A 144179-nucleotide genomic window follows, 5' to 3' on the forward strand; every position below is an offset into this window, starting at 1 on the left:
AAAGGTAGGCTCAGATTGAGTGGTGCAACTTTAAAGGACTACGTGTGTGGCCAGTCTTCAATAAACATGAAACTAAAGTTAGAACCAAAAAGTATCCAAGAAATCACCTGGTGCAGCAACACCGGAACCGACAGCCTGCAGGACACTCAGTGGGCTCCTGGTTCCATAACGCAGACATCTACTGAGGACCATGCTAGACAGTGGCAAAGGCCAAAAAGAGCTCCACGACTTGACTTCAGCTGGAATCCAAGCAATCAGATGTGCTTCTACATGTCAATTGTATGCAAACCACCAGTGCAAGTTTGAAGTGTTATGTGGCAAGAGTAGTAAGAGTCACCTTCAATAATGCTTAGGGAGCATTCGCATGGGCCCAGCACCCCACAAGACCACCTGTATGCATGATCTTGCTTTGTGCCATTTGGCAGTGGAGAAACCTGAGATTCAAAGACGGCAGCCGCTCAGACAAGGTCAGGGAGCTGGTAGCCGCAGAGCCAGGGTCCAGCCCCGACAGCTGAGCTCCAGCTCTGGCATTTGACCACCCTGCAAATCCTCTTATATCACTTGACCTAAAATTCATGTGAAAATGCAGAAATTACTTCACGCTCAGGACTCGGAGGATTATTATCAAAGGCCCCTGCGGGTAGGTGATTGAGAGTCATGGCTGGGAAGAGCTGAACTCCTCATGTTCTCATGGCTGATCCGAGACCCCTGGGTTTGGAAGCAGAACAGCCACCTGTTTAGAGCTGTGATTCTTTCACTTCCTAGGGGTGTGATGCTGGGAATTAACCAAGTTTTTTCACCAGTAATATTTGCACAATAACCCCGTCCTCATTCCGTTGTGAGGATTCAGTGAGAGAATGGTGTGGAAAGTACCTGGTAAACCAGGAGGCCTGAAGCACACGTGTAATATTTTTATTTGACTTAAATGAAAGCATGGATATTTTTAAAGTTTAAAGAAAAAGGTTCACCATTTTAAACTCATGTAAAATCATTATATAAAATTATTGCTTTTAACTGAGTTCTTGAGTCATTTTCCTCTTAACTCAAACAAGTCATTATTCTGTGACCAGTAGGAATTTTTGAGATCAGTCTATTGCCTACTAAATTTGTCTGTACTTGGGACTTCATTCAAGAGGAATGCCAGCTTTCCTGTGTGGAACTAGAGGCAGTCGAGGCCTGAGCCAGCAGCACCACCTGATCAAGGAACAGGTGCACTGAGAAAACAGAGAGAAGCCACTCAAGACTGTTAACTTTTTGTTTGAAACCTGCATCAATGTCTGGGTAGCCTTCCCAGAAATACTATTAGGTACGTGAGCACAGCAGCCTGGGACCTGCAGGGCTCCACAGGTGACTCTGGCTAACTCCACTGGAAGGGCCCCGCCTCCAGCAATGTCTTGCTCAGTTTCTACCTTCTGTCCTTTGCTGATTTAGTCCCACAAGAACTTGGGTCTGAAGACAGCTCTGTTTTCACTGCTGTGATAACAAAAACACAATTATGAAATAATGTAAACACGCATGCAAAAACACACAGAAAAGCCAAACACAACAGTGGCCCAGCCAAGCTCTGCAAGCTTAGTCCTGTGTGCTGGGAATGCCCTGGGCCCCTCCGGATGCCAAGTGCCGTGGGCTCAGGCCTTAAAGGAATTTTCAAGCAACACTTTAAATATACGCATTTCAAACAGCGGCTTATACACAGAATGCAAGTGTGATGGTGTACCTTTTGTTATTTTTACTAACTAGAATATAGGGCTTGTGCACATTTCACAAATTTTTTTTGCTTTAGCCTTTTGTCATCCCATCAAATCACTGTCAGAGTCACCAGGCCGGTCCTTTTCCTCCTGCCTGCTGTGTGTATGTGATATGCATTCTCTAAAACAGGTGTGTGGAATCGGTTTTGTTCTCATTGTTTTGCTTTTATGTTCTTTGAGATGGTTAAACCTATGTTTTGTTTACATGGTGGCTGATGTGGTTTGGTTCTTATTCCTGCTCAAATCTCATGTCAAATTGTAATCCCTGGTGTTGGAGGAGGGTGCTGGTGGGAGGTGACTGAACCATAGGCTGCATGTCCCCCTTGCTGTTCTCGTGATAGGGCTCTCGTGAGATGTGGTTGTTTGAAAGTGAGCAGCACCTTCCCCGTTGCTCTCTCTCTCTCCCGCTTTGCCATGTGAAGAAGGTGCTGCTTCCCCTTCCTTCTGCCATGATCATAAGTTCCCTGAGGCCTCCTTACCATGCTTCCTGTACAACCTGTTTCTTCATAGACTACCCAGTATCCGTTAGTTCTTCACAGCAGTGTGAGAATGGACCAATGCAGTGGCTCTCCAAAACCGCAGGTGAGTGTAGAGGCAAGTCACTCTTAGCAGCTGAATGTCACAGTCACAGCACCTTCGATGCACACGGGGTCCTGGTGTGAGGCGGAGGCACTTCCCAAACACTGCAGCCAAGACCAGACTGCAGCAGACAGCCCTGTATCACTCGAGACACACAGCCAGACATCATCATAGCCCCCCAGCTGTTTCCAGAAATGCCTAAAGCACCCACTACGTTTGGTCATTACTGCTATATAAAGAAATTCACTTGTATTTGTCTTTTTTTTTCTTGTTATTTCCTGGATGTTCCATTAGTAATTTCACAATTGGGGATCTCTGTGAACAGTGTGCAGTAGCTTCACATTCCTAGGGAGACATGAAGGATAAAATTCTGGGTCGACGGTCCGGCGTGCCAGGTGAGCAAGCTTCTCATGTTTAGTGAATGTGAGTTTCCTCCTGCCCAGCTCCGTGCACACGAGAGCCTCTCAGAGCACCAGGAACATGTGGGAGGTTATCAAGGTTCTGTCTCACTCCCCAGATTTCACTTCCAATTTTTCATCTTGTCTATTGTCAGGCTACCCAGCATCTCAGCCTCAGCCGCTGTGACCCTGCCATGCACCAGGCATGGGTTTTTTGTGCAGCCTCCTGTCAGCTGGCCGCATGCCTTTGGTTAATTTTCAGAGTTCTGAAATGGTTGTTTTTGGCAGTTCTGTCAAGCTGTCCCATTGCTTTCTGAAGCAGGGATTGGCTGAACTTCTTACTGTGCCATTTTGGGAATCCCCAGGCAGCACAATGACTCCTCCCGACCTAAGATGGACATTTCACTGAAGGTTCGCATGAGTTCGGGCACGGAAATCCTCAATTCCCTACGTTTTGCTATTTTAAACGATTCCTTTCTCACTTGTATGTAATCAGTTGGGGCAGTGGGTTGTGAGGAGGGGAAATGCTGACTCGTCTATTCTGATTGAATTATATTAGATCTGTGCCTTTGTGCTAATTTATAGAGACATTTAGAACTTCCATTTTACATAACTATAATCCCTGACAAATTTGCCTAGTCTAAAAATATGATACTCAGGACTTTAATATTGAAACCCAACATGCTGATGAAAATCTACGGCAGGAGTAGTCCCTGAAGGACCAAAGATTATTCTAACCTTTTATCGCATCTGATATGTTGGAATCTGTGTCCCCACCCAAATCTCATGGCCAGTTGTTATCCCCAGTGTTGGAGGAGTGACCTGGTGGGAGGTGACTGGCTCACGGGCACGGATTTCCCCCTTGCTGTCTCATGATTGAATGAGTTATCTCACCAGATCTGGTTGTTTAAAAGCATGTAGCACCTTCCGCTTCTATCTCTTTCTCCTGCTCTGGCCAAGGGAGGATGTGCCTGCTTCCCCTTTGCCTTCTACCGTGAGGCCTCCCCAGCTATGCTTTCTGTACAGTCTGTGGAACTGTGAGCCAATTAACCCTCTTTTCTTTATAAATTACCAGTCTCAGATGTTTCTTTATAGCAGTACAAGAATGAACTAATGCACACCAGAACAGAATCAGTAGCAACGCATTTCTCAGATCATGTTTATTTTATAAGCCCCCCAAATTTAATATAAGTGAAATTCAATCAACAACATGTTTCATTGATTTCAGACATAGCATCATTTATTTTATAGCTTATAAAAGCTCAAACCACAGAACTTGACTTTCAAATTGTTCTATGTCAATTTTTACGGAATTGTCTAAAACAATTCTACTGCCTGTATTAGCATTTCTCTTCCATAATGCCGGCTTTAAGAATCTCATGAATCACAGATATTTGGCATATTTTCTTAAAAGCAGGTGCCTAACTCTCTTATAGTACCACTTTTCAAATATCAGTCATTCATGTATAATTTCACATTTTTTCTTACGAGAGAATCACATTCTCTTCATCTTTTTCAAAAGGAAATCTTATATTGGTAACTTAAATGAAACATTGGTATAATTTGAAATAAATAAAAACTAACTAAAATATTTACATGTAACTGGGGGCTTATATGTGTCATTTAAAAAAAATAAATAGAAGCATAACCCAAAAGTAAAATTCTAAGCCCCCCAACCATCTGAAGGAACCCTGTCTCTCCATAAAAGGCATTCCAAAGTTAACCCAGAAAACCATTTCAGGCCATGATGGGAAGGGGGGTCAGACAGGCTTCATTATGCTCTCCCCCCTTTTGGAATTCAGGAAAAGCTGACCAGCATTAACATCAACACAGATCTTAAGTCTTTACAATCTGTTCTCTCTGAAGCCTGCTACGAAGGCTTCATCTGCATGATAAAACCTTGGTCTCCACAACCCCTTATCTTAACCCAGACATTCCTTTCTATTGATTCCAAGTCTTTAGATAATAACTTAATTCTTTCAATGAATTGCCAATCAGAAAATCTTTTAATCTACCTGTAACCCGGAAGCCCCTGCTTCCAGTCGTCCCACCCTTCTGGACCAAACCAATGTAGATCTCACATGTATCGACTAACGTCTCATGTCTCCCTAAAATGTGTAAAACCAAGTTGTGGCCTGACCGTCATGGGTGCAAGTTCTCAGGATCTCCTGAGGGCTGGGTTACAGCCCATTGGTCACTTATTTGGCTCAGAATAAATCTCTTAAAATATTTTAGAGTTTGACTCTTTTCATTGACAGAAGAATTGAACATACCTTAATATACATGTTGGATTTTACAAAATGAAACTTTAAAGATAGTTTCCGAATGAAAAAAAAATGGAGATTTGTAATGTGTGAGCAACAAATGGATATTTGAGTAGATGTCATTTAGGCTAGGATGAGGATAAATTGGTTTCCATTTCAGAAGACAATTTAGTGCTTTGGTTTTTTATGCTAAGCCCTTCTCCAAATACCACCTCTTATATTTGAAAAAATCACAATTATTTCACTATTTTCTCATGCTAATTTCTTAACAAAATTAAGACAGTAACTATTTTTTCAATATACCTTTGTTTCCAAACGGCTTCACGAGCAATTACTATTCTCTAGCTGGGTGTTGTTATTCCATCATGTACAGAAAGAGTACGGAAAGGTTTGTTTTCCACCACTCCACCACCTGTTTCGAAAGGAAATTTACAGAGTCCCAATTTCAAATGTTTCATGTGACTTTCTATAAAACTGAGAATGCAGTACTCTGCCCTTAAACATAATTGACAATTTTCACTGTCATATTAAAAATTCAGCATAATTTCAACGGCAAAGGTATAGTCCTTTGTAACAGTAAGGACATTTTTATTGTGTAACTGTTACTGTAGCAACAGTAAGGACGTTTTTATTGTGAAACAACTTGAACATTTATGATAAAAACCATCCACATCCAGATTTGATGTTTCCCATATCATGGTATAGATCTCAATCATGGGCATGGAACGGAATCCTGGAAAATATACATTTTTAATTTATTTTATTCATATTACCCCAAATTCAAAACATATGTAGCAGCCGATTCAATTGCTGAAGTTTTGAAATATTTACATGTATTCTTAAATGTACTTGCTTATAGTTTGTGTAATCTACATAAAGTACAATTAAAATTACTATGTTTTATCATACCCTAACTAACTCTATTCGGAAAACAATGAGTTTGATGTGACAGTTGTATATGTTTTCTAAGTCACACAAAAATGTCACCCCATTAAAATCTGAACAGGTCAATGCAGACTTGCAGAATGAACATTGCTGAAGAAGTTGGCATTCTCTTCTCTCTTCCCAGAAATCAGTGAAAAACCAACATGATAATACATTTGTTTTAAGTGACTGAAAACCCCATTATCAGCAAAACAAAGATCAGTTGTTAATATAATCCTCAGACTCCACATAAATTCTAAGGACTGTCAGACCCAGCTGAGGTCAGGTACGAGCTGTGTGGGAAGAATCAGAAACTAGAGAAACCCCAGTGACCAGAGACCCAGGACTGTGAGGGTGCTACATGCTGAGGGCCAAAGCCACATCCCTTGCATGGGAAAGAGGGAAATTGGGGTCGGGGAAATACTAGTTGATACAAAGGATCAAAGATAAACCATATTTGCATAAAGCAGTGTCTGTCGCAGAAGGAGAGAGAATCTTTGCGTTGTGAAAACTACATAAGGAACAATCTGGACTTCTCCAAGTTCATAGGAAACTGGAAAATATTGGCATGAGAAACCCAAACTCATTCAATGATTAAGACCATAAAAGGAAATAGAAAATTCATAAGAAAGACAGAAAAAAGAAAAAGGAAGAAAGGAAGGAAGAAAGGGAGAAAGGAAGGAAGGAACAAACGAAGGAAAGTTGTAGAACTAAGTAACATCCAAAATTGTTTCCACAAAATAAATAATACAATTAAATATTTCATCAACCACAAAAATTAACGCAGCCATTACTACTATAAAAGAAGATTACAAATCCAGAACGCAGCATTTCAAGGGAGAGATGGTGAGACACCAGAAGACAATGAAGCATGAACTGATAGAAGTCAGAAAATAAATAGAAGAAAAGCAGACTTATCTCCCAAAGGGTAACAAACACAGATGCAGGCCCACGAAGAGCTATTGCAGGAAACTCCTTAGAAAACAGAAAATGAAAACAAAGCAAACTAACACAACAAAACTGAAATAAAGGGTCTGTTGTGAGCTGAATGTTTGTCTTCCCCCAAACTCCTAAGTTGAAATCTACTCCCCAGTTTGATGGTGTTAGGAGGGGCGTGGGGGAGGTGACAAGGTCTGGAGGGGAGCCCCCATGGAGGGGATCAGAGCCCTTATAAAAGAGGCCCCAGAGATACCTCACTCCTCACACCACGTGAGGGAACAGCAGGAAGGCACCGCCTGCGGCCCAGAACAGGTGCTCATCAGAACACGACCACGCTGGCACCTTGATCTTGGACGTCCAATGAGTATCTGCGTTTACAGCCACCTAGTCTATGGCAGTTTGCTGTAGCAGCTTGAACTAAGGGTTAAAAAGAGTCTGTTTCCAACAGTAAGCCAGATTTTATACTTTTAGTAACTACGTCCATTAAAACACAGGAGGAAATAGATATTTTTAAAAGCAATGCTGAGCTAGCACAAAAATTAGGAATGCAGAGAGCAAAAACAAAGTGAAGGCAGGAATCCTGTAAGATAATGCCTAACCCAGATTGGGTGCAGATTGCAGACTGGACTCTACTTTGAAGGCTACGCTGGATACGAAATCCGGGAGAAAAAGTCAAGGGCTGTGTAAGGTGGGAAGACGAATCAGAGATCCCCAAATAATCTGAGACTCCGAAGGCCATGCACTCTGCGTAAGAATAAAAAGAAATAAACTTTACACACAAGAGAAAAAATGGGAAACAGTCCTATATCAGTGCTGGCATAGGTCACACACACAGGCTCGTGGTCCAAAACCCTGTTAGATGCCCCAACATGAAGCAGTTCTGGGTTACTCGAGCCCCAAAGCAACTGGCAGAAACAAGTTTCATCTGGAAATCTGCAACATTAAACCCAGACATAATTATAGTACTCAGGAAATTGATCAGTTTCCTATAAAAATGACAACAAATAAAGAAGCAAGGCACCAGGAGAGAGAAACAGCAAAGGAACGCTCAGGATCTCCAGGGCTCAGGATGGGGTTACCAGACATGAAACACAAAACGATTGTGCCTGGTATGGCTACAGAAATAACAGAAAAAAAACCCTGAAAATATAAGCAAGAACAAGAGACAATAAAGGGATAATATTTGAAAAAGACACTAGAACTTTCACAAATAAAAGCTGTAATAACTGACATTTAAAACCCAATGAATATTAAAAAGCAAATTAGAGACACTTGAAGGTGAATCAGAAAACTGGAAGATACGTCTAAATTATCCAGAATATTGTCCCATGAGACAAAAAGAAAATATAAAAGAGTGTAAAGAATATGATGGTCAAAGTGAGTGGGCATCATAAATGTTTAATTAGGTTTAAAAGGAATAAAAGAGAGAAAGTGGGAAGATGCATAGAATCCACTCAATTCTCACCATCTCCATCCTTTCTTCTTACAGCTGATTTTCAACACTGCAGCCAGGAAGAGCCTCCTGAAAGATAAATCAGATGGCAACACTTCTCAGCTCAAAACCTCAACAGCTGTAGCTCATTCGGAGTAACACTCAGAGCCCTCCAGCCGCCTCACATGCCCTCCCTTCCTCTTCTCTCTTGCCTCTCTGCCCCTCCCTGCCTCAGGCACAGGGCAGCGAAGGCTCAGCTGATCCCTGCACGGCAGAGTGGCCTGAGCCTGGGCTCCTGCTGCTTCAGATGTCTCCTGAGGACCCCATTTTAAACAGCAAGCCTCCCTCCACACATCTTCCTCCCCCTCCAATTTATGTTTCTCCAGAGCAGTTCTCAGATCTTGATATGCTGTAATCAGACTTTTGTTTGTTGTGTATTATGCTCTGCGATAAAATGTCGTTGTCTCCTTTGTTCACTTCTGTATTCCCAGCACCCAGAACAGGGCTTGACGCATAGTAGATACTAATGGGATATCTGCTGAGAGATGGGTGGATGGATGAGGACAAATTCCAAAACGTAGGGCAGAAAGTTGGAATGTGCCTGGGTTTCTGCTCCATCAGTGCCAGCCTCCAAGCTTCGGGTTTTGTATCTCCCTACTTTTTGTTACACAAGAAAAAGAAATTTCTGATATGTTTAGTCTAATATTTTCATGTCTTCTATTACTGTTATTTGCAGTGGCAGAATTATTAAAGCACATTTCTGTCTCATTTCACAAGGGTTATCTGTGTCCACATGCCTGGGAGGGGTGCAGCAGGTCAGAACAGCCCAGGAGTAGGGAGTGACCAGGCCAGGGCCCTCCCCACACTCAGTGCAGGACTGTGCCCTCATTTCTCACATACACTCACCTCCCAGTGTGCAAATCTGGCATTAGCCTTTAGGGTGTGAGGACAGAGCATACTCTCATAGTATCTTTTAGTTGTTCCTAACTTGTTCTTATTTCACTAACACGCATTTCTGTTTCCTGAATTTCGTTCTGAGATGCACAGCTAACATTCTGTACTGGCTCTTCTAATGGGCAAATCTGGAAGCATTCCAAGTTGCTAGGTCTTCTGTCCTGACAGCAGGGTCATTTCCTCAAAAGCCAGTGAGCACCCCACCCCCAGAGCTCTGCCCCTAAAGATGAGGCTTCATCTCCCCCCATCGAGCCCTCCCAGTCTACATGGGACAGCAGTGACAGCCCACAGAGCAGGGACCACCAGCAGGTGTTTACGTTCTGAGCTGGAGGCAGCTCTGTTTAGACAGGCCTCCGCGGTGGGGCTGGCTCCCTGCACACGTGCACACTGGGCAAGAGGAATGCAGGCAGCAGGACTTGTAATTGATGATGTCCCAGGTGACAGGTGAGAGTGCTCTGGAGGCAGCTCTGCACTCTGAGTCAGTCAGGCCTCCGCTCCCTCCTGCTCCACCTTCCCCTTCATCAGATGCCTGGTGAGTGAGGCAGCCCCTGACTCAGAGGACAAGGTGTCACCCTTCCTGGGGAACTTCAAGACTGTTCTGAGCACTGAGGACCTGGAAGCCTGTGGAGATGTAAAGGAATCCATCTGAGCTGCTCTGGGGGCAGAGCGTTTGACAGATTTGGGTCAGGGCTGCTGCTGTGCCCTCCCCAGCTGTGTGGTCCATCTCCCAGGGCCACCTGCACAGACGTAAGACAGCAAGGATATGCCAGCCTTGCGGCCATCAGCCCCTCGGGCACTTCTGTGACCAGCAAATCTGTTTTCTTCTCTCCTTCGTAGGATCCTGGATAGGAGACCTGGTCCCCTGTTTGTTCATGGGTGGCTTGTCAAACAGATTTCTATTTTTAATAACTATTTTTATTAATAAATATTCAGTTATAGTTGATTAACACCACGCAGACTAGCTCTAACCATTTTAGCAGTTTGAGTTCATGCTTTCCATTCTTTCTGTTAAATGTACATTTTAAAAATAAATCACATTGATATATTTGGAACTCTGATTTTAAAAATTCTGTAACATATCATACCATCTTTCCAGATTATTATTTTCATCATCTTAGTATGTAAACTTTACTGTGTCAAGCACGGAACATATTCAATCATATTTAATCACCACCATGATACCTGGAGGCACCTCTTAGGGCCCCTGTTTTTAAACTGAGGAAGGTGAGCCCAGAAATGTTATTTTGGCTGAAATCACTCAACTGATCCTTGGCACAAGCAGGGTTTACGTCCAGACTGCCTGGTCTACAGCAAACAGTTTTCCATAGTAACTTAGGCTATTTTTATAATTTATTGTTATACACAAGTGGCACTAAAATAGTAATCAATATGATTTCTAACCAGTCTTATACCTTTCAGAGCCCTACATGTTTTTCAATTGCTGAACATAAAATGAAACAAGCTTTCTTGAGATTATAGTGAAAGCTTTAAAAATTGTGCAGTTTCACCTGCTGACTTCCCACTAAGATTTCTTTTAAGGAACTAATAAGAACGTAAACACAGAGGTGGCACAGAGACTCTGACCTGCTCCACACACTTCTACAGCGTGTTTTCTCCCAGCCGCCTCTGTCTCAGGCTCAGCCAAGGACCCCACTTCCAAATTCACGGAATTCCCACATCTTCCTCCAGATCTGCCTCCATCAGTGCTGCCTGTTTTCCATCCTCTTGGGACTTTGGTGCCTACACTTGGCGCTATTTCTGATGTCTTTTTTGACATGGGAAACTGCTTCCATCTCTTGGGTCACTCCCCTGGGCACCGAGAGGCTCCTTCCAGCTCTTTCCCTGCCTTTCAGGCACACTCTTCTCAAGGACGGGACGTGCTCCACCCTCACATCAGAGCTTCCCCTCCCCTCTCTTCATGTTTGACCACAAACAACCTGTGCAGCAACTGTTCCCGAAGCTGCTCCCAAACTTCTGTTCATGTTGATCTTGTGACCCCTTCCCCTGAGTCATGAACATTCTGAATGGCATCTAGAACAGTGAGTCCTTTCCACAAGGTTTTCAATTGACTTTGCCCAGATCCATCAGAGGAATCACTGTCTATGGCAGATGTAGCCTAATGAAATATATTTCTTAAATAATAAGACTAAAAAGTCACAATTACTCCTTGATGCATGGGGCTGCAGAGTGGATGTTGTGTCAGCAGACATGAAAACAACATGCATCTTCTTGTACATCTCCATCAGCATTGTCAATGAGCAATATTTTGGAAGGATTTTTTTCCCTAAGCAGTAGGTCTCAACATTAGGCTTAAAATATTCAATAAACCATGCCATAAACAGATGTGCTGTGATCCAGGCTTTGTTGTTCCATTTGCAGAGCACAGGCAGAGTGCATTTAGCATAATTCTTAAGGACTCTGGGATCTGGGGAATAGTAAATCGGTATTGACTTTAACCAAAAGTCATCAGCTGCACTAGCCCCTAATAAGAGAGTCAGCCTGTCCTTTGAAGCTTTGAAGCCAGGCATTGACTTCTCCAGCTAGGAAAGTCCTAGATGGCATCTGCTTTCCAATAGCAGGCTGTTTCATCTACATGGAAATTCTTTGTTCACTGGAGCCGCCTTCATCAATGATCTTAGCTGCATCTTCTGCAGAACTTGCTGCAGCTTCTCCATCAGCACTTGCTGCTTCTCCTTGCACTTCTATCCTGTGGTTTCTTTCCTTAAACTTCATGAACCAACTTCTGCCAGCTTCAAACTTCTTCTTCAGCTTCCCCATGCCCACTTCATAGAATGGAAGAGGATTAGGGTCTTGCTCTGGATTAGGTTTTGGCTTAAGGGAATGCTATGGCTGGTTTGAGTTTCTATCCAGCCACTAAAACTTTCTACCCCAGAGAGTAGCTAACTACAGGTAGCTCTGCGAGTCATCCTTAGAGCATTCTCAACCCGTTACTTATAACTTTCTTGAGAAGTTTAAACTACATGACATAAATATGAGGGTTTGAATCTTGAAAACAGACGCCAATGCTGTCATATGAAAGTGGAAGCTATATTTTTTCTTTAATGATAAACATTTTATTTATAAGTGGATTAAATTATAAGATCAAATGGTAGTTTCAGATAATATTTTTTAATTAATAGACTTCATTTTTGGAACAGTTGCAGGTTTACAGAAAGAACTGGGCTGCGAGTACAGGAGTCCCCATATCCTCTGTCATCACCTCAAATTTCCCTTATTTTTAACATTTCACATTAGTGGTGACATATTTGTTAACAATTCTATTTTATGGCTGTGAATAGACTGGATCTTCTCTGTAGTGCTGTAAAATTCATTTATTTTTACTTTCTAACCAGGAAATGAGCTGTTACATCCATAGTAAAAGACACGACAGTTACTTCATTTGGGATGACTCTGACTGTAGGGAGGTTCTGCAGTGTGAGGGCTGCTTTTATTAAGGGACAACCTTCTGTTGGTAAATGTGAGGCTTTTCCTTATGTAATGTGAGAATTATTTAGTCAGTTTCTAATTTAGCTAAACAAATAAATAAATAAACGTCCGGGTTACCTTTTCATGGAAATTGGTATGTGCCCTGTAAGAGTCAAGCTTGCGTGGAAAGGTTTGTGTGACCCCCGGGAAGAATCAGGAGCACTCACAAAGCAGGGACGCTTGGCCTCCTTCCTCCCGAGGCCCCTGGGAATCCCAGCACGCGGGTGCTTCACAGACGAGGCCGGGGGTCGAGGCCGCGTGAACCTCCCCGTCTGTGCAGCGGGAGCAGCACAGGCCTCGGACCGAGCACTCCAGAGCCCGGGGTCCGCCCACACCACCGCTCAGAAGTAAGTGCGAGTCCGACTCAAGGCCGCATTCACATTTCAGACTTTTGGGAAGTGTGACCGCCCAACACACTCTCTGTGGCAGTGGATTGAAAACTGCCCCATTTCCAGGCAGCGTATCTGACGTTTGCTGTGCAAAGTCCGTGGCTCTTTGGAGAACGCACAGCGCAGCTGCCGGGCCTGTGCTGGGCTGTCCCGGTTGTCCCGGTTGTCCCGGTTCACAGGCCCCGGCCGCCCTGGTTCACAGGCCCCCGGTTGTCCCGGTTCACAGGCCCCCGGTTGCCCCGGTTCACAGGCCCCGGCCGTCCAGGCTCACAGGCCCCGGCTGTCCCGGTTCACAGGCCCCCGGCTGCCCCGGCTCACAGGCCCCGGGGTGCCCCGGCTCACAGGTTTCCTTTGTTGGAGATGTCAGAAAATCCCTGTGGCCTCATTTTAACTTTCTTGGAAGCAGTTAGGAAATACCACATTTACACAAAATTAAGACATCTGCGGAAGGAAGTGGTTTGGTGAGGTTAGGAACATTTGTGGAGTAGTTAAAATTTAATCCGCATCTTCGTGAATGTCCGTGGCTCTGCCCCATTACACTCAGCGTTGAGTCTGTAGAGCCCTGACCAACTCAGTGTGGCCTTCAGTGGATCTGGTGATCAAATCAGCAGGCAGCTGAGGACACTGAAATGGAAGACACGGAGGCACGGTCTGCACTCTATACGGCAAGAGACCGAATTCGAAAGAGTTAGTGCCACTAGCGGCTTTTTCTCAAGCATTTTTAATTTTATTTGAAACCCTCAATAAACTTCTGAATTGTAGATAACACTGAAGACACATATCTGAGTATTTTGGATGAGGAAGACTATCTTTTTTACAAAAGTGGACTGTTAGTGATGTTTAAAATGTAGGACAAACATCTTATGATACATGAATAATGTTTGGAGAATTTGGCTTGATTCCATTAAATATAGAATATTTCTACAGATTCAGAAGAATGTGTCTTAAGTTCTCGACTTTCAAGAGTATGCAGCCCTTGTCAAACTGCTCAATTTTCCTATGCTTTGTCTCTCTTTCTCTACTGAGGATGATATAGTTTGGCTGCGTGTCCAGTGAGGACAGCACCTGGTAGGAGGTTTTGTGGCCGTTGCTCCCTCCCTCCCCTCTCAAATAGCCCCAGTGTCTGTTGTTTCCATCTTCATGTCCATGACCCAGTGTTTAGCTCTCAGGTATGGGTGAGAGCAGGCAGTGTGTGGTTTTCTGTTCCTGCATTAGGTCGCTTAGGATAATGGCCTCCAGTTACATTCATGTTGCTGCAAAGGATGTGATTTCATTCTTTCTTGTGGACATGTAGTATTCCACGGTGTGCGTCACCTCATTCCTTTCTGCAGTCCACCGCTGATGGGCACCTGGGTTGATGCCATGTCTTTGCTAGTGCTGTGATTAACATAGGAGTGCATGTGTCTTTTTGGTCAAACAATTTATTTTCCTTCGAAATGTCTCCAAACTGCTTTCCACCATGGCTGAACTAATTTACATTCCCACCCAACAGTGTACACATCTTCCATTTTCTCCACAGCCTCACCAGCACTTGCTGCCTTTTGACTTTTAGTAATAGCCATTGTGACTGGTGTGAGATGATATCTCATTGTGGTCTTGATTTGCACTTCTCTGATGATTAGTGATTTGAGCATGTCTTTTATGTTTGTTGGACGCTTGTATGTCTTCTTTTGAGAAGTGTCTGTTCATGTCTTTTGCTCACCTTTTAATGGAATTGTCCACTTTTTGCTGGTTGAATTGTTTAGTTTCCTTGTAGATTCTGGATACTAGACCTTTGTCAGATGAATAGTTTGCAGATCTTTTCCCCCATCCTGTAGGTTGTCTGTGTGCTCTGTTCATAGGATGTTTTGCTGCGCAGAAGCTCTGTAGTTTAATTTGGTCTCACTTGTCCAGTTTTGTTTTGGTTTCAATTGCCTTTCAGGGTTTAGTCATAAATTTTTCCTCAGGCTCATGTCCACAATGGTAGTTCCTAGGCTTTCTTCTAAGATTTTATAGTTAGAGGTCTTACATTTAAATCTGTAATCCATCTTCAGTTGATTTTTGTATATGGTAAAAGGGATAAGTCCAGTTTCAATATTCTGTACATGCTAACCAGTTTATCCCAGCACTGTTGATTGAATAGGGAGTCCTTTCCCCATTGCTTGTTTTTGTTGACTTTGTAAAGGTTACATGGCTGTAGGTGTGCACTTCACTTCACTTCTCAGTTCTCTGTTCTGTGCCATTCGTCTATGTGTCTGTTTTTGAAACAGCATCATGTTGTTTTGGTTACCGTAGCCTTGTAGTATAGTTTGAAGTTGAGTAATGTGATGCCTCCAGCTTTGTTCTTTAGTTTAGGATTGCTTTGGCTATTCAGGCTCTTTTTTGGTTCTACATAAATTTTAGAATAGTGTTTTCTAATTCTGTGAAAAATGACTTTGGAAGTTTAATAGAAATAGCTCTGAATCTGTAGATTACTTTGGGAAGTATGGCCATTTTAATGATATTGATTATTCCAATCCAGGAGCAAGGAATGTTTTTCCATTTGTTTGTGTCATCTGATTTCTTTCAGCAGTGTTTCATAGTTCTCTTGTTTCATGGCACCAGAATTCTTTTGCCGGTTCCTTTTCATCTGGAGATGCTGCTATCTCTAATGTAATTATTTTAGTGTGGATAGGATTTTTTTTTCTGTCTTTCTGCCTCTATAATATTACTATTTCATTTTCTCCTTCCCCTCTCCATAGGTGGGTGACTGTAGAGAGTACTGAGTAGGGTCTCTTGGCTTTGGTTCTGTAGCCCTATGTCCTTCTGTCAGTAGGTTTTATATTGGGTTGTGCAGTTTGATCTACAGGCAAGTAGATGGTGTTTATGAGTAACAGCTGGCTGTGGCCAAGTGGCTAGGTATATACTGGATCCTTGTTTACTGGGAGAAGCTCTCTGTTGCCTCTGGCAATGGGCTGATCCATGGAGTACACAGAGGTCTGAGCTCCTTGCCCAGCCCGGGTTGGGGGAGCAAAATTGGCAGGGCTGGAGCAGACAGATTTGCCTATAGGTCCCATAATTGCAGGCACAAGCACCAGTGCCAAGGGAGAATCCAGTGGGTGGCCACTAAGTGCCCAGAGGCATGCCTAGGCATGGAGGCGGGAAGCCTTTCATCCTCAAGTTCTCTGTATGGGGAGGGGGTGTGGCTGAAACTCCTAATCCAGCAGAGTGAGTACTCCAGATCCCTGCAGACCTGACTGGGCATAGAGTGGAGACAGCCCTGCTTCAATATGGTCCAGATCCCTGCAGACCTGACTGGGCATAGAGTGGAGACAGCCCTGCTTCAACATAGTCCAGATTCCTGCAGACCTGACTGGGCATACAGTGGAGACAGCCCTGCTTCAACATGGTCCAGATCCCTGCAGACTTGACTGGGCATACAGTGGAGACAGCCCTGCTTCAACATGGTCTCTGCACAGAAAGAGTAGGGACTTCAAATGCCTGGAGATCTGGCTGGGTGTGGGGCAGAGAGGGCCCCCTGCACCAGGATCAGGTGCTTCCAGTGCCTGGAGATCTGCCTGGGTGTAGAGTGGAGAGGGCCCCGCTGCACCATGATCTATGCCCAGGAAGGGTGGGACAGCCCAGGCTTCTGATCCAGGCAAGCAGGTGCTCCAGTTGCCTGGAGTTCTGCCTTGGGGTGGAGTGCAGAGGGCCCTGCTGCATCATGCTCTCAGGAAAGCGGGCCAGGGCACCAAACAATGACACACACACACACACACACACACACACACACACACACGCACACACACTGGTCCCAGGTTGCAAGGCTGGCCCTGGCTCCAAGTCTTGTCACCCAGGAGGAATCAGGGTTATAGCAGCTCTCCTCCTGTTCCCCTGCTCCCTGCCTGCAACGGGGGAGAGCACAATTTCGGCACCTGTTGCCAAGGTGCTTTCCATGATTCTGTCCATGGAGGTCCCTACCCTACTCCAGAGCAAGTGTTCCAGTCTCTGGCCTGAGATTAAAATGCCTGCATGGCCACACTGCTGGGTCACCAAGGAAAGGCTGACTTTGTCTGCACCGGATTAAAAATGGCCTCTTGCTCTTGGTCCCAGGTCTAGGAAAATGCCTGCAGCTCTTCTCAGTGTGTTTCCCTCTCAGGCTCTCCAAGCCTCTCCCCAATTCAGTTCCAGGACTTGGGAAAAACAGTATCGCCTGGGTTGCTGAGGTGAGTCACAGAGGGTCTCCCTTTGCTCTCTCGTCCTGGGGCTTCACTCGATTTTATCTGCTGAGTGCCATCGTGGGGGCTGTTTGCCCTCGTCCTCTCTCCTAGGAGCTGGGGTGTCCTTCATGATTCCAGTAGATTCCCATTTTCTTTCTTGAATTAAAGCACACAGAGTTGATCTTTATGTACTATTTTGCTATTTCCAAGTGGCTGAGATAAGCTAAAAGACTCTAATCTGCCATCTCAGGAAAATAAAAAGGTGGATTTTTTTAAATAGCAAAAGACACTGTAGAAAAACAAAAACACACTGGGAGAAGATACGTGCAACTTACAGAAAACGGTGATCATCTCTGTAATGTAAAAAAACTCAAAAATCAGGAAGAAACAGAAACTTTAACAATGGGCAAACTAAACAGCTCACATATTCAGCAGGAAACACTCATTTTCACCCTTGATCAGAGAGAAGAACTGCCCTGTGAGTTTGCTGCAGCTTTGGGGTGTGTTTCAGAGTCTGGTAGGCTCGTCATCCTATTGTTTTATTTTTTCAGAAAAAAAAAAATAGCCCAAAGAAGCTTGCTATCTTTGTGAGGTTTCTGATGCAGAATCATCTATGCTTGTCCATTCGTTTAAGCTGTGTGTCTGTAAAGAGCGTCTTCCTCATTAGGCCTTTAAATTTTTTCTATTTTATTTGTTTTTAGGTATTTAACACTTTTGGTGGCATTTTGAAATTGAGAGGTTCTTTTCATTACGTCTTCTAACTGATTGTGCTTGGTAAATATGAAAGCTTTTAATTTTGATTACTAGTTTTGAAAATTATTGTATTTCTTTATTATTTATAGCACCTGTTGTTTTCTTTTTAGTTGATTCACTTGGATTTCCCAAGTAATCCATCTTATAATCTGGAAAAAACAGTTGTTTATCTCCTCCTTGCTAACTTTTATATTTCTCGTTTCCATCTCATCTAATTTCACTGGCAAATGCCTCCAGGACGACACCGACTCACAGTGGTGATGGTGACTTCTTCTGACTTACTGTAAGGGGCCGTTTCTCATGTTTTCCAGTGATAGAATAAGCCTAGTTTTGTTAAGAAAGTATCTAGAACATTTTTTAAGTGTGTTTATAAAAAATGGAGTTGGCCGGGCGCAGTGGCTCAAGCCTGTAATCCCAGCACTTTGGGAGGCTGAGGTGGGTGGATCATGTGAGGTGAGAAGTTCAAGAGTAGGCTCACCAACATGGTGAAACCCCATCTCTACTAAAAATACAAAACATAATTAGCTGGGCATGGTGATGTGCGCCTGTAATCAATTTTAATATTATGAAGCAGACTTTTTATACTTTTGAATTTAATTGGAAAGGATTAAGAAACATAATCATTTCTCTTTTATTTTCTTTGATTAGGATTTTGTGTGTGTTGTGTGTGTATACACACAAACTCACTCGACACACACACAAGGGTGCGCACACATATATATGCCCTGAGTTATTAAGAGTTTGAAATTTTCAAGCTAGTGTGGATTTTCTTATTTGTAGTACAGAGCCAGGAAATGTTATCTATACTATTTCTTATAATGGCATAAAAGAAGTTTTCTTTGTGGTATTATGGTCAACTTTTGGGAATATTCTGTGGATACTTGATATAAATAGGCAGCCTAAGTTCAGGGTACAGTCTCAAATCATTGGATATCTTTTATTTTTATATAGTATATATATTTATACATTTTTGTATGCTTGATCTACAGTATGCTGAGGGGTGGGTTAATCTGTTTTTTTACATTTCTCTGTTTCTGTAATATACTTTAGCTTGCTAAATATTAACAGGCCCATTGACAGCCACACACATTATGTATTTGTTTTAGATTTATTAAATTTAACATCATAAGATGTGCCCTTGTCAACCTTGGCAGTCAAGCTCTTCTTTCAACCTCTGGCACCTGGCAAATATTTATCTGCTTTTCATTATTACAATTTTTCCTTTTGAGAAATTTTATGTGAGTGGATTTATGTCGCCTTCAGCATGTGACTTCCGACACGAAGCAAAATGCTTTGAAGATGCGCCATGTTGTTGATGTGTCAACGTCCATTCCTTACTGCTGAGTAGTGTTCCGCGGGGTAGGTAGAGCACGATGCTTTTCATCCATTAAACAGATGATGAACATTTGGATTTCAAGTCCGGAGTCATTATGAATAAAGCTCTTATGAACATCATATAATACTTTATGTGGACATGTATTGTTATTTCCCCTGGACAAATACCCAGGAATGACATCTCTGGGCTAGGAGTTAAACTGCCACATCTGTTTTCCAAAGTCACCATGCCATTCTGCATTTCCAGCCGCAGTGCCTGGCAGTTTTCAGGGCTCCAGCTCCTCATTCACACTTGATAGCGTCAGTTGTTTGCATTTAGCCATTTGGAGGTTGTGTGGTAACATCTCACTCTCAGTTCCTATTTGCTTTCCTTGATGGTTAAAGATATGGAACATATTTTCCTGTCCTTATTTGTTATCCATATATGTTCATTAGTAAAATCAATGAAATCTTTGATCTATTTTTTGATTGTGTTGTTTATCACCTTAGTGATTTGTAACAGTTCTCATCGACATTTAAAAATTGGTATATAATAGATGTATATCTTTTTGATATACATGTGATAATCTGATGCATTCGTATAATCAAATCAGGGGCATTGGGATATTCATCACCTTGAATATTTATCTTTTCTTTATACATATGTCTTTATGTATATGTATATACATATACATAAATATATATATTTTATATCAAATACATAAAATATGTATCTTTTCTTTATAAGAACAATCAAATTATTATCTTTTAGCCCTTTTGAAATGTATAATCCATTAATGTTAACTGTAGTCACCCTAATGATCGATAAGACACCTGGTCTTATTTTTTCTAAGTGTGCGTTTTTACCCATTAACCTTTGATCTACTTTTTAGATTTATCTTTGTGGTTTTTAGCAGTTTTATAACAATGTGCACATATGTGACTCTCCTTGTGTTTATTGTGCCTGGAGTTCATAGTAATTCTGAAATCTGCAGTTCAATGTCTTTTTAAAGTTTTGGAATATGCTCTGGCATTCGATCTTCACGTACAGCATCTGCCTGATTTTCTGTCCACTTTTTGACTAGAACCTTCACTACTCATTTTCTATACCTTCTTGCCTTATCCCATAGTTTCTTTTGGTTTCTCTAGTATTTTCAGTCCTTTCAACTCTCAGTCTGGATGTATGTTTCTGATCTGCCTTCAGGTCAATGATTCTTTTTTCTGCTGTGTCTAAATTACTGTCAAATCCATTGATTGTCTTCTTAGTTTATTTTACTTTTCAGTCTCACATTTTTCATTTAGTTCTCTCTTATAGTGTCAAATTTCTGCTGAAGTTCTCCACCTTTTCTTTTAATTCCTTGAACATATAAAGCATAGTTTCTTTACAATAAGTCCATTGTAAATGAGTGAATTTATCGTATCTTTGTAAATTTAAAACTTTAAATTTTGTAAGTTTAAAAGCATGGAAGGAAATACCATATAGTGCTTAAGGACACAAACATATGTAGTAAAAATGTAAAGAAAAGTATAGCATTAAAAACAGCAGACTCAGGGTGATGATTCCCTTTGAGTTAGAAGGAGAAAGTGGTGATTGGAAAGGGCTCAGAAAGTAGGAAATAACTGTTTTACTTCTTGCTGGGTGAAGAAAACATGGATCTTCATTCTCCTTTTCCATGTCTTAAGAAGGTACAATCAATAAAAAGGCCAATGCACAGGTGTGTGTATGACATAAGGCAGTGAGGAGCGAATAGCAGGACAAACGGTGCAATGTGCACCTGCTCCTCTCAGCAGGGTTCGCTGGGTGAAGCCAGGGCTGAAGCAAGGAGTCTACGCGGGAGCTGGGGCTGAGCGGGCAGCTCGCTTCAGGGTGGGCACAGGGGGAGTGCAAATATTGGGTCAGCGAGTGTCTGAAAGGCAACATAGTCTCTGCTGGATTTGACAGAGGGCATGAGATAGAAGAACGAAAGTTGGCTCTGAAGTCACTCTAAGGACCAAGGAAATCCAAGGATGGAATTTCCATTTACTGAAGAGGAACACTGTGGGAGGGGCAGGCTAAGTGAGGAGAAAGAAGAGCTTGGATTTAAACCCATGAGGGCTGAGGTGTTGTTCCTTGTCCAAATGGAGCTCTCAAGTGCATAGCTGGAGAGGGGAGTCTAGAGTTCAGGGAGGAGCTCAGGTAGCCCAAAACGGAGGTGGATTTCACCCTGCATATGAGACACAGGACCTTTGCCTACCTTACAAAAAAAATAAGAACAAAATTGAAATATTAAGTTAGTAAACTTTTAAAAATTTTATTTACAGACAAGTCTGCCACATCACCGTAAGTTTATGCTACTGATGGAAATGAACAAATGTAGCCCCATAAGGAAGAAAAGCTGAGAGCTGTCATATGTCTAAAGACACGGTATCAGACTTCTTTGTAATCACGTTTCTATGATAAATGCATAGTACAATTTTTGAAAGCATAAATATGATTTCTAAGGATTCATATTCTAGTTAATAGCTACAACTCTAAACATTACTTCATACCTCATTTAAGCTGATTTCTTTTTCTCCAGTCACTTTGCAAATGGAAATGTATGCATTGAAATTCGTGGCTCTACCCTCAAGATTCTCAAATTAAAATACAGCTACCATATACATGGCCAGATCAAATGCTTAGTGATGTTTGAAAATGTTCACAAAAGAACTATGAGCACATAAATTGTAGGATAGTCTATGGCACAGCATGTGTGATAAAGTTAGTACAAAGTATTTAAAGATATGTCAGTCAACTCTTTTTATATAGAAAAACAAGATCTTTTACATACTGAATGGAAATTGTGTAGAACAGAAGTTTTTAAAATTTATATTAAACATTGCTTAACTAGTAAATCCTGTCAGTGTAGAAATAATTTTTTTTGGTAATTCTCAAAGAAGAAAATAGTATACGCTTTAATTCATGGCTACATAGTTGGCTGGAAAAATGCCAGTCTGACCTCGAAGCTTTCCTTCCCACCAATCAAAATGTGAATCTGTTTTTGATATAACTGTGATTCTGTCTCCAGCTTGAAAATTCAAATCCCCAGGCTGCTGTCCTTCAAATGAATACAGCGCTGTCACTTCTATGGGTGGATTCAAATTGCCTGAAACAAGAAAAAGTATTCACATATTTATGTTCTTTAAGGGAGAAACTGGGGTATCTGCTGGTAAGATACAAATTAACCACTTAGGGCTTGGCATGCTGGTGTCTTGGAGGCTGGCAGAAACCACAACACACAGTCTGTGTAACTTTCATCACATTATTAAACTTATTTTTCTCTGCACATTATATACCTAAGGATTTAGCACATGCTTCTGGTTATAATTTTCTAAATTTCGAATCATCTATGAGATAATACAATTTATATATTTTTCCATTTTAATAGAGTAGTCATTGCTGTGGTCTGAATGTCTGGGTCCCCCTGAGATTCAAGTGTTGAAATCCTCAACCCGAAGGTGATGGTGTTAGAAGTGGGGTCTCCAGGGGCTGATGAGGTCATTTGGTTTCCCCCTCAAGAATGGGATCAGTGTCTTTACAGACAGAGCCTGAGGGGAGCTTCTTGCAACTCCCTCCTTGTCAAGACGCAGCAAGATGGCACCAACTCTGGAGCAGAAACCAAGCCCTTGCCAGACACTGAGTCTCCTGGAACCTTGATCTTGGAATCCAGCCTCCAGAAGTGTGAGAAACAAAATTCCATTGTCTATGAGCTGCCCGGGCTATGGTGTTTTGTCACAGCAGCTGGAAGGGGCTAAGATAGCTGTGACAGTTTCATGGATGGCAGACGTGGGAGAAAGGCAGATACGTGAGCTCATGATCAAACCCTAGGGGAGTCAGCTTTAAAACCTGGCTCTTTACTCACTGGGCTTGAAGATTGCAGCCCAGTTATATTTTGCTGTTTCATCAGCAGACATTTCTTCTCCCTGGGCTTTGTGGCTGTTTACGTTTCTGTGCTTAATTGATCCATCCTCTCAATATCAGAGATAAATTGGAATTAGCACAGGCAGGAGCATCTCTACATGTTTCACAAGTACTTCAATGCAATGTGTATATCCACGTATTGTAGAAGGAAGAAAATACTTTGAGAATTGAGCAGTTAACATGAATAAAGGACATTAAATATTATAAACCATATAACATCATAAAAATATAATGAAACAGACAGTTTTTGAGGACTCAGCTAAATGGAGTTTGATGCTTCTACATGTCATATAATTCTGTGCATAAATTAGGCAATTAGATGTACAGACATACAGAAAACACCAATAACCAGACTCTAGAGCCAGGTCCTATTTGAACCCATAAAACAACAACAATAATAATAATAATAATAATAAAGTGAATTTGGTCCATCCGTAAGAAATAAAAATAGTCAACACTTTAAACTACTCTGACTAAAACACTGAATTTGTAGCTCACACAAGATGGTGCTACCGTTCTTTCTTTAAAGTACGTGCCATCTAGTTGAGTTCTAAAGAAATAATCCTAATAATAATTTCACTAGAGATAATACTGGTATAACTACTTTTTCTATAATACAAAGAATTTCTGTATATTTTATTTCATCCTATATTTACTTTTAGTTTACCAATTTTAAGGAATAAGGTTAAAAGAATGTCACCAAAATAAAATTTTGACATAGTCTAGAAACAATAGAGTAAGTTAAACGTTCTGAGTATACGATTAAATTCCACACATGTTAATGAGCAGTCACTGCCAGGCACTGCGAAGGGGGCTGTGCTCTGCCCTGGACGGGGCACCCTGGACAGGGCTCACGCCATGCTTCCCTGTCATCAGATCAGGATGTAAGCTCATGCTAAAGAAAAATTCATCCTGGAAATCTCTCATTCATGATTATATTTAGGATATCCACTAATAAAGTTGAATCTTAATTAACCAGACCAAATCAGTGAAGACCCTTCAGGAACTCTTTCTCCTCCCTCTTGTCTCCCAGACACGTTAGATAACAGGAAGAAGTGAGTTAAAAGAGTGCTTGTGAACATCAGGGAATGTGCTGGGAGCTGTAGCCATCTTAGCTACCATGCATTTATACATTGCAGTCTCATTTGTAAGATCAAAAATGCATAATAAGGACAATGACAATAACAGCACCAATCGATGTGCATCTGGGAAGAGCAGCCACCGCGAATTGCTCAGGCACATGGCAGACACTCACACACGCTCCACTTACACCGCCCACTGCAATGAGCCAGCTACTCCTATCCCACATCACAGAATTTGAAACTGAGCCTTAGAGATGCCGAGTAATTTGTCCAAGATCAGGATCCAATGAAGCTTGTCTCCAGGTCATCCAAGACCCTCAACAACCTCACAAATATTAAATTGTGCTCAACAGACCAAACTGACATTTATCACAGCATTTTACTTTTATGAGGCAAATGTTCAAGGAGGATTAGTGTGGTGCCCTGCATCACTGGGTTTCCAGACTGTACAAATAACAGTGTCTGATGCTATGGTTCCAGGTAATCCCTGATAACTGAATTGGTTCTAAGTGGTTCCGGGTAATCCCTGATAACTGAATTGGTTCTAAGTGGTTCCGGGTAATCCCTGATAACTGAATTGGTTCTAAGCAGTTTCAGGAATATATTTTATGATGAATAATTAGAGAAATAAATATATTATGAACTAAGAAAGAGAAAGAAGGAGAGATCACAGACCTGGTTTGGTCCCTGCCCTCACATTCCGGTGTTGTCTAATTTTCTCTGAAGTGCAGATTCCAAATGAAATGAGGAGAAAGCAGAGTGGGAGAGGAGGGTAGAGGAGCAACATGGGTGGTTTCCAGGTGCAGCTGAAGGCAAGGCCACCACTGAAGGTCTGAAGGGGCCGGGATCTCACATTTTTCCTTTACTGAGGCTAAGATGTGTGTTGACTGTTCCTTGTGCTGAATTCCTCACCCAGTTCCTCACCCAATTCACCGTAAATGCCTCTGCCTCCTGAGGAGGAGTACAGGAGCGTCAGGAGTTGAGCAGTTGTTGGAGAAACTCCATCCACATGAAAATCACAGGAGTGAGGCCAGCAGATCCAGGAGCCTACCTGCTTTCTGAGATAACAGTTCACAAGCCAGTTAGTGCTGTCCCCTGTTAGTTTTTTTTTTTTTAAACTCCAAATCACTTAAAGTTTCTCTTTAATGTAAATATTAGAAATAATTTTAACAAGGAGAAGTTTAATGCCCACAAATGAGTTCACTAAAAAAAGGTGAACCAAGTAATGATTCCTTCCACGAAGACAAACCTTCCTGGTTACCAGGAAGCAAACCCCACTGAGTTACTGAAAAGCTGGGCGTTCACAGGGGCCTTTCCTTCTGCACAACATATGCCTTTAAGCTTCATACTCAAGTGCTTACAAAACCGGAAGGATCTCTGAGGGAACTGGCCGTTTCCTTCACAATGTTCCAGTTTAGTTCTGGTAGGGGTTAAGTTTCCCAAACAGGAAGCAGAATTAGATTCCAGTCAGCACTGGTGATTGGCAGCTGCCCTGAGGCCCAGGATTAGAAAGGCTGGTCTGAGGATGTCCCTGTTTCACTTCCAGTCCACTTTCTCACGAAGCCTGCATAAGGTAGCCTCCTTGCAGCCAGCACCCCTGGCCTGACCTGTTTCGGGAGAAAAATCACAGCCTTGGGAAGGTCACGACTAGGGGAACACAGCCTTTGCCAAGAGCCCTGTGAGGCAGAAGACAGCCCCTACAACAAAGTGTTATCCAGCCTAAACTGCGCGTACCGCCCCGGTGGAGAAACCCCACCCCGGACAACTATGGGATGGGTAAGAGGAAGGGGAAGAATGCCGACGTTGGAGGGTCCAGGCTTTTGGTTACGAAACCATTCCTTCCAGAGTCCCTAGAGGGAAGATCAGAAAATTGGACTGTGCATTTCCAAGTCTTGTCTCCCTGAGAGGCCCAAGAGCTACGCAGCTGGACCTTCCAAAGGGCGAAGCCAAAAGATGGTGGGAGGAAAGTACAGGTGATGAAGCGGACCATCACGCCTGACAGCCCCTCTGTGGGGCTGAGACAGACTCAGGAGCTCGCACGTGGAGGACTGAGTGTCCTGCTTCATCAGGTTTTCAATTTAAGGCTCGGGCCCTGGGGCCATGTAACTGTGACTTTTCTCTGCAGTGATGGTAAGAAAACATGAGGAAATCCTTGGTAAGAGGTTAATGCCTTCACAGCTGCTTTTAAAAAAATACACTAACGTAAAGTAAGTTTTATTTAAAAAGTGGACTATAAGTCTTCCCTTTTATTTTTTTTCTTTAAGAACCTCTTTGGAGAATGGGCTAAAGGAATATTATCTCAGTTGTAACTGAGTTACAATTTACCTTGTCCTGTCCTCAAATACAAACACAGAAGCAGCCGAGAAACCAGCCATGGCAAGTGAAGTTACCTTTGGGTCCCACAGGTGGTAAGTGAAAGTACGGGGGTTCAAATTGGAACCCCTGTCACCACAGCACACTTAAGAGTTTAGTTTCTTATCATGAAACATTTTTCCTTGGTGCCAGTTATAGGAAGTTTCTAATAGAGAAAGGAACTCTAGTTCCCAGCGTCACATTACCACGGCATTCTTTGCGGGATCCGTGGCCTCAGCTCTCTTTCAGCCAGCTTCCCTCAGCTCCGTCTCTCTGTAGGGACCCCTCCCTTCCCAGGCAAGTGCAGCCAGTCAGCTGACCTTGTCAAGTTCAGGAGTGCTTTACCAACTAGACACCTAAGTGTAAGTCTAATCTTGAGTCTTTAAAAGTAAGAGGCTGTGTAAGATAAAAATTGAGGTGTTTACGCTGTCTTGGTGTCAACATTTACACCTTAATCACTTTTGCTTCTAAAGAACATGTATCCAAAGGCCAAACTTTTCATGTCTCTTTAACGTGGCCTGTAACATGGGTGTGAACCACAAAGGGTGAAACACATTTTTAAACCTCTCAGAGCTTTCTCTGCACACCTAAGACCACGGCATCTTCTGCAGGTGAGCCAGACCATCACACCTGCTCTCCGTACAGACTCCAGGAGCAGACGCTCAACCCCCACAGGAGAACCAGCTGGGAAAAACACCGGAGCGGGAGGAGAGACCAGGGTGAAGAGAAAGGTCACCAACCCTAAACCCGTCAGGAACACGCTGACCTCGCTTCAGGGGATGCTGCTTAAGAGACCTTTTCGACATATTTTTATCTGCATGATATAAATTTTTAAAATATGCTTGAGTACCTAAGTTTTTGGAATTTTATTTACATGAAATGTTTAATTCTCCGACAGTTATATATCCAGCAGCATACGGCTTTGTGACTCCAGTGACGAAAGTATTCAATGTGAAAAAATAAACAGGCTATTTTATGATTGTTTCACTTTGCCCTCAATTTGTGTCCCACTCACATTTGCTCAGTTCTTTCCAGGGAACCTCTGAAGAGTATATAAGACAGGTTGACGGACCATTTTCACTACGGTAGATCTTAACAAGTTTTATAAAGCAGCTCCCAATAATAACAAAACATTTGAACGTGAAAAATAAAATTCTCAGAACTATAAAATTTATGGTGCTAAAACACAGAGAAAATAGAATAAGGATCAAATCGTAATTCAGAATTAGCAAACTTTGGCATTTTATCTCCATTGTAAATTCAAAAGCTTCCGGACAGCAAGTGTTAAGGAGATCACGTGCTCCTCAGAAGACGCTATAGCTCCCGGGGCTCAGCAGCGCTGTCCCCAGCACACACTCCCGACACAGACAACACTGACCCTACACAGACAACACTGACCCTACACAGATGACGCTGACCCTACACAGACGACTCTGACCCTACACAGACGACACTGACCCTATGACACTGACCCTACACAAATGACACTGACCCTACACAGACAACACTGACCCTACACAGACGACACTGACCCTACACAGGTAACACTGACCCTACACAGGTAACACTGACCCTACATAGATGACACTGACCCTACACAGGCAACACTGACCCTACACAGACGATGCTGACCCTACACAGACGACGCTGACCCTACACAGACGACGCTGACCCTACACAGGCGACGCTGACCCTACACAGGCAACACTGACCCTACACAGACGACACTGACCCTACACAGGTAACACTGACCCTACACAGGTAACACTGACCCTACATAGATGACACTGACCCTACACAGGCAACACTGACCCTACACAGACGATGCTGACCCTACACAGACGACGCTGACCCTACACAGACGACGCTGACCCTACACAGGCGACGCTGACCCTACACAGGCAACACTGACCCTACACAGACGACACTGACCCTACACAGGCGACACTGACCTTACACAGACGACACTGACCCTACACAGGCAACACTGACCCTACACAGGCGACACTGACCCTACACAGATGACACTGACCCTACACAGATGACACTGACCCTACACAGGTAACACTGACCCTACACAGATGACACTGACCATCAGCTTCTATCCGGGGCTCAGCAGCGCTGTCCCCAGTACATGCTCCCTACACAGACAACACTGACCATCAGCTTCCTGTCACCCTCATTATGTTAAAGGCAAGTAAGACAACAAAAGCATAGCATTTTCTTTTCTCTTTTTTTTTTTTTTTTTGAGACGGAGTCTCGCTCTGTCGCCCAGGCTGGAGTGCAGTGGCCGGATCTCAGTTCACTGCAAGCTCCACCTCCCAGGTTTTCGCCATTCTCCTGCCTCAGCCTCCCGAGTAACTGGGACTACAGGCGCCCGCCACCTCGCCCGGCCAGTTTTTTGTATTTTTTTTTTTTTGTTTAGTAGAGACGGGGTTTCACCATGTTAGCCAGGATGGTCTCGATATCCTGACCTCGTGATCCGCCCGTCTCGGCCTCCCAAAGTGCTGGGATTATAGGCTTGAGCCACCGTGCCCTAAATGAAGTACTTCTCAAAATAATGTGAATATTCTATAAATTAAAGAAAAGGGTTGAAGACTTCCCAGAGATTTTCATAACCTATCAGATTAATTAGGAAGTTTGTGATCACAAAACGAATATGAATCATTTATAACATATAGATTTATTGATTTACCAACTCTCTCGTGATAGCTGGAAAGTCCAGGATAGAGCTTACATTCATTTCTGTTACCTGTCAAAAAAGAGGAGAATGGTGATTTTGAGAACTTATTAGTACATATTATATAAAACACACAAAATTGCCAAATCCTGCCCTTGCTGAGAAAATATTTTAAATCCACTAAATTGATAGGATCATCATCATTTGATTGTGCCTTAAATCAGAAGGTGTGCCTGAATAAAGCCAGAAGATACATGAAGTATAAGGTAGATGATAAATACCTGATATCTGTATGACACAGAAGTACACACACTATTCTCATTAAATTCAGATGACAATTCTACTAGGTCCTTCTTCAATTGCGTTGAAGGAGAAGAAACAGAAATCACTGATTCATGGAAGGATTTACTGGGCACAAGAGCCATTCACTAACTGCATCCACATTTCACATTGGATTCCTGTTCTGACGCTCTGGGGGCAACATAGTGTAGAAAGAGGCAGGATGGTCTGGGGTTTGCTTTTCTTCTTCGACTGTAGAAAACCGGATTCTAACAGTATAGAAGATGAAGAGCACACCCTGCACATCGCGTTCAGCTTTAAAAAGAACTTATCCAGGAGCTGGAGATCTGGAGATGGTGTGTCTTAAGTGGCCTGTGCCCACACCCGCTTTTGCAGTCTCCACGTACTCCTAAAGACAGGCATACACCAGTTTGAAGGTCATTGGCCTACGAAATTTGTGAAAGTAAGAATTTAGAAATAAACATTGGTGGGATGGGGAAAAGGATACAAATATCCCATGAGAATCTATTTTAAAAACGGATTAGAAATATTTTTGGGCAAGTGACCAGATATAAGACAAACAAAATATAAGCAAATTAAGATTCCTTAACTGTGAAAATCGGTACTTAAGTAGAAATAGAAAAGTGCATTTCATTCGCCATAGCAAATCAAAATCGCAAAGTACTTGGGAACAAATTTAACACAAAAGGCACAGAAACGACGAAATCTTATTGAAAGACATAAATAAAATCTCAACAAATGGAAAGCATGAAATGGTAAAATTATTATATCTCAAATTAATCAATGTACATGTAACATTATGTAATTAGCATCGAAAAATTATAGAATGGATGCAAGTACATAATACTATTTCAATTAGAATTGCATATTTGGGAGGAGGGGAAAATTGGGAAAATGGTCTCAAATTATATGAAGACTAAGTGTCCAGTAAATGCAAAGACAAAAAAAATCACAAGAAAATCTAGGAGACTATGAATACACTCTTGTATAAGAGGTGGGAAGACCTTAACCATGACCAAAGTATCCAAATCTATAAAAACTAAATGATAGACATATTTTTAGATAAAATTTAAAACTTTCATATAGTAAAATTACAGAAAACAAGATCAAAAGAAAAATGATAAATGTAGAAATATGCTGCAACCCAAATGACCAACAAAACCTGTAATAGAGATAACATTTCCATAAATTGAGAAAGCAACAAATATCCCAATAGGAAAAACAGACCAATGAGATGAAGAGACTTTTCAGATAAGATTAAATCCAAAGCACCAGCAATTTATATGAAGAGATGTGTACATTCACTAATGGGAATAAACACAATCCAATTAACAAGGAGATGTGATAAGCCTTGACTGGCAAAATCTTCTAGATGCTTCTGCACTAATAGTGGTGAGGAAGATATAGCTGAAGAATCTCATAATGGATGTAATAGTTGAAAATGCACACAGTGGGGAATGAAAATGGTGGAGAATGTGTACAGTGGGGAATGTGTATAGTGGGAATGTCTATGGTGGGAAGCCTATATAATGGGGACTTGGTGGGAAGGTTATGGGGGAGTACAGATACTGGGGAGGACATATGGTTAGGATTGCACATGGTGGGTGGTATACACGGTAGAGAGTATGGCGGGCAGTATACATGGTGGAGAATGTATACAGTGGAGAATGCATATGGTGGACAGTAACCATGGTGAAAAATGCACATGGTGGGTGGGACACATGTTGGGGAATGCATATGGTGGAGTCTACTGGGAAATGTGCATGGTAGGAAATGCCTACGGTGGGAAGCAACTATACTGGGGACTATCATGGTGGGAAGGTTATGGGGGAGTATGTATACATGGTGGGGAGTATGTATGGTTAGGATTGCGCATGGTGGGTGGTACACATGGTGGGGAATGCCTGTGGTGGGGAATGCCTGTGGTGGGGAACGCATATGCAGGTGAATGTTATGGTGGGGAATGATTGATGAGACTCTAAGTAGTAAAAACTTTTGAAAAGTAATCTGCTAAATCTGTTAAAACTTTAAAAATATATTATTTGACCTATTATGTCCACTCATGGTAACTATCTCAAAAACATAAAAGTGCCAGTATATATAAATATTAATTTAGAAGTCTATCAATTGTGGCACTGTTTGGCATGGAAAAAATCTGAAATAAAGTTAATATCCATCAATAGGAGAGTGACTGAGTAAACTATACACATTTGTGCCATGGAATATTAAATAATTAATTACAACTATACCAGTTGACTTAAGGATTTGAATGTGGAGTTGTTGAGCAAAACAAACCAACAAATAACAAATAAATAAATCAAGAAGATACAGTAAAGCACGTATAAGATGATAGCATTTTTATGAGACAAAATAAAACTATTCTGGCCATGTTTATGTATATGTTTGTACATGTCATGTGTAGGACTACACAAGAACGGAGGAAAAAATGTGGAAGTTCATAATTTATGTTGTGAACCTGGTTTTCCTGAAACCAGGGTAGAGGAGGGTATCCTGTAAGTTAAAATACAGGTGAAATGGAAAAAAGGAAGCAACACAACAAAGGAAAAGAAAAAAAATACTGCCTTCACTGACCATCCATATGAAAATATGTGCATTTATATAAAATTATGTGTGTGTATATATATGTAAGGATATGTAAATAAATTGAAAATACTTAGTTTTTAAATAAAGAACTTAAGAAAAGGTGAGGTTTAACATAAAAGGTTAAAAGTAGATACTAGTTTTAAATTTTTAGTTTACTGAATTAAAAACTGATGTTCAAAACTTGAGAGATACAGCACGTGAGAAACGATGGTATTGCACGGAAAACCTGTAGGGGCCTAGCCGCAAAGGATGAAGCCGAGAAGGTTTGTCGAGTGAGGCTGAGGCTGCAGAAACGTGGCCAGGCTAACTTGTACACCGGCAGGGACACAGCTGTGACTGCAAAATGGGGAGGGCACCGCTCGTCTCCCCAAGAAAGGGTTCGGGGAACACACGAGGTCACGGTGGGAAACACCCAGAAGCCGGCGCAGGCAATCGCTGAAGGGGGTTCTAGGGCAGAAACAGCCTTCGGAGCTTTTCAATCGTTAACTGAAAGGCATTTTTTACGTTAAGGTCCACAGTCATTTTAAATCCACACTGATAAGGACTTGATACTAAGAGGATTTTTATAAGTGAGAGGATTTTATACATGCATGTGCAGGTATCCATTCTCAGTGAGGACATTTTATATATTTTAAAACATACATATGGGTCAAATTTTATATAATCACTGAGATCTAAAATAAAAATAAATTCAGTGCTCACATCTCATTAGTCACTGCAAACACGGGTTTCAACAAATCAATCAAGTGAACATGAATCAGCAGTGGGCCGACCACCCGAATCCCAAAAGAACAGGGGACAACGCAGGGGCAGGGGCAGGGGCAGGTGGGGCATGAGGAACAGGCCTGGCTCCTGAGCATCTTCCTGGGAGGGCCACATCTAGACCAGACAAAGGCACAGCCAAAAATCACACGAGGGACTTGGGCTCAAAGCTGGGGAAACGAATACAGAAAATTGAGGAGCAGCCTGAGGGCAAGCCTCCTGCCTGCGCGGAGCTTCACCATTTACTCCCCGAGCTTCACCATTTACCCCCCGAGCTTCACCATTTACCCCCCGAGCTTCACCATTTACCCCCCGAGCTTCACCATTTACCCCCCGAGCTTCACCATTTACCCCCCGAGCTTCACCATTTACCCCCCGAGCTTCACCATTTACCCCCCGAGCTTCACCATTTACCCCCCGAGCTTCACCATTTACCCCCCGAGCTTCACCATTTACCCCCCGAGCTTCACCATTTACCCCCCGAGCTTCACCATTTACCCCCCGAGCTTCACCATTTACCCCCCGAGCTTCACCATTTACCCCCCGAGCTTCACCATTTACCCCCCGAGCTTCACCATTTACCCCCCGAGCTTCACCATTTACCCCCCGAGCTTTATTATTTACCCCCCGAGCTTTACTATTTACCCCCCGAGCTTCACCATTTACCCCCCGAGCTTCACTATTTACTCCCCGCAAACCTCAGCACATGCCGTCTCCTACTGACAGCAGTTACGTTTCTACATGTAATCTCTCTCCTCCTCTTCCGAAAGTTCTCTAAAGGCCAGATCTACGTTAACGTCACCTCTGTGCACCCAAAGCCACCGCACAATGACTCTTGTATAACAGTCAACCATCACCTCCAAGTCCCTACTTCAACATCCCCCTATTCACTGGTGACCTCCATATACAAAAAACAGACACACGAGAGTGATTCACAAAATGAATGATAGAAAAAAAGATAAAGACCAAAACCTGGTGCTTTATAAATGTCATCTAGTTTAAAAACCATCTTACGAAATCCTGAGCTCCAAAGAACATTATGTTGAAACCGATATTCAGAATTACAAATGTGTGAGTATATAAGAAAAAAACAGGCTTGTTTTGTTGTCATTTCAAATCAGGAGGAGAACGGTTTCTGAAAGAAATGGCAAAGAAAATAAATGAGAAAATCTTTAAAGATAAATATCTTTGTAGATTTAAGAAAGTATCTTATGAATAGAAACAGAAGTTTTCATAAATTATAGCAACGACAATTTGTCTCATGTATTTAGAAGAGGCTGAGCACTGATTTTACTCTCTTAAATACGTTAGTTCTTCTATTTAACTCTAAAGTTTAACAGTGTATCTTGATTTCTAAACAATAACATTTAATAATTACTTAATTACAATTGCATTTTAATTGCAACAAAAATATTTACTTTGAGAGCCAGAGTTCAGCTGGACTGGTGCAGGTGACTGCTGTGGTCTCGACAGTGGCTTTGGAGGTAATTCTTTAGCCTGGGAGAAACAAAAAAATAAATACACGTAATTTTAAATCTTGTTTTTACTTAGGCACACATAATTCTTTTCTAAGGAGTTTATTTAGCAAACTTTTATTATATGTGCTTAGTAATGAGGCACTCTCAAAGCTCATATGCATCCCTCTGGACTCTGTGTAATTGAACTGGACGACAAGACTCAGATGTGGACCGGGTGTGCTCCTCTCATGCCTGGAAGCCAACGTCCCCCAGGCACCTCTGACTATCTGTGCAAGGTCTTAGGGAGCTGCGAGTTGCAGGGATGGTAATTGTAGTAATTGGCTTAGCAAGCGACTGGCAGAGGCAGTGGCAGACAAACTCTAGGCTTGTTTTTACTCCATGAAACAGGCATCAAACCAACTCTGAAAGGGCTGTGGAGCCCCATGAACAAGGCACACGAACTCCTTGGTGCCCCAGGGCCTAACGTACCAAGGCGCCAGGATCTGCAACTATTATTCATGTCATTGTTATTACTGAGACAAGGTCTTGCTCTGTTGCCTAGGCTGAGTGCAATGGCATGGCATGATCTTGGCTCGGTGCAACCTCATGGGCTCAAGTGATCCTTCTGCTTCAGCCTCCTAGTAGCTGAGATTATGGGCACACGCCACCATGCCCAGCTACTGTTTCTATTTTCATGATAGAGAGAGGGTTTCACCATGTTGGCCAGGCTGGTCTCACACTCCTGATCTCAAGTGATCCGCCTGCCTCGGCCTCCCAAACATTATCTGTATTATTGATACAACCAAGTTCCATCCTTGGAGAAATGCAACCACAAAAGACAAATGACGTCTTTCCCTGAAATTTGTATAGAGGAAATGTCAAGGTAGCATGACCTTTTCACAAGAATGTGAAGTCAGTGAAATTACGAAGGAGGCTTAGTAGGTTCTTGGGAACCTGGTATCAGGGACAGAATGTTCTACAGAAAGAGATTTTCTGAGAATACTGAGTGAAACATAAAACCAAACGGTACAGAAGACTTCCTCTGCTCCCTTGCTGCTTTTCTTGCATTGATTCGTTGTCCTTCATTTTCATACTTTTCGGTAAAGGAATCAAGAATTTCATAAAGATCTTCAGCTTGAGCAGGCCGCGGTATATCTCCAAATAAAATGTCATAAGCTCGGATATCTTGACAATAAAATCTAATAGGAAATATAAAATTAAAAACATTTCAATATACACAAATCTTTTCTAAACACAGCATGTGTGCACACACGGTGTGTATATATAATCATTCATATATAGCACTTCATATACACTACTTTTTAAACATTAACTTTAAGCAATATCCCATGTTCAAGTCTTAAATGTACCCCAAGTTCACCTCTACAGGCAACTACCGTAAATATCCTTATATGTATCCTTTCTTTGTTAACATAAAAAGCACATCCATATTATCATAGAAATACTTATACTTGCACATATATACATACACACATATTCATATATAAACACATATAAATATACACACAAGTACATATATTTTTATAGGTTTTTACTTTTTAAGTTTCTTTAAAAAAGGTGACTATAACCGTGGCTTTGTAATTTCCTTAAAATATTTATTTTTATCAAGATTAAATAAACATTTACCTTACATGTTTGGAGGCCCTGTCATTCATTAAGCAACATATTTGTTTTAGTTTATCCAGGGTTTAGTTGAACTTTAGTGGGAAGGCCTGCCAACAGCCTCAAACCAGAAGTTTCTAAAAGCATTCTTTTGTTAACTTTTCTCAAATTAATAAAACCAGGAGTTAACACATCACTTTTGATTTTATAAGATGAATAGTTCTGCAAACCTTATTTTTCCCCATCCCTCCTATTTTCTACCTCTTGTGGTTTATATTTAGCTTTATCAAATAGTGCTGTTGGATTCCTGAGTGAGTCAGTGGGGTAAACACTGGGTGCTTTGTCTCGGATAGTGGCGGGTCTGTCTGCCACGCGTGGCGAATGTTAACGGCCAATGCCAGCGGGGCCAGCCTCATCAGGCTGGCAATTAGTGGAACTTCTGCAGGTTCTGGAAGAAGTCCTGCTGTCAGTCTTAGCTCTTTATCTCTTTCTGGGCCTTCACACATATTTTAGTGGCAATTTAGAGCCACTTAATTTGCATTTTAGGAAAAATTAGCCAGATGCAATTTAAAGTAGAAACTTCCCTTTACCTCTTAGGGTACCTCCAGATTCTTTTTTTTTTTTTTTTTCAATCAAACTGTATTTCTGTATTTTAAATTGTTCTCTATTTGACATAGAGAAAAGACAAAGGTGGAGTATAGAACAGGAAACCTCACAACAAGGAACACCGACTGACCCATGAGTTGTAACTGGTGTGCCTTCCACAAACATCTGAAAATCACTGAAATCGGTGCATCCAACTAAGGGTATTACTACCTTACGCTTACGTTTCCTTTTTTTTTAATACTTTAAGTTCTGGGGTACATGTACACAATGTGCAGGTTTGTTGCGTAGGTACACGAGTGCCATGTTGGTTTGCTGCACCCACCAACTCGTCATCTACATTAGGTATTTCTCCTAATGCTGTCCCTCCCCCAGTCCCCACCACTCCCAACAGGCCCCGATATGCGATGTTCCCTTCCCTGTGTCCAAGTGTTCTCATTGTTCAATTCTCCCTTATGAGTGAGAGCATGTGGTGTCTGGTTTTCTGTCCTTGTGACAGTTTGCTGAGAACGATGGTTTCCAGCTATCTTAAAATGCGAAGTGGAAAAACAGCATTTACAGTTGAATATATATGGTGATTACCATCATATATGGTAAGACAAAATAAATCACGCTTAGGAAAATGTTGGAAGGCAGTAAAGCAAAATGTGAATTGTGTTAGTCTTTCAAAGGGATCGAATGTTTTTTCTTTTATTTTTTGTGTGTCTTCTGCATTTTCCATGAGCATATATTATTTATATATTTAATTTTTAAACATAAGAGACACACTTAAAACCACATGTTGTAAAAAGGATATATAAATGTACCCTGCAAATTATATCAACTCTTTAAGTATTATTTTCTCATCACACTTTCAATTAAAATCACTTTAACTTGAACTGACTTTCTATTAGTTTCTTTCCTTTCAATCAAACAGCTGCCTTCTAAAGACACGCCTGCGAAGAGTCCCCTCGACTTGCAGTACGTGAAGACGGCGGCCGAGCTTCTCAGGGCCACGTTGCCTTCCAAGTTCCTGCAAAGCACAAGATTTTGCGTCACAAAGCTATGAGCAGCTCTAAGCCCGAAGATAACTATTTAAATAGCACTCTTCTTCCAGCTCAAATGAATTATCTTGTTCTGTACCTTCTTCAGCTGTTTCTATGTTTTACTTACTGTAGGCCTAAATTAGATGTTTTAATGTGGCCTAGAGGAAAAACAGGCCAGGGGGAAGAACATACATGAAGTTATTACAGAAGGCTGTGATAATATAGAATTGTGTTGCAAAAAGTACAGTGCAGAATGTGTAAATATATTTTAAAAATTTGTAAGTCTGATATTTTCCAACTGGATCGTCCTCTCTTAAAACTGGGAAATACATCTCAAGAGTGCTAAATAATTTGGATTCTTTTTGCATTGAGTATTTTCATGGAACCAAGAACATTTTTAGATGATTTTACTGTGTAATTTCTATAAATAGTGTGGGTATAAAATATTTCTACATTGCACAATTAATCCAAGACTAGCATTTCATTAATAGAGAAGAAAAATACACTTTAAGTACCGTAAACACGGCTCAAAAAAACACATCCATATCCAATTTTTATGATTTACTTTGAAAAAAGCTCTTTCTTTCCTAATGGAAGCTGAACTTTATCATAAAATCTGACTTGCCTTTGGCTCTCTCAAAGCTGAAGGTGGATTTTATGTTCAAGCCTGACAGATACAATGGCCTATGGTTCTAAAACATTTCATTATTTCTTGTGTGTTCTGGTTTCAGATTTTCTAGCTTATCTCACTGGCTGTGTTTTGCGAATTTCCTATTTGTGATGACCTCGAATATTCTGGGCATGTATAAATCTGGAGATGTATAAATCTGTTCATTTTAATTCAATTTCCTATTAATGCAAAATAAAACATGCAGTTGTTAAACCTTTACTGTCTAACATCTATTTAAAGAACTCACCTTCCCAAGGGCCCGACCGCCACAGTCAAGTTCCCTCCAAGGGTTAGATTTCCGCCTTTCGCAAAAGCTTCCACAGCACGGTCATAATTCAGAATTATCACCAAGTCTGATACCTAAAGTGTAGAAACCCACTGATTTAAAAATAGTTAAGAGTAAATATCATTTAAAACTCATCTTGACTAAAACTCAACTACACCGTATGCATTGCAGCAAAACACCAATAGAAACAGGAAAGAATGTGAGACAAGAGCCATCTTTTTATTTTGAGCTGATGAATTATGAAGCCAATATTGCCACAGGTAATTACAGCAAACCCCAGTGAGCGTTTACTGTGCACCATGTGGATACTGTGAGGTTTGCCTGCATCTTGTCCTTTAATCTTCCACACAACCTGGTCGTGTAGGTGGTGATCCTAGGGTTTAGTGGGGTTAGGTAAACTGTCAGTGCTAACAAGTCAAACGAAGGTTGGAGGAAGGGATCCGACATGCTCTCTGATCTCATCAGACTAAACACTTCGTACAAGCCAAGCCCGAAGAGCACAGCACCAGGGATGACGGAGCTGAAGGTCCCGAGAGACTTTCTGTACTTCCCTCCTGGCCAGTGGTGTGCTCCTTACTGGAAGCTGAACCTGGGCCACTTCACTATAGGTCACAGAAGCTCAACATATCAGAAAGCAAAGTAGTTTCCACTAGGAATGCCTATTTCCATGACTTAATTTTTCTTTTTTTTTGAGAAAGAGTTTCATTCTTGTTGCCTAGGCTAGAGTGCAGCGGCATGATCTGAGCTCACTGCAACCTCCACCTCCAGGGTTCAAGTGATTCTCCTGTCTCAGCCTCCCAGCCTCCCGAGTAGCTGGTATTACAGGCGTCCACCACCACACCCACTAATGTTTTGTATTTTTAGTAGAGATGGGGTTTCACCATGTTGGCCAGGCTAGTCTTGAACTCCTGACCTCAGGTGATCCACCCACCTCAGCCTCCCAAAGTGCTGGATTACAGGCGTGAGCCACTGAGCCCAGCAGACTTAATTTTTCTCTAAATAAACGCAGAAACTACAATGAGATTCAACTGAATGCTCAAGGCAAGTCAACATAGCGAAATCATTTGTTTCTCAAATTCATCACTGCAGTGTGGAAGCCCAAAGTTAGACCTGAAAAATAACATGACCCATCAAATGAGAGGCAGCATGGGTTAGAGGAGGCAGCATGGGTCAGGGAAGGCAGCATGGGTCAGGGGAGGCAGCATGGGTCAGGGGAGGCAGCATGGGCCAGAGGAGGCAGCATGGGCCAGAGGAGGCAGCATCGGCCAGAGGAGGCAGCATGGGTAAGGGGAGAGAGCATGGGTCAGGGGAGGGAATATGGGTCAGGGGAGGCAGCATGGGTTAAAGGAGGCAGCATGGGTCACGGAAGGCAGCATGGGCCAGAGGAGGCAGCATGGGCCAGGGGAGGCAGCATGGGTAAGGGGAGAGAGCATGGGTCAGGGGAGGGAATATGGGTCAGGGGAGGCAGCATGGGTCAGGGGAGGCAGCATGGGTCAGGGGAGAGAGCATGGGTCAGGGGAGGGAGCATGGGTCAGGGGAGGGAGCATGGGTCAGGGGAGGGAGCATGGGTCAGGGGAGAGAGCATGGGTCAGGGGAGGCAGCATGGGTCAGGGGAGAGAGCATGGGTCAGGGGAGGCAGCATGGGTCAGGGGAGAGAGCATGGGTCAGGGGAGGCAGCATGGGTCAGGGGAGAGAGCATGGGTCAGGGGAGGCAGCATGGGTCAGGGGAGGCAGCATGGGCCAGGGGAGAGAGCATGGGTCAGGGGAGGGAGCATGGGCGAGGGGAGGCAGCATGGGCCAGGGGAGGCAGCATGGGTCAGGGGAGGCAGCATGGGTCAGGGGAGGCAGCATGGGTCAGGGGAGAGAGCATGGGCCAGGGGAGGCAGCATGGGTCAGGGGAGGCAGCATGGGCCAGGACACCCCTGGTGTGGAGAACCAATGTCCATCCCAGCTCCGTTTCTCGAGAGCTGTGGACCTTGTGTTCTTCTAACCAGCCTCTGTGTCTCTGACCACTCTGTGTTTAATATTTGCTTTACCAGGACCCATACCTCATGGAACGATCGTCAGAATCAGATAGAGGTGTCAGGTGCACCTGGAAGTTGACAGAGTGCTGGCATGGGGCTCAGTATTTGGGCTCAAAAGTAAAACTAGTTAGGTGGGAACTCCACAACTCCCTTTTGCATGCTGTGCGACCTTGGGCAAATCATTGAGCTGCTGAAAGCTGCAATTTCCTTCTCTGGAAAATGGGTGTAATAATAGTGGCACACATTCAAGGCTGTTTGGGGATGAATTGAAATCAGTTCAATACAACATGCAAAGGTCAAGCAGACTCGTGTTTAAAATATGTCTTCATTATACAGTTATTCACATTTTTTAATCAAATCAATGCTCTCAAGTCAACATTTTCATATGAGTGACAGAAAAATCCTGTTATAACCAAATGAGATTATACTTGAAAGGCCCTAAGAGAGTTCCTGATACAAGTATGTTCTTAATAATGTTCAATTTGAATCATTTTATGAAATAAAATACACTTAAGATCTGTAGGACAAACTAAATCTACCAGATAGCTGACCCACACCCGATGCTTCAGCTTGACGCTTGCCAACTGTTCATTTTATTTTACATATAGACAATTTCTGAGGATTATGGTGCTGAATGACAGATAATTATTTAGCTTTTCTTATGCAAAGTTAAGCATTTTCGCCAATGATTGTATAACCTGTGTCTTATATGTATTTTTAGATAACAAATTTGCCTTGCAGAATACTTGCCACATACACACTCAGAAAATACACATTTCTGCCCATGACCTTGTAGCTACACTGGCTCTTATGTTCTACTTCGGCTTGGTGCATCGTGGTACAGTTAAGTAAGGCCAAGCTATGAGAGGCAGCTGAAGGAAAAAAAAAATTTTTGATTTTTTTTTTTTGGTCTGATCTCTCTTTAGTTCTTTTGCAATAAGAATAAGATAATATTGCGTTTTTTGGTGACACTACCGATTAGCCCAAGAACCAGGTCAAAAGCTCTGCAGACAGCTTGGCGAGCCTGTGAGCAGCAATAGCTCTCAGTTTATTTCCACAACGTAGAAGAAGGAGCAAGACAAATTTCCTGCAGGAATCTGGATCAGCTGAACAATACATTGGGACGGCACTCTCAGAAAACCCTGTAAGTATTTGACAAGACTTCTTTAGAAGTTTGCATTAAAACTCAATGATATCACAGTCTGATCAAAGAAATAAGACTTGTGTTTTATTTATGAGATCAGTAGGGTGACTATGGTTCACAACAATCTATTGACTATTTCAAAGTAGCTAGAAGAGAATAATTTGAATGCTTCCAGCCTAAAGAAATGACAAACATTTAAGGTGACAGATATCCCAATCACACTGATTGGATCTTTACAAATTGTATGCATGTATTAAATTATTACAAGTGCCAGGAAAATACGTACTCCACTACAAATCAAAAAATAAAATTAAAAAATAAAACAATAACTCAGATGCAAGTGTTTCAATTAAATAAATTCTTAAATACAAGAACGTGAAAAAGCACAGCTGCCATGGAGCGGAAGCTGCGGGACAGAACGTCCCTCTTCTCTGCGACTGAATGTCCCGAAAGCAGCTCCTCGGAAGGTGCCACCCCATCTCCCTCTCGTGTGGTCAGCCTGCTTCACACCACACAGCTGAGTCCTGGGCAGTTATCCTGTCAGAGCCTCACCCCCTTTTGGATGATTGACTGCTGTCCGCCTTCAAGCCCCACATCTGGACAACCGGCTAAGAAAGCTGGGCTCCCCCTCCGGCCTGCAGTTCTCTCTCGCCACTCTTGGGCTGGGCTTGGAGCCTGCCCCACGCTCCCTACCCCACTCTCCCTAAAAGCCTCACTACAAGGGGAATAAACCTCTCCCTCCCTCCTTGTGTGTGGCACGACCAGTCTCAGTCTCTCAATCTGCAAACCAAGCCTAAGCGGAGGCCCTCCCGGCAACTCCCTCCACGCCTCGGACCAGCAGATCTTTTCCTTACATCCCATTCTTAGGGGGCTTAAACACTGGACTCTGGTCTCTAACAATAATTTAGCCTCAACTGTAACCCAGATACCTTCCTCTTCAGTAAGGTGAAAGGGCCCATCTAAATTCTCCCTGGAAAAAGCTGAGTAATTTTTGTTTTCTCAAATTCCAATCTTGAGTAAGAGCCAGACTGCTCTGGCTTGATGGCCCAGTGTGAGCTCTGGCGCTGGAAATACAGCAAAGGACTGTACACGTCCAAAGCCAAGGCAGCAGCAGGACTTTCTGAGCTTTGGGCTTTGCTACAACTGCTATCCAAAAAGAATCCGTCAGTGGTATTTAAACGAAATGTAGCATTATCTTTCCTCAGACTACCAACTTTCACATCTTCACTTCTCACAATCACAACTCTCTTTACCAATCTCTCTCTTTATCACAAAAACTTCCCCCTCCCCCAAGTAATCCCTAATCCAGATACAGGTATTCAGTCACTAATTTAGACCATTATTCAGTACCTCTGATGTTCCAAGAACAGGGAACTCTCCGCCCTATAGAATCTGGGAGTCTAAAGGTTGAGCTTGTCAAACGTAAATTAACCCATGCCAGTCTTCTGGCTAAGCTTAGGGTCACTTACACTTACGCCCCTGGAAGAATGAGTCTGACATTCACTCTCCAGCGAAACCACGGCACAATGCAATAAGCTATCCAGAAGCAGCCTCAGGCAGCAGGGGCTGCGAAGCAGCATCCTTTGCATAACTAGATCTTGTTAGTTAAGAGAACTGACCTTAAGAACACACAATCAGACCTTAAGAACGACACTAGAGCAGAGTACGAGTCTGAGGCAGAGGGAGTCATGGCAGGACAAGCGTTTAGAAAATTTCTTCTACTTTTTGACCGAGTAGTATTGGTTGAAAGGACTGCTGCTGAAACTGTAACCAAAGGAGGCATTATGCTTCCAGAAAAATCTCAAGGAAAAGTATTGCAAGCAACAGTAGTCGCTGTTGGATCGGGTTCTAAAGGAAAGGGTGGAGAGATTCAACCGGTTAGCATGAAAGTTGGAGATAAAGTTCTTCTGCCAGAATGTGGAGGCACCAAAGTCGTTCTAGGTGACAAGGATTATTTCCTATTTAGAGATGGTGACATTCTTGGTAAGTACGTAGACTGAAATAAGTCACTATTGAAATGGCATCAACATGAAGCTGCCCATTCCACTGAAGTTCTGAAATCTCTCATCATGTAAATAATTTCCACATTTCTCTTTTATAATAAACTAATGATAACTAATGAAAAAAAAAAGAACACACAATTAAGATTGCAATCTTTTTCCACCAGGATTCTCTAAGAGAATTAAGCTCTAATGTCCTAAGGCATCCATTGGTTAGCATCTCCCCAGATATTCTAGAGTAATAGCACAAATAATTAAGAAGGTGGTACTCAAATCCCTTTCTGTGTTTGGAAGGTCAGATGAAGAACCTGGAGCAAATGTTAGGGTTTTGCAGTATTGGACAGGTGGAAGGTGTGGGAGGTGTCCGAAGGAAAACTGAGACTAACCCAGGCACAAAACAATGTGCCACAACTTTAGCCCAGAACCAGCAAGATTTGCTGCCAGTCACAAGTATCCAAAGGGAAGGGGGTACTTAAAGACCATTTTATTCAACTTTAAAATTTTTTATTTTACAGATTTGATTCAGGAAGATTAAGTACTTTGTTCAATGTTCTGTAACTACTAAAAGAAGAGCTAAAACTTAACAATGACAGTTGAATCTCCATTCCACCGTAGAATGTATCTACAAATCAGAATGCCACTGCAATGGTAGCATAAAGAGGCCACAGACCCTCTCGAGAGCGAAATAACCACAACTGGTAAAAATTATTTTAAAAATTAACACTTCTGGAAATTGTCCTAAGGGCAAACGGCAAGTGAAGAAAATGAAGACACAATGATTCAATGAACACTATTAAATATTGGTAAGGACAGAGAGAGTTGGTGACATTTGCGCTACAACCTGTGCCCTGCTGCAGGTCAGCCTGATGGAAGCTCCTCTTGGGGAAGGGGGTTTGCAAGAACACAGACTTCCTTCCCCTAGCCCCTGGTCAGGGCTGCAGTATCTCCACAGGAGAGGCTTGCTGCCAGCGTTTCTCTTCCCACAGCTCCATGTACAGAAGCTCCATTCCAGGCAAGAGCAGCTGAGAGGTCTGGAGCTTCCTTCCTCCACCCAGAACCCATGTGTAAGTGGAGGCTCCAGCCCAGCACAACAGTCCAGGAGCACCAGGGCCCAACCTACTCTGGCCCCAGTTCACCTGTGAGGCAAAAGCTCCACGCTGACAGAGGCAAGCCACGCTACTCCCCCGCCCAAGGCTGCAGGGATGTCACTCCAGGAGAGGTGAGCCCCTGCCCCAGCCTCCAGCTCTGGAGCAACAGCACAGAGATCTTGGGCAGAGACAGAGACAGGCTGCAAGGGCAGGCAGCTCCAAAGCTCTCCCCAAGGGAAGTGAAATTTTTTGGAACAGAGAGTGGGGAAGTTCAAGGGTGATGATTTTGGTGATAAACAGGTAAGATGAGGTATTCAGTTCCATGACAGCAACAAGCAAAACCACGGGTGGTCTAGAAAATCATCAGGGAGAACCAGCGACAGAGATAGCTAGGAAGAGCCCTCCTGAAATAGAAATGAGCCTCAAAGACCACCTGGGCACAGGAGCACAATTTTAACTGGATCAAACTGTGGAGCAATTTATGTCCCCACGGCATTGTTGGAAACAATGGAGTGATCAGCAGGCAGTTAGCGGAGGCTAACAACAGTGTGTAATACCAAGGGAGACAAACAGCTTAACACACAGGTCAGGGACAGGGACAGTCAGAACATCTGTCATCTCAGGAAAACCGTATGCATGCCTGTAGACAACATTGGAGGCTTCACAGTAGTGGGGCACAGAATTCATTCAAACGGTCCAGCCAAATCTCTAAACAAACAGCAAGCAAACAATAAGAGGCTCCTGGGGGAGAGGTTGAGCATCCAGAGTTGATACAATATAATATCTAAAATTTCTGATTTTCAACCAAAAATAAGAAGACAAACAAAGAAGCGAGAGAGTGTGACCCATACATATAAAACAAATTAAAAACAGAAGCAGGCGAGAATGACTGCCTTTCAGATGGTCCAGCTATCAGATGTAGCAGACAAAGACTTTAAAACAGCTGTCATAAATATGTTCAAAGAATTAAAGAAAACTATGGTTACGAAGTAGAAAAATGTACAATGAGAATATCTTATCAAATAGAGAATATTAATAAAAACATAAAATTATATAAAAGAACCAAATGGAAATTCTGGAGGTAAAAAGTGTATTAAGCAACAAGAACAATTTAATTTACTATAGGAGTTCAACGGTAGATCTGAGCATGCAAAATAAAGAACTGGTAAATTTGAAGATAGATCAATAGAAAGTCTTAAAAACTAAGAGAAAGAGAGTGAAGGAAAATTAACAAAAACACAAGAAACCTCGGACACCATTAGGTGCACCAACATATGTGTGATATAAGTACTAGAAGGCAAGGAAAAAGAGAAAGAAGCAGAAAATTTTTTCAAAGAAATAATGGCTGAAAATTCTCAATCTGATGAAAAACATGAATCTACACTCAAGAAGCTCAACAAATTCTGAGTAGAATAAATGTAACAAGATACACTCCAGATAGATAATTGTAAAAAGTCTTAAAACTCAAGAGAAAAATCCTGAAAGAGGCAAGAGAAAAATGACTAATCACATAAAAGGAACCCCAGTTAGGCCGGGCACAGTGGCGCACGCCTGTAATCCCTGCACTCTGGGAGGCCTAGGCGGGCAGATCACGAGGTCAGGAGATCGAGACTATCCTGGCTAACACGGCGAAACCTCATCTCGACTAAAAATACAAAAAAATTAGCCGGGCACAGTGGCGGGCGCCTGTAGTCCCAGCTACTCGGGAGGCTGAGGCAGGAGAATGGTGTGAACCCAGGAGGTGGAGCTTGCAGTGAGACGAGATCACGCTACTGCACTCCAGCCTGCGCGACAGAGCGAGACTCCGTCTCAAAAAAAAAAAAAAAAAAAAGGAACCCCAATTAGAACAACAGATAGATTTCTTGTCAAAAACAGTAGACTTCAGAAAACAGTAGGATGACAAAATGTTGAAAGAAAGAACTGGTCAACTTAGAATCTTATAATCAGTAAAAGTCTATTTCAGAAATGAAGAGGATATAAAGACATTCCCAGATTAAAAGATGTTTTATTTAAGTTGATGGAATTTGTTGCTAGTAGAACCACTTTACAAGAAATATTAGAAATTCTAAACAAACTCTTTCAGGCTGAAAGCAAGTGACTCTAGATAGTAATTTAAATCCACATTTTAAAAAATCACCAGTAGAGATAATTATCTATAAATAATAGTATAGATGCATACATAGTTCTTCTCATCAGTTTAAAAATAAATTTTTTCTATATGTTAAGTCTGTAACATATAGAAATATTATACACTTGACAATAACCGTACAAAAGAGTCAGGTGGGAGCAAAGTTGTCTCGGAAATGACACCAGATGGTAACTTGAATGAACAGAAACAATGGAATAGAACCAAAAATGGTAAATAAAAAAGGTTAAAATGGCAAGTTCAATGAGTAAATACTTGCTCTCAATTATTCTCTGAGTTTTCTAAAAACATAAAATTATATAAATTATTAACTATAATCACGAATTGCTGAGTGTGTATCATATATAGATTTAACATATATAACAGTAGTAGCATAAAAAAGGAGAAAAAAGACTAGAACCATATGAGAGTAATGTTTTTGTATCTTATTAAAACGAAGTTCCCATAAATTAGAAATATTTAAGACATATTGTAAGCCCTGGAACAACCATTAAGAAAATGACTCAAAAACACAGTTAAAAAATCATAAAAGGAATCAAAATGCTATAGTACAAAACATTCACTTAATTGAAAACAGTAAAGTAGAAACAGAGGGACAAAAAAGGCATGGGATATAGAAAAAAGTAAAATGGCTGATACAAATCTAATGATATCAATAATCTATTAAACGTAAATTAATTAAACAACCAAATAAAAAGGCAGAGATTACTGGCATGCATAAAACAACAATAACAACACAACAACATCCAATTATATGCTCCATAGGAGACACACTTTAGATTCAAAGTTACCATTAGATTGACAGTAAAAGGATGGAAAAAGATGCATCATGCAGATGGCGACCATAAGAAAGCAGGAGTGGCAATATTTATATTAGACGAAATGAACCTCAAAACAACAAAAAACGTAATTAGGAATAAACAGGGACATATTATAATGATAAAATGGTCAATCAATTAAAAAGATATAAGAATTATAAACATAGTAATATACATATATTTACATAAGCACATAATATCAGAGCCCCAAATACGTGAATCAAAAACTGACAATCTAGAAGGAAGACATAGACAATTTAACAAAAATAGCTCGATGTGTAAATAACCCATTTTTAATAATGAAGAGAACAATTAGTCATAAGATTTTCAAGGATATGGAACAACTAAACAACCGTGTAAACCAACTAGACCCAATGGACTCCTGGAGAACACTTTACCCAGTAACGCAGAACGCACATTCTTCTCCAGCACACGTGGAACACTGCACAAGACAAGAGTCTATATGTGAGGCCATGAAAGAAGCCTTAACCCATTTAAAAAGACTGAAATTATACAAAGTATTTTCTTTGACCCCAATGGAATGAAATTTGAAATCAAGGACAAAATAAATTTGGGAATTTATAAATATGTGGACATTAAGCAACACACTCCTAAATAACAAATGGATCAAAGAAGAAATCACATGAGAAATTAGATAATACTTTGAGATTAAGGAAAATGAAGACCCAACATACCCACACTCACGGAAGGCAGCCAGGGCAATGCCTAGAGCGAATATGTAGCTGTAAATGTGTCTCTTGAAAAAAAACAGACCTTGAGTCGGTAACTTGAACTGCCTTTCAACACGGACGAAGACGAGTTTAACTGAACTTTAAGCAACAGCCTTGCTTGGACCTTTCCCCTTCTTTACCCTGCTTCCCTTAGGACCTTCAGTTTCTTTCCCCGAAGAACACTGGCTCAGTATATCACACGTACTTGAACTGGTATCAGGCTCCGCTTCTAGTGAACCCAATCTGACAACCACGCACTAGCTATGTGATCTTAGGTAAGCCCTAATGTCTCTGTATATTGAAAATAATGTGGACTTTGCCTACCTTGTATAGTGCCCTGAAAACGATGGCTTGTTATGCAGATGAATGTTACAGTGAGGTGGCCTTTACTTTACCACCCAAGCACGTGTGAAACCAAGACCAAGTGACTTTCCTGAACCTTCCTTTTTTCCCCATTGAGGGATGTGCAGACAAGACAGACAACAGGAAACTGTCTTTTGAATAACATGCCGCCTAGATGTGGGACCAGACGCTTCCCAATCTGCCACTCTCTGGCTACCTCCTACTGGAGAATTCCCATGGCTTGGTTATTTTACAAATAAAATGAGAGCAATGACGACCACCTTCCATGGCTATGAAAATGATTCCGTACGAGCGTGCGTACAAGTTTTGTAAAAAAATGGCCGGGTGCGGTGGCTCATGCCTGTAATCCCAGCACTTTGGGAGGCCAGAGCGGGCAGATCACCAGGTCAGGAGATCGAGACTATCCTGGCTAACACGGTGAAACCCCATCTCTACTAAAAATACAAAAAATTAGCCAAGCATGGTGGCAGGCACCTGTAGTCCCAGCTACTTAGGAGGCTTGAGGCGTGAGAATGGCGTGAACCCGGGAGGCAGAGCTTGCAGGGAGCCGAGATTGCTCCATTGCACTCCAGCCTGGGCAACAGAGCGAGACTCCACCTCAAAAATAAGTAAATAAGTAAATGAAAATAGAATGGCAGATAGTTATTCAACAAATACTGGATAGTACGAACCGAGTACGTGCGTGCCCTCTATGTGCTTGAAAGGAAAATCCTGTGTGGTTACAGGCCCTGCCATTGTCCCGTTTTACAGAAAGGAAGTATTCACGGGTGTCTCCTTGGTCTCTGTGGACGTAGCTGTGAAGTTTGAGAAAGTCTCTGCCCTCCCAGTACTCACAGTCCACTTGAGGGCTGGTCCTTACTATTTGTGGCTACTAGGACATGGTAGCAGCAAGTTCCAAGAGAAGCCAGGCCCAAAGGGGACGCTCACTCAGCCGGTCACCTGAGTCAGAAGTGCCCTCAGAGGTTGGTCCCTTCAGGAAAGACGTGTCCACCCTCCAGCCCCCCAGTGGTCTCGGTGGGCACCAGACCTGCTGTGATGAGAACAGCCTGAGGGAGCCGCTCTGGATGCCCCATGCTCCTGTTCTGACTCCCTCCCTCATTCAGACAGCAGGCGGGAGTGCTCCGTTAGGATGGAGGCTTAGACAGAATCTGAGGGTGCTTCATGGAGAGCAAACAGTGCTTTCTGCTAACATCGAAAACCAGCCGATGCTGTGACATGACTCACACTCAGTTACACGCAGAGACTTATCTGTGGGGCTCTGAGAAGCAAAGTCAGGTCACAGTTAAGAAGTTTAAAGCTCATGTCTCCAATCCCTAGGAGATGCTTCTTATCTCTGTTTGAAACTGACATGTAATAGTTGATAGTTATGTTATTTAAATGAAATTCCATAGTTAATTTCCATACTGTCATAAAGACAGGCTTTGCAATAAAGTTTCTGTAAATGGCAAGCCTAAATAAGCTGCAAAGATGAAGAAGATATTAACAATAAAATTATGTTTTGTGTCATTTCAAGTGCTTTGACTGTAGAAATCCATATTTAATCACCAATATAAGCCCAGAGACTTATATAAGGCTATTTTTAACTGTGTTTTGCAGATGAAGAAGCCAAGGTGTGGAGAAGAAAAGCTACTTCCTAACATCACAGAGTGGAAGCACCCGGGTCAGAATTGGAGCCAGAATGGTCTGACCCAGTCTCCTCTCTCATAGCTCACCACTATCTCATATTGTCTTTTAAAAATATTACTGTGTATCAGTCTAAGGCCGGGCACAGTGGCTCATGCTTGTAATCCCAGCACTTTGGGAGGCCAAGGTGGGCAGATCACCTGAAGTCGGGAGTTTGAGACCAGCCTGACCAACATGGTAAAACCCCATCTCTACTAAAACTACAAAATTAGCTGGGTGTGGTGGCGCATGCCTGTAACCCCAGCTACTCGGGAGGCTGAGGTAGGAGAATTGCTTGACACCGGGAGGTGGAGATCGCAGTGAGCTGAGTTCGCGCCATTACACTCCAGCCTGGGCAACAAGAGCAAAACTCCGTTTCCAAAAAAAAAAAAAAGAAAAGAAAAAAATACTGTGTATCAGTCTATAAAATGTTTAAAGTCTTTCTATTTCATTTACTGGATCAAGAGACTACATTTTACTTGTACTTGTTTTTCAGGGCTACTAATGTGCCCTATGGCTAAAAGTCCAAAATTTTCAAAGAATTACCATGGAAACTCAATTTTTGATCTTTAATATATTGAAATTTAATACAGACATCATTTCTGAGTCTCTCATCATTTTTGAAATAAATGCTCAAAGCATGCCCCCAGCCTCACAAGGAGCCAGAGGGTTGTGGGAAGAACGGGTTGTGACTCAGCCCAGTTTAGCAGTATGATCTGTTGACAGAAAAAGGCCCTTCTACAGGGAGGGCCAGGGGACTGGGTGGGGGTGGGGAAAGGGGAAGCGAGGGGAGGGAGGGAAGGGAGAAGGAAAGGGAGGGAAGCCACAGTCCCTGATGAAAATACACTTTCCACCAGAGGGCGATATTTTTGAAAGCTTTGATTTGGTTGCATATGGTACAAAAATGCAGTCATGATAAGCAAAACTGAAATATGTTTCTTTTATACTACAGATTTATACAGCAGTGAGTAAGAAAGATTGAATAAAGATGAAAGAAGAGTTAGAAATACTTCGTCCTAATAAGGCTGAGGGAATTTAAAACTATGTCAACAGGGCAAATCTACAAAGGATAGTTTAGGAAGAAATGGACTGAAATTTGAGAAGAAAATGAATTGAGCGTACCAGGAGATTCGATTTCCAGTCCCTTGCAAAACGACAGACTGAAGATGAGCATCAGCCCTAAGAGGATCCCTGCGTAGGAGACCTCTGTGAGCATGCACATCCGCCCGACAGACGCCGGACTCCCAGGAGCAACATTATAAACTGAAGTAACGTGAAGTTCTTCTCTACTTAAAGAATTTGGAGGGATATGAATATCATATGTTGCAAAACTGGATTTTTCCACAAATGATGATGCACTCACTGCCCACGTGATTTCAATGTCCACTGAAGGAGAAGGGTGGCTTTGCCATGAGCAGTCCATAAACTGCCAATGACAGCTGGCCGGGTGTTGAGATGTGCCTGTTACACAAATGTACATGAGACAGAAGCAGATAAAATGGCAAATGAAAGAAACCCTACTCCTAATGAAAAAAAAGGAAAGAAAATGGGAACCATCAGATAGCTTTAGTTAGACATTCATTGAGAAAATAAAGGGAACAATTTTTCCTAGGTGCCAACGGTAACAACAAGAACACTAGGAAACCTCTGTTTTCACGGATTGCATCTTAGGTGTCTTCAGAGGATATGGCAGTTGTATGGACAAGTACAACCTACTTACCTCAATTCCTATTTCAAATCCCCCACCAAGGCCAGCTATTCCAATGGCTGAGGGTGCAGACCATTCTAATAAAAAAAACAAACAAATGTTATCCTAACATTAAAACACCCTCAACATGTGAATATAGGAGGGAAAAATGCTAAAATCTAAAGAGTGCTTCTATTTAAAATAATGAGACTTGGTATTTCCCCCTGTTTTAAAGTGTTCTTCAAAAAGAATATGTAATTTTTAAAAAGTTGAAAATATTTGAAAAGTATTAGATATTCATTACCAGTCTCATAGCCTTACAAGCCCACGTCCTCTAATCTTTCTCTACCAACATGCATAAGACCAAACTATTGGTTCCCTAACCATTAACCATACAGAGCACCTGGTAACTTCAACTGTCAATACTTTGATAAAACAACTTAGCTGTAGCTCCAGTCTTCAGCTAGAATTCTGTCATAGATTTAAGAGATCAGAAGGATTCAAGAGAGTTTATTATCTAACAGTAACATAGTAATTGTTTCCATTGTACATTTCTGAGGGCAAAAACTATTCTAACACCTCTGATGCTTAAGCACAAGAAATAGGCTACAAATTCAAGGTTGTTAAAATTCTAACAAGATAAATTACATTTAGTACAGTAATTCTATTTGCCATGATATGGCTCATTTTAGGATTACTATATGCTTATTTTTCTTGATACAGAAACAGTCATGTTAAACAAGTCTAGAAAAATATATTTTCAATTTCGTGGGGGGATGGTCTGGCCAAAGCACTTTTTGAAAATGGTTGCTACCATGCATACTAGATAATAGAATACTGCTGGAATATATCCAGAACTCTCCTACCTAGGCTTAGAGAAGTATGGGTTACAGAAATCAGTGTCTGATAATTTTTTGTTCCCTATGTTAGGAACTGTCCCCGTGTTAAGACGCTGGTCTTGGCCGGAATCCCGGGGAACGTGTCGTGCCTTATTTGGACAGTTTTGAAATTACTGTCAGCAGAGTCAGCAGCTGCAGCTCAGGAAGAAGGGAGAGAAAAGTAGGTTTTGAAACCAGTAGGAAGGTTTGCTGGGGCTCTGAGACGAGCTCAAGGCTTCGTATTGGCTGTCCCTCCCCTTGGTCAGCAAGTCACCCCGTCAATGGAGCAGCTGGGGACCTGAGACATGCGGGGACTTTCTCATAGACTTTGAGTCGCATCTGACAATGGGCCCCCTTGGAATTGTGCCTCTACTTTGTTTGGTTTTACTGCTGAGAAGTCTGCCCATGGAAATTTGGATAATGCTTGAGAAAAAGACAATTGTTTTCTTCCCATTTTCAAAGCCACACACTGAGCTATGAAAACTGATCCATATAATAAGGAAGAGGTTCTTGCTGACTGTGGGGATACCTTGGGAAGAAATGGTGAATCTGCTGACTGCTAAATGGTGAATCTGCTGACTGCTATTTCCAGGTCATGTTTCACAAATGCATATATTGTATACTTATTGTCTGTGAGTGTCCCATGCTCTCTCAAAATAAAATAAAATTATGCTAAAAAACTGCTACTAATAGAAAATGTGTGCACTGAACAGCCAATGTTAAATCAGTATAAAAAACATTCTAGTTGGTTTTGACACACCTGTGTGCATTTTAAATATTACTATAAGTGTTAGTACTTGGGATTCATGGCAAATATTTTCATTTCATCTCTGAAGAATCAAGTAGTAGATTTCATCCCAGAAAGTAAAACCCGATGATACTGCTCTTGATATGATTCTGGCTTGGGAAAATTCTTCAAATGTCACAGTTTTTATGATCTACCACAGAAACAAAGAAGTTCACACATGGCCCCTTATTTTCACATCAATTTCCATAAAACAAAAGAAAGTAGCATACCATGAAGCTGAGGAATAAGAATTCATATTAAACAAAAGGAATGCACACGCTGCCATATTTAAAGATTTTTTCCATGGAAGAATTACAAAATGCATGCAAAACAAAGTTAGATCTACGTGTCGTGTCTTGTCTAATATTTTGAGGACAGAGAGAGACAGAAAGGCTAGTTCCCGTGGCTTGTTCACTGACACCAAACTGCACGTTCAGTCGAGTAGCCCTGATTACGTAAGTTTTAGTTGATATGCAGGAAACCTGTCCTACTCGCTATGCAATGTGTTCACATGAAAACAGACAGAACAAAGAATGAAGATTCTCTACTCCAGTGAACAGACGCCAACTTACTTCCATCTGGAAGGCGCGCCAGTACAATCCCGCTGCCTCCTCTGGCGGTCACCAGGAAGCCGGCTTTGATCACAGACAGAATTGCAAGGCCTTTAGCCTTCGCAATTACATGAGCTGTTAACGCGGAAAACAATGGGAAGGTAAGTATTTTGATCGATGTGCCTGGATAGACGATGGAGTGTTAAACAGAGTCAGAGTTAGGAAATATACCTAATGTAAATGAGTTAATGGGTGCAGCACACCAACATGGCACATGTATACATATGTAACAAACCTGCACGTTGTGCACATGCACCCTAGAACTTAAAGCATAATTAAATAAATAAATAAATAAATAAAACAGGGTCAGTGTACACAGAGGTTCTCCCTAGGAATTCAGGGCACACAGGAGCAATGAACAAAAGTCAGTCACTCAACAAACGGGCACGAGGCCTCTCTATTCCCACATGTGTTTTTTGTGTTTGCTATTTTTGCAGTGCTAAACACAACATCAGAAATATTCTCAAATCCTGTAACTGACAAAATAAATTAGATATTTGAATGAGATTTTACTGATAGCTGCTAGCATTGCAAATATTTTGGCAATTTCAATTAATTTAGGATATAGTGCACAACATAGAAGATAAAAGTTACATTTTCAATGAAATTAAGATCCATATAGTACTAAGGAGAAACTTTAAAAATTACAAAAAGGCAGCATGAATTAGAACTTTGATCTTAAAGCCATGTAGCTAAATTAACCTTGTATTAATTTAAAAAGTTGGATTCAAAACCAGAAAAATTAAGTAATTTTTCAATGTTAAACCATTTTTAACTTTATAAAATGATCAGCTATAGCATTTGAGTACCACTTAACTATTAGTACACTGATAATATAATTCCATTTAAAAATACTGTTTTATTCACATTTCAGAAATGTTCATTACATAAAATGAGGGTTATTAGTATATGTATCCAATGAATACAGTCCCACAGGATTCTGTGAATTTGTGACACAATGATACCTCGTTCAAACTAACACGGGAAGCCTATCATATAACTTTAAGGTAGCTTAATTTATTATTATTTTTGTCAAATATTCGCCAAGGAAGTGAAGTCAGACATGGGGCTCTAGTACACAGAGCAAAGGCTTTGCAGATGCCCCAAGAGAACACTAAAACGCTCATGTAATTATGCCACCATTTCAAAGTTTAAACTAAGAACCGACTCTTAGAAATAATTCATCCAACACCATGAAGTTCACATGCAGAACATTCGTGGAGCTGTTCTTAATAAGAAAGCTACAGAAAATAAGGTTGCATCCTGGATGGCTGTCTACTAAGTGTACTTTATTTTTGTATTTTAAAAGGTTATAATTATATTGTAATAAGATTAAAAGCTGTATAATATGTCATGCAGGTTTATTTTTATAGTCACTTGTTGGCAGAATGTCTTCCTCACATTCTATTCTCAATGCTTCCAGAGTTGCTATTGCCCCTATTGGGAATACTAGATATTAACAAAAGCGTGTTTTAAAATGAACATATTCCACATGTCAATTATATTTTTATAGATTTCCACTCAAATTCAGGGACACTAAAATAATAATAATCACTGAATAATCTACCAATTAGCTTTTGATTTATAACATAGAATGTACCAATTATAGATTTAATTGCTAAATTAAGTTTCACTTACTTCTTAGAATCCTAACATTAGAGGAGGCCAAACACACCACTGGGAAGGTCTCAAGATCTAGATGTCTTGCTTAAATGTTTTGTAGATTCAATTGCTTATCCTATGAAATAGCATCTTTGTTTTAATGTAAATATAATGCCCCCCACCAGACTCTAAGGAGATGTGGGCCTGGATCTCTGTTGGCTGTGGAACTTCTGTCTTTGCTACACCCACGCCTTGGGGTAATCTATTACTTAGACTAACATGCAAACAGAATTTCTTTTTCTGAGCTTCACCCACTGACAGGGGCTCCTTCAGAATACTGATACTGAAAATCTAGTTTTTCTTGTTGAGTTTTCTTTAAGCTCTAAAGCAGCGCTTCTGAAACTAGTGTGTGTGTGTACTTCACTGGGACCTTGGGAGGAATGCAGACTGATTTGTGACATCTGACCAGATTTCTCACAAGCTCCCAGGGGATGTCAAGCTGCAGATTCAGACTGCACCTGGAGTAGCAAGGCTCTACCAAGCACTGTTTCCTCAAGACAGGAGGAGTCACCGGGCCAATGCAACAATAATTAATATCATGATTAAGATTATTAAAACAATAACAAATTTTTAAAACATTATTTAAAGTTTTATTACATAACTTTAGATATCTGGCTTAGAAAAATTAAACTTATCTCTTTAATGCAGGACCCAGAGTCATGTACTCTGATTAAGAGGGAGGCTGGTCTGTAACAGTGTCCAGGCTAATTGGCATGAGACAAGTATTCTGTGAACACCCTTTGGAAATAACTAGAAGTGCTGATGAACAGATAGTGGTTTTCAAAGGCTCCCCTCTGGACCGATCTTATGTGTCACTGACTACTTAAGAATTACATAAGAAACACGTTTAAAACATGCATTCCTGGACACACTGCACTAAAAGTCTGATTTGGCAGGTTTGGAATGAGGCTTAAGAACTGTGCTTTTACGGTCTAGGGGATACTGATGCACATCTGTGTTGGGAATTACTGATTAATGTCTTAAACCACTAGAGAATGTAAATGTCTTATGTGGAAGGAGAAAACACAAAATTAAAATTTATGTATGAGATTAGCTGGTGAGTTTGCGAGGTTAGCTTGCAGAGTCCTTAGCACGCAATGCGAAGGACAGACAAGGCTGCAGAGAGCTGAAGTGGAACAGAAACATGTGGTGTTTGGGGCACTGGCACCCCGGGGTGGGAGGCAGGAGAAAAAGCCTAAGCAAAAGGGAGAGACAGGGAGGGAAGAGGCCCTGCTGGTTTGCCTGGTCTGCAGTTGGCCCTGTCCAGACCCCTTGCACCTGGAGTAGCAAGGGTCTATGAGGACTGTTTTCTCATGATGGGAGAAGTGACAGGAATGCAAAAATAATTACTATCATTATTAAGATTATTCTATCAATAACAAATTTTTAAAACAGAGCTCAGAGTCATGTGCTGTGATTGATTAAGAGGGAGGTTGGTCTGTAACATTGCCAAAGTGAATTGGCATTTGGATCTCCTTGGCATGAAACAAGTTATGCTGTGAACACCCTTTGGAAATAACCGGAAGTGGTAATGAACAGGTAGTGGTTTCCAGAGCATCCCTGGATCAGCCATGAGAAAAAAGGTGGAGGAACTACTTGTTGGCATTGATAGAGGCTTCTGCCTGAAATGGAGTGTTGAACAATGCAAAAAACAACTTAGGAAAAAAACATTTAGAGATGAACAGCACTCATCCTATTTACCTACCAGGAATGATCTTATCAGGTCCATTTCTGGAAGTTATTTCTGTGAATTCTCTTAATATTTTGGCAGCCTTTTTTGCTTCTGATTTCAAATTGGAAGGTATAGGGTTATTCACTGAAAGATAAAAAAAGATATTTTAATAAAAATTCTGCTAAATAGAAGTGAGAAATTTATTACAATTTCATTCTTCCCATATACAATTGTCAGAAGTGTTTGAACCAGAGAGACTCCATCTTGAATAGGAGCTAGTGAAATAAGGCTGAGACCTACTAGGCTGCACTCCCAGGAGGTTAGGCATTCCAAGTCGCAGGATGAGACAGGAGGTCCACACAAGATACAGGTCATGAAGACCTTGCTGACAAAACAGCATGCAGTAAAGGAGCCGGCCAAATCCACCAAAACCAAGACAGCAATGAAAGTGACCTCTGGTCATCTTCACTGCTCATTATACACTAATTCTAATGCGTCAGCTGCGAAAAGACACTCCCACCAGTGCCACGACAGTTTACAAGGGAACATGTAGGGAAGTTACCCTACATGGTGTAAAAAGGGGAGGAACCCTCAGTTCTGGGAATTGCCCACCCCTTTTCCAGAAAACTCACAAATAATCCACTCCTTGTTTAGCATGTAATTGAAAAATAACTATAAGTATCCTTAGTTGAGCAGTCCATGCCACTGCTTGCCTATTGAGTAGCCCTTCTTTATTCCTTTACTTTCTTAATAAACTTGTTTTCACTTTATGGACTTGCCCTGAGTTCTTTCTAGCGTGAGGTCCAAGAATCCTCTCTTGGGGTCTAGATCGGGACCCCTTTTTGGTAACACAATGAAGCATTAACACAGCATAGCCTATCAAAGGAAATGAACTGGAAATGCTCATTGACAATATCATCTCTCTTTCTACTAATAAATAAAATCTATGCTGAGAGTGGGAAACTCTAAACTCTCAGAATTTCAGAAATTATAAAATCCTTGGGCCCCAAAGGATGTTAAACAAAACCTGGCCAAACCTCTGTTATGTATCTTCTTCCTGCAATTAACAGACTTCAATACTAACTTAAAATAAGAATTTAAAATTTAAAAATAAATATATTTTGTATCTATAATATGTAGTATAAAATTTAATATATTTTGTTGTTCTTGTCAAAAATGTTGGAACTGGCTGCCTGTAGACTTTCCGATGAGTACAACTCTAGGAGACTTGGGAATTGAGTCTACAAGTAATGCTGGCCTGCATTTCTATGGCACTTTATGTTTTTAGTGTCACCTGGACATTTATACAGTCACTGGAGGGCTTGTCATAAAAAAGCTCACATAATTCTTCCAGCTCTGAAGTGTATCAGAGAAGATGGACTATTCTTTTGTCACTGGACGAGGAATCAGCAGAGCGAAGAAGCTGAGTGTTTCAGTGCAGGACCACGAGAGCCCTGAGGCTGAGAAGTTCTTGTCTCACTGACTACAGTTAAGAGGCTCATGTGTGACTGTACTGCACGATGTCAGGATCTAGAAGGTTGAAGGCATTCATTTCCACTGTTTCACCTCAGTAATTTACAGAACGTAGATGAAGTACGCTAATGGAGGCTTGCTTTTGTAAAAGGAAAATAAATCTCAGGACCCCAAAATCACCAAGCCAAGGGAAAAGTCAAGCTGGGAACTCTGTCAGGCAAACCCGCCTCCCATTTTGTTCCTAAAAAGATAGCTACAAAGGTAAGCTACACACTTCCCTCACAATTTGCCACAAGGAAATTCCCTGTGGACAAAAGATGGAACTCAGACTCTTCCCTCTGCTCACATGAGACAAATGCATATCTATTGTTTCCTTTGCACTGTTTGTTTCACTAAGCCAGACTAAGGCGTAAGTGACTATTCCTGTAAATCGCATACTCAAAGACTAATCAGAAACTCAAAAGAATGCAACTGTTTGTCTTTTATCTACTTATGATCAGGAAGCCCCCTCCCCACTTCGAATTGTCCCGCCTTTCTGGATCTAATCAATCTTACATATATTGATTGATGTCTCATGTATCCCTAAAATGTATAAAACCAAACTATACTCAGATCATCTTGAGCACAGGTCGTCAAGACCTCCTGAGGCTGTGTCATGGGCCATCCTTAACCTTGACAAAATAAACTTCTAAAATTGCTTAAGACCTGTGTCAGATCTCAAGTGTAAACTCATGGTTTACTCTTTCAACAGATCAAATGCTCAAAGAGCATAGGAGAAAAAATCCCTTTCTTTTATTTAAGAAAATATAAATATTTCTAATAAAATGTGATGTATTTTGGTGCTTGGTATGTTTGAAAGATGTAATTTATTTCAAAAGTGAAAACTGGCTGGGTACTCCCAGCACTTTGGGAGGCCAAAGGAGGAGGATAACTTGAGGCCAGGAGTTTGAGACCGGCCTGAGCAACATAGTGAGACCCCATCTCTACCAATAACACATTTTAAAAATTAGCCAGGCATGGTGGCGTGCACCTGAAGTCCTTGCTACCCAAGAGGCTAAGGCAGGAGGATTACTTGAACTCAGGAGTTTAAGGCTGCAGTGAGCTATGACTGGGCTACTGCACTCCAGCCTAGGCAACAGGGCAAGGCCCTGTCTCAAAATAAAATAAAATTTTAAAAAGTTAGAACTGATTTAGGGTCATTTTGGAGTTCTATTTTAATTTATTTAAAAGATGTCAGTATCAGTTCTTTGTGGCTCAACACAGGAGTATTAGTATCAAATCAGGAAAAAAATCCATCCCAAGAATCATCAATGGCATTAAGTAAGATAGAGGAAGGTATTTCCATAGATACTTTATGCAAAATTAAGTGTGCATGATGCATGTGTGTAGCTCTTTACTCCTTTTAAAAACAAGTGGCATCACAGCATTAGTGTATTTTGGCACGTTGCATTTTAAAATTATCTCAGAATGGTTAAAATATTGCCTCTTAGTGTAGGCTTTTCAAATCAACTTCATGAGACACAATTTACAAAACGAAACCTACCTGTTACAGGTATAGCTCAGTAGGCATGGACAGAGAGAGGTAGAGACCACCCCTGACGACTCCATCCATGCCCTCTGCAGTGGTCACTCCTGTACCCAGTCCCTGCCTCAGGTTGGTGCCAATCTGAGTTCTGTCACTGAGTATGAATTTTGTCTGTGCCAGAATTTCCTGTAGTCATCAGTGTGTGTTCTTTTCTATCTAGCTTATTTTACTCACATGAAATTACTGAGACTCACTCACATTGCTGCATAGATCAGCTCTTCCTTTTTGAGTGCCAACTGGTATTCAATGTGTGGACATAGCACAATTTGTCCTTCCAGTCACTATTGATAGACAATTGGGTTCTTTCCAGCTTTTGGCTATTATAAATAAAACTGCTATAAATATTCCTTTCTAAGCCTTTTGTGAAAAAAATGTTTTATGGCCGGGCACGGTGGCTCATGCCTGTAATCCCAGCACTTTGGGAGGCTGAGGCAGGAGGATCACCTGAGGTCAGGAGTTGGAGACCAGCCTGGCTAACATGGTGAAACCCCATCTCTACTGAAAATACAAAAAATTAGTCTGACGTGGTGACGCGTGCCTGCAATCCTAGCTACTCGGGAGTCTGAGGCAGGAGAATTGCTTGAACCTGGAGGTTGCAGTGAGCCAAGATGGTGCCTTTGCACTCCAGCTTGGGCAGCAACAGTGAAACTCCATCTCAAAAAAAAAGAAAAAGAAAAAATGTTTTATTTCTCTTGGGTAATTACGGAAGATAGGAATTGCCAGTTCATGTGGTAAATGTGTATTTAGCAATGTAAGGAGCCACGTAAGAGTTCTCTAAAGTGATTATACATTTTAGGCTTCCACCAGAAACTTATAAGAGTTCTGGTTATTCCATATTCTCACAAACACTTTCAATGTCCAGTTTTTAAAATTTTAGATATTTTAATGGGTACATAGTGGCCTTTCATTGTGGATTTAATTTTCATTTCTCAGATGACTAATGATGTTGAACACTTTTTCCTATTCCTATATCTTGTAAAGTGTCTGTTTAAATCTTTTGTCCATGTCCTTTAACCACTTTTTAACAGAGTTGTTTTTTTGCTTGTTAAAGTAAGTTTCTTATAGATTTTGGATATTAGACCTTTGTTGGATATATAGCTTACAAATATTTTCTTCTATTCTGTAGGTTGCCTGTTTTCTCTGTTGATAGTTTCTTTTGCTGTTCAGAAGCTCTTTAAGTAGGTCCCATTTGTCAATTTTTGTTTTTGTTGTAATTGCTTTTGGTATCTTTATCATAAAATCTTTGCCAGGGATTATGTCCATAATGGAATTTCCTAGGTTATCTTCCAGAGTTTTTATAGTTTTAGGTTTTACATTGTTAAAGCAGGCTAAATATGACCTGAGGACTCCATACTTCAATATTTGAGTCCTTGTAGACGAACTGCAACCTAACTTAATATGTAGACAAAATTGAGAACCTAACTTAGGAGTATGCATCTGTAACAATAGCTCAGTCTTGGCCAATCCCAGCAGCCATACTTCAACCACTCATACACTGCTGAGTGTTCAAATAAGGCAAATGATGAGCTGTACCCAATCCAGTTGTTTCTGTACTTCATTTCTGATTTCTGTATTATCACTTCCCCCTTTTTTTTTAAGTCTATAAATTTGTTCTGACCATGAGGCATCCTTGGAGTCTCTCTGAATCTGCTGTGATTCTGGGGACTGTCCAACTTGCAAATCATTCATTGCTCAATTAAACTCCTTAAAATTTAATTCAGCTGAAGTTTTTAACAACATTCAAGTCTTTAATCCATCTTTAATTTATTTTTTTGCATATGGTGTAAGGAAGCGGTCCCGTTTCAGTCTTCTGCATATGGCTAGCCAGGTATTCCACCACCATTTATTGAATATGGAGTCCTTTCCCCATTGCTTATTTTTGTTGACTTTGTCAAAAATCAGATGATTGTAGGTGCGTAACATTAATTCTAGGCTCTTGATTCTGTTCATTGGTCTATGTGTCTGTTTTTGTACCACTACCATGCTGCTTTCATTACTGTAGCTTTGTAGTATAGTTTGAAGTCAGGTAGCATGATGCCTCCAGTTTTGTTCTTTTTGCTTAGGATTGCCTTGCCTATTTGGGCTCTTTCTTGGTTCCATACGAATTTTAAAATAGTTTTGTTTTCTTTTCTAATTCTGTGAAGAATGGCATCGGTAGTATAATAGGAATAGTGTTGAATCTATAAATTGCTCTAGGCAGTATGGCAATTTTAATAATATTGATTCTTCCTATCCTTGAGCAAGGAATGTTTTTCCATGTTTGTGTCATCTCTGATTTTTTTCAGCAGTGCTTTGTAATTCTTGTTGTTGAGATCTTTCACCTCCTTGGTTACCTATATTCTTAGGTATTTTATTTTTGTGTGTTAAATAGGTGTTTTAAATTGCATAATCTGCCATTTCTAGATCTGTTTTTGACTGATTCTTCTTCTAGCTCTGCATTATGTTTTCCTGTTTTTACTTCTTTCTAGTAAAACAGCATTGTAGATATCACCATGTTGAGTGCCTAGATTTCATTGCTTCCCTTAAAAGTGTTGACACTTGTGTTAGCAGGCAGTGAGTTACTTGCAGATCAGCTTGATCATTTGTTGGCTTATTGTTGTGTTCTGTTTGTGTGTCTAGAGTAGTCTTTAGAACTATTTTACCCATCAGGTGTGTCCCTTCTGGGTTCTCTCCTGGGTGCCCTGGTTGTTTAATAAGCTCTCCTCATTGTGGCTGTTTGGAATGGCTGTCCCCAGCCTGATGCAAGCACTGTGAATAGTTCACCTCAAAGCTTCATGGCAGTTGTTCTTGCCCTGCTTTGCAAATTTCACCCTACACAGATAGCACTTAATATTCAGCCGAAGGCTCAGGGGGATCCCTTTGCAGATTTCTGGAGCTCTTTCTCTCAGCCGTCCCTCATTGCTAGTAACATGCTCTGGAAATTCCAGTTACCTCAGCCTCTTCAGACTGTTTCTGCCTCTTCGTTTCAGCAGAAGCCTGGGCTCTGGGTGCCCCCTCCTTGTCCTGCAGTTTAGGAAGTGCTCCAAGCAGAAAATGGTCACTAATGGAGTTCACCTCCTGTTCCCCTTATCTTATGGATCTCAGACATGTCCAACATGCGCAAACAGTGCTCTACACACAGTTGCCTATTTTCCTAGCTGTTTACCATGAGTGTAACAGGAGCCGTTTCACTGCCATGGCCAGTAGCTCTCAGTGCATTTTCCATTTGTTCTTTTATGATGAGCAATGCTGACTACATTTCTAGCAAAGGTTTTTCATGCACCTTGTCTATTTACAGGGGGTTTCTCTCTGTTTCGTATTATACATTAAAAAATTAATATTTTTTCTGGAATATGATTTAAAAACATTGACTCCCTGTTACTTGTCTTTTGAATTTGCTTTTTTTCTGTTTTTTCTTAATGAAATCAAATCTGTCTTCTATCTTACAAGGGTCTTTTAAAAAAACACAGTAATTTTCAATTTCAAATGGGAAAATAAGCAAGAAGAGCTAGGAAATAATACGTAAAGGAAGAACAATGAGAGCCCAGCCTTGACAGAATCTGTGACACATTACAAAGCCTCAGTAATTAATACATAATAGCAGATGCAAATGTAGGACAAAAATTAATGTACAAAGAAGAAAATTCAGAAATTGACCCAAATATATTTTACAAATTTAATATATAATAAAAATGACATTTCAATTCTATGTTGAAATGATGTATTGCATACTAGATAATGTTCATTTGGGGAGAAACACAAAAAATTCATTCATGGCTTTGTGTTACAGAAAGATAAACTCCAAATTCATTGAAGATGAAACTCCAAATTCATTTAGAATGTCAAATATCAAATTATAAAAGAACCAGGAATTATAGAATTTTTTTTCAACTTTATAGTGCAAAAGACCCAAGTATGGCAACAAAATTTCTATATTTCTATATTTTTACATGATCAGCAATTATTTGTACAAAGCACAAGTACACTGTAAAATACAGGAAAAAGTATAGATACGCAAATATGAAGGATAAAAAGCATCTATAACATTAATACCCACCAATACTACTGCCTGCATTTTGATGTATGCTTCAACTGATTCCTATTGCTAAACATGTAGACTGATTCCACTTTTAGCTTTTATAGCCATTACTGTCAGGTGGTAATTATCTTGGGAGAGATGCTCTAGATGTTCAATACATTTTAATTACATATATACATATTATACATATATCTAGATGCTGGATACATTTGAATTAGTTCACTGGAGTGGAAACTTGTTCTTTCTGCTGCTGAATATTTCATCTACTTTATTTCAGAGGCAGCACAACTTGTCTGCTTCCATTGATGCTGCAGCCATAGTATCCAGAGTGGAGTGGGTGACCCGAGGCTGCTGTATCAGGACAACATTCCTCTTTGTGCCACAGCAGGGCTTTATAACCAAAGCTGGTCCAATACCAGCATCTGATGGAGGACTTGTGTAGGAGCTGCCAGAAGAACTTTTTCCAAGGCACTTCTGTTTCCACTTGCTGTGGGATTTTTGTCTCCACGGGGGTAGAGTCTGAGAGTAAAGCCTTGGTAGGGGAGCCTGGCAGGAGGTGGAGAGAGAACCTGGGCTCTGCAGAGCCAGACTGAAGTCACAGCAGCTCTAGACTTCTTCGTCAAATGGACCAGCAACATCTTTTTCTGTTAAAGCCAATTTAGACTAGATTTTCTGATACATGCAACTGAAGCACTGTAAATAATACATAAATCTTATCCCCTCAGAAGACTTTCTACTTTGAACTCTCAACCAAGCAGTATTAGAGCAGTCAAATAAGCAAATTCCTCAGTTGAGAGTTGATCTTGCAAACATCCTGCTGTAGGGAAAGGTCATGGCCTGATTTGTAAACACGAGAAGAGAGCCATTGGACTTGGGAATCAGATGCAGCCTCGCACAGCTGCAGACCACAAGACTCATCCTAGACACAGCCTGTGTCACTGTGATCCAGCTGTTGACAAGGCTGGGCACAGTAAGGACATCTTCAATGTGTCAGTTGAACTACAGAAAATGTTACAGATTCTAATCAACTTCTGATAAAATCATGCCTAGTCATAGTTACATGCAGTGAATTTCTCTGTCAGAACAAAAACATAAGCAAATAAAAATGTAGATATAAGCCTCAAATCCCATCCTCAGCATTAAATGATGGCTCACCCATTTTTCTTCTGCAATACCATAAGGCATACAGAGCATGACCTGTTCAGAGTGCTGATGTCCCATTCTATCGTATGGCCAAAGTTACGAAGACACAGGTCATTACTAATGAAGCCTCTTAAACCTCATATCGTGGTTAGAATTTGCACTGTCATAAACGTCTTAAGCCCCTTGAATCATGCAAAATCTCTATAAATATTTAAGTTTTTTCCTGGAAAAAAAAAGGGTGGCTGCCAAACCTCAAGCTAATAAACTTTCAGATAAAGTTTTCTTTAAAAAAAAAGTTAAAATGTTTGAAATTTTCATAGTAACACATTTTTTAAATTAGAAGGGCTTATAAAATACAGTAAAAAAAAATTTTCTTTGGAAACCTCAAAAGTGTAAATCAGCTTAAGATCTGGAAATAATTTTAGGTATTGATCACAGGTCTATAAACTCAATGCTAGAGCCACTGGGGGCAAACACGGACATGAGAATCCTACTTGGAGCCAACTGCCACCTGAGGTGAGAAAGTTGACTACGGTTTCCAATCTAGTCTTCCACGGAGGGTCAGGAATGAAAGCACGAAGACCCAAGGGCCCCCCTCCACCACTTTCATTACCAGAGTTCAGATTTCCAAACTTTTGCTTCCCTTATATTATTTTCTTCAATGGACTCTAATTATGAAAGGAATACTTACAGGAAAGCAAGCTTAGTAAATTTGGTTTTCCAAGTTCTTATTGATTACATATTCATCAAATTATTAAACCTTATACTTTACGTGAAATGGAGATTAACTCACTAAACTGATAAAATTCCATCTAAGATCAAAGGAACTAGAATGCTGCTAAAGATATATTTAGAATAAGTTGAAGAAATCTTAGCCAAAAGAAAGTGTTGTATCTAATCTTTGAAGAGGTTTTCAAATGTTGCCTTAAGCTACTTTTATTAACAAAACTGCATTTTGAACCCCACTGCTTGACAACTATTGCCTTTGTTTCTCAAGTCAATTCTTACCTTTCTGTGGCCTTGGTTTAACTACTTCCTTTGTTTTAAGGAAACAAAGCTTGTCAGTTCTCAAAATAAAAACCTGTCTCTCTGGTCAGATCATTAACTTCCCCAGTCATACTTTAAACCAGACTACCATTTGAACATCAAGTGCTAGCCTGAGCTTGTTTCCAGTCCCCGGAACCCAGCCACAGGGGAAGGAAGAGGACAGAGAGAGGTTTCTCTGCTCCCTCGGGAGTCAAGAAAGCCCTTTATTTATCCCTGCCATCCCTCTTCTCCAGCTGAAAAGTGTGATCTTGGTACAGAGCAGGTCCACACATGCCACACTGGTCTGATCTTTTAGAGTAAAGAAAATCTTTTAAAAAACTTCATGTACTTAGGTCTCAAAGAGCAGAGAATTATGTCTCATCATGACGCCACTCACTGGCAAATAAGCTGGCGTGCACAGGGACTTGTGAGGCTCTCAGCAGAGTCAGGGCAGCAGTTATTTCCCTTTGACTGCATCAACGTCCTATGTTTGTGTTGACATGCCAGATCCTTATTTCTGCGGAATGAGAAATCTGAGAATAAAGATTTCCTAAACAGAACAAAAGTATCAAATCACTTTTGATGAGCAAACATTAAACTTTTTTTTTTAACTTACAAAGAATGTGGGGTAACATTTACTAGTTTTACAGAAATTTTGTTTAAATAGAACATTAGTGAACTAAATAACCAATTCTCCTTAAACATGATAGACAGGATGGAGGCTATCACTCTGATCATTTTAACCTCCAACATAGTAATTTGTAAACATCAATCGCTGCACAAGTATTTTAATAAGAGGCCAGCCCATGGGAGTAAACAGCACCTTAGCCTCGAGACCTGTTATTTCTCTCAACTATGTGTACAGATTTTCTAAGTCGTTATGAATTCAGATATTCCCTACATCTCAATAAAAACACCTAGGAGAACGAGAAATCAGGACATGCATCTCCTGTAAGCAGAAGAGAAACCGAGCACCTACTCTCTTGCGGGGGCAGCTTCCTGTCACTTCCAACTCAGCCTCCATGGGGGCACGAGCATATTGGTTCAAATGAAGTGAAAAGGACACAGCTCTGTCCACAGTGTAAATCCCGTTTCCTTACGGTGGTCAACCGATTCAGACCAGTTTCACACTTCCTTAACGAAGGAAAAACTCAGCAGCCAGCGCTCAGGCCCAGCGATCTGAGAGGACCCGTGCTTGCCACGACCCCGCGGCCCAGCGACCCCCGGCGCCAGGTGTTGGGGGCACTGGCCCTTCCCTTCCGGGTGTGAAGGGCTGGCCCTTCTCTTTCAGGTCGCGGGGCGGGCAAACTCGAACCTCGCCGGAGCCCTACTCAAGGCCTCCTCCCCGCGCCCGCCGCGGGTTCCACGCGCATTCCAAGCGCGCGCATCCGACCCAAACTTCAGAGCCGCCTCCGTGGAATGGAAGGATGGTCGCTGACACCTGGCCATTCAAATATCAGGAAGTTAAAAATAACACGACCATCGTCAGCATTCCAAACTTCGGGAAAGCTTTTCTAAAACTGGAAAAGACGGTGGCTACACTTCAAAATCGCTGTGGTCAAGAAAGTCCTGGGAGCTGCTCTAGCTCAACTTTGGGCGGTTTGCGGTTAACAGACGCGCGACCTAGAAACCCCAGAGGCATCGTCGGTTTTCCCGCCCTCCTCCTCCCACCACCGCCCAGCTCCTGAGAGGGGAGGGGGCGGCAGGACAGGTGGGACCCCGGTACTCACTGGTGCCCGCCCGGCCGTGGCGCCCGGTCCCAGGAAGAGGAAGGCGCGCCGCCCCGCCCCGCGGACTGGGAGGCCCCAGTGAGGGCGTACCTGCGGCAGGTGAGGGAGGCGGCGGTGCAGGACACCTGCCGTGTATGTTTGGCGGACAAAACCCACGCGCCCGCCGGGCCGCGCTCGGGCCTTCGCCCCCGGGGACTTCGGAACCGCCCCGTCCTTAAGATCGAAAAGCCCAGGGCCCCGCGGCGGCTCCAAGCACGGCGTTGGGAGTGGGGGTCCCGGGGGGGTGCCCAGGCTCAGGCCCGCCCTGGTCCGGCGTGGACCCTGCGGGGCTCAAGCCAGGTTCCCCCGCCTGACCCAGCCAGCCTCTCTGCGAACTCGGACGACGCGCGCCACAGCCAGCCACGTGCGCGGGACTCGCGCTGTGCCCCAACCCAGGTGGGCCGTCCGCGGAGCCGCCGAGCCTGAGCCCGCCCCGCAGGTGACTCTCGGCCCTTTCTGATAACCTTTATCTCCCGCGGCTCCTTCCTCTCCAAGCGACCCGCAGCCCCGCCCCCTCCAGGTGACCCCCCCCCCCTCCCCCCCCCCCCCCTTGGGGTCCCCCCCCCCCCCCGCCCTCCGCGGCCCTACTCCCTCCAGGTGACCCCACCCCGCGGTTCCTCCTCCTTCGGACAACCTGCAGCCCCGCCCCTGCAGGTGAACGACGGCCCAGTCCTCGCAGCTGACCCGCGGACCCTCCCCACCCGCCCTCAGACCGTCGCAGAACCGCCCCCGCAGGCGCACTGCAGCCGATTGCGCAGGCTCCAGCACGCGTTGCCCTGGCGGCGTTGGTGCGGGACTGCGCCGGCGCGCAGGGCGAGAGGCTGGCAGTGCGCATGCGCCGCGTCGGCGTGCGGAACGTCGCGGTCTGTTGGCGCTTTTGCGCGCGGAAAGATGGCGGAACAGGCTACCAAGTCCGTGCTGTTTGTGTGTCTGGGTAAGAGGGCGCCGACTTACTCTTGTTCTGACGTCCCCTCGAGGGTTGGATCGGGCTTGGGCGCTGTGGATTATGCCGCCGGGCTAGGAACAATGAGGGGGGGAGGCCAGGGACTGGGAGGGCTAGGGTGTTCCAGGAGTGTCTCGCAGCGCCCCCGTTCCCCATCCGCCCCGTGCACCGGCCCAGCCTGCCCTGTAAACCTGAGTCCCCTCGCACCTGCCATATATCTGGGGCTTTTGGCATTTGCAGCCACAGCCCCTACAAGCCAAGGTTCGTTCTTTGCACCTACTAGAATCCCTCTCGTTCCCCTCCAATGGGTCCAGGTAGGCCTGGGGTTGTTGGACTGATGTGGTCTCTTAGGGGCCTCCGGAGTCCTCTGACAAAATTGTTTTGCTTGCTGGTTTTCTTAGGCCGTTCTTAGATATGGATCTGAGCTAAACGGAGATGAAGTTTTACGGTTTCGGGTTTCTTGATTGTAAAAGCCAAGCCAAGGAGACCTGGAGGTCCCTATATAACTTTGCCCATGAAAAATAAAAGTGTATTTTATTAATGGTTTTTAGGAACTTTCTAGCTTAAAATATTTTCACTCCTGGAATTTCAACACTTAGCTTACCTTAACTTCAAACATAATTTACTTTCCATTTGGTTTTCAGGGATCTTCCTTCGGTGTAGTACTACAAGGTTATATCCTCGGTGCCTCCACCCTGAGAGGAAGGCCTAAATTGTCAGTAGTCCAGTTACTTAAAACCTTCTGTGAATTTACATTTTCTGCAGAGTAAAATTTCTGTTTATTTTTACAGACTCCTCACTTTATCTCCTGTACCTTTTCCTGCTCACACTCTCGGGACACAGGCTTACAGAATCTTTCGTTGTTCTGTAGCACTTCACATGCTTACTGAGCCTCTATGGCTGGGTGCCCATTATGCATTTTGCCTGGAACGTCTTTTTATTTTATAAAGTCAAACCCAAATATTTCCTCCTTTGCTTTCCCAGACCATGAGTTGCTTCTTGTGATTGCTTATCGACATCCTTTATTACACAAATTTTACTATAATTATTTGGTAGTCTGTTGAAATTCCAGCTAAGTTTAATTTTCTGGAGGGCGATAACTGTGGTTTATTTTTCATTTTGTTTCCAGCTTTAGGACAATATATGATAAACGCTGACTAGGTTTTGTAGAAGTTAATTTCTGTGAAAGAAGAATTGGAAGGCTCACCTTATTTCACATTGGTAGTGGGCATCATTTGATGTTTTTTTTTTTTTTGAGGCGGAGTCTTCACTCTGTCGCCCAGGCTGGAGTACAGTGGCGCCATCTCGGCTCACTGCAAGCTCCGCCTCCCGGGTTCGCGCCATTCTCCTGCCTCAGCCTCCCGAGTAGCTGGGACTACAGGCGCCCGCCACTGCGCCCGGCTAATTTTTTGTATTTTAGTAGAGACGGGGTTTCACCGTGTTAGCCGGGATGGTCTCGATTTCCTGACCTCGTGATCCGCCCGCCTCGGCCTCCCAAAGTGCAGGGAATACAGGAGTGAGCCACCGCGCCCGGCCCATCATTTGATTTTTTAAGACTCATTGAAGGCTGAATGGAATCAACAAGTTTATTAAACAGTAGTTTGGTTAAGGATGGTTACCAAATACTATTCCATTCCCTTGTATATTTCTGGTTGGTATTGTCGATTATGCTGGTATAAGGTATCATGGTTGCTGTTAATGGGGAGGTGGATCCTTGCATATGCAGTAGTCCCACTTTAGCTGTAGGTGGTACATTCCAAGACTCTCCAGTGGATCCTGAAACCGTGGATAGTACCAGACCCAATTGCTGTCAATTGGAACATGTGTCTGCTCATTTCTTCCACCCGCAAATGTAATGCCGTTTCCACCTTAACTAAGCACTTACAACTGTGGTCGCAACTTTCGCAGTTTGAGGCGAGACGACAAACTGTCAGGAATTTCTTTTTCCTTGTTTACATTTTCATGGATAGAAGATTTGTTCGTACTGTAGATCTTAGTAACCTCAGTATAAGATTTTTTTTTTTCTTTCCATAAGAAGTCAAAAACTTTCACCTTTTTACTTAAAGGTAGTGCTTATGGCCTCTCTGCCGTATCTGAATTGCTAGCTTCACTACTCTTATGCTTTGGGACCATTATTAGTAAACTAAGGGTGACTTGAACTGAGGAACTGTGATAGCATATCACAATGGATCTGATAAGCAAGAGGGCAGTAGGTGGATAGACAGCATGGATACGCTGGACAAAGGCATGATTCACTTCTGGGGCAGGACGGAATGGGATGGCATGAGAATTTATCCTGCTACTTAGAACAGTGCACAATTTAAAACTTAGGAATTATTTGTTTGTGGAATTCTTCATTTAATATTTTCCAACTGAAACTGACCACGGGGTAACCATAGAAAGCAAAGCCTTGTAAAAGGGGGGAATACAATTCAATGATTTGTTGTTATTGTTGTTGAGCGTCTACTATATGACATGCACTCCTCTAAGTGGTAGGGATATATGGAGTGGTGAACACAACAGACAAAAATCCCAGCCTCTCTGGAGCTCACGTTCTCTCAGTCACCAGCCAGTGTTAATTGATGCGCTCAGTCGGTTGGTATGAAGCATTAAGAAAAATAGAGCAGAAAAGGGGAATGAGAGTGGAGTGCAGTTTTGAGTGGGGTGGTCAGGGAAGGCCCCACCTGATAGATGACCTTTGAGTAAAGACTTGAAGGAGGTGAGGAAGCAAGCCTAGGATATTTTGGAGAAGCATCCTGAACCCAGAGGAAAGCAGGTAAAGGTTTTGAAGGGAGAATACTGGCCATGATCGTGAACCACAGGGAAGTGGCTGGGCCTGGTGGCTGGATACCTTTTCTCAGTCGAGATTCCTCATCTATACCGGAAGATTTAGCAGATAATTTGAGTGACTGTTTTCTCAGTGCTTCCATTGTAGATGTATAGGGAGAAGTTAATTCCTTATATACACTGGTCCTTTAGGGCAGGAGTCTGCAAATTCTTTGTGTAAAGAACCAGATTATAATTATTTTAGATTTGCTTCACATGCCATACAGAAAGGGTGTAGCACAAAGTACCTATGCATGTGGTGAACCTGGCTGTGTTCTAGTGGATCTTCATTTATGGACATGACAGTTGGATAGAACTCCATATAATTTTCACATGTCACAAGATACGCTACTTTTGGATTTTTTCCAACTACTCAACAATGTAAAAATTATTCTTACCGCTGTGGGCTGTACACAAAGGTGGACCATGAGCCAATTTACAGACCCATGTTTTATATCCAGATCTCGGGAGGCCATGTGAAGACTTGGGCTTACTCTAAATAAACATTGGAAGGTTTTGAGCAGAGGTGGGAAATGATCAAATTTAAGTTTAAAAAGAAGAGTTTCAGCTGTTGTTTTGAGATTAAACTGGAGGTGGAGCATGCCCTTACTGGTTGGGTGGTGAGTAGTTGCATTCTGAGGGAATTTGAGCAGTAAGTGGCATTTTATTTGGTAGCCGTATAGAGGACAGTAACAGTTGTATGCTTTTGAAATGTAAAAAGTTTTGTTCCTTCAAAGCATTTATTTGGACCCTTTTGAGACTGAACTGTAGAAAAGCATCAGAGGTTTTTCACCAGGGAAGCTAATGATGGGAAATAATTGAGCTGCTTACTACAGCCCAATCTTGAAGGGTGCTTTATGTTTTTGTAAGATAGAGACTTACCAGTGAAGATGATGCAGGAGCCATGACCCAGCCAGCATGGTTGGTGGAGATAGCACATGCTAGTGGAGTCACTTTACTTCTGGGCTACACCCATACTGGGTGCTGGGTCTCTTACCAGGTATAGCAGACACAGCCCTACCCTCCCAGAGCCTACCTGTTGCCTTTTATGAGTCTCCATCCTTGAATTGAAGATGCTGAAGAAGGGTATAAAATAGTCTGCCTAATTTGGAAAAGACAAACTTGATACTTTACAGATTGAAACAGTTTTTAAAGGCATTTGAGGTTGGAGTGTTCTGTTTTTAGAACTTGTTCTGTAGGTGAAGTACATGCAGTGTTTCACTGAAGACCAGGGTGCTCCATTTTTTCATGACACAATTTGGTGGCATCAACTTTCGAAATCAACAGAGCAAACTACTACTAGCCTTCAGGACAGTTAATAATGCAAGTTTTCATATTGTTGTGGGGAAAGTGAACTGTTATTTTACAGTTAATGATAATTATTTGTAAACGTGTGGGGCTAGTCTTTATTATTATATTTTTAGATGCTGAGATATTAGGCATCTGTTGTTGTACAGTTCCAAAAAAAATAAGTGTCTTAATTTAGAAATACAATGTTTGCTGTTAAAAATATTCCCAGGGTATATGGTGACAAGTAAAAGAGTGACACACCCATGGGAAGCCTTTCAGTAATTAAAATAGTGCTGATGACAATACCTGTTTAAAAAACTAAACAAAATTTAGAATGTCGAAAGGAACAACTTCACAACACAAATTGGCATAGAGAGGGCATTCAAGGCTAATTTGTTGTCTCTCCCTTTATGGTTTGTAGGTAAGATTTTTTACTGCTGTGGAAACTGCAGTCTTCTGTGAGAAAAAAATTACATAATGTGCTTAGGTCTTACAATGTAGAAACTGAAGGCTGTAGTAAGGCAATAAGTTGGTTTTCTGAATTAGGGAATTAGCTGTGTTTTACAACATTAGAAGATCCTCATTGTACTTGTTTGTCATAAACAGAAACCCTAATAATGATAAAGAGTAAACTCTTATTTAGTGCTGTCTATTCTCACAGTTCTTCTTTTTCTTATCTGTTTCCTAAATTCAGTTCCTAATGTTTGGACTCAGTATGGTGCTTTGGCATTAAGGATACTGGAAGGCCTCAGAGTAGCCCCAGAAGCAAGGTCATAGAAACGGTCATTTATCTTCCCCAACACAGATCATAGAAACTAGAACTCCTCTCCTGCAAAGCAAGCCATAAAACCTACAAAACCTCTCTCCCTTCTGCCTTCTCTTGAAGACACCATTCCAGAGGGGCCCTGCCTCATTCCTGGGGGAGGAAATGCTGTGGCCCTGCTGGGTTTCCCTCTTCAGTCCACTACCATTGGATCATTTCCTTTTGTCCAGTTCCATTTCTACATGGCTGTGCATTGGTCATCTAAGCATCAAAACCATTTCCCTGGGTCTTTGGGTCTTCGTTTCTGAAGGCTTCCATGTCACATAAAACTGATTAAATAGATTTGCTATGTTTTTTCTCTTGTTAACCTGTCTTTTGTTACAGGAGTATCTTCCATGACCTTTATGATGGTTGAAGAATGCTGCCACACCTTTCCACTCTGACACTGTCTTGTATTTGCTCCTTCATAGGAGCCTCTTACAAGGTCTCTCCAATTCAGTAATGTGCTCTTCTAGCGTTTCCTTAGCCCTGCCAGTAATTTTGGTAACTTGTAGGAAGGGTGTATGTTTTAAACAACTTTCTGTCTTCAGGTTAGGGCACAGTGCTTGGCACATAGAGTGGGCATACAAAATATGTTTGTTGAATAAGTCATATTACCCTTTTCCATAGGACTTTCTATTTCTCTTCATAGTGGCTACGCAAAGTCCAAGTCTTGGCCCTTTGTTTTAGGCCTCCTGTATACCAGCCCATCAGTTTCCAGACACTGGCTGTCTATACCTGAAGCATCGCAGCCTCACCTGCTTAGTGCCACAATCCCCCTGAGTTAAATGCCTTTCCCTTCCTCTGTCCATTAAGATCCTGATCATCCTTTAAATATCATCTCTAATCTTTCTTTTTTCTGGTAGGAAATTTTCTTACGTTTTGTTTTTGCTTTGTAGCATCGTTCTTTTTCTGTGCTACTGTAGTATATTGCTTATTAGTATTCATTTTCCCACTTTTATTATAGCCAACTGTGTACCTCCCATAAGTACATTGCTTGTATATGGTAGATCTATTTTGGGATGAGATCTTATGTCTTTTTCCTCTGGGTAGTAATGAATTTGGCCCTTACCTTAGCTCCTGGGAGGTAACCTCTAAATGCCCTGGAGTTTTCTAGGAGTGATGGGAGTGTCTTAGTTATTGAAGGTGGCCCCCATAGTATATATGCTCATGAGATGACTCAGGGTGGGGGCTTTGAGCCACGGGTGGGAGGGAGCCTGGAGATTGAGTTCAGCTGAATGGCCAGTGATTGAACCCATTGTGTCTCCCTCCAAAAACCCCATTAAAACCTCAGAGCACCATGGCTCTGAGGAGCTTCCCGGGTTGGCAGTACTCTTTGAATATTGCCCCATGTTGATGACAGGAGGGGAAGGTGTCCCAGAGGACAGTGGAGCTACCCGTCAGGAAACCTCCCAGAGTGTGCCCTGGGGGTCACTTGCTTTGGCTGGGGGTTTTTTTTTTTTTTCCGTTTTTGTTTTTGTTACTGTTATTATAATGAAATTGTAATGGTAAGTGTTCTGCTTTCCTGAGTTTGGGGAGTAATTCTGGGGAATTATCAAACCTGAGGGAGCCCTGGGGAACCTGGATTTCTCACTTGCTGTCTGAAGTAGGGGTGGCCCTGGTGTCGACATCATGGTCTGGAGAGTGGTGTCCCCGACCTTGGGCTGCTGATGCCTGGATCTGTGTCCCTGGGCTTCGCATGTGATCGCTCAGTGAATGTCGGTGTTGAATCACTGTTTATGCTTAAATGCATGTTTGTGTGTTTGTGTGTTGTTTTGTGAAACAATAGTCATCCTTATGTGTGATATACTTGAAAATACATAGTTTACCCTTGAACCACAGGGGTTTGAACTTCGAGGGATTTATTCAAGTAATTTTTTTAACCAAGCACAGATGGAAAATACCCTGTTGTCTGAATGAAAAACCCATCTATATGGAGGGCTGACTTTTCCTATACTTGGGCTCCAAATTCGCAGGGGCCCCCTGTGGGACCTGAGTATGCAGGTTTTGGTATACTGGATAGGTGTGGGAGGGTGTCCTGAACCAGCTCCCTGAGTCTGCTGAGGGACAGACCACTGTATTTTATTTTTATTCTGTTGTATTTCATTTTAAAATAAGCTGGTTGCAACCCACTTGATTTTCATGATTCGCTCCTGGATCTTTAGTAGCAGCTCTTTAAACAATAATTTTGGTTGAAATTGTTATTCTGATATCTTTGTCATCTATACTTGGAGTACTTGGCCGGTTGGTGTCAAGTCACTGAACTTGAGCCTGATGGGCTGTTCTCCAGCAGGGTCTACCCTCACTGGTTGGACAAAGGCATCAAAGGATAGTGTTGGTGGCCTTTATTTTTCCTGAGGGATAGCACAGCCCCTGTGTGTCAGGTGTGTGAAGAGGGGGAACTGGCCTGTGCCCTTCCATCCAACCTAACCCTCTGTTTCCCCAACCCCCGCTTTTTTTAAAGGTAACATTTGTCGATCACCCATTGCAGAAGCAGTTTTCAGGAAACTTGTAACTGATCAAAACATCTCAGAGAATGTAAGTACCATTCATTATCTTAAAGAGGCCAACCTGAACTCTTCTGGGCAGGAAATTGCCAAAAAAAAAATTCCATGTTTCTTCCCCTGCAGTGGAGGGTAGACAGCGCGGCGACTTCCGGGTATGAGATAGGGAACGCCCCTGACTACCGAGGGCAGAACTGCATGAAGAGGCACGGCATCCCCATGAGCCACGTTGCCCGGCAGGTACCGTCCTTGGACTTGAAGATGTGTGTTTTGTGTTTCAGTGGGTCATTGACAGCGGTGCTGTTTCTGACTGGAACGTGGGCCGGTCCCCAGACCCAAGAGCTGTGAGCTGCCTAAGAAATCATGGCGTTCACACAGCCCATAAAGCAAGACAGGTAGACAAGCTCTTGTTCCATTTCTAATATGTAGAGTCCGGTAACTTGAGAAGTAGTGAAAGGATTAACTAGACTTGTATATTAATGAATGTGTTTATTTAGGGTGAGCTTAACCAGCTACAGTGTGTCCATTTTGTTTCACTTCTGGTTGCACAGTGTTGAAAGACTTGCATGACTTTGGAATTTATTTATTAAAATGCACATAAAAACTAGGTAATTTATAATGAGAGAGCCTGACTGTGAGCTTGGGCTGAGCGGTGCTCTGTCTTCTGTTCCTTCCTGCATAATTTTTTTTTTTTTTTTTTTTTTTTGAGACAGAGTCTCGCTTAGTCGCCCAGGCTGGAGTGCAGTGGCGCGATCTCGGCTCACTGCAAGCTCCGCCTCCCGGGTTCACGCCATTCTCCTGCCTCAGCCTCCCGAGTAGCTGGGACTACAGGCGCCCGCCGCCTCGCCCGGCTAATTTTTTGCATTTTTAGTAGAGACGGGGTTTCACCATGTTAGCCAGGATGGTCTCGACCTCCTGACCTCGTGATCCGCCCGCCTCGGCCTCCCAAAGTGCTGGGATTACAGGCGTGAGCCACCGCGCCCGGCCCTTCCTGCATAATTTTTATTAAACATTTAGACCATAGTAATTATCCTGCCTATATTGCAAGTTTGTTGCTAGAATTAAGTTATATAATATATACAAAAACATTTTTTCAACTGTAAAGTGCCATAGTAATATAGGGTAATACCAACAACGTTATGGACACATAATTATAGTGTGTTGTGCCACACTTGAAGTTTGGAGTCTAATAAAGTCACAATCAAATTCTGCAATTTCAGTTGAAGATAACCTTGTCTTTATATTATAAATTATAAGCTAAAGTTGATTTTTCTAAGAGTTCTTTATTTAAATGAAGTACTGTGGGACTGACCTTTTCTGAAATGGAATTGTCATTGGTCAGGTGATTAAACATTTTTATACAATTTATCCATCCTAATCTCTTCAGGCCTTTGCATACCTTGCCAGTTTCTACTGGCCATTGTTGAAAATAGATTTATTTGGAGCAGTCCTTCAGAATATGAGCACTCATACTTTGAAGTTTTATGTTTTTAAGGTCAGTTTTTTTTTTTTTCACTAAGTGTGTAATAAGAGTGGATACAAATGAAGTATTTTAAAGACATATTAGGAACTTTTTTAAAGAACAGTTTTAGAAGCAGTATTTGCACATGTTTCTTGCTTTTTTTTTCCTGTTTCTTTTAAGAAATTTTTAAGGTATGTTTTATGAATCAGTATCACATCAGATCTTTGTTTACAAGTTCTTTTCCTTTACTAATGTCATAATTTGTGTGATGACTATTGTACATTTCTTAAAATCTCAATTTTCTCAGTGCCTTTCAACCTGTGTTTAATAAATGAAATATTTTTAGGGTGCTTATTTTTAACTCTTATAGTTAGTCTTTTAGAATACGTGAGCTTTCTGCCCAGTTAGTTCAAAGGAGATTTTTTTACTTTATTATACATTATGTTCTCTTTTCGGTAAACTTTTCATTGACTTGTGTACACAGATTGTGAGTGCAACCCTGAGGTCCCATAATAGCCCCCTCCCCACTCCTCCAGAAATCCCCACCAAAAATTGGTTGTACTTTTTAACTTCATAGAAGTGGAATTATAGTACATGCTGTTGTCTGTCAGCTTTTTTTGCTTGTGAGAATCTCCGTGTTTATTGTAGCAATATAATTGTCATTGCTGGATACGATATCATTTCACAGTTTGTCCGCTCTCCTCCTGGTGGGGGTTGGGGGGTTTCTAGTTTGGGGCTACTGCAGATAGTGCTGCTGTGGTAACGGTGTGCACCTGCTGTGTTCTGTTGGAGTCATGGCCAGCAGACACCGTGTAGTGGGGTACACATCCTCATGAAACAGATTGGGGATGTTCCCTCTTTTTCTTCTCTAAAAAAAGTTTGTTGAAGATTGATAGTATTTCTGCTTATCATTTGAAAAATTTGTCTAATGGGTTGTCTTTTTGTTGTCTATTACTTTCTCTGGCAGTCTTTCAGTTTTTCTTTCGGAATTTGGTTTTCAGCAGTTTCGGTGTGGTAGACCAGATATGATCCTTGACGTTGTGACTTGATGCTTTTCATCAATTTTGGAAAATCCCAGGCTGTTATCTTTTCATATTGTACTTCTCTTTCTCTTTTCTCCTGAGATTCACCTTATGTGTATATTGAACATATATTTCTAACGCTCTTCTATTTTCTATCCCTTTCACTCTCTTCTTCAGTCTGATATTTTCTGCCGACCTGTTTTCTGATATACAAATCTTTCTGCCGTTTTCAAACAGTATCAAGATTGTCTGTTATTTACTTAATTCTTTAAGTTTCTTTTTTTTTTTGTAGATTCTATTTTTCTGGTGAAATTCTACATCTTGCTCTATGTTTTCTTGAGCATTCTATCACAACTGCTTTAAATACCGTGGCAACTCTGATTATCTGATTTTCTGATTATCTGGACCATTTGTGAGTCTGCTTTCCTTTTCTGTTTTTTTCTCTTTGTTTTGTTGCTTGTATATCTTTGTCCGTTTGTGCTGCTCTAACAGTACCTGAGACTGGGTAATTTACAACGAACAGAGATTTATTTCCTGTAGTTCCAGAGGCTGTGAAGTCCAAAGTCAAGGGGCTCATGGGGCTGTGAGGTCCTTCTTGCTGCCTGATCCTGTGGTAGAAGGTGAAGGAGTCGAGAGGGTCCCAGAGTGAGTGAGAGCGAGAACTAGAAAACCAAGAGGAGGAAAACAGAGGAGAGAGAGAGGACCCATCAGTGTCAGGAGCCCACTCCCAAGCTAGTAGCATTGATCAAGATCCTCCCTCTCACTGTTGTTGCATTGGGGATGAAGTTTCCAGCACAGGAACTTTGGGGGACACATCCAAACCATAACATAGGATTTAAATAATTGTAAAGAGGTAAAGAGTTCTGCTACTGAACTGTTTGAGATCCCTGTTCTGAGGCCTCGTCATTGCCCAGTTTTAGCGGGAAGAGAAGTGGCAAGTGGCAGGAGTCTACAGGTTGGGGACTGCACCTTTTTTTGAGGTACCTTTTTTATGAACAGTGTTTATTGGAACACGGCCAGACTTGTTCATTCACCTGTAGTGTGTGGCTGCTTTTGTGCGAGAGCCGCAGAGCTAGAGCGGCCTCGTGGCCCCCAAAGCCTGATGGTCACTAGAGCATTGGTTTTGTATATGGGGTTTCTAGTTGTTTTTAGTAGTAGGGATGATTTGCCACAAGCTGCTGCAAGTGGAAATCCTTTACTGTGCATTTGTTACATAAGTTATAGCTGTTTCTTTTCTTTCTCAATTATTGTAACATCTAAAAATTATGTAACAATTACTAAGTCTTTTTTTATGAAAAATTTACAATTAGTCCAGAATTTAAAACAAGTTTAGTATTAAATCTTAGGGCATTTCTCACATAACTAATTTGGAGAAATAATACTGTTCAGGCTTGGTGGCTCACACTTATAATCCTAGTAACACTTTGAGAGGCTCAACATTGCTTGAGCCTAGGAGGTCAAGACCAGCCTGGGCAATATAGTGAGACCCATCTCTACAAAAATTTAAAAAATTAGCTGGGTGCTATGACATGTGCCTGTAGTCCCAGCTATTTGGGAGGCTGAGGTAGGAAGATGGCTTGAACTCAAGAAGTTGAGGCTGCAGTGAGCTATGGTCTCACCAGTGCACCCCAGCGTTGGTGACAGTGAGACCTTTTCTCTAAAAACAAAAAAGAAAAAAAAATTCAGTATTGTACTTATTCTCGATTTTGAAATAAGTCAGTGCCATGGAAGTGTTGACGAAATACAGTCCTTTCTAGTTTCTGGAAGTGCATGCTAAAAGCTGAAGTTTCTCATTTTTTAGAAGAACAAGTGTATTAGGAAAGTTACACTTTCCGCCTTTGTTCCGCAGTACGTATGTTTATGTTTCTTATTCTGCCATTATTTATAGTAGTTGAAATTCACAAAATAATCTTTTTATTTATATTTTAAGTAGGTATATTTATAGATTATATCAGAAAACAATGATAAGCTTTCAGGTTACAATCAGTAGAAATACTGAGTGGCATTCTCTTCTGTGTCAGGTTTAAATTATGGATATTCGATCAAAATAAAGGAGGACTGTCGGTTATTACTCCTGTGTCTCTTTCTTAGTGACCACCTCTGACCATCCAACTTAATACTTCTCCTTCTCCCTGCCCCAGACCTGTGTGTACCTCCTCTCTGCTTTATTTCCTCCAGGGCATCTGTGCCTACTGTGTGTTGCCTGCCCCGTGTAGAAGGGCAGCTCCACCAGACACGGCTTATTCGCTTAGCTTGGTGTGTGTCACTGGGGCCCAGGATGTTCAGTGCTTGTGGAATGAAAAATAGAGTAGAATAATGAAGGGGATTAAATATGTGACATTTTAGTATGTTGACTGTGTTATGTGTTACTAAGGAATTGAAGCTGATGTATAAACATTGTGTCTACACATTATACTATTTTATGATTATTGTATGGAACTTTATAATACAAAATTTCTTTGCAGTACAATTTTGAGAAGTAGGTTAACTCTCTTCTACCTTAAAAGTATCCTAAAAATTATTTATTTAATTAAATTGTTAATTAGTGAATAATAGGCTCAAATATAGCAGTTTTTTTTTCTTTTAGTATTGCTTTGCATACTCTAGGCTTAAATGGTATAAACACTGTATTTTGACTTCTTATTCAATTTTAGATTACCAAAGAAGATTTTGCCACGTTTGATTATATACTATGTATGGATGAAAGCAATCTGAGGTAATCCTGTTTTTGAAGAATATGTCTGTTCAACTCTCAGTTCAGTAATGGGCCAAGTAATTTGTTGTCCAGATTTACTTTTTCTATTTTAAAGGTTTTAATAGTGATGGTCACTATATGTGGAATTATTTATTTAGAACACCAAAAAAACTTAGTAATCTAGAATTGTCCCTTAGGTATTTTCAAGGAAATACACCTTAGAAAAGGGAAAGTCCAGTTATTAATAGCATCATTTAATTGGAAAACTAGCTTGACTGTGATAGTCTTGTATCAGGCACATTGTTCTACATGAGAGCAGTTTTGTTATTTTTGCTGTAATGATTCCTGGACAGGGCAGTGTTTTATTCATTCTTAGGCCAAAGCTCTGCAACCGTAGGTTCCTATTATTACCCCATCTTGTGAAAGAAGGACGTGAGAAACGGTAATGTTAGGTTGTGTCCCCAAGTTCACACAGCTAGCATGTGGTAGATGTGGTGGGATTTAAGCCTAGGCTCAGTGAGGCAGAGCCCTGCCGTCCTGCCTCAGTCACCACTCTCCTGACCTGCCCCAGTCCTCTACTTAGGGCGTCGTTGGAAAGTAATCATAATTTAATGTCACTCCAGGATTCTGACTTACATCACTACTTTTTCATAAATAGTACTTGTTTTTGATGAAGATAAACTATTTGTTCTTTTAATTACTTTTGTACAAATGAACAGATAGGGATGCACCAGTTTTAATTATTTTTTATTAATCAGGACCTTCATTAAAATGCACGCATTTTTAAATTTTATTTTTCAGTCCTTATTCTGTTCTCATTGTTTTCGCTGACACCATAGCTTATAGGTATCGTAAAAACACCTTTTTAGGAGACCCCATTTGCTTTGATCGGCACTGAGCACTGTGTTTCTTTGTGTGTGGGGCAAGCAGAGTTCCTGCAGCCTCATGTTTGCATGTGCTGTTCCTCTGCCTGGAAGCTCCTCCTTGCTGCTTGGGCCATTCGGCTCCTATTTGCCTTTTGTGGGTCAGCTTAAATTCATTTCTTTGTGGAGGTATTCCACTACCCTGTCACTAGGCCAGATTGTGCATTAGACTTTGGCCTGCCCGCAGTTCTCGTCCCTGCGCCTACTCCTGAGCTGCTGTGAAACTTCACGCCCGGGGCTCTTGGCTGTTCCTTTCCCACATAAAGCACATGCCTGACTCATCGACTCATCTGTCGTAGGTGCTCAGTCGAAATGTTAAGTAAATGGAGACACTTAGTTCAGTTTGCCTTTTTCTTTTGTAGCAATGTGAAAGCTAAAGGTGGAAGTCTAGAGTGAAGCTGAGTTTTCAGCTTGGGCAGAGGCTTGAGGAGTAAAAGAAGGAAGAGTAATTAAGGAGTGGGTCATGCTGCGGGAAGTGCTGTCAAGACACCTGAGGATGGAATTGGTAGCCCTCTGTTTGGGGACTGGTTCAGATGGTGTTTTGGGTTCCTTTCTGTCACCTTTGTTTAATCTCTGAAACTTGATTGATTGTCTCAAAATATATTTCGTGGGAGAAAATATAATTATTGTATATTTTGTGTAACAGAATCAGTGAGAATAAGCTGCTGTCGCAAACTCTCTTGCCTAGAGAGAGAGCAGTGGCATACAGCTGCAGAAGGGGCCACACGGGCCTGCTGAGCGTTCTGTTTCATTTCAAATTAGGTCATCCTGTCTTGATTTTGATATGGATGTTTCATAAGACCCTAGCAGATGTCCCTGTTTAACTTGAAACCATAGATCAGAAAACTAAGTTCATGTTTCAATTTTACAGAGATTTGAATAGAAAAAGTAATCAAGTTAAAACCTGCAAAGCTAAAATTGAACTACTTGGGAGCTATGATCCACAAAAACAACTTATTATTGAAGATCCCTATTATGTAAGTACAGTTCACGTTTTAGGGCTAATGTGATGACCCACCACATCGGTATCCTGCAGTATTAAATAACAGAGTAGATTGTGGTAAGGATGTTTTTGTTATGCAGGTTTTGCCATTTTCTTCTTTTCCTGTCCATTTAGGGGAATGACTCTGACTTTGAGACGGTGTACCAGCAATGTGTCAGGTGCTGCAGAGCGTTCTTGGAGAAGGCCGACTGAGGCAGGTTCATGCCCTGCTGTGGCCAGCCTGACTAGACCCCACCCTGAGGTCCTGCATTCTCAGTCAGTGTGTAATCATGTTCCAGAGCCCAAAGGCCCAGCTCTTTGTTCAGTTGACTTACTGTTTCTTACCTTAAAAAATATTGTAGATGGAAATCAGTTATGTTTGGCAGAAGAATCAATAAAATTATTTGATTCTGACAGTTTATGGGGTATATTAAGCATTCTTAGACTAGTTGAACATCTCACTTTGCCCCAATTACAAAAATAGTAGAACAAGCAACATAAAACATAATGAAGGAAAACCTCACTTGAAGGCCCAGGTCAGCATCTAAGCCCGCTGAGACTTAGATAGTCAAGTCTACCTCTTCAGTAGGTTCGTGTGGATGGCCTGATGGGGGGCAAGTGCCCTCTGCTCCCTGTGCTACCTCTCTCTTGCCCAGGGCCTTTTATGGATTGACAGTAGCCCTCTCCATAGGAGCTCACAGTCTAGATTAGAAGTATTTTAATTTATACACACCCATAGTGCACACTTGTATATTGAAAAGATAGGGAAGAGAGAAACATTTATGGAAACAGTCGTTAGCACCTTCAATACTTATGATTTTTGTCGAGTTTACTTCATGAGGAGGTCAGCTCATTTGCTCCCATCTGAACCACTTTGCCTCGAAACTTAATTATATCCAGAAAGAAGGATGCTTGTATGCTAGTCTAACTATGGTCAGTTGAGGAATATGACACTTTTTATATGCACATGTAACCCAAGTGTCCAATATAAATTGGCTTATTTTTAAAAATAATTTTAAAAGTTGGGAAACACTTTATTATTTGGCATGCTTAAATATTAAGTATCCTTCATCAGCATTTAATAAATGTATAGGCAGATATAGGTAATTTCTGTGTATTGAGATAATGTCGAAATCATGAATATTTCAAAATAAACTGGGGAGTTATAAAAATACAACTAGAGATATAAATCTGGTGTCTGCCTGTTTTTTTTATTGACAAGGAAGCATTTGAACACATCGTTTTGTCCCTTTTACATGATCTATGATGTTATGTGTGCATGTTTTATCTTCAGGGTGAGAAAGTAAAATGATGAAAATAAGCACATTGCTGCCGCATATCATCATGTCTAGTTTCTGAAAGAAGTTTGAGGTCCTACAGCTGGAAATGTCCTTGCCTAATACCATCCTCTGGACATGTTGCCTCTATGCTGTGCCCTCCTGTGCAGTGACGCACAGCTGCCTGGCCAGGACATCTGCACTCCTGACCAGTATCGTCAGGGTCCCAGGCAGTGCCAGGGGGAGGAGACATGTTTGATCCTTGACTCACTAGTGCCTGGAGGATGAGCTGCTGCCAGATGAAAGTGAGTCGTTTCCCCACTGTATCATGTGGAAGTGCCACGCTGTCTTCATAGGAAGAAAGTTTGCAAACTCAGTGAGTCTTGCTCTTGTTGGAATTACTCAGACATACAGAAAACTTAGGGGATTAAATATTAATAGATTGGATATTTGAACATGATATCCTTAAAACATAAAAAATTGGGAAGAAAAGGTCAAGTAATGAGCTGTAATTAGAAAACAGAATTAAATAAGAACACTTCAAAAGTTACACCCTGTTCTCTTCATTCAGTAATTGCTTTTAATTATCTCAAAGTCAAAATTTCTTACTCTTCTATTCCTTTATGTTTGGAAATAAAATCCTATAGTTTTTCTTTAATGTTTATAAATACACATCCTCAAACAAATCCTAGGACTCTTGACTATTCTGTCCTTATGGCTCTACCCAGACAATACCATCTGCCGACAAGGGCTCGTATGAATGGAGAAACATTGCTTTGCTGAATTCCGCTTTTTAAATTGGATCCAGTTAGATCTGTTTAAAATACATCTACATGTAAAATTTTGAGACTGCTTAGAAGTCTTAAGGTTCCTCCTAGTTTTGCATTTTCATGATTACAAAATCGCTTGGGAAATAATGGATACAACCTTATTTGGAATATTTCCCAGCAAATCAGGGCCTATCTGAAGAAATTATGTCACCAATATATAGTAGCCTCTACTTTAAAAAAATGCTAATTATCCCTTAGAGAAATTCTTAGGCTTCAAGTTTTCATTTGTTTATGACTTTTATATTCTGTGACCTTTTGCCAGTGTCATGGTCTCAGTAAATCTGAAGACACGAATTCCCAACAGTGAACCTGTTAGAGAGGTAGAGAGTCACTTTGAAAACTATTCATTATAACAAACACTTCATTTATTACTTGTGTTTATTTACAGTATTTACATATTGCACAATAGCTGGAATACCATTTTACATTTATTATACAAAGGACCAACAGAATTAGCCACAGATTTACACTCCACTGTTCCTAAAACATGACCAAAATTTTAATTTTTCATGCCATTCCAAATAATACTCTGAGAATTTAACAGTGAAAGTAATACGGAATATTAAATTATGTTATATGAAAATATACTTTAAGATTCTGCTTATGTTTCTAAAGAAACATTTTTTGTGATTTCAGCTAATCAAGAAAACGAAATATTCTCTGTGTTTTATAGCACTACACATCAAACATGGAGCATTCCTTTTGTGGTTGTTTTTAAAATAAGAGTGACAGATATCACTGTCAATACACTGATTTATCGAATATGTATCTGCAAACAGTGTCAACAACATACAAAACTCAAAGGACTTATTGAAGAGTCTGTCTGCAAAAATAAATCTCTTGTCCATGAGGGGATGTGTATAAAGATAGTTCTGTTTCCCTGTTGGTTTCCAAGGCACTTCTCATGGCTCCTGGTGTGCTGCTCCTGTACAGTCTGCTCACTGCTGAAAACAAATACATTGCGTTTGATATGACTATCCACACTTCTTCCTGTGAATTCCAGAAGACCTGTCACTTCAGTTAGGGGACACAACATGTTTATAAACATAGGCAGGCTCAGAGTGCGTCTGTATGTCTCTGTGTTACAAAAAGTGTAGTCTACTGTATTTTGAAAAATAACTTCTTTCTGTAGTTACTACATGGCTGCGATGCTAAAGCAATGAAAGTCGTCACAGATACATGTGGATGCTTATTAAAGTTTGAAGAAGAGTGCTCGGTCTTACATGTGCTATCAGAATCCTCAGTAGTCCAGGCCACAGGGATTTACCTGGCAGTTCTGCAACCTCAGCGTTCACAGAGTTGGTAAAGCTAATAATCAAGATTAGACAGTTGTTTCTAGCATTCTTTGTTGGAATATCTAAACCATTGGTATTCTGTTTATTTTTAAAAGAATGATAAACTTCGAGGTTACTAAGATGAGGCTGCATTTGGGAGAGTGCACTGGGCACTCACTACTCAGAACTCCTTTTCTTGGACAATATTCCAGAGCTCAGGCTTCTGATTGACTGACCTGGAAGTCCAACAATGAAGTGCGTCTGTGACTGTTAGGGAGGGTAGGTGGGGACATTGTTCTCTTTGGCTGAAGAGGTCTATTAATGAGCTTCAGAATGCGGCAAATGGATTTGCTCTGAGATGAGGGCAGAGCCCTTCCTGCTAAACACCTGCTTTTCTCAGGCTCTGGGCCTTTCTTTACAAAGACAAGGTCATGGTTTGCAGTCTTGCCCTGCCGTCCTTGTGTGTCAGGACAGAAGTGCGTGTGGCAGGTTGTTAACCAGCAGAACCGGGACTGCAGGGCCTTCCTGATGCCACACCGTCGCACTAGTGTGGGCACCGTGGGATGCCTGCCCTGCCCTCTGGTGTCTCACTGAGGTCTGCAAAGCACAGAGAAACCCTGGACTGTATCTACACTGTGGTGACCAGCTAGGTAACAATTTGCTGTTGCCGTTTAAAACTTTTGGACTTTGAAGAAAGTATCTTTAAAAAAAAAATAGAAGTTATGAAATTATAGTTAAGAGGGTATCAATGTTTTAAACTATGTCTTGGCCAAAATGAACCCAGTTACAGCTGCGACACCTGTGGCTGTCAAGCAGGTGGCCTTTTGGGAACAGAAGCTTGCGAGCCTGGGCCTTGCCCTGTTACCTTTACCTGCATCTCATCGTCAGTCAGGCTCTGATGTGATTGTCCGGTGATGGGGAGAGTGATGTAAAGGGTGCTGGAGACTATGAAGGGGATTCCGCCACAGCTTTTCTGCGGGGCATCACTGTGGCATTTGCAAAGCATGAAGTGCCATGCAGAGACCCATCCAGGAGCCTGAGTCCCACTGAAATGACCATGTCCTTCAGTGTAACTGCAGCTGCCTCCAGCAGCAGCCAGCAGAGGGGAGGCAGGGGTTGGCTAATGGACATGTAGACAGAGTAGCTCTTCGAGTGGCTCAAACAGTGGGGAACTGGCTCTCCTCACTTGTAAGTAAGTGGAAAATTTCCAAGGATGTCCCTGGCTCATCTCTGGGAACAATGGGATTTAATTATAAAGAAATACCTAAAAAAAAAAACTCATCTCCCCTGGCATATCACCTTGGGTGACAGGAATATACATCTGTTCACTGATTTAAAGAGAAGAAAGTCCGTGTGACATACAGGCAGTGGATGAGCGGCTCGAGAGAACTGGAAAGAGCAGGGACCTGGGGGGACATTACTACACAGCACTTCCCAGCTTTGCCTGGCATTGAAACCTTCACTGTCTCCAAAGAAAAAGTGCAGTGAAACTGTGCAAAACGCAGTCTCAACTCACCATTACCCACCGGCCTGCCTCCCCCAGTGCCATTCCTCTCATTAGCAGCAGTTTCTTCTACTGGGAAAGATGCTTCCTGCTGGTGTTGGGGTCATGCAGGCAACCCCTTCTGCTGCTGCTACCTAAATATTCATAAGCACTGCTTCTCCACAGAGAGCACATCTGTATAGGAAAGAGCACTACCTACCCTCATCCATTTTACATGAGACAAACTAGAGTAACCACTAGAAAAATACTCCCTTTTCATGAATGTGCTCTGAACAGCTGTCGATGGGCAGGAAGCCTGTCTGTCTTGTGCTGGTGTAGCCAGCATCGGGCAGTGCCCAGACATACAAGACGTAGTAAGTATAAAATGGGTGAAATTACAGTGGCATCCTGCTGTCTAACGTGACTGAATTCTGTGGCATTTGTGTCAGGAAAATAAAACCTTACCCTTCAAAACATCCGCTGATGGTTGCTGTTACGTGTTGCATATCAGCCCTCGAGGGGCCAAGGTACAAAGTTCAGTTCATAAATGTGGTATGCATTTACGTTTTTACTATTAGAGGCTATGAAAAAAAAAACCATTGATAGAAACATTTAAAGAGGATAGCTGTTCTTTATGAGCTTACTGTCATGATAGACTACAACTCAAACATTTACCAGATGTGATCATTTGAATTTACATGGACAATGTTGGTCATCTACTTAACTTGTGAGTGTTAGTGAATGAATGAATGCCTCAAAGTAAACAGGGACAATTTTAGTCTGTTCCTGGCTTATGCACTCAGTCATATGCTGAAACTGGCGGATTTGCTGTGTTTCAGAGCAGGACCCACTCAGTGCCCACGTGACGTGTGGTGAGCAGTGAACAGCAGCTGCCTGGGCAGTGTTGACAGGTCAGTAGGGCAGCTTTCAGCACTGAGATAAGAGTGTTGGACCTTCTCTACTTAGAATACGGCTACCTCAGCCAAAGAATGAGTGTTCCTAAACTCCTGTGAAGTTTTCATGTCCCAAGCGTGATTCCCGTCTTTGGTATGTGCTCCAGTGCGCTTCTGTCCAAGCTTACCTTATCCTCCATGCACACTGGACTGACAGCCAGCCGGGTAAGAAGCCTGGCGCATCTTTTATAGTCTATGGTGAAAATAAATCACAGACCCTTGTCAGTTACTTAAAAAACAAATAAATCACTTTTTTTTTTTGCAAGTATATCAGCTACTAAAGCCATTTATTTCTTTAAATATCTGAATTCCCTGGAAGCAATACGGAGTCTAATCTGCAGGCATGGGTTCTAAGTTGTTGACTTAATAATTTATGGTACTTCAAGGGCTTAAGCTTCAATGGCAGAAGTGGGATGATGTAAGTGGGGCTGCGGAGGGAGGGAGACAGACACGAAGACTGCATGGCTGAGCTGGCTGCCCATTGCTTCTCTCAGAAATAGCTTCCTACGTGACAATCCTTCCATACCCTTGTGCTACTTTTGGGTCATGTGCAGGCTGAATCCCAACTTGAGTTGACCATGGGACAAAGCCTTCTGCCTGTAAATTCTAAAGAAAGTGGGTCAAAAGTCAGCAGAGCAGAGGCCTGGAGTGGATGGCGAGCAGAAGCAATGTGCCCATTTCTAAGTGGAGACTAATACTCCTTGGTATCGTACACAGTCTCCCATTCCACTATTCTGGCCATGCTGCCTGTAGAAATTGAGTAGTGGTCATGGCCATAAGGGAAAATATGTCCTCAGGGTGAAGATCTATGGAAAGCTGAAATCGTTTGTAAATTATTACAGTTTATTTCTCAAGAATAGAAAAATCTTATTAAAAGGAAGAATTTATACCCAACTGAAAATCTCAGTTGAACGGGTAGATTGACAATGATAAATGTATACAATATGTTAGATAAGTACCCAGCTCTACTTTCAAAACTATGCCTCCTAAATACTTATGGCACATATTGTTAGGGATTTTTCAAACAGAAAATGTTTTTCAAAGGGAAAAAGGATGCCCAAACAGTGGCCCTGGGTCATCTGAACGCCTGGCTTTCTCTTTCACAAGCAGCAGCATGCCTTTCAGAATGTAGTTTTCCTAAACAGATTCCACATCATGAATGCAGTGGATTGTGTGATTTCAACGGCTGATCTAATCAATGAATTGTAAAGACTTCCACTTATGTCATGTCCAGGCTCCCAGCTGACCACATCCTGCTTAACCCAGGTGTTTTCAGCAATGTCTTGCAAACCTTCATGTGCAGACCAATCATCTGGGGATCTTACTAAAATGCAGATTTTGTTCAACAAGTCTAGATGGGACTTACTTCTGCATTCCCAGCAAGCTCCCCATAGGACCACACTTTGAGAAGGCACTAAGTTCCTTCAGGTCTGATATTCCAGGATCCCAAGGACTTTCTTTTATATGGCCTAACGCAGTAAAGAGGTAGTCCAACTTCAGCTCTCCAGTTCTTTATGGGCTAAGAAGAGGCAGAAAGCAACAAAGTAGCCTCCCATCTCAAGGCACAGATCTCTCCGCCTTCTCCCTCTCCATGGCCCAGGCTGAGCTGTGAGCAGGAGCTTAGTATCACAAAGCCGAGTTGCTATGAGCAAAAGGAGGTATCGAATGGGGCGCAGCTTGATGCCCTGGAAAAAGGCCTGCAGAGTCAACCATGAGATCTGTGCCTTAGTTTTGCTGATATCTGACAGCACAAGAGCAATTCCTCATCCATAAATGAAGAGATGAGACTGAATGACTCAGAGGTCACTTCCAAATTTGGAATCTGTGATCCTATTACTGTAAGGAAATATGTAATATAAAATATATGCACATCAAAACAATACAAATGATAAAATTTTCTGGCCCCAAGAGCCACATTAATGATTCCCAAACAGGTGATTACATTCCAAAAGAAGAAAACAGAGTACTAGTGTGCCAGGTCCACATGGAAGGGTGCGGCCCAGCACCAAGAATATGAAAACGAAACTCTTCAGGAAGTGTGTGCTGCTGGCCTTGGCGTGAGGATGGTGTTACTAAAGCCATGGTCAGAGGGGCCGAGGCTGCGTTCCATGTGTCTTCGTGCTGTTGGTGCAAATGCCAAGCATGCATGTGCCTCAGCCTTGTCCAAAACGTGCTGGTGATACTACTTCAGTGGGCTGAGGCTCACTGGCATGCACCTGGCACACAGAAGAAGCCCTATACATGATGGTTGTTGTTATTCGAAGTAATTTTGCTGCCTAAACAAAGAAAAGCACTTATACTTTGTGTACGTTGGCTTTTTGTTTGTTTGTTTTTGGAGGGGGAAGGCAGGACAGCAAGTCTGGTCTGCTGCCTGGTCCGGCTGGAGAGCCCTGATGACAGCAGTTAGCAGGATGCCTAGTGTCTCTGCGTGACTTTTCTGTAAGCCTTAAATGAAATGAAGGTTGGAGTCTGAATTTAAAAAAAATGGGTTAGGGCCCTATCACTGTAGCTAATAAAGCTTCAGTGAAGAGAACAAGGAGCTGCTTTTGGAGAAATAAAATGTTTTGTTATGAATAAATAGCCAGAAGCAGGTTAGGAAGACTGAAAAGAAACAGGAGAGAAAGCTACTGCTGAGAGCTAGGTTGATAAGGGCAACTCTGCATTTCTGAAGGAGTGATGGAGCCAGCCAGAGAAACAGTTTTGAAATCACAATGAAATTCTTGGGTGATGAGGTTATAATTACTGATGGGAAGAAAAAGTCTGCTCAGAGCAGTGGAGATGATCCAGGTCAATCTTATTCTTGGAGTCATTTTAGCAACTCATTCTTAACATCTGTTTGACTGCCATAGTAGAGTACGCACAAACATGGGCATTGGAGGAGAATTAAGAGAAGGAGAATCGGAGTTCAGACCATCCCAAGAGCCTATTATTCCAGTGACTGTAAATAATTTCCAGTTTGGCGTTATCTGATGCAGAAGTTAGTTATCTTCTGCAATGGTCTGGCCATCTTGGCCCCTAACTCCATAGTGAGGAAGGAATAGGCAAATTTGAGCTAAGAAGGCAGGGGCCTATATGAGGAAATGGAAAGAGGTGGGAACCGCTGCCTGCACTGCGCTTGCATTTTATAAAAATTCAATGCTGTTACTTACATGCAGGAATGGTGCAGTCTCTGGTATTGTGATAAAGTCTATGGAAGTGTTTGCTGCACTTTGGACTAAAATAAAGAGGGCCTGGAACATGGAAGAAGAAACAGATCATGAAGACTCACAGGTACAAAGGAACTCTGGGAGAGGTGAGGAACGAGGAGGAAACTTACCTGTAAGGTGTTTTAGAAACTTGTCCTTCATCCTCAGATCTCGAGGAACAATTTCTGTTTCAGGGAAAAGAAAGTAGTATATTACCTGAAGGAAGCATTTTTTAAAAATATGATCTTAAGTGAATGTTGAAGAAAATTGGAAACTCCCTATTAGCCAAGTTGCTTTACACAAAATAAAAAAGGCTGGGGCCCTGGATTGCAACATACGACAGTGAAGAAGACTCAGTCAGTATCAGGGACATTTACTTTCCTTGAAATAACAGTAACTACTCCTGAAACTCCAGGATTATGTCTGCTCTCTACCCCATGGGATGCAGACAGAGACCACGAAGTTATAGAGGTAAGAAAACGTTTTTTTTTTCTTTTAAACATTTAACTTCCAGTGAATAAGTCACTTTTAGGCACTTTAATTTTGAGGACCTTGGGAATCAAATCCCACAACATTTCAGAGTTTTTAGAGAACACTTGACCCATCAAAAAAAAAATGGGTTATAGAATATTAATTTTTCTAGATAAATATTTAGAATAGGGATTAAAAGACCACGTTTCAGTGAGGTGTAAATTAGTGGGAATATGCATTAACCTGGTTTGTAGGGTAAGAATCCTAGGGAAAGACTCAGTCAGGCAAACTTCCACCACCAGGGTTCTCCGCAGACAGTGGGTGGGGAGAACCCTGCGGGTGTTCTTGAGTTCAGCTTTGTTTTTGCGTGTTTACAGCCCTCTCCATCTTCACTCCCCCCTTCAGGGCTCCTGGCTGAGCCCCGACTGTGTGAAGTCAGGCCCTCTGAAGAGGAGCATTGGCATCCCTTGCAGGGCATCCCCTAGTGAGAGTCTTCATTCACTCCTAACTTGACGCGGCCGGGGTAAAGCTGACCTTATCATATTTGACCTGATTGTGTCACAAAAGCATTAGAAGCTTTCATGCTTTCCTGGGAAATTCCCCGTGGGCCGCCACTCTGGGCAGGGCCACGAAGGAGCCTGGATGCTTCCTTCTCAGTTGGGAACGCTTTGCTGGAAACGCTTCCATTTCCAAAGTGACGGGTGACAGTTCCGTGCGGAAAGCACCAACCCGCACAGCAGCTCACGCGCGCCAGGAGGAGACCGGGCGCTTCTCTGCCAGGCCTCATGCGCGGACCTATTGCTGCTATTTTCTTTTTCTTAAAAAAAAAAAGGAATTCTGCTGTTCAATGGTCAAAACTGATGTCTCTTTTTGAAACGTGTTTCTCAAAGACAATTCTATTTCCCAGCAGCCCCGGCCCTCGGGCGCGCTCGGCCCCACTCACCCACTCGCTGCTCCGGCGAAGGCCCCAGCCCCGCCGCCTCCGCGCGGCCCAGGGCGCAGTCCCGCCCGAGGAGCTGCAGGCCCTTGTGCTCCGCCGAGTGGTGCTTCCGCAGCTCCTGGACGAGCTCCACCACCAGCCGCAGCAGCGCCTGCCCGTCCGCCGGCTCCCGGGGCTCCGCGCCCCCCCGGCCGCGCCCCGCCGCCCCCAGCACCAGCAGCAGCCCCAGGAGGAGGGGGCGCCCGGGTCCGCGCATCGTGCGCTCGGGGCCGCGGGGCTGGGAGACTCCGACACGCGCCGGGAGCTGGGCTCGCTGCGGGAGAAGGGGCGCGGGGGGCCGGAGAGAAAGTCAGCGGGGGAGGGGGACGGAGTGCGGGGCGGCGGCGGGAGGGGAGGCGGGAGGAGCCGCTGGCGCTGGACCCGGTCCCGCACCTTCGCGGACCCCGAGGAACGAGCCGGCAGGTGAGGGGGCCGCGGTCTCCTCGACGATCCCGCCCGAGGTCCCGCCCACGGGGAGCGACCGCCGCTGGTGCCGAAAGGAGCCCCCGGAACCCGCCCGCCCGCCCGCCCGGCCCCTCCTAACTTTCGCCCGAAAGGCCGCGTCCGCCGAGCGCGCTGCGCCTGGCGCGGGCACAACTTTCTTTCCCCTTCGGAAGCCCCGGGTGCCAGGCAGCTCCCCGGCCGCGGGCGGACCTCGGAGGGGCCGCGCCCCCGCGCCCACCTCTTTCCAAGAACGCGGCGCCGCGCGCCGGGCCCGGCGGCAGCGCTCAAGTTTCCAGCGTTGCCTTTGTGCGGTGGTCGCCGGCGGGCGCCGAGTCCCCGAAGCCCACGGAGGAGGCCGGGTGCGGACCCTCGCGCTGGCCCCGGCCGCGCCACGTGCTGGAAGCCCCGCGCCTCCGGGCCGCTGCGCCCGCCCGCACCTGCCCCGCGCCCCCGGGGAGCCACCTGCGCGTCGGGGCCGGGCCGGTTACCTGCAGCCTCTGGAGCCGCTGGAGTCGCCGCCGTCTGTGCGCACGTCTGTCCCCGCGCCCCGAGCTGCGCCACTACTCCATGCCCGGCGGGCGGAGCGCACGGGACGCGGGGACGCGGGACTCGGCCGCTCCGAGCGCTGGACCCGCGGCCGCCCTGGGGTGCGCCGGCTCCGACTCCCGCCTCGGACCTCGGGGCCCTTCTTATCCCCGCGCCCGCCGACGTCAGGCGGGTCCCCGAGGGCTCCGAGCGGGGCTTTAATTAGAAGCCGCTGAAGTGTTCGTACCCCCATGCGGATCTTCGTCAGTACCCCCGCCTCACCTCGCTCTCGCCTCCCCCCCGTCTCCCGCCCCCCTCCCAATCCGCCCCCGCCCCCGCCCGGTCCCCCCACCCGCATCTCCACCGCGTCTCCCCCTCGCCCGCGCCCCGTCTCCCGCGCCCCTTTCCTCCCCACCTTCCCCGTCTCCCGTCTCCTCTCCTGCCCCACCTTCCCCCACTCCCCGTCTCCTCCTCTTCCCCCCTTTCTCCTCCCCCCGCCCCTCCCCCAGCCTGTTTCCCTCCGTTCCTGTCACTTGTGACAGGATGAGAAGAAACGCCTTTACCAGGAACTCGGTTCTGTTTTTGTCTAAATGTAGATCTTGGGCTATTAAAAAGGGAGCTGCCCGATTGCTTCGACATTTAATAAGTCAATTAGAGTCCATCTGTTTTGGAGGGATCCGCTCTCGGGACCCCGAGGGGTCTGCCCCGCCCGAGCCCAGTCCCCAGGTTCGGGTCCCCAAGCCCCGGTCCCCGAAGCGGGGTGGCCAGGAGGCAGGAGCTTGGCGAGCGAGGCGGGCTTGCACCGCCTCCCCAGACCCCCCGCGACAGGACTAGTGAAGGTCCCTCCCCCGCAGGGCCCGCGCCGCCCCGGCAGGGAAAGCCCGCAGGAGGGCACTTGCCTCCCGGGCTCGTCTTTAAGAAAGTTTGGCTCTTTGGCTGAAGCCCGGCACATCTGTGAAAGTTCAGCAATTTGCCTCTTTTGTTTTATTCTTGTAAAATGTATTATCCATCAGTTGCGCACTTTCCCATTCAATTGGTGCTTTCTGGGCAAGAGCTGGACGTCTTCCAAGTCCGCGATCTGGTTGGGAAAGGTGTTCTGAGTACAATCAGAGAGGCGGAGTGGGCGAGAATTAAAGGCCTGCACCAGGATCGCGGCAGTCGCAGGACCGCGGCGGGAAGATGCTGGCCCAGGCGCACGTGCGCGCGGGCGGTGCGGGCTGGAGGCTGCGCGCCCCGGTCCCCTGAGCTCTGGGCGAGGCCCCGTCTACGCCCGTGTCCGCGTCCTTTCTCTCTCCCTGCACCGGGTCTGTTTCCTTAGGAGGAGAAAGTGTCCGGCAGAACTGGGCAAGGAGGCAGCGTGGAGAGGGAAGATATGAAATGTGCCTGTTCAGGACCCCGCCCCACGCCCTTGGGATGTGCGTTCTCTCCGCTCTCTTTAAAAACAGATGGTTTGATTTCACAGCGAGGCTTTTCTTCTTTTTCTTTTTGCAAGCAACATGACTGAAATGTGAACATTTCTGCTAAAATACACTCAGAAAAAAAGTAAAATTTTATGTCAAACAGACCGTAGGCACTTGAAAGGAGGCATTTTTCCTTTTCCCTTTCCCTTTAGACACTTGAGTTCCTCTGGCGAGAGCGACGCCTGGCGATGGAACCGGCCCTTCCCGGCCCTGCTCCCTGTCCTGCTCGCAGGGCCCACCTCGCAGCTGGTGGACACCGCAGTTCCCAGAAAAATAGAACCATGAGAAGATTTCACTGTTGTAAAATAGCTTGGTGTAAGACAGTTTTTCAAAAAATCTTTGTATGGTAAAAAGAAGAAAACACATTTTCACTTATTATTTTAAATTTACGTAGACTCTATTAGAATAGTATTTTATACAATCAAAAGCTAAATTTCTTCTATAAAATACCAGTAGGATCTATTCCCCCCCCCCCAACACACACACAAATTCTACCTACCGAGGAAGCCTTGCTAGTAATTAATATTATCTCTTTTCTTTTGCAGTTTTTATTGGGACAAATGGATTCCTTGAATGAGCCCTTTCTACCATCCAAGTGTGGGCCAAGACTTTTGCCCAGCTCAGCAGAGGTTTGGTGGATAATCAACAGCAGCAGAGCTGATGCTTGGTTGGTCTTTGGATTAAGGAGATCTTACAATTAAGAGTCAGGCAATTTATGTGTTCATTTGTTTTTACAAAGTTCCGTGCTAAAATTATCTAGGTGCTGCTCATTTTATATTACAGAAACAAATTTTACAGATTTTAACAAACTTAGAGTGTACCACTGATTTGTTCATCTTTATTGAACTTTTAAGTTAATGGTATTGTCAAGATGAACCCCTTGGAGTTCTCCAGTCACCAGAAATACGTGTGCAGTCATCCCTTGGTATAGCGTGAGACTGGTTCCAGCAGATACCGAAATCCAGGCACATTCACGTCCCACAATGGGGCCTGTGGAACACGCAAATACGGAAAGTTGCCCTCCCTCTGCGTGCGTTTCGCATCCTCCAGCTGCTGTGTTTTCGACCCACGTTTGAAAAAAAAAATCTGTAAGTGGACCCCTTCAAACCCGTGTTGTTCAAGAATCAACTGTGTTGTGTCAGTACAGTCTGATCTGCTAAATCCATTGGCTATGCCAGTTAGTGCAAAGTAAAGCACCCCAGTGCAGATGAACATATGAAGCTGTATTTAACAAATCGCTTAGTCTCTCCTCTACTTTTTCTGTAAAATGAGGTGATTGGGCTAGTTGGTCTCCAAACTCTAAAATTACATAATACTAAGATTATTACCAAAACAAGTCTTAAAACAAGATGCTGTGTTCCCTACAAAAAGCTGAAGATAATTCACTTGAGATCATCACTATGGGTTTCACCATCTATTTGCAGACAAAAAGAGGTGATATATTTATATAAAATCATTTAATTCCTTCCTTTAGAACGTGAACAACATTCTACTGTCAAGGGTCCAGGAAGCCAAAAAGAAAAGAGGCAAAATTAGCAACAAACTATATTCTAGGATTACTGGAAAAAAAAATTTTCTAGATTTGATTTAGTTGGTTATCTTTTTGAGAAAACTGTGTTGGATCATAGGAAGAAAACCGAGCAGAGAAAAAAAAAACAAACCTGTATTTAATCTACTCTAAGGGTACTACGTATAGGTCATGAGATGGGTGAGTTATTTTTTTCAATTCATAAACAGGTTAAAGTTCTGATGTTTTGTTTTGTTTTGTTTTGTTTGCGACTGAGTCTCGCTGTCTCCCAGGCTGGAGTGCAGTGGCGCCATCTCGGCTCACTGCAAGCTCCGCCTCCCGGGTTCACACCATTCTCCTGCCTCAGCCTCGGGAGTAGCTGGGACTACAGGTGCCCGCCACCACACCCGGCTAATATTTTTGTATTTTTAGTTGAGACGGGGTCTCACCGTGTTAGCCAGGATGGTCTCAATCTCCTGACCTCATGATCCGCCTGCCTCAGCCTCCCAAAAAGTTCTGATGTTTTGACTGCAGTCATTTTTTTCTTCATCCAGAGGGTATGTATTTAATTTTAGATGAATATTAGCTGCCTTCAAAGACTTCTAAAATACGTATGTATTAACCACATGCTTTAAAATGAATTGTTATATTTTTCAATCATTATGTCAATCATTTAACAATCTAATGAAGTTCGTATTGTAGAATAAAATAATCACCTTTCATAAAGGATAGCATCATGTACTATAAGCAAATATTGCTTACTCTTTAATATTTACCAATTCTGTTTTTTTTTCAAGCTATCAAAATGCTATTAGTATGCTAGGCACGTACTAAACAGTGTTTAAAGCATTTAGGAAGACAAGCTTTCTAACAGGATTAATTTTCCTAGTATAAATGTAATAAATATAGACTCATAAGTGAAAATGTATGCATGATATCTGCTGCTTATTCTAGATCAATGAAGTACAGCATTCTATGTAACGCTTCTCCCCTTCTAGGGAGGAAGAAGATGATTCCAAAAACATGGTCATCTACCGCCGTCCCATTCTTCGACACCACTTTTGCATCTACAAATGCACGCTGCTATGCAGAAATCAGGTGAAAGTTTTATTTAAAGGTTTGGGTTAAGATAGCATGGCTGATTTGCTTTTTTAAAAAATTTATTGTTCCATGGCCAAGATAAAGAGGACTTTTCATGGGGAAAGGCTTAAAGGTAGTATGGACTTTACCTTGTTCCTTCAAACTGAATTTTAGTTATAAAATCTAAAAACACTGTGATGCTTACTTGCCATTTGGAGGCACCAATCTGACATCTTTGATGGAAGCAGTAAGAATAAATTTGAAAGAACACACCCATCATCAACATATTTTTAAAAACCCTTTTATTTGGTATAAAGGCTACATCAACAGTCAAACTCATCCATGACAATATTTCAACAAACTATATTCATAGATGCTGAGTAACAACAACGATATATCTACATTCCATCTGTTTTCTGCAGGAAAGCAAATATCCTGATCAGAAGTGACACACACAATGATCTAGGTTCATTGCAGAGACATCCAAAGTGTCATAAAGGAACCACCTACCGAAGTATGTTTTTGTTTGTTTCTAGGATAAGCTAACCATGGTGATGGGGGTGCCTCCTGGATAGAAGGAACTGCATCTGCAAACTCCCAAGGAGGAGGCACCAGAACCTCTTGGATCTGCTGGGAAGACGGGCTGTAGGAAGGGGGTGGGAGGAACAGATGGAGAGTCACCTCCCCTGAACTCCACTTTCTTTCAAGAACACAGCACAGCAGAGTGCAAAGGATGTGGGCTTCAAAGTCACAGAAATGGGCTCAGGTTCTGATTCTTGCTCACATATGTGTGAACTTGGGCAAGACAACTTCTTTGAGCCCAGTTTCTTCATGTCTAAAATGACAGGAGTATGTACAACCTCAGAGGTTTTATAAACATTACATAAGGTAAAGTATGTTAACTTTTTAGTGTAGTTTAAATGTCTTGTAACTGATCAATTATTGCTATTACTGCCTTTCAGAGTGTCTGCTGTCATAATGGTCTATTTTTTTCCTATATTTTATCCCTTACAATATGGCATGAAAGAGAGCATTATCCAATCCTGGAGAATGTCTGGGGCATCAGAATTTGGTGACTTGTTCACAGCTGCATAGAAAATCTATAGTTAGAAGTGGACTGAAATATCCTGAATTAGTAAGTTTCCATGTGACCAGCAATCAGAACAGTGGGTGAGGGCTCAGTCCAGTGGAGTCGGACTCAGACCTGTGCGTGAGGGCCCCTGCTGCTGCCTGAGGCATGGTACCTGTGCTGTTAGGATGGTATATAAGTGTGGCTGGCTGGGATATGCTAGGGCTATGAATTCATAGCCCTAGTTAAGAACAGTGTATGTTTTGCTCACCTGACCCTTCCCTAAAACCATGGGGACATTTCAAGACTGCTTTCTCTGATATTTTTGCCACTATTGTAATGCAGTCCATTAGGCAGAGTGCTTGAGACACTGTCTTAGTCCATGTGTGCTCCTAGAACAATATATCATACACTGGTAGCTTATAAACAACAGGAACATATTCCTCAGTTCCGGAGGCTGGAAGTACAATATCAAGGCAGACTGGGTGTTTGGTGAGGGCCCGCCCTCCTCACCAATGGCGCTTTCTCACCGAGTCCTCACATGGGGTCCGCCCTCCTCATCGATGGCGCTTTCTCCCCGAGTCCTCACGTGAGGCCCGCCCTCCTCACCGATGGCGCTTTCTCACCGAGTCCTCATGTAGGGCCTGCTTTCTTCATAGATGGAGCTTTCTCACCGAGTCCTCATGTAGGGCCTGCTTTCTTCATAGATGGAGCTTTCTCACTGAGTCCTCACTTGGTGGAAGGTGCAAGGGAGCTCTCTGGGTTCCCTTTTATAAGGACACTAATCCCATTAATCAGGCTCCACCCTCAGGACCCCATTACCTCCCAAAGGCCCCACCTCCTGACACCATCAGTCTTGGGATTAGGTTTTAGCACAAGCACTTTGGGGAGACACAGACACTGAGACCACAGCAGATAGGCAGCACCAGTATAACGCAGGCCAGTTGCTGGTCCCAGGAGAAACCGGAGGCAGAGATGCCCAACCTTTTGGCTTCTCTGGGCCACACTGGAAGAAGAAAAATTGTCTTGGGCCACATATAAAACACACAAACACTAACAATAGCTGATAAGATTTTTTAAAAATCACCAAAGAAATACCATGTTTTAAGAAAGTTTACAAATTCCTGTTGGGTGCATTCAAATCTGTCCTGGGCTGCATGTGACCCGCGGGCCACAGGTTGGACATGCTTGGAAATGGACATCCAACAGAAACAGTCTGCACCTCCAGGAAGGAAGGGAGAATTCGTGCTAAGAAGCTTTGATTCACTCACACGTCCCATGGCCATTGCTTGGGTCCTCAGGTGCTCAGGGGACAGAGGGAGAAATTCTGTCCACAAGAAACCGGCATTGTTTGGTGCAGTGTGTCCCATGTGTTGTGTGCTCCTGGAGACTGGGCTGAGTGTAGAGTGGGGGCCACTCCCTTGAGGCTGGTTTATGGATGAAGGGGGCAGGGAAGGCACATGTAAAGTAGCCAAGGTGCCAGGTCCCAGCGTGCTTGGAATGTGTGAGGGGCCCTTCTGGAGCCGAGTGTAGGAGAGACAAGGGGAGAAGAGGCCATTCTCAGTGCCACTTGCAGTACTCTGAACTTCGTCCTGCAGGCGGTGGGAAATGATTGACAAGCCTTGAGCAGGGGACCAACATGATCAGATTTGTGTTTTATGGAGGTGGCTATGGATGATGGACGAAAAGAGTTTGGGGCCGTGGGTAGACAGACCAGTCCTGCCTGCCTCTGCCCACCCTCCCCAGTGGGCAGACAGGCAAGCCAGGGGCTTTCTGACCTTCCCTCCTTCCGTCAGATGCTGTTGCTAAGCAGAGAGATGAGAAGTGTTCCCCATGTCCAGCACTGCACCAGGTGCCACAGGTAAGACAGTCCCTCCTGCATGGTTTTCTTGCTTCAGAAGGTAAACACCAGCAAACAGATAACTATATGAAACAGTAGGAAGTTATAAAAAGAGCATGGAAGAAAGAGGGAAGAAGGAGAGAGACAAATGCTGAGATAGAGATAAGACGGTGAGGGTAGAGGGGACCTGCATCTGATAAGGTGGTTGTAGAATCATCTCTGAGGACATGGTATTTGAATCGAAACCTCAGCATGGACGCAGCCAAATTTGTAATTGATGCAGGCGAAAAAAGGAGGAGGCTCAGAACTGGGGCATGGAGATGAGGATGGAGAGTAGAGAAAGTGTTGGCTTCCTAAGAGAATCATCTTTTATAGAAATCACCTGTTTCATCCTGACATTGGCATTCCCAGTATGAACATTTCTGTAAGAGCATTTAAAAGTACTGTTGAAAACATAGCCTTGAGCTTGGGACCATGTGCAGCCTCCAAAAGTTAATTCTTCCCTCCATTCAGCAAAAACTGACCACGTGCCAGCCACATCCTGAGCATAGTTTTAGGCGGAGCAGGCACTGTGGTGAGCAAAGTAAGTTCCTATTACTTGGCTTATTGAAGATGTAACTTTTACCTACATGAAAAAAGAAACAGACAATTTATAAAAGCAGACACAATACAAAATTAAGCTTTAAATATGAGCACAACACCCTGTTCTGCTTTGTCTGGGAGCTGAGAATGACACTTGTTAAGCCAGACATTTTTTGTTGCTACACATGTGAAAGGGAGGGCATCTCAGAGGTGACGCCGTGCTGACAGCTGGTGTGATTCCCTCACAATGTGCAAGTACTGGGCATTTCAGAGGTGGCCGTGTGCTGCCCTCACCATGTAAAAGCACTGGGCATCTCAGGGGTGACCTTGTGTTTACAACCAGGTGTACTCTCCTCGTTGTGCACAGTTAGGCACTGGGGATCTCAGGGTTGACCCTGTCCTGATCACCAGGTATGCTGTCCTCACTGTGCACAGGTTGGGGCTGGACACAGCAGGGACCCAGGTGTGTGCAAGGTGCAGCGTTTGTGCTATGGGGACGACCTGCAGATACATCCAGTTCCTCATTCCTGTCCTCAGAAACACACTGGGGCACAGTGGCAGTGGGACAAAAAGCTGCTTGTGTGCTGTGATGTGAACCTCAGGGTGACTCAAAGCCTGATCGTGCTCCATGTTCTGTTAGGCTGCTGTCAATAAATGAACAATTTCTCGTAGATGTCTTTGGATATTTCTATGTCTGTACCTCCTCTTTCGGCAATGAGTTCCATAAGTTTACTCTTCACAATATAAATTACTTTCTTCAATTTGTCCTCAGTATAAATCAGACATGTTTAAACACGACTCTGAGGTTTTCTCTTTGTCCTTATGGGCTGGGAGTTGACACCTTCAAAGTGAAGAAGGAGACTTTTGTTTTCTCTCAGAATGAATGCATGTACTATTTAATTTTTAATTGTGATAAAACATATGTAACATAAAACTTACCATTTTAACCATTTTAAGAGTGCAGCCCCGTGGCATCAGGTAAATTCACAATTTTGTACAACCATCATCATCACTGTTCAATTCCAGAACTTTTCATTATCCTGACCAGAATCTCTGGACCTGTTAAACACTAGCTCATCATTTCTCTCTTCCCCAAAACTCTGGCAAAAGCAACTCTACTTTTTGCTCCCATGGATTTTTTAAATTGACATGTAATAATTGTACATATTTATGGGGTACAGTGTGATATATTGGTGCATGTGTACCATGTGTAACCATCAAATCAGTCTAATTAGCATATCCATCACCTCAGTTCTCGTTTCTTTGTGTTGAGAGCATTCAAAATCCTCTCTTCTGCTGCTTGAAAACAGTCAATTACCCTCTGAGGAGACGAGAACTTCTTCCTTTGTAATTGTAGGTTTGTTCGTGTTAACCAAGCTCCCCCTGCCAGCACCCCACTCCCTCACTGTCTCCTGTAACCACTGTGCTATTCACCACGTCTGTGAGCTCTTCTTTAGCTTCCACATGTAAGTGAGGCCATGCGGTGTTTTTCTTTCTATGTCTGGCTTATTTCACTTAGCACGATGTCCTCCAGGTTCACCCATGTTGTTGCAAATGACATGATTTTCTTCTTTTTAAGGCTGAGTAGTATTCCAGTGTGTATTTTGCCACATTTCCTCTGTATTCACCTGCTGTTGTTGTCAACTTGGATTGAATCTGCATTGTGGCTGTTGTGAATAGTGCTGCAATAATTGGGGGGTGCAGACATCCCTTCCATATCGAGATTTCCCTCCCCTTTGATTAACATTCAGTAGGAGGTTTGTTGGACCATATAGAGGCTCTGTTCTCAGTTTTAGCTTTTAAGTGGCTGTACCAGTTTACACTCCCATCAGTCACGTAAGAGTTAAGGAAAGGCTTTGAGTCAGAGGAGACCAGGCAGGGCAGCTGATTTTGAATCCTACTTCGACACTCACTGTGGCCACAGCCAGTCCCTGTGGCTCTGGGCTTTTAATCTCCTCATGAGCAAAGTGGGGCTGCTTTCCCTTTCTTTTTAGTGTGTAGGTCTTTTTAAAGGATTGAATCAATTAGTAAATATAATTGTCTCTATAAATTAAGCAGCTGGCTGTGTTATTTTTTTCATGCTGTTCATAATTTAGTTGACTTTGACCAAATACACTCCTGGTTTTCCTTTCAGAATCCCATGTTTCAGGGACTGTGTTTATGTGGTAACATTTTGGGTTTTTGTTGTCTTAGAACCTGTCATGGTGAAGTACTGATTACAACTTCATTCAGAGTGTCACAGTGCATGTGCCACCCTCGTTCTGACTCAGGAATTTGGGTCCCATTTAGTTGTCATCTCTGCTTTCACAGAATCTAGGGCCCCCATCAGTAGTGACTCCCAGGCTCTGCTGCTGAATGGTCAAAAATCAATACAATGCATCAGATGTATTTCATGTATTTCTCTCTATATATATTCAAATGGAAATTCGCCTTCTTTCTTTATAGTTTTGAGGCAGCATCAGCAATATTTCTGCTGTGCCGATGCCCTCAACAGGCCTGGCTTTCAGCGGTGCACTCCCTCCCTCAGCTCACAGGTTTAAAACCTCCGTCACTGACATGATTGTATATCTAGAGAACCCCATCTTCTCAGCTTAAAATCTCCTTAAGCTGATAGCAACTTCAGCAAAGTCTCAGGATACAAAATCAATGTGCAAAAATCACAAGCATTCCTATACACCAATAACAGACAAACAGAGAGCCGAATCATGAGTGAACTCCCATTCGCAATTGCTACAAAGAGAATAAAATACCTAGGAATCCAACTTACAAGGGATGTGAAGGTTTTCTTCAAGGAGAACTACAAACCACTGCTCAACAAAATAAAAGAGGACACAAACAAATGGAAGAATGTTCCATGCTCATGTTATGTTAGAATGAATCAATGTCATGAAAATGGCCATACTGCCCAAAGTAATTTATAGATTCAATGCTATCCCCATCAAGCTACCATTGACTTTCTTCAAAGAACTGGAAAAAACTACTTTAAATTTCACATGGAACCAAAAAGGAGCCCGCATAGGCAAGACAATCCTAAGCAAAAAGAACAAAGCTGGAGGCATCATATTACCTGACTTCAAACTATACTATAAGGTTACAGTAACCAAAACAGCATGGTACTGGTACCAAAACAGATATATAGACCAATGGAACAGAACAGAGGCCTCAGAAATAACACCACACATCTACAACCATCTGATCTTTGACAAACCTGACAAAAACAAGCAACGGGAAAAGGATTCCCTATTTAATAAATGGTGCTGGCAAAACTGGCTAGCCGTATGTAGAGGGCAGAGGCTGGACCCCTTCCTTACACCTTATACAAAAATTAACTCAAGATGGATTAAAGACTTAAATGTAAGACCTAAAACCATAAAAACCTTAGAAGAAAACCTAGGCAATACCATTCAGTTCATAGGAATGGGCAAAGACTTCATGACTAAAATACGAAAAGCAATGGCAACAAAAGTCAAAATAGACAAATGCAATCTAATTAAACTAAAAAGCTTCTGCACAGCAAAGAAACTATCAGCAGAGTGAACAGGCAACCTACAGAATGGGAGAAAATTTTTGCAATCTATCCCTCTGATAAAGGGCTAATATCCAGAATCTACAAATAACTTAAACAAATTTACAAGGACAAAACAACCCCATCAAAAAGTGGGAGAAGGATATGAACAGACACTTCTCAAAAGAAGACATTTATGCAACCAACAGACATATGAAAAAATGTTCATCATCGCTGGTCATTAGAGAAATACAAATCAAAACCACAATGAAATATCATCTCACGCCGGTTAGAATGGTGATCATTAAAAAGGAAACAACAGATGCTGGAGAAGATGTGGAGAAATAGGAATACTTTTACACTGTTGGTGGTGTAAATTAGTTCAACCATTATGGAAGACAGTGTGGCAATTCCTTAAGGATCTAGAACTAGAAATACTATTTGACCCAGCAATCCCATTACTGGGTATATACCCAGAGGATTATAAATCATGCTACTATAAAGACATATGCACATGTATGTTTATTGTGGCACTATTCACAATAGCAAAGACTTGAAACCAACCCAAATGTCCATCAATAATAGACTACAGAAAGAAAATGTGGCACATATACACCATGGAATACTATGCAGCCATAAAAAAGGATGAGTTCATGTCCTTTGCAGGAACATGGATGAAGCTGGAAACCATCATTCTCAGCAAACTATCACAGGGACAGAAAAGCACACACCACATGTTCTCACTCACCACATGTTCTCACTCATAAGTGGGAGATGAACAATGAGAACACATGGACACAGGGAGGAGAACATCACACACTGGGGCCTGTCGGTGGGGTGGGGAGGCTGGGGGAGGGATAGCACTAGGAGAAATACCTAATGTAAATAATGAGCTGATGGGTGCAGGAAACCAACATGGCACATGTATACCTATGTAACAAACCTGCATGTTGTGCACATGTACCTTAGAACTTAAAGTGTAATTAAAAAAGTCAACATCATAAAAGACATAAATAAATACATAAATAAATAAATAAAACCTCCGTCACCATGTGCGTTGTCACCACCCATATCCTCTTAGGTGCTCAGAAAAGATTCATTTTATATCTACTTTTTTCCCCCATCTATGAACGATTTACCACTATCATATGGCAGCTGTTATGCCCTTGGATCATTTTCAAAGGCTTTCAGAAGATGGGCAGTGGCCTGAGGGTCTCTTGGTTCCTGCTATCTGCACATTGACGCTGGGCTCCCGAGTGGGACATGACATGCCCTTGTTAGGCATTAACATTCCTTGCTATGCTGATGTATGACAGATGTTCACCGTTTCCCACGTGTTGCCTTATTGTGCTTCACAGACAGTCTCCCTTTAACAAATCAAGGGCTTGTGGCCACCCTGCATCCAGTGAGTCCATCAGTGCCATTTGTCCACCGCACGTGCTCACTTCATGTCTCTGTGTCACAGTTTGGGAATTCTTGCAATACTTCAAACGTTTTCATTTTTATTATGTGTTTTATAGTGATCTATGATCAGTGATCTTTGATGTTACTATTGTAACTGTTTTGGGGCACCATAAACTATACCCATATAAGATGGTGAATTTAACTGATAAATGTGTGTGTTCTGACTGGTCCAATGAACAACCATTTCCTTTTCTCTCTCTCCTCTCTTCAGGCCTCCTTATTCCCACAGACACAGCAATATTAAGATTAGGTCATTTTTCTTTTTTTCTTGACTGAGTCTTGCTCTGTCATCCAGGATGGAGTACAGTGGCACAATCTTGGCTTACCACAACCTCCAACTCCCAGGTTCAAGCAATTCTCCTGCCTCAGCCTCCCGAGTAGCTGGGATTACAGGCATGTGCCACCCCACCCAGTTAATTTTTGTATTTTTAATAGAGACGGGATTTCACTATGTTGGCCAGGCTGGTTTCGAACTCCTGACGTCAAGCGATCCACCCGCCTATGCCTCCCAAAGTGCTGGGATTATAGGAATGAGCCACCACACCCAGCCTACGATTAGGCCAATTGATAACCCTGCAATGAAGTCTAAGTGTTTCAGTGGAAGGAAGAGTCTCATGTTTGTCACTTTAAATCATATCTAGAAATGATTAAGCTTAGTGAGGAAGGCAGGTCAAAAGCCAAGATAGGTTCAGAGCTAAGCTTCCTGCACCAGTTAGCTAAGTTGTGAGTGCAAGGAAAAGTTCCTGAAAGAGATTGAGAATGCTACTCCAGTGAACACATGAGCGGCAAGAAAGCAAAACAGCCGGGTTACTGCTATGGGGAAAGTTTGAGTGGCCTGGACAGAAGATCTAACCAGCCACACCACTCCCTTCAGCCAAAGCCTCATCCAGAGCAAGGCCTCTAATTCTTTTCATTTCTATGAAGGCTGAGAGAGGTGAGGAAGCTGCATAAGAAAAGTGTGAAACTAGCAGAGGTTTATTCACGAGGTTTAAGGAAAGAAGCCATCTCTATAACATAGAAGTACAAGGTGAAGGAGCAAGTGCTGATGGAGAAGCTGCAGCAAGTTCTCCAGAGGATCCAGCTGACATCACTGATGAAGGCAGTAACGCTAAACAACAGATTTTTCATGTGGACAAAACAGTCTTCTACTGGAGGAAGATGCCATCTAGGACTTTCATAGCTAGAGAGGAGAAGTCAATGGCTGGCTTGAAAGCTTAAAAGAAAGACTGCCTCTCTTGTTAGGGGCTAATGGAGTTGGTGACTTTAAGTTGAAGCCTGTGATGATTTGCCACTATCCAAATCCCAGGGCCTGTAAGCATGATGCTAAGTCTGCTCTGCCTGTGCTCTATAAATAAAACGACAAAGCCTGATGAAAACACTTCTGCTGACAGCATGGTTTAGTGAGTATTTTCAGCCTGCTGTTGAGCTCTACTGCTGAGACAGAAAGGTTCCTTCCAAAATATTAATGCTCATTGACACCTGGTCCCTCATGAGCTCCAATGGGGATGTACAAGAAGACGGGTGTTGTTCTCATGCCTACTAAGACATCATCCACTCTCCAGTCCATGGATCAAGGAGCAATTTTGACTTTCCAGTCCTATTATTTAAGAAATATATTTTGCTAGGCTATATCTACCATAGACAGTGATTCCTCTGATGGAGCTGGGCAAAGTAAATTGAAAACCTTCTGGAAAGAATTCACCATTCTAGATGCCATTCAGAACATTTATGATTCAGGGAGGAAGTCAAAATAGCAACATAAACAGGACTTTGGAAGAAGTTGGTTCTAAATTTCATGGGTGATTTTGAGGCGTTCAAGACTTCAATGGAAGAAGGAACCAGATGTTGTGAAAATAGCAAGAGACCTAGAATTAGAAGTGGAGCCTGAAGATGGAACTGAATTGCTTCAATCTCATGATAAAACTTTAAACTTTAACAGGTGATCAGTTGCTTCTAATGCATGTGCAAAGAAACTGGTTTCTTGGGGTAGAATCTACTTCTGGTGAAGATGCTGTGAACATTGTTGAAATGATCACCAAGGGTTTAGAGTATTTTATAACCTTAGTTGATAAAGCAGTGGCAGGGTTTTGAGAAGATGGACTCCAATTTTGAAATAAGTTCTACTCTGGGTAAAATGATATCAACCAGCATCACATGCTACAGGGAAATGGTCTATGGAAAAAGAGTCGATCTATGGAACAGACTTTATTCTTGTCTTATTTTCAGAAATTGCCACCACCACCCCAACCACCCGGATCATTCATCAGCCATCAACATGGAGGAGACCTCCACCAGCAAAAAGATAATGACTCACTGAAGGCATTGTTAGCATTTTTAGCAACACATTTTAAAATTAATGTTTATCCTTTTTTCAGACATAATACTATTGTGTACTTAATCGACCACATTATAGTGTAAATATCACTTTTGTATGCATTGGGAAACCAAAATATTTGGGTGACTTACTTTATTGCAGTATCTCTTTATTTGGATGACCTGGAACTGAGCCTGCACTATCTCCAAGGTGAGCCTGGATATTGCTTTTATTTTCTATGTAATCATTACTTCACATTAAAAAATAGACATTAGAAAATTGTCATACTAAGAATAATAATGGTCAGCTATAGCACCATCACATTGAGGTCTGAACAATATCTGGTTTGAGTGGGGTGTTGGCAGATGGCAGTGGGTGATTACTGGTTTCCCCAGAGTGGGACCATTTGAGTTGGAGAAGAGATTCCTCCTTTAAAAGGGACATTTTTATGGTAAAGCCTGTATCTTTAAATTGCTTTAACTTTACTAAGATTAAGATATATTTTAACTACTTGGCACATTTTAGTAATTGATCTTATATTGCATTTATATTCTAAATAGTATTTGTATAGCAAGAAGTAAATGCGACTTGCACAATTCAGTACATTTGATACTGATTTCTTTAGGAGGACCCTTACTCAGTGCCACCAATAACCATGACATTAATGCGGATGTGGCCAGTCCGGTGGAGTCCAGACTGAAATGACACCTGACACCGAAGAGTGTCATGTTAAAGGCTTTTCTAGTTGAAATATTAAAAATAAACAGTTCTCAAGGGACTGTTTTTGCCAAAATTAATTGATGGCTGTTTAAAATGGTTGACAGCTCTTCTTATGCTTGTGATTTGACCTTATTCAAACCTTAATGAATGTTTCTAATGGTGAGTTTCATGTGCATAACACCACAGGAAGAAGTTCCGTTCTTATTGTCAGCAGATTGAAATCGCAGTCAAAGACAATGGTGGAAACAAATTCATAAAACTCTCAAGTTGTAGCTTTCATTGGGCCCAGCTTATTTCTTATATTAGTATAACTTGTATGTACAAAAAGGGAAAGAGCTCATTACATTTTTGGCTTTTACTTGAACCCTTATGATTAACAGATTTATGAAAAATAGTCCCATACGCAGGGGTTTGGTAATTATAATTTCGTCCTTCTTTTAAAATGCAGTCAGTTCTGAGAAACTGTTATGTGCAATACCAGTGTCTATGCCATATGACGCAAGAGCGTTCGGACGTAAAATGAAACAAGGGACTCATCATCCTGATGCTTCCCAAGGTTTGGCACCCCTGAGACATCCCTCCTGAGCAACCGGCTGGAGTCTTTACAGAGCATTTCTTCAGAGTTGACCCAGACGACATGCTCATAATTACTTATGTGTGTCCCTGAGAAATGTAGGTGAAATTTACGTTGAATTGAACCTCAAATGTGCTAAGGATGTTTGTTATTTAAAGAGTCTGTGGTCAATTTATTTTTAAAGCCAATCAGTTCTTCATAAGGAAAATCACTATTCATTATTTCTTGGGTACATCTAAATTTCTTTATGTCACTGTGTAGATGTGGAGTTTCAAAAGCATTTGTGGACGGTTTAGAATTATTTTGATTATTTTCTTACATTTTTACTTTATTTTACAGTAGTTATTTTAGTATTAATATTTAAGTTTTAATGACTACATAAGAACATTAGAACAAAGAGATGTTTACTGCTCTGAGATTTTGCATTTCCAAGCCTCATTAATTCCAAGCACACTTTAGCTAAATTTGACCTAGCGCTTTGAAAAAATAGGTAAAAGTGTACTGTAACCCCTTTTCGTTATTCAGGAAACATGATTTATTATAATCCTCACCATCATCATTACTTTCTATAAAACATTTGAGGGTCGAAGAGAGACTCTGTTCACAAGACGTAAGTACTCATTGTCTTTCTATATACATCGTCCTTTCCAAAAAGTGGGGAAATACATCGATCTCATCAAATAGAAACTCTCGAACAGATCTAAACCAATACACACACAGACACACACAAACACACATGCACAGACACATACACACATGTGCACACATAGAAACACACATGCACAGAGCCAAAAACAGGCCCACATGTGCACACACAGAGAAACACACACACACGCACACACCCTGATTTCTTTCACATTCAACATGTGACTTAGAGGCTGTTCATTTCTTGAGATGATTCCTACAATGTTAGTGTCTGCCCTGCTGCTGGCAATGCCATTTGGAACCTTGACCCTCAAAGTCTGGTTCAGGGTCAGCTTGACACCCTCTAAGAGCTTCTCTGCCCTTAACTCCCACCCCAAACAGATTTAGTGAATTGGAAACTGGCTTTTAATAAGATCCCCAGGTGATTTGTGTCACACTGAAGGTTAGCAGCACAAATTTAGATTATTTCAAATAGTGGCTGTTGATTTCTGGGTATAAAAATGATGTAGCTCCTGCACCACCCACGCCTGCACCCTCCCAGCGCTAAATGCGATTCTTTCTCCATCCTTTGCTTCAGTGAGGTTCTCTTGGAAATTTCACGATTCACACACCTTGACCTTAATGTTCATGACAGGCAAGGTCGCCTGACCTTCCCTCTGTCTGCTCTCTTTTCTTCTCACATTTCTGCATTTGGATTTACATATTTTTATTTTCAAAGTTGAAAATAATATATTCTGTTTAAAGCATGGATAAGTCTATCATACTCAGGCCATAGTTGATCTGAAAGTTGAAATGGAAACATTTAGCAATGATTTTGGTGATAAGTAACAGGAAATTCAAAGGTGGCTTAAAGTAGACATGTATAAAGCACGTGTGTCTAACACACACACAGGTAGTGAGGAGGCCGGAGTGTGCAATACACACACAGGTAGTGAGGAGGCCGGGTGTGTTAATACACACACAGGTAGTAAGGAGGCCGGGTGTGTTAATACACACACAGGTAGTGAGGAGGCTGGGGTGTTAATACACACACAGGTAGTGAGGAGGCCAAGTGTGTAATACACACACAGGTAGTGAGGAGGCTGGGGTGTTAATACACACACAGGTAGTGAGGAGGCTGGGTGTTATACACACAGGTAGTGAGGAGGCCGAGTGTGTAATACACACACAGGTAGTGAGGAGGCCGAGTGTGTAATACACACACAGGTAGTGAGGAGGCTGGGGTGTTAATACACACACAGGTAGTGAGGAGGTCGGGGTTTCTGCTGCTGTTCTCATGGCCCCGCTGTGCTGCAGGACAGTCCCTCATGGTCACAGGTTGGCTGCCTCACACTTGAGGTTTTGTTTTTCCAACCCTCAGTCTTCATTATTCTTCTGTAGCTGGACCTGATCCAGCCACAGTCAGCGTCCACAGCACGTCCCTACACCTATTCTCCCGCTCAGGGCTGGACATGTAGCGTGTGGCACTTCCAACGCCTCCAACAAAGCACATGCTACTTCCTGACGGGCAGTGGGCCTCCCCTGAGGCTTGCAGGGCAGTGGACTGGAAGAACTGCACCTGGTCCCATGAGAGCACTTCCCTTCATCTGAATTCCTGGAATTTGAACTAAAAGCAGTAGGTGGGTGAGCGTTTTGTGAGGCGATGAGGTCTGGCAGTAGGTGGTCTGTGCAAGAGAAGAGTTTTGTCTGCTGGCTCCTTTGTTGCCAGAATACTCAGGGAAGGGGTTGGTGATGTCATCATCTACAGAGTGAAGGGGCAGGCTATGGAGAAACAGAGCTGCTGTAACACCCAGGGACCCCGCCCACTTCCAGACCAGAAGGAGTGAGGGAGGGAGTTTCCAGGAGGGGTGATCTCCAGTGTGGAGACAGTCCACTGGGGTGGCTCTCCAGGGAGCAGTGAGAACAGGCAGCAAGGGTTGGGGACCTGTTTAGCCCACAGGAGCAGCCCCAGGGGACGTGGGCCCGACTGTGGTCGCACAGGGGACGTGGGGCCCGACTGTGGTCGCACAGGTGTTCAGCACACCTGCCGGCAGGTAGCCCTTGCCTCCTTACTCACTGAAGCCCAGTTGTGAGGGTGGCCTTTGGGCAGCTGCACACATGATCTCTTATCACACAAGAAAGAGCCACTTTAAAACCATTAAGACAAAAACTAAACCCAGAGTGTATGAAGCAGAGAAACGTTGGGACTTAAGTGAATTGTGGACCTGCTGTTTCAATCTGGCTTGCCTAACTGTGGGCTGCTGGTTTTATGCAAAAGATAATTATTGATTTGGTCAAGCCACTGCAAGTTGGTTTTCTGGTACATATTACCAAACTCAACCCTAATATAGACGATTTTAACCTATCAGTGAACCCACTGACGACTCAATCGATTCATGTGACTTGGCGCTGCTGCTGCAAGTAGGAGTCTGGGTTACTGCCTGTGAAAATGACAGCTTACTCTTATCTTTTCTATGGATATGAATCTAGGTGACGACTTATGAAAATGACAACTACTCTTACATTTTAAGTCGTTCATCAAGAGCTGAGGCAGCTCCGCTTTGCAGGCAGCAGGATTTCTTTGTGCTTGAGAGTCTTTGTGTAGGAATCTCCATATGTCTCTCTTGTTGTCGAGTTAATTGATCTGATCCTAGAACTGCACAGGAACCGAAGCTGGGGGTGCAGGAGCTCCAGGAAGCCCCTGTCTGAACGGGGAGCTGGCACATCGGAATCAGGTCCCTAACCCTCGCTGAATCTATAACTCGGCTTTTATTTTTAAATTGGGTTTCTGCCTAATATTGTACCTAGAAAAAAAAGTTTCACTGCTTAAAAAAATATTTACTGATTTATTCTCATGCTCTCAGAGAAGTTAAATTACTTAAGATGGCACCCTTTACTAAGTAGCAGAATCAAGGCTTTTGTTTTTTTATGCTGGCTTTTAAAGGTAACTACGTAAACAAGATGGTAAAAAGGCTTATTTTATCAAACAAGGAGGCTGGGACAGCTGAGTGGATAATGATTATTTTGGAGGACCAGCTGGGTAAAGATGGAGGAGGGGCCCAGGTGGTGGCTCTGGCCTTCCAGAAAAGCTGCAGAAGGAAAGGTGAAGTCCAGAGTCCCCACAGGTGAGCACAGCAAGCCGAGAATGGGACTCTGGAGCTTGAGCAGCCGAGAAGCCAAGGCTGCCAAACAGTGAATTCATCCCATGGTGCTCACCATCAGCGGGACGTGAAGTGCATGAGTTTGAAATCAGCGGTCCACCGAACTCATGTTGTCTTATATGAAAGTAGTTTCTGAGTTTATTTCTTAATATAATCTACAAAATGCTTTGTTCCACTATGACTCCACCTGTTTGAGAGAGGGTAATCTGCTGTCAGGTAAGGGTTGGTGCAATGGATTGTGAAGATAAAGGGATTCAACAGGTGTGCAGTGTGGGGACGCAGACACCCTTCGCTGCTTCTGTTGCTATGGTGACCACTTATTAACTCACCTTTCCTGTTAAATGAAGCTTTAATTAGCATTAAGTTCTGCTCTTTCTGCTGACCACGAGACTTCGATCTGGGGATTTTACAGTCAGCTATTGCTCTGCTTAATGTAGCATGTTTTTCCCTCCTGAGTATTTTTTTTTCAGTGTATACAGTTATTTTTTATGCTGTGTTGGTGGCTGGCCTTCACAGAGATATGCATAAGAGAACACAGCATGATATAGTGTTTAGTTTTGTATGTTGGTAAATAACACCATAACATGAGGAATACATTTTCACTGTAAAAGAAGCACACAATTTGTATTTACATTGAGTACATCAGGACTCTCCCGTCCATGGTCCCTGCACTGGTCTCCACACGAGCAGCAGAGGCAGATGCAGTTCCCCTGCATCTTCTCCATCTCTCTCTTCCGCTCCTGTCTTGCCGTGTCCACCACTCCAACCACAAGCACTAAGTCCTGAATCTTTTACAGAACGAAACTCGTCTATTTTGCCCAAGCATTTCTTCCGCACGTTCCAACTTATCCGGAGACCAGTATTTCTTCTTGTCAGGCTGTGACTCAGAATTCGATTGGAAATCCATGTCGGATGAGATTGACCATTTAATTCAAGAACACGCCTCTGATGTTCATGATTTTCCTCCTCCAGAGTCTAACATGTCTCCTTAAACGGTTTCATAAAAATATCAAAATAATAAAATGAAAAGGACATTAATTACTCTCACTAATGATGGAGGTGGTGTAATTCTGTGAGTTTTACAAAGTGAATTGATTCCCTTGGAAAGGTGATGATATCAGAGGTTCGGGGCCGAGGCACTGCTCTACTTCTCAATTTCATTTCAGATATCTGACCAGAAAGCATTTTGTTCTCATCAGAAATGTTACCCACCCCCGTAAAAGTGATGAGAGAATGGCAAGTTTTCCTTAAAGTGGATTAGAAATAGTCAATGTTAGTCTCAAGAATTGATCTGCTGTTAGCCGTCAACAGCATCCACATCAGATCAAACATGAGAGCCGGAAGCCTGAGATTTAAAACCTCCACCTGAACAGGGAGTTAGACGACTCTACTTAACATCTACATATTTGAAATTAAATAATCATGGTCCCCGTCCTCCAGCGTGACTGGCCTTCTTCCCGAGTTCCCAGGACTCCTGTGACTGGACGCGTTTGTTTGGCCTCTCTGCTTACATTTATGTATTGTAATAGAAGTCTCATGGCTGTTAATGACCTAGATGTATTATAACCACAAAAGAAAGCATACTTCCCAAAAGAGATGTTAAAAGTTATTTACATTTGTATCAAAGTTCTACCCACCCAAAGTGTTCTGCTGCCTTCAGCTCCACTGAGAGGTGGCCCATGGTGCTGACGAACACCTTTAGCTGTGGTTTGGCAGCAAAGAGTCACAGTGATTTATGGGCCTGATTTTTCTGCCATGCTGACATGCATGCAGCGGCTTGGCCAGTTGCTTTCTGTTGCCTGACATGTTTCCAACTGTGAGTACATATGAAATATTGGATAACTACATCCTTTTTGGGAAATCTGTGACTACAACCATCTTGAATGTATTTCAATCATGTTAAGTGGTCTATGATCTCCATAAAGTAAATAAGATTTCACTGGAGTTGAATTTCTAAGTTTACTGTACACTGTGGTGCTGACTGTTGATACAGAGGCTTTAACTGTTGTTGACTTCTCTCCCAGCTCTTAGGCTTTCCCCATGCAGCGGGTAGGCTTACAACCTCCCTCACCCAGGAAGGCCCCCAAGGAGGGACTGTGAGCAGAGACCCACCTTGTGGGAAGGGAGTGGAGAAGTGCCCAGTTTCTCGAGAGCACAGAAGGGGCTGCCTCACAGCTGCCAAGCGTCCCTGGGCCCTCAGTGAAGCCTCTGCCGTTCTTGATGCAAAGTTTAGAGGCTGACTCTGGCTTTCTTGGAGATGTTCCTGCCATCTTTTACCTTTAGCTGAGTTTCATTTCTAAGTAAAGTCTATTTTCTTGTTTGTAAATAGGCAGAAAGAATGTTAGTTCCTTTATGTTAAGAAGGCAATATATGTTTATAGCATGCCTTATATACAGAACACCCAAGCATATTTTGCAAAATGTGCTATCAACTCCTAGCATCAGAAAAAACTGGGAGCTCTTACAATGCAGATTTGTAGGCTTGCTTGGGGCTGTTGCATCAAACTGTCTAAGGCCTAGAGCCCTTTATATTTTAAACAACCATGCCAAGTGGTTCCTATGCAAACTAAAAATGACACCAGAGAGAGTAAGACATTGTTCCTATAGCAGAGGGATCCTATTCAGTAGGGAAAGGGTGTGTGTGTGTGTGTGTGTGTGTGTATGTGTGTGTGTGTACTGAGAGAGAATGAAAGAATAAGAGGAGGGAGAATTGTTCACAGCAGTGTTAGAACATACTTAGAAAAACAAATGGTTAAGTGGCTTTGGTTTAAGATGGCCAGGTGAACACACATACTTATCTTTTTTCTTGCTGATTTGCTATGAAATGATAGTTGGAAAACACATTTACAAGAAATCTCCAAAACACAGAGAATGTGATCTTTTCTCACATGCCTGGGAGATGGTGGGGTGGGGCGGCTGGGCCATGCAGGTCCCCTGGTCCCAGGGAGACCTCAGCTTGTCCATGGCAGAACCAGGAGGGTGGGAGGGGGCAGGAGTGAGAAGCAGACTCAGAACGTGACCTGAGGAAGGTCTGTGGACAAACACATTCGCTGTCCCCACCCTAGCCCCAGGGCTGCAGCACAGCTCTGACTAGGGATCAGGAATGCCTGGGGGCTTTCCCTCAGGGAAAGGGGTGAAGCACACAGGGAGAGCTGGAGAGCCTGTGGGGCATCATCAGCTTTCCAGCCTGAAGTCGGCCTTGTCGTGGTGTTTCTGTTGCTGCCTTCATCTGATAGCCCTGAAGAAAGTGGCAGCCTCTGGGAGGTGAACAGGGAGGCCTCAGTGGCCAGGGGCTCGATTTCGTGACTGATGCAGGAGTACTTAGATTCAAAACATGAATATGCATTGTCCTATTGAGATGATTCTATCAGAGTAGATGGAAAAGGTGCAAAGTGGACAACACAGACTCAAAATTTGGAGGGGAGGAGGGGGAGGAGCAGCTCACTAATTGGGCCCCAACTTTCCCGGGTGTCTATACTGCTAGAGCTTTGCTCACAGCCGCGGGTGTCCACTCGATGCCAGTAACTGCGCCGAGCACTCAGCACACACCCGCTCCCACGCACCGCACACTCATCCAGGTGCCAGGAGCTCCGTCCTGAGCAAACAGAGGAAAGCCCTGTTCTCATGGAACCTCCATCCTGGCAAGGAGAGAATAAAGACAAACAAATCAAATCGAGCATACAGTCTGTCAGGTGATGAAATGCTAAGGAGAAACGCAAAGCCAGACAAGGGTCAGGCAGAAGGGCCAGTGTTTGTGACCTAAGACTGGGTGCAGGCCCCGCAGGGCCGTGAGGCTGCTGTGGGACTGATTCCACTGACACTGGAGGTCAGGCTTGGGCCCTCTGTGAAGTCCCCAGTGTGGGATTAAGGGACAGGTGGAAGACCCCCAGTTTAACCCTAGGTGTGTTTTGGTACGTAGCCATGCTGACTAGAAGAACCTGAGATGGATTCGGTTCACGGGGAATGCAGGTGCCCTAGCTCCCATTCACAACTGCATCTTAAAAAGCAAAGTGAGCCAGTTTTACGCAAACATGATTTCACTGGATTTCCGCATTTAGCGTCACGTTATGGGGGCCTCCGAGCGCCTCTCTTGGCTTCCACACAACGGACCACATCACGTTTCTGACCAGAGAAACACAGAAATCTGTGCTTGTAAACATCTGGAATTTAATTCAGTGGAAAAAATAACTTGTGGGGAGGGTGATACACATCTAGGTCTGTGTTCAGCTTGGGGGCTTGCCAGCCAGCGGCTTTTTTTTTTTTTTTATCATCTTTAATCCTGGGAGAGTTGTTACTGAAAGAGGTAGCATTTGTGCAGCTCAGAAATGCATAACAATCCCCCACTTCAGTGAATCCAAAGAAAACACAGATTACAAAGCACCGTTTGAGGCGGGGATCAGGAGGCAACCAAGACAAATACGTTTCTGTCCATTTGGACAGGAGCTTTGGGGGCTTGCCTGTACTTCCTTTCTCACTGGCTTTAGGTGACTAAACCTTGGGGCTATTCGGTCACTGCTGTGTAGAGCTGGCATCAAGACTGAACCTGTTTCTTCTTCGAAATCTCTTGAAACAACTGCTGCTGACTGGGAAGGTGTGGAGAGGCTTGGCTGTAGTGGGAGCGAAAGGCCGTCTGTCTTGATGGCGTGGCTGTTTCCCAAGTTGAAAACATTGAGGCGTCTGTCTGCAGCCCAGGCACCAGGGGTCCCTCACCACTGCGGCCAGACCCTCCTGTCTTTTGACCCCCTGTCCTGGCGGCATCTCACTGCCAAGAGGAAGCTTCTCTGGGTGCGCGGGGGCAGTGGCCCCTGGACAGCTGACCTGTGTCAGGCTTAGAAGTTGCTTTGGTTTTGATTTTTAGTGTATTTGTTTGTGATATGGCTTGGCTCTGTGTCCCCACTCAAATCTCATCTTGTAGCTCCCATAATCCTCACGTGTGTGGAAGGACCTGGTGGGAGATGATTGAATCACAGGCGCAGCTCTTTTCCATGCTGTTCTCGTGAGGGGCGGGTCTTTCCCGCGCTGTTCTCGTGAGGGGCGGGTCTTTCCCGCGCTGTTCTCCTGTGAGGCGGGTCTTTCCCGCGCTGTTCTCGTGAGGGGCGGGTCTTTCCCGCGCTGTTCTCCTGTGAGGCGGGTCTTTCCCGCGCTGTTCTCGTGAGGGGCGAGTCTTTTCCCGCGCTGTTCTCGTGAGGGGCGGGTCTTTCCCGCGCTGTTCTCGTGATAGTGAATGGGTCTCACGATATCTGATGGTTTTAAAAACGCGAATTGCAGTGCACAAGCTCTCTGCCTGCTGGCATCCGTGTGTAATGGCATGTGCTCCTCCTGGCCTTATGCCTTGATTGAGAGGCCTCCCCAGCCACGTGGAACTGTAAGCCCAATTAAACCTCTTTCTTTTGTCCAGTCTTGGGTATGTCTATCAGTAGCATGAAAACAGACTAATACAGTTTCTACTTGCATTTATTTAACACTTTGCTAATTTTCTCACTTGGTATTTATGAAGCAGATGTCTTTTTTTTTTTTTGAGACGGAGTCTCGCGCTGTCGCCCAGGCTGGAGTGCAGTGGCGCGATCTCGGCTCACTGCAAGCTCCGCCTCCCGGGTTCACGCCATTCTCCTGCCTCAGCCTCCTGAGTAGCTGGGACTACAGGCGCCCACCACCGCGCCCGGCTAATTTTTTGTATTTTTAGTAGAGACGGGGTTTCACTGTGGTCTCGATCTCCTGACCTTGTGATCCGCCCGCCTCGGCCTCCCAAAGTGCTGGGATTACAGGCGTGAGCCACCGCGCCCGGCCAAAGCAGATGTCTTTAAATTAAGGAGGGGAGAAAGAAGAGGAATGTTTTTTTAAAAACCATAAAACAGGTTACCCAGTGCCTTCAAGACTGAACTTTATCATAGTTTCCACAGTAAGTAGCTGGAGAAAGTGCAACCAAGGCTGCAAAGTGGACGGCCGTGCAGTGCCCAGGGTGCAGGAAGGAAAGGGGTGGCCTCATGGCTCCTCAGCCCAAGAGTCTCGAGCCAGTGGCCGTTGGGGCTGTGGGTTGAAAACAGGCCAGCAGCTTGTAGCACGTCCCTCGCGATACTCTCAACGTTCTCCCGAGGACGCGTCCCTCGCGATTCTCTCCCGAGTTCTCCTGAGGATACACGGCTTTCGGCCATGGCAGCAGGTCAGTACCCATAGGCTAGGATGTTAGCAAGCACCTGGGGGGCTGTGGGGTCAGAAAGGCCGTGTGGTGAGACTGGAATGCACCTACTGTGTTTCTTATAGACTCCTCTGTTTAGCTGAATATTTGAAACATGATAGATAATAAGTATTTTTAATGGTTAAATCAATTCATTTACTTCATTTGACCAAGAGTGGAAATTTTAAACAGGACATTGGGGAAATTTTTCAGTCAGAAAGGCTTTTAATTCTCTTTAAATCAAAACGGTTTACATAGGTGATATTGAAGGCCCTGTCTTAATACAAAAAGCTATTGAAACAGTGTTACAAAGGTTATTGCAGAAAGGTTGCTCAGAAGAGCCTAATTAATAAAAGTAGCAGTTAATATTCCAAGAGGAATGTTCTCTTTGATTAGGACAACCAGCAAGCACTCACCAAAAGACAGGGTAGGCCCAGAATGTTTATATTTGTTATAGGAGACCAGACAGTGTTTCCTGTGTGAATACTGAATAGTGCTTGCAACTTAGGGCATATGCTTTGCATAACATGTAATAGAGTTCAGATGGGACTTTTGTCTCATGCTGAATAGATGGCTATGGGGCAGAAATGGGTGCACGAGGGTCACCGCCTACCTTGATCTGAGAGCATCCATGGAAACTCGAATGTAGGTGGCCTGAGGGAGGCCTGGATGGTCCTGAGCCGCCCGGCATGGCCAGTGTGGGAAACGAATGAAAAGAAATTTAGTTTAAATCCCAGAATAGTGGTAAATGGACGAGTTTGGTTGAGCTGAGTCAGGGAGGAGTGTTATAGAAGGCGGTGCTGGAGCAGCACGAGAGACGCAGACTCGTTTCCTGAGCGCAGCGGAGCCAGGTCCTGACCCAGCGGCTCTGCACAGCTCGCCTCATTCAAGGCAGGTTTTGGTCCCGGCTGTTCCACTAATTAGCATATGACCCCGGCAGCATGACCTCCTTGACTTCTGTCCTGCAAATGTGAAACGGGTGGATCCTGTAGGACCCCTGCAGGCTCTGTGCAAATTCAGTTAGAATGACTCACCATTCCCCCAAGTAAATGGTATTTTTCACTTTTCGGCAACACCGCTTTCTCTTGTACAGTCAGAGCTGTCAGCCCACACAAAAGAGGAGAGTCTGAGGCTTTAGTTTGATGAACACGTTTATTATGATGGGATGAGCATCAGAGCCCGCAGCTCTTGGCCCTGCTGGTGGCAGAGGCTTTGTACCGTGTGACAGTGACCTGAATATGGAAGCAGAAGGGAGCTTCTAAGGAACGGATGCTGAGAGTCTCTTGTCCTGGCCTGGACACTGGGGTTCAGGTAAGAGGGTGGAAGGACATTGGCGAGATCAGTGCTGTGATCCCTACAGCTGCTTCAAGGTCTGGCAGGAGCTAGGCTTCGCCTGGAGGCTCCTCACAGCCCCTTGCACCAGCTTTCAGCAGGGGGATTGCAGGAGAAACACTTGGTGAGTCAGAGACAGGATGTGGTGTCAGGGTGACACACACACTTTCTCAGTTTCAGGAGAACTTTTCTGTCATTTTGGCAAAAAGTTTTTCTATGTTTGTAAAGAGACTGGCTCGTTCTTGTTATACCCGAGGATCCAGTTTCCTGTTGCCCTGCAGCTAATCAGCTTCACCAGACATGGACCTTCAAGCTTAGGGATACATGAATCTGAAATCCAAGCCATGGTTGTAACAGCGATAATATGAGGAAAGAGTAAGAAACCAGATTTTTACATTGCTTTCAGAATAGAGCAACAAGCAGATGCTTGTACAATCTGGTGTCAGCCAAAAAAGAGCCTGTTTCAATAAGCAGAAATAATAAAGTCCTGATTTCTCCCTTTTTGAAAAAGAACTAACCAGTTACAGTGCAATATCAAGACACGTTTATTCACTTGCTCTGAATAAACGCGAGTGTGAATGTGAATGAAGGTGGGGAGCTTTGCTGCTGAGCCCATGTGGCTGAATGGCCAGGGAGCCCAGCAAGGATGTGCCCTCACGTGTCCACGTTTTAGGAACGCAGGAGACAGGCCTCGCCGCCCGCGTTCTGCTGCTGGTAGAAGACATCTGCTGGGCATGTGCGTGTGGGCGCGTGTGTGTGAGGGCATGTGTGTGTGGGCATGTGTGTGCAGGCGTGTGTGTGCGGGCATGTGTGCGCAGACGTATGGGCGTGTGTGTGCAGGTGCGTGTGTGGGGTGCGTGTGTGTGCGGGTGTGGGCTTGTGTGCAGGTGCGTGTGTGGGATGCGTGTGTGTGCGGGTGCATGTGTGTGCGGGTGTGTGGGCGTGTGTGTGCGGGCGTGTGTGTGCAGGGTCGTGTGGGGTTTGTGCAGGTGCGTGTGTGTGCAGGCATTGTGTGGGCGTGTGTGCAGCAATGTGTGTGGGTGTGTGTGGGCACGTGTGTGCGGGCGTGTGTGTGGGGGCATGTGTGGGTGCATACGGGCGTGTGTGTGTATGTGGGCGCGTGTGTGGGGGCACGTGTGTGTGGGCATGTGTGTGGGTGCGTGTGTGTGCGGGCAGAAAAGCACCAACATGTAAATAGCTGGCGCTCACTTATGCACCACCAGGGCTGGAGTGTTTCATCTCCCCTGGTGGCTTGGTAAGTGACAGAACAGCACCAAGATGTGAACAGCCGGCGCTCTGCTTGCAGAGAGGCGGGAGGGGCCAGCCCTCCCCGCGCCACAGCCCTCCCCGAGCCTGCCACAGGGTTGCTTGATTTGAGCCAGCACATCCGGGCCCCACACCCCCTTCCCCTTGGACATCAGGTGCAATCCACGCAGCATGTGCTTGTTACGAAGCAGGAATTAGAACGCAGGTTCCACTTTGGACTGGACTTGACACTTGCAACATCCTGAAGAAGTTGTTCTTTAAGGGTGCTGTGCAGTGGGACTGAGGTTTTAATTAAAGGCAGTTGGGGTCGCCGCCTCCTTCATGTTTAAATTTCTCAGCTACACGGTGGAGGAGGAGAGCTCAGGGAAGGAAAACTTCTGGGTTTTTTTTGAGACAAGGTCTCACTCTGTCGCCTAGGCTAGAGAGCAGTGGTGTGGTCACAGCTCACGGCTAAGTTTTTAAGAGGTAAATTTCCGGTGGAAACTCCTGATCCACGCTGGTTACCGCAGGACCTAGAGCCTGGGATGCTCTTCCTGCATTTAGGATTCAGGGAGCAACGCCTGGTCCGGAGGAAAAGCACCAGGCAGTGCCGTGATGACTCCAGGGAGGGGCTGGCCCGCGGAGAGCTGTGCTGAGAAACTGTCTACCACACCGCTTTGTACCTTTCGTTCCATCCATGGATATATTTTAAAAGTTTGATTGTTATATCTTTTATAAAAGAAAGAAAAAAGAATTAGCAAGCCCTTAGGTAGTAGGAATCCCAACTCTTTTCTGTAAACGTGGGCCACTCTTTCTCTTCCCCCATTTATCATCAAGTAAAACGAAACAAAAGCAGAAAACATTTTTTCCGCAAGCTTCTACGTCTTTGCTCCAACTTGGTTTGCTTGGTGGGCCTGGGGCACTGCGTCTGTATTCCTGGGTGGGCAGATGCCTCCTGACTTCACAGAGTGATGCCAGTTGCCATGGGCTGCTCCCCACACCCTCTCTTCATCTCTGAGCACTTTTCACAGTGAGATTTCATGCTGGAGTTCATGCTCTCACCCCAGTCAAACCTAGCCTGCTGGTCCTGGGTGCAGTGTGACATCTGAATTGCACCTACCTGGTTGTAGGTTCCAACTAATGGATGCTCATCTTGACCACATCCTTCTCAGAAGTGGCTCTGGAGAGGCTACTGTGGAAATTGTCATCAAGTGATGTGAGATGAGTCAAAATGGGCGATCAAAACTGTTGCTGGCTTAGACCCATATCCATCTCTTAAGCCTGTCAATTCAGAAGTCTGCACATTGCTGAGAAAGGCAGAGGAAAGGCCACAGCAAGAGAGAAAAAGACCGGGGAGAGAAAACCTCCAGACATTCAGGTCTCCCTGACAGCCAGTGTGAGGTAGCCCATGTGGAGGTGCTCTGTCCTGCAGCACAGAGTCAACTTCTGCTCCATCTGCAGCAACGGGGACCATGTCTGCAGCTGGAGCGATGGACCAGGCTAAATGGGACAGATTTCCGCTTAGCTCTGAGCCCTCAATAGACAAGGATCCCATCTCACTTCTCATTTTTCTGGTGACCAGCACAGCCCAAGACACACAGATGTATCTCCCATGGGTGCTGGATAATGAACTCCAGTTACGCAGCTTTGAAAGCCCAGGGTCCTGCTCACCCGTGGGTGCTGGATAATAACCGCTAGTGACATTGCCCCGAAAACCCGGGGTCCTGCTCACCCGTGGGTGCTGGGTAATAAACCCCAGTGACATGGCACCAAAATCCCAGGGTCCTGCTCACCCATGGGTGCTGGGTAATAAACCCCAGTGACATGGCCCTGAAAGCCCAGGGTTCTGTTGGAGTCACAGAGTCCCTGCAACTTGGAAATCACCCAGCACTGACGTTTTAGACAGGATTTGAGACAATCCACCCAGCGCTGATGTTTTAGGCAGGAGTTGAGACAATCCATGAGGTGCTATGGCCTACCTCATGGTAGAATATTTCCTATATTTATAGACAATAGGATAGCCATGCTATAAAAGAAATTTAAAAGTATATTGAGCATCTAAAATAATATTAATGTTTAGACATTAAAACACACTTACTTTGGATCTCAAAAGATAAGGTAAAAAGTTGTATAAAAGTCTTATCCAAGTGATGCGTGCCAATACTTACACCACTGCTTTCAGGGAAGTGTGCTCTGCCCCCAGTGCGGATGCCTGAGCATCCCGTGTGTGGCTGGCGTAGGACTTGGTTTGTGGGTGATCACGGAGATGGAGACTGAGAAGCAGATCCTAGTTTTGCTACTGACAAAAAGTATGGGCAATTCACTGTTCTTGACAGTTCCTGAATCCCAGAGGTGAAAAATGGAAACGTGTGTACAGGTTCCACCCACTCCACCTATGGCAAATCATGAGAAGAGGTCAACTGTGATGTATAAGGTCGTTTTTTACCATACTCATCTCTGATGTCTGGCCAGGCATAAAGAGAGGCTTTTGTGTCCCCAGATAGAAGGAAGCCATGGATGGCAGAGGGTGTGCTCAGGGGGACAGGAGGATGTGGGTAGGGCAGGTGGGGAGGAGCAGGAGGGATGTGGCTTTGGAGTCAGAATCCTGGAGTTGTATTCAGACTATGTGACCTTAGCAAGTTTTACATTCCAGCTTCCTCATCTGCAAAACAGGAACCAGCGTCCCTATCACGCAGGGTAATTGTGTTCATGAAGTTAGCTCATAAATGAAAAATGTTTAACCTGGTGTCTGACCTAAAGGAACAATTGGTAGTAATTTATCCTCTTTTCCAATGCAACTGGTAGTGTGGTGGTTCTCTTTCAGGCTAGTAGCCATGCCATAAAAGAAATTTAAAAGTATTTACTTCGGATCTAAAAAGATTAGTGTAAAACCTGTCTCTGTCATCACACCCACCTTCCCCTGCTGCACCTCTAGGAAGCAGCCAGGTGGCAAGAGAGGCGAGAGGAGCCACGTGACAAAGAGGGTGCGTGGGAAAGTGGGCCCAGCTTGAGGACTGGCCATTATAAATACCGCTGTAAGACGCGGGACAGGCTCACCAGGGCTGCCCTGCTGCAGAGAGCTCTTGGTCGAGAGCATGCAGAAGGAAGGGCGTTGTGCATGTGATACTTGATTTTGAGATCACATGAAGCAAACAGATAGGGAAAACATGTTGCTACTTTGGCAAACTGGTGAGGAGGAGAGAATCTGAAGATGGAGTGGCAAACCTACTTAAAGGGACGACCAGCTATGTGAAGACTATCTTCCTGCTGTGGGGCCCTGCGGACCATGCTGTCACGCTCATGTTCCCTCACCTTTTCTACGCCACACCCGGGCAGTGTCAACTGGCCACCCACACCTGGCCTGGCACCACTCCTGTCACCGGACTCCCAGGAACACTCCGCTCAGCAGTCGGCTCTTTGGGATCTCCAGATGCCCTGTGCCTCTGGTGTTTCAAGGCCGACACTTGAGGGCCTTTTTGTTTGTTTTTCCCCTTATAGCCCTAGGTTTCTTCAGAAGTTGAGTCCCATGAATTTCAACTAGAATTCTTAGATTCTCTTCAACAAACTCTTCTTGGTGCTTTGCAGAAAGAACCTGTGAGTCAGCTTCCCAGATGAGCCTCTCAGTGACAATGATGGCGTCTCACGGCTCCTCCAGTTAGGAACGGCACTGAGCTGTTCTGGGCTGAGGGGTCGCCTCCTCCCAGGCAGCCTTCTGAACCCTGAGGCAGGCTGGACACAACAGGCATTGAGAACGGAAACCTTTAGTGCTACAAGGAAAGCTTAGAGACTTCTATTCCTTTTTGGAGTCTTCTTTTGTTGTTGTTGTTGTTTTTGAGCAGGGTGTGGCAGGCAGACGGAGGCTCTGACGTGATCTCCTGCTCTGGTGTAGTGCTCATACCAATGCAGTGTGCGTGCTCCCTTCCCTTCCCTCCCCTCCCTTCCCCTCTCCTCTCCTCCCCCCTCCCCTCCCCTTCCCCTCCCCCTCTTCCTCCCCTCCCCTTCCCCTCCCATCCCCCCTCCCCCCCCTTCCCTTTCCTTCTTTTCTTTCTTTCTTCTCTTTCCTTCCTTTCTTTCTTGCTTTTCTTGTCCGTCCTTCCTTCCTTCCTTCCTTCCTTCCTTCCTTCCTTCCTTCCTTCTTTTTTCTTTCATTTCCTTTCTTTCTCTTTTTCTTTCTTTCACTTTTTAAAAATATATTTATTTATTTGTGTGTGTGTGTGTGTGTGCTCAGATTCTGTTTTTTTATTTCAATAGGTTTTTGGGAACAGGTGGTGTTGGGTTACACGAATAAGTTCTTTAGTGGTGATTTCTGAGATTTGGGTGCACCCATCACCTAAGCAGTGTACCCCATACCCAATGTGTAGTGTTTTATCCCTCACCCCCTCCCACCCTTTCCCTCATTTCCCCTAAGTCCATTGTATCATTCTTACCCCTTGGCATCCTCATAGCTTAGCTCCCACTTATGAGCGAAAACAAATGATACTTGGTTTTCCTTTCCTGAGTTACTTCACTTAGAATAATGGTCTCCAATTCCATCCAGGTTGTTGCAAATGCCATTATTTCATTCTTTTTTGTGACTGAATAGTATTCCATAATATATACACATATATACAACATTTTCTTTATCCACTCATTGATTGAGGGCATTTGGGCTGGTTCCGTATTTTTGCAATTGTAAATTGTGCTGTCATAAACATGCATGTGCAAGTATCTTTTTCATATAATAACTTCTTTTCCTCTGGGTAGATACCCAGGAGTGGGATTTCTGGATCAAATCGTAGTTCTTTAAGGAATTTTCGTTCTTTAAGGAATTTTCACACTATTTTCCATGGTGGTTGTACTAGTTTACATTCCCACCAACAGTATAAAAGTGTTCCCTTTTTACCACATCCATGCCAACACCTATTATTTTTTGATTTTTTGGTGATGGCCATTCTTGCAGAAGTAAGGTGGTATCACACTGTGGTTTTGATTTGCATTTCCCTGATCATTAGTGACATTGAGCATTTTTTCATATTTGTTGGCTATTTGCACATCTTCTTTTGAGAATTATCTATTCATTTCCTTAGCCCACTTTTTGATAAGACTTTTTTTTCTTGCTGATTTATTTGAGTTTGTTGTAGATTCTAGATATTAGTCCTTTGTCAGATGCATAGTTTGCAAAGATTTTCTCCCACCTGTGGGTTGGCTGTTTACTCTGCTTATTATTTCTTTTGCTGTGAAGAAGCTTTTTAGTTTCATTAAGTCCCATCTATTTGTCTCTGTTTTCGTTGCTTTTGCTTTTGAGTGCTTGGTCATTAAGTCTTTGCCTAAGTCAGGGTCTAGAAGGGTTTTCCCAATGTTGTCTTCTAGAAATCTTACAGTTTCAGGTCTTAGATTTAAGTCTTTGATCCATCTTTAGTTGATTTTTGTATAAGGTGAGAGATGAGGATCCAGTTTCATTCTCCTACATGTGACCCAATTGTTGGGTGTTTTAGAATCTATGAGGGCAAATATGAAAATGAATCTCTGCTCACTGAACTTAGCTTAAGTTCTAAAGTTCCATAGTTATGCCCAACAGCTATCATGAGAAGAAGATGGATGAAGAGATAGTTCTTCATAGAGCCAAATTGGCTGGCATAGATTACTCATAGTCCTCTGTCAACTTCTCCACCCCTGTCTTGCAACACATAGCTCAGTGTTTCCAGATGTACCCAGTTTCATAGTTTCTTATTTTCCACACCCTTGGGATGCCTCCTGCTGAACCTGGAACTCTCTCTTGCTATGTCAGGTCCAAGAGAAACATTTTATGGCTCAAAAGTGGAGTGATGGTGTGGGATTGGTGGCATGTGTTAAGTATCTTTGCCATGTCTATCATGATACTGTTTTAGAAGATGAGAGTCATGAAGGTCCCATGAACACATTGTTGAGCTGGTAATTTTTGAACTCCCATGACTCAGAATCAAACCATATCTGTTTGTTTTTGTTTAATTTTCCAAGTTTTATATAGAGTTCCCATAAATAAAACATTGTGCTGTGAGAATGCAAGGGCATGAAAACAAATATAGTTTAGCCAACAGCAATACCTCATATTCTGGTCTTTGGAGCTGTTTCTCAGGCACCCTGAATTTTATAGTAAAAAATTATTCTGGGGCTCCAAATACGTTAGTAACATGGAAATTTACATATATATATAGTGTATATATGTGTATATGATATAATATATATATAATAAAATGTTAAATATGTTTTTGTGCAAAATCTTGTTTTATGCCATAATCAGCAAGAACATGGGACTCTCACCAGTATGGATAGCGTGTGACTGCAGTTGAGTGCCCTCTGCACTGGCTGTGGCAAAGTTCTCAGTTTATATCCTGATTTATCTGTGGGATGGAAGTAAGCTTGAGAGCTAGTTTTTCTCATCAGTGACATATATTGATGACAATGTGCCTATGACCTATATCCACAAACTTACTATGTTTAGACGTATTTGTGGGTTGATGACCAGCAACACTTTTAAAAGGGTCTCATTCTTTCCCTTGGATATTTTCAGGATGACCTTATATTAATATACAAATATTCCCATGTATTTTGATTTTCAGGGCCGTTAATTCTTCTCAGCAACACCATAGTCCCTACCTAAGTACTGATTCAATAGTAGACATGAGTGAGAGTTTTGCTTGCCTACGTAAGGTGCTATAATTGATAGAATATTGAAGATAAGTTTTTGAAAGAACGGGAAAGGTAAAGGATGAGTAAATATAGTAAAAGAAAAATAGGGCTCCTAATTATCAGAATGAAAGCTTAGGTAGGTGAAGTGGGATGATCTGAGAAAACATGTCATCTCTCAAAGATGGGAAGAAGTCTTAGACATCAAACAATCTCAAATCATCCACTAAGTGAAATTTAGGAAAAATTTATTTTTTTAATCAAAAGGTGGGCTTGACAGATTTTTTGATAGATCCATAATATGGGAAAATATCAGGCAAAAAAAAAATTTTGGACTAAATTAGAGGTGGGATAATCAGAGGAAAGTATAATTAAATTAATTCATTAAACAGTAGTCAGTGAGATAGTGTATCAGTTAATTTTGGTTAAGTAACAAATGACTTCAAAACTTAATAGTTAAAATAATAGTCATTTTATTCAGCTCACAATTATGTAGGTTAGATGGGTGGTTCTTTGGCCACTCTCTGGAGGGCTCTTTCATTCAGTGGATAGTTGGCAGGTCTGTTGGTGGCCAGCGGGTAGCTGATGCATAATGTAGGTTGACCTCACTTAAGAGTCTGGTGTTTGGCAGGGTGTTGGCCAGGGGTTAGCTAATTATTAGCTGAGGTTTTTATTTATTCACCATCTGTTTTTTCACTCGGGATAGCTTAGCTTCATTCACATGCCAGTCTTAAGATTCCATTTTGGAAACCCAATCATATCAATAATTATGTTAATTGTAAATGGGCCAAATATTACAATTAAATTGCAGAGATTGTCAGACTGAATAAAAATGTAAGACTTAATTACCTGCTGCCTGCAAGAGACTTTAAATATAAAGAAACATAAGTTGAAAGTAAAATGATGAAAAAAATATACCAGGCAATCAAAATAAGAAAGTTAAATTGGCTATGTTAGTACCAGACAATGTAAACTTAAATGCAGGAATTATTACAAGAAATAAAAAGGAGTATTTAATAGTTATAAAAATTTCAAGTTTGTAGGAAGACCAAATAATCATTAGTAATGTAGGTAGCTAAATATAGTGCCTCAAAATAAATGAAAGAAGCATGATAGAATGAATGGGAGAAAAAGACAAATACAAAATTATAGTGAAGATTTTTAACATCATTTCTCAGAAATTGATATAACTGCCCCCAATCTAGAAAACACCCAAATTCTTGGAAATTAAATCAACACATTTTTTAATAACTCATGGGAAAGGGGTGAAAGCACTAGAAACATTTTTACAAATATTTGAACTCTATGAAAATAAACATAGCAATATCAGTGTTTATAAGAAAATCTAGAGATTTTAATGCTGATATTAGAAAATAATAAATGTATTTTTACATCTAAGGAACTAGAAAAAGAAAAAAAATTAAACCCAAATAAATAGAATAAGGTAAATAATAAAGAGCTGAAGTGAGTAAAATAGAGAAATGTAAACATTAAAGACAATTATAAATGCTATAAGTGGCCGGGCGCAGTGGCTCAAGCCTGTAATCCCAGCACTTTGGGAGGCCGAGACGGGCGGATCACAAGGTCAGAAGATCGAGACCATCCTGGCTAACATGGTGAAACCCCGTCTCTACTACAAAATACAAAACGCTAGCGGGGCGAGGTGGCGAGCGCCTGTAGTCCCAGCTACTCGGGAGGCTGAGGCAGGAAAATGGCGTAAACTCAGGAGGCGGAGCTTGCAGGGAGCCGAGATCGCGCCACTGCACTCCAGCCTGGGCGACAGAGCGAGACTCCGTCTCAAATAAATAAATAAATAAATAAATAAATAAATAAATAAATGCTATACGTTGGTTCTTTGAACAGAAAAAAATACAAGCCTTTAGAAATACCAATCAAGAAAAATGGGAAAACACAAACTTACTATCATCAGAAATAAAAAAGCAGATCTCACTGCAATTTCTACAACATTTAGAAATATTATGAGGGAATATTGTGAACAAAGTTATTTGATAATAACTTTGATAACTGGGAGAAATTTGATAACTGGGAGAAAATGGAGAAATTGTTTGACATACAGTTTAATAAAAATGACACAAAAATAAGTTAAAAATTTGAATAACCATATATCTAGTAAAAAATTTGAACCTTTGTATTAAAGGATATTGAAGTTTATAAAAACAACCTCGCCACAAAGATGCTTTGAGTCTAGATGGCACTATCTAGAATAACGCTGGAAGGAATAACAGAAACTTTAATAAACTCTGATGGAAAGTAGAGGACAGTGCAGGACATGTTGCAGTGTATTCTGTGAGCCCACACAGCCCTGATACCAAACATGACAAAGGCATTATTCTCCAGGAACATAATCTCAAAAGCTTTGTAACAAAATACTGACAGATAAAAGGATAAAAAATATACCAGATAAAAAAATACACCACATTATCAAGTGGGATATATCCCAGGAATACAAGGTTGATTTAACATTTGAAAATCCATCAATAAAAATCGGTATGTTAACAGAATAAAGAAGAAAAAAGACATGATCATTTTAATATACATGGAAAACATTTGATTACATTAAACATGCATTCATGTTAAATAAAACTTCCAGCAAGTGTAAACAGAGAATAAAAAGAAACATCCTTAATCTATGAATGGGAATCTATGAAAAACCTACAGCTCATTTAATGGTGAAATGCTGAAGGCTTTCCTCCTACAGGCAGGAACGAGACAAAGATATTCTTTCTGATTATGTCAAGTCAACATTGAACCAGAGCTTTTAGTCAGTGCAATCACACAAGGAAAAGAAATAAAAAGGTATATAGATTGGAAGAAAGAAACAAAACTGTCTTTGCTCACATACGTCACAATTGTTTATGCAGAAAATTCTCAGGAATATACAAAATAACTATGAGAGTTAGTGAATTTAGCAAGGCCATAAGATACAAAAAAATATAAAAATTGATTGTACTTCCATATGATAGCATCAATCATGTGGAAAATGAGATTAAATGTTATTTATAATAGAGTGAAAAAACAAAGTAATAGGAGCATATTTTATAAAAATGAGCAAAACATATACAGTGAAATTAAAGGAGACTTAAGCAAATGGAGATAACACTATTTTCATTAATTTAGACACTCAATTTTGTTAAGAATTCAAATATCCACAAATAGATTTTTAGATTCAATGCAATCCCAATCAAAATCTCAACAGTATGATTTGAAAAAAATTACAAGTTAAATCTAAAATGTATATGGAAAGCAAAGGACTCAGAATAACCCAAATACTTCTGATAAGGAAGAACAAAGCAGCAGGACACGTTCTACCTAATTTCAAGACTTACTATAGAGCGCTAGCAATGAAGACAGTGTGATATTAGTACACACATAGACCATTCCATCAATGAAACAAGGAGAAGGATGGAATAGACACCCACATGGGAGGTAAATTGAATTCTGGGAAAAGTTCTAGAGAAGTTAAATGGAGAAAGGAATGTTTTCTTTTATATGATGCTGGGATAATTGAAAAAAAAAATGTGGAGATAAAACAACCCGTATCCTTACTTCTCACTACACATGTAAACTATGGTTCATAGATCAATACAAAATATAAGCTATCACTATAAAGCTTCTAAAAACATAGGAGAATGTTCTGGCAACCGTGGAGTAGGCAAAAGTTCTTAACAGTGAACAAAATAAGGCATTTACCTAAGGAGCAAATTGGAACATTAAGCTGTATTGAAGTTAAAAATTATTCTGTTTAAAACAGATCATTAAGACAACACGAAAGCAAAACAGGCTTAGAGAAAATATTCATAATACACATATCAGGCAAAACATTTCTGTAAAGAACATATAAAGAGCTCCAACAAATAAAAATAAATAAATACAAATGATTCAATGACTTATACATATATTCCACTAAATATATTCATGTTCAATAAAAACATCAAAATATCAAAAATATTAGATATGAGGATAATGTAATTAATGTCAGATGATACCACTTTGCACAGTGTATACCATTTGCTAAGATTAAAAATTCAACCACACTGATTGTTGAGGTGATTGCGAAGCGCCTTGAACTCTAACAGGTGCTCAGGAAGGGCCATAGACCAAGCACTTTGGAAACTGGAAGTTTCTCATTAAGGTAGAAATACACCTGCTCTATGACTCTTACACTGCACTGGTATTTACCCAAGAAGTATAAAAATAACCATCCACAAAAATACTTGTATAAGAATGTTTGTAGTAGCTTTACTCATAATTGCCAAAGCCTTAACCAATCCAAGTACCCATCAACAGGAAAACAGATTTTAAAGAGATGATACAATCATACAGCAAAATGCTACTGAGCAATTAAAAGGAATTGGACACAACAACACAATCTGAAAAACATGCTGAGTAAAAAACCCAGGCGTAAGTGTAAGTATTGCATGATTCCCTTGATAGGAAGTTTAAGAACAGACACTGTCTTAACAGGAACCAGAACCTTGGTGCCTGCAGGAGTTGCTGGCTGTTTCCTGATGCAGTTGGAGCAGAATGGGATGTTCTGGGACAACAGAGATGTTTACCCATCTTGACTCGTGTGGTCTTCTGAAGAATGGCCTTCAAAGTTATCCAGATCCTAATCCCTGGAACCTGAGAATGTTGCATGGATGAGGGAATTTGCAAATGTGATTGCGTTAAGGAGCTTGAAATTTGTAGTTCATGCTGGATTACCCCAGTGAGCCCTAAATGTAATCACGTGTGTCTTTATCAAAGGGGAGCAGAGGGAGATTTGCAGACAGATGAGGAAGAAGATGAGAAAACAATGGACACAAGAAAGAAAAGGTGATGCAATTCAGGGACCCAAGCCAATAAATGAGGGTGACCTCCAGATGCTGGAGAAGGGAAGGAAGCACATGGGCTCTAGAGCCTCCCCAAGAAGCAGGACCCTGCCATCACCTTGATTTTGTCCCAGTGAAACCCATTTGTCATTTAGCTGCCAGAACTGTGTGGGCATAAATGTGTGTTGGTTTAAGCTATCAAATTTGCAGCAATTTGTTAAAGCTGCCATGGGAGACTAATACAACTGGCGTGGTAGTTCCATCAATGCACACATTCACCAAACCTTAACATGTAACCTTTGGATACTGGCATGATAGGTCCATGAATGCATATGTTCACCCACACACTGACTTGTACCCTTCAAATACTGGTATGATAGTTCTATGAATGCATTCTTTCAACACACACTAGCGTGTACCCTTCAGATATGGGCATGGTAGTGCCTTGAATACATGTGTTCACCAAACCCCAACATGTACCCTTCAGATACTGGCATGATAGTTCCATGAATCCATGTGTTCACCAAATCCCAACATGTACTCTTCAGATATGGACATGGTAGTTCCATGAATGCATGTTTTCACCAAAGACCAACGTGTACCCTTCAGATACTGGCATGATAGTTCCATGAATGCATATGTTCACCAAACTAAAATATGTACCTGGTATGGTTTGGCTGTGTCCCCACTCAAATCTCATCTTGAATTGTAAATCCCATAATCCTCACATGTTGTGGGAGGGTCCTGGTGGGAGGTAATTGAATCATAGGGGTGGATTTTTCCTGTGCTGCTTTCATGATAGTGAGTAAATCTCACCAGATCTGATGGTTTTATAAAGGGCAGTTCCCCTGAACGTGCTTTCTTGCCTGCTGCCATGTAAGACATTTTTTGCTCTTCCTTCACCTTCTGCCATGATTGTGAGGTGTAGCCAGCCATGCTGAACTGTAAGTCAATTAAATCTCTTTCCTTTATAAGTTACCGAGTCTTGGGTATGTCTTCACAGCAGTATGAAAATGGACTAATACAGCAAATTTATAGTGGGAGTGGGGTGCTGCTGTAAAGATACCCAAAAATGTGGAAGTGACTTTGGAACTGGGTAACAGGCAGAGGTTGGAACAGTTTGGAAGGCTCAGAAGAAGATAGGAAAATGTGGGTAAGTTTGGAACTTCCTAGAGAGTTGGAGAGCTCAGAAGACATGAAGATGTGGAAAAGTTTGGAATGTCCTAGAGACTTATTAAATGGCTTTGACAAAAATGCTGATAGTATGGACAATAAAGTCCAGGCTGAGGTGGTCTCAGATGGAGGTGAACAATTGTTGAGAACTGGAGTAAAGGTCACTCTTGCTATGCTTTAGTGAAGAGACTGGCAGCATTTTGCCCCTGCCTTAGAGATCTGTGGAAATCTGAACTTGAGAGAGATGATTTAGGGTATCTGGTGGAAGAAATTTCTAAGCAGCAAAGAGTTCAAGAGGAAGCACAGTATAAAAATTTGAAAAATTTGCAGCCTGATGATGCAGTAGAAAAGAAAACCACATTATCTGGGGAGAAATTCAAGCTGGCAGCAAAAATCTACATAAGTAATGAGGAGCCAAATGTTAATCATCAAGACAATGGGGAAAACATCTCTTGGCATGTCAGACACCTTCACAGCAGCTCCTTTCATGACAGGCCTGGAGGCCTAGGGGGAGAAATGGTTTCCCTGGCTGGGCCCAGGGCCCCCTTTTGTGTGCAGCCTTAGGACTTGGTGCCCTGCATTCCAGCTGCTCCAGCCATGGCTAAAAGGGGCCAATGTATAGCTTGAGCCATGGTTTCAGAGGGTGAAAGCCCCAAGCCATGGGAGATTCCACGTGATCCCAGCCCTTCAGATGTGCAGAAAACAAGAATTGAGGTTTGGGAACCTTGGCCTAGATTTCAGAGGATGTATGAAAATGCCTGGATGTCCAAGCAGAGGTGTGCTGCAGGGGCAGAGCCCTCATGGAGAACCTCTGCTAAGTCAGTGCAGAAGAGAAATGTGGGATTTGAACCCCCACACAGAGCCCCTACTGGGGCACTGTCTAGTGAAGCTGGGGTCTAAGCAGACCCCAGAATGGCAGATCCACTGACTGCTTGCACCGTGCACCTGGAAAAGCTGCAGACACTCAGCACTAGCCTGTGAAAGCAGTCAGGATGGTGGGCTGTACCCTGCAAAGCCACAGGGGCAGAGCTGCCCAAGGCTGTGGGAACCCACCTCTTTCATTAGCATGACCTGGATGTGAGACAAGGAGTCAAGAGAGATCATTTTGGAACTTTAAGATATAATGACTGCCCTATTAGATCTCAGACTTGCATGGGGTCTGTGACCTCTTTGTTTTGGCCAATTTCTCCCATTTTGGATGGGTGTATTTACCCAATTCCTCTACTCCCATTGTATCTAGAAAGTAACTAACTTACTTTTGATTTTATAGGCTCATAGGTGGAAGGGACTTCCCTTGTCTCAGAGGAGACTTTGGACTGTGGACTTTTAAGTTAATGCTGAAATGAGTTAAGACTTTGAGCGACTGTTGAGAAGGCATGATTGGTTTTGAAGTGTGAGGACATGAGATTTGGGAGGGGCCAGGGGCAGAATGATATGGTTTGGCTGTGTCCCCACTCAAATCTCATCTTGAATTGTAGTTTCCGTACCCAATGAGAGGTAATCGAATCATGGAAGTGGATTTTCCCATGCTGTTCTCTTGATAGTAAATAAGCCTCATGAGATCTGATGGTTTTATAAAGGGCAGTTCCCCTGCACATGCTCTCTTGCTTGCTACCATGTAAGATGTGCCTTTGCTCCTCCTTCACTTCTGCCATGATTGTGAGGTATCCCCAGCCATGTGGAATGGTGAGTCCATTAAACCTCTTTCCTTTATATGTTACCCAGTCTCAGGTATTTCTTCATAGCAGCATGAAAATGAACTAATACAGTACCCTCCAGATACTAGCAACATAGTTCCATGAATGCATGTGTTGTTACCAAACTCAAATACGTACCCTTCAGATACGGGCATGGTAGTTCCATGAATGCATTTGTTCACCAAAGACCAACATGTACCCTTCAGATACAGGCATTTAACTACATGAGCAGTTTACTTCAATGAAAAAGAAAAACCCTGAAAAACAACAATAAATAAAAACAAAAAATAAGTAAAAATATCTAAAAAATAAATAAAACCACAAAAAATAAGTAACAGCATCTAATCTGTACTTAGATACAGAAATCACACAAAACACACACACACACACAATAGGAGTCCACAATGTTTGATGCACTCTTTTGAAGGGAATTAAGACATGTTTCTTTTGTGTTTGGTTCTTATGCTTTAAAGTGAAATACACCTTCAGCTAGACCTGTCAAATCTCGCTTTCTTCCAATCATCACATCTTTATTTAATATTCATTCTCATTTTCTGACTCCCCCGCACTGCTGGGTTCCATCCCAGTTTGCATTAACTGGTCAGCTCCCCACCATAGGAGTAGGGGGAACAGTGCTCTGCACCTCCCTCTCCCCTGTACTCCCTCCCCTCCACCCACTTTCCAAACTCCCACAATGACATCCAAATCCACAGCTTCTCTCTTCAGCTGATGCTCTGCAAAGAAGCAGCAGAACCACTGCATCCAAGATGAGTGAAGGTGAAGTCAGAAGGAATGAGATTCCTTGAGAGGAGACCCAGGCAGTGGAGGGCCAGAGGTGAGATCTGAGCACAGCATGGAGGAATTTAAAGGGGAAAGAAGATGCATCCAGGATAGAAGATTCCTAAAGAATGTTTACAAAACAAGATGCTACTCAGTTTTTATTATATGAGAAAGCATGAATAGTGTCCCCTCGCCTACCCCAAATCTAGAAGTGAAGAGGCTCCAGAGTGCAGACTGAAACCACCCCCCAGAGGAGGCCAGGCTGAGCACCAAGAGAGTGCAGTGGGGCAAACACCAGCAGTGATGCAGTCTGGTTTGTAGGGGGAAAAACAGAGGACAAACTTGAAAATCTAAGGTGCTGTTACTGTAAGTCACACAGATACAATCACTGCAGGCAGACATAAGCTGGGGCCAGTGCCTCAGGCCAGCATGGGAACAGAATACGAAGGAGGTCACAACACAGGCGATACACTGGGGCCAGGGGCCATGACATCTGGGTCAGGGTCTGGATGGGTGGTGATCCAGGGGACTGTCCACAGCCTTGGCCCTCTCCTGTCTTAGACGTGTCTGTTCCCTGACCCAGGTGTGACCCTCCCCTGACCCCTGTGTGCCCCTCCCCTGACCCAGGTGTGCCCCTCCCCTGACCCTGGCGTGACCCTCCCTTGCCCTAGGTGTGACTCTCCCTTGTCCCAGGTGTGCCCCTCTCTTGCCCCAGGTGTGCTATCCCTTTCACTCAAGTGTGCCCCTCTCTCCTTGGAGTCAGCTCAGAGGCTTCCCTGCTTGTGGTGGCCCCTTCCTCCTCCATTCACAATTTGCAGTTAAGTGTCCTCTGCATTCTCATAGTTAATGAAGAAGAAAGAGCTTTAAAATAGCTTCTGAACAGTGAAAACCAGAAAAGAGTATAAAAGGTTAAAAATAACCTTGAGCATCTTTAAAAATGTAATTCTATGGATACACAATCTGTAGCTCTCAGCTGGCTCTGCAGAAAAGCCGGTGCTTTGCATTCCACGGCTGTGGTGCCTCCGTTTACTGTGACTGAAGAAAGGGCAGGTGCATTGACTGACAACCCTCCGTGCCAGGCAGCGCAAGGGTCGCTGGACTGATCCTCATTTACAATATTGATTCTGTAGAATGTTCCTCCTGACACTGATTCTAAAACCCTTTGTGTGCATATGGATTTTATATAAAATTTCATTTTCTCTGAAATCGACCGAGCATCCAAATCTTGTTCCTGTTGGCAGCATCTCCCTGCAGGTGCCTGCCTGGACTTGGGTGGTTGCCAGTGTACTCTGGGTGGGCTGGTGTGGAGGCTTCAGGAAGCTGCATCCTGAGCACAGGGACCAGCCAGCCAAGTCCCTTTCCTGAGATGCCAGCCCGCGCTTGAGCTGTTCTCCACCCCTACACTCTCTCCTCTCCCACCTACACCCACTCTTTTTTTTGTTTGTTTGTTTTTGAGATGGAGTCTTTCTCTGTCACCCAGGCTGGAGTGCAGTGTGCAATCTCTGCTCACTACGACCTCTGCTTCCTGGGTTCAAGCGATTCTCCCGCCTCAGCCTCCCCAGTAGCTAGGATTACAGGTGTGCGCCACCAGGCCAAGCCTCCTACTCCCTTTAGAGAAGTTAAACTTGTATTTTTTCTTTTTTAGCAAGAGAGAGACGCTGCAGGGTGCATCACAGATGATCCTGGGACAGATGGATCTCGGCATCACGGATGGCAGCATTCACTCCACTGGCCCCAGAGTAAGAAAGCTGTGTTTGGAGAGGGGTTAATGACAGCCTCCCAGCCCTCAGGGAGTTGGTCACCTTAAAGAAGGAGGCAGGGAGGGTGTGTTTTCCAAATCTAGTCCTGGAGATGCTTAAAGAGAAAGAACATTGACAGAACTCAGTGTCCAATGAGCAACTGAAGGGAAGTCTGTGCTCCACCTCCGAAGGGCTGAGTGTGTCCAGGGCCCACTGCAGAGTGGACATGGTGCCTTGGAATGCAGTGTGTCTGTATTTCCTGATCAGTTGGTTGTGTAATACTTCTCAGTTGAGCTAGGAAGAGAGCACCAACAGTCACTGGGCATATTAGGAAAATTCATAGCTGGAAAGATAGACAACAGAGTAAATAATAAAGAAGAAATACAAAAATTTGAAGACTTTTTAAGCAGAAGAAAACTAAAATACATAATCATTAATATCCTAAGGAGGATTAGAGATGGTATCATAATCATCAAATGAGAAATGTTATTAGAAACATTCAGAGGATAAAGAAGCACTCTTAGAAATTAAAAACCTGTGATCACAACTTAAAATTTGAGTTGAAAAATATTGTTGAAGATATCTTTTGGAAGCCAGAGCTAAAAGGCAAAGACAGAAAATATGAAAAGAAAAATACAAAACTTAGACAAGTAGTCTTGGAGCTTCATTATGTTAATAAGGAATCCAGAAGGAGAAGGTAGAGGAAATACAGGGAGTTAAGTCATTAAAATAATTCAATAAAAAATTTCCAGAACTAAAAGACATTATTTTCCTGATTGAAATAAAAAACAAGGGCCCAACCTAAGACACAACACTGGGAAACTTCAGTTTAGTGTGAAAAGTTGTGGAGGCTGCAGATAAACGCGTGGGCCCAGCAATGAGCCATCTGCAGGGCAGCCATGAGGCCAGCCCAGCATGGCCGTGAAAGGGTTTCCACTTGCAAATTCTACAGCCAGCCCAACTCTCAATCAGCCTACACACATTCTCAGATATTATCAGGCACTTTCAGACAACATTCGCCTCTGTGCCCTTTTTGAGGATGCCGCTGGAGCAGGCGTCTCACCAAAGTGGAGGGGAGACCAGGAAGGAAGGAAGCAGGCATTTGGGAAAGGGGAAGGGGCTTTCCCAGGATGGTGGGTCAGGGAGGTCTCAGAATGATGTCTGTGCATCCAGTGGAGGATAGCTTGTCTAGACGCTTCCCTCTTCAGGAAGAAATGGGAGAAATTGCATGTGTCTGAAATCTTTGAGAGAAGATTTAGCATTGTATTAGTTGAGAATAACCAAATTAAAAACAATTATTAACTCTTGAAACAACAAAATCTTTGCTAAATAACAGGCTCATGGTTTACTCCACGTTGTATCTGTCAACTGAATTTGTACAACCACAAAAGTGTAAATGTTGAATATTGATCTAACCCCAGTTACCATGCAACCATTGGAGGATGATGGGGGCTGGGGGCAGGAGCAGGCTGAGTCCTGGGCTGCCTGGGTAGGAGCTCAAGAGAAAAGGGTCATTGCAAGCATGTGATGTAGAAAGAGGGAGCTATTGTCTAAAGTGTTGGTAAAGGAGGAAGAAGGGTTGCCTCTGTGCAAGGATAGCTTTGGTAAAAAGTAAAGATTAAAACTAAAAACACATGAAGACGAAAGATAAACCCTCCTGACAAAGTTGTTTGTGTGTACGTGAGTGTGATTTTATTATAGACTTTGCCTTCTTGTGCTCAGGGATGCTAGACAGCACTTCAGCATCAGGCCTAGGGGAGGCACGCTAGACAGAAATCAGCAACAAAAAGTGCAAAAATATAAAAATATGGCAGGAAGTATGCTGCAAAAGGATGCTTGTTTACAGAAGGCAGCAGAAGCAAGAGGCAGGCGTGTGAACGTGCATGTGGGAGACTCAGAGTTTTCACCACTCTGCACTTGGCCATGAGTGACCCAGGAAGTGCTTCAAATGTTGATGTTGGGGTTACCACCAAATTCTAGTGAACAGGTGAACTCTCAAATACCTTCTATCCTAGGGCCATTTAGTGGGGTCATTTAGTGCCATTTTCTGATTTCATTTTTCTTTCTGATTCATTTCTTCAGCTTATTTCATACTTGTATAATTTTACGATTTTATTCTATTCTGTTAAAATTTCTCTAGTATATGTCTAAGTAATGCAGAATATATAATATGTTTACATGCAGCATATTGAGAGGAAACAGGCATCACTAGACTAAGTCTCAATGTGTGGACAGCGTTGGTAGAAGCATACTTAGGGAGCTCATCTTCATGAGACACAAATTGGTTTCCTATCCCCGTTACTCCTTTCCCATCCTCTCCTTTAAAGTTATGAGGTTAGTCCCAGGTGGCTCTGTACAACTTCCCACAGAATGGTTATTTTATGCAAGAACAGAATCCTTGTCTGTTTTTCCTTCAAAGTAGTCATTTTAACCTGTGGCATTTATTAGAAAACAAGATTGTCTTAAAAGGAAAATTTTTAAAACATTCAATTTCTATTTATTTATGTTTATGTTTTTATCAAGTTGAAATTCACAACGTATGATCCACCATATTAAAGTGGAATTCAGTGATAGTGCATTCACCATGTTGTGCAGTTTCTAGCAACTTGTATTTTAAAAACGTTTTTATTACCCCAGAGAAACACTTTGTACCTAAGTAATCATGTAATGCAATGAGATGTTATGGGACAGAAACATTCAGAGAATAAAGATGAACTTTTAGAAATTAAAATCATATGATAGTTTGCTGAGAATGATGATTTC

General features: G+C 42.8%; 3 protein-coding genes and 1 pseudogene across 8 annotated transcripts; 2 read left to right on the top strand and 2 right to left on the bottom strand.

The window, feature by feature from the left end:
• Positions 1-21616: 21616 nt before the first annotated feature.
• SH3YL1 (SH3 and SYLF domain containing 1) lies at positions 21617-69087 on the bottom strand. Of its 2 annotated transcripts, XM_025405825.1 has the most exons (10): positions 68991-69087; positions 58049-58159; positions 54643-54756; positions 52439-52503; positions 38704-38816; positions 37645-37773; positions 35566-35734; positions 34497-34575; positions 29428-29484; positions 21617-22483 (listed from the first exon to the last, which is right to left on the bottom strand). In XM_025405825.1, coding segments are annotated over exons 1-10 (1029 nt in total). In that variant the 5' UTR covers positions 68992-69087; the 3' UTR covers positions 21617-22292. The 2 variants fall into 2 exon arrangements, with proteins under 2 accessions (XP_025261610.1, XP_025261611.1); XM_025405826.1 differs by lacking the exon at positions 29428-29484.
• On the top strand, positions 43599-44041 carry LOC112636988 (annotated as a pseudogene). The gene has a single exon (XR_003122367.1). The product of XR_003122367.1 is annotated as a 10 kDa heat shock protein, mitochondrial pseudogene (transcript).
• Positions 69088-69803: 716 nt separating the features above from the next.
• Positions 69804-85668, top strand: ACP1 (acid phosphatase 1). 3 transcript variants are annotated; one of them, XM_025405827.1, is made up of 6 exons: positions 69804-69963; positions 77355-77428; positions 77676-77789; positions 82533-82594; positions 84368-84473; positions 84614-85668. In XM_025405827.1, exons 1-6 carry the CDS (start codon positions 69921-69923, stop codon positions 84689-84691), a joined length of 477 nt encoding a protein of 158 aa, XP_025261612.1. In that variant the 5' UTR covers positions 69804-69920; the 3' UTR covers positions 84692-85668. The 3 variants fall into 3 exon arrangements, 2 of the variants coding, with proteins under 2 accessions (XP_025261612.1, XP_025261613.1); XM_025405828.1 differs by lacking the exon at positions 77676-77789 and adding an exon at positions 77521-77634 and having other exon boundaries at positions 69831-69963; XR_003122366.1 differs by having other exon boundaries at positions 69890-69963; positions 77521-77789; positions 84614-85667.
• Positions 85669-86945: 1277 nt separating this feature from the next.
• ALKAL2 (ALK and LTK ligand 2) lies at positions 86946-95647 on the bottom strand. 2 transcript variants are annotated; one of them, XM_025405829.1, is made up of 6 exons: positions 95324-95647; positions 94895-95204; positions 93612-93665; positions 93445-93525; positions 90424-90488; positions 86946-87529 (listed from the first exon to the last, which is right to left on the bottom strand). In XM_025405829.1, the coding sequence occupies exons 2-6, from the start codon at positions 95145-95147 to the stop codon at positions 87524-87526; spliced, it is 459 nt and encodes a 152-aa protein (XP_025261614.1). In that variant the 5' UTR covers positions 95148-95204; positions 95324-95647; the 3' UTR covers positions 86946-87523. The 2 variants fall into 2 exon arrangements, with proteins under 2 accessions (XP_025261614.1, XP_025261615.1); XM_025405830.1 differs by lacking the exon at positions 95324-95647 and having other exon boundaries at positions 86946-87526; positions 94895-95147.
• Positions 95648-144179: the final 48532 nt, after the last annotated feature.

This window comes from Theropithecus gelada, chromosome 13, assembly GCF_003255815.1.
Source record: "Theropithecus gelada isolate Dixy chromosome 13, Tgel_1.0, whole genome shotgun sequence".
Classification (NCBI taxonomy): domain Eukaryota; kingdom Metazoa; phylum Chordata; class Mammalia; order Primates; family Cercopithecidae; genus Theropithecus; species Theropithecus gelada.

Coding starts and splice junctions, on each gene's coding strand:
- ACP1 (XM_025405827.1), top strand. CDS start 69,921: ATGGCGGAACAGGCTACCAAGTCCGTGCTGTTTGTGTGTCTGG. Junction 77,429..77,675: donor ATCAAAACATCTCAGAGAAT/GTAAGTACCATT, acceptor TTTGTGTTTCAG/TGGGTCATTGACAGCGGTGC. Junction 84,474..84,613: donor TTATTGAAGATCCCTATTAT/GTAAGTACAGTT, acceptor CTGTCCATTTAG/GGGAATGACTCTGACTTTGA.
- SH3YL1 (XM_025405825.1), bottom strand. Junction 35,735..37,644: donor AGGAAAGAAACTAATAGAAA/GTCAGTTCAAGT, acceptor ATTTCCTATTAG/ATTTTATTGTCAAGATATCC. Junction 29,485..34,496: donor GCTGAACTCTGGCTCTCAAA/GTAAATATTTTT, acceptor CTTTTTTGACAG/GTAACAGAAATGAATGTAAG.
- ALKAL2 (XM_025405829.1), bottom strand. CDS start 95,147: ATGCGCGGACCCGGGCGCCCCCTCCTCCTGGGGCTGCTGCTGGTGCTG. Junction 93,666..94,894: donor TTCGCCGGAGCAGCGAGTGG/GTGAGTGGGGCC, acceptor TCCCTGAAACAG/AAATTGTTCCTCGAGATCTG. Junction 93,526..93,611: donor GTTTCTAAAACACCTTACAG/GTAAGTTTCCTC, acceptor TCCATGTTCCAG/GCCCTCTTTATTTTAGTCCA.